This window comes from Mesoplodon bidens (assembly GCF_964165515.1).
Source record: "Mesoplodon bidens genome assembly, chromosome: 1".
Lineage (NCBI taxonomy): Eukaryota > Metazoa > Chordata > Mammalia > Artiodactyla > Ziphiidae > Mesoplodon > Mesoplodon bidens.
The window spans coordinates 196636708-196752162 of NC_138176.1; the positions used below are offsets into that span (position 1 = coordinate 196636708).

Sequence of the window (115455 nt, forward strand, 5' to 3'; positions counted from 1 at the left end):
CTCCCACCAACACACTTTGTTACGTGTTTGGTTGATTTACCCCAACTCCGCCGTGTTTGATTTTCTCACAGTGATGTTTGAACCCCACCACTCATACAAGCACACCCTCTCCATAACCAAATTTGAAGACAATGATAATTTCAGACTTCTCAAACTCATCTGTATTATGGCCTCCTTTAATTCACCAGCTACTCATTCCCTGACCCCTACAATGTAACATCTAACCTTCCACATACCATTGAGTCTGACCCCCTTAAGATGTTCAAAGACCTCTTCATCTTTAAATATATCCCCTCCTCCATCCTTGCCACCCCCAGTGCTAATGGCAGAAACCATACCTCTCTAGGCTCCCGGAAATAACAGGAAGTCACCTTGTGTGTCAGACAAGGTGCTTTGTTGCAACAAACTGGTGCCGGCCATCTTCAATAGGACAGAGAGGTCGTGCACCATGATCAAGTGAGATTCATCCCAGAGATGCTGGGGTGGGTTGACATCTGCAAAGTAGTCCATGTGATGCACTACATTAACAAAACAGAGTGTAAAAATCATACGATCATCACAAGAGATGCAGAAAAAGCATTTAACAAAATTGAGCATACATTGATGATAAAAACCCTTAATAAAGCAGGTGTAGAGAGCAGGTACCTCCACATCATAGAGGCCATGGCATGGCCAGGCCACTCACAAGGGCTGCTCTCTTGTTCTCTGTGCATCCCCTGCCCAACTAGTCCCTGCCTGATCCACACCCACTCACATGCCTCACCCTCCATCTTAATCATAGACCCCAATCAGTAACTGCCTGTATGCTCCCCCTGCTTCCTCCCAGCTAGTTATTGATCCACTGTGATAATCTATCAAAGGGAAAATATCTGCCTATGTTGGTCCTTAGTGTGAGGGCTATGAGGGACATTTCCCTCTGCTGGTTTCCCTGGAAACACATGAGCCAACCTGATGTCAATTTCCCTTATAACTGGTAACCTCCCTCTCCCCCCAGTAGCAAAGACTGCTGCTATGTCCTGTCCTGCCAGCCCGTCCGCAGCACACTGGGGGGTGTCGCTCCAGGACCTTGCTTCATATGTGTAAGATTCCCTGTCCAATAAACCATTGATGTTTCTGTCGCTGACTCTGGACTCTTTCATTGGTCTCAAAGCTGTGCTTGCAGGCCTGCGGAGTGCAACCCAACTGTCATAAGTGACAAGTCCACCATTAACATCATTGAAAACTAAGTATCAGAGAAAAAAAGAAAACAATCCTCTTTACATTTACATCCAAAAAACAAAGCAAAATACCTACGAATAATTTTAAACAAGGAGGTGAAAGACATTTATATTGAAAACTAAAAGACATTAATAAAAGAAATTGAAGAAGACACAAATAAATGGAAAGATATTTCATGCTCATGGGTTGGAAGAATTAACATTGTTAAAATGTCCATACTACCCAAAGCAATCTACAGATTCAATACAATCCTTATCAAAATTCCAACGTTGCATTTTTAATGGAAAAAGAAGAAATAATTGGAAAAATTTGTATGAAACCAAAAAAAAAAAAACCCCAAATATCCAAATATCTAGTAACTTACATAGTATGTTACTGGCATAAAAAAAGACACATAGATCAATGGAACAGAAAGAGATCCCCGAAATAAACCCACTCATATGTGGTCAATTAATTTACAACAAAGAAGCCAGGAATATACAATGGAGAAAGGACAGTCTCTTCAATAAACTTTATTGGGAAAACTGGACAGCCACATGCAAAAGTATGGAATTTGACCACTATCTTATGCTATATATAAAAATTAACTCAAAATAGATTAAAGACTTGAATATAAGCCCTGAAACCATAAATCTCCTAGAAGAAAACATAGGTGATAAACTGCTTGACATAGGTCTTGAAATAATTCTTTTAATCTGATAGTAAAAGCAAAAGCAATAAGAGCAAAAATAAACAAGTGGGACTACATCAAACTAAAAAGCTTCTGCACAGCAAAGGAAACAATCAAAAAAATGAAAAGGCAACCTACTGAATGGAGAAGATATATAAAGAACACATACAACTCAATAGCAAAAAAACAAACAATTTGATTTTAAAATGGGCAGGAGATACAAATAGACCTTTTTCCAAAGACCAACATACAGATGGCCAACAGGTACATGAAAAGATGCTCAACATCGTCAATCATCAGAGAAATGCAAATCAAAAGCACAATGAGATATAACCTCACACCTGTTAGAATGGCTCTTGTCAAAAAGACAAAAATAGGGCTTCCCTGGTGGCGCAGTGGTTGAGAGTCTGCCTGCCGATGCAGGGGACACGGGTTCATGCCCCGGTCTGGGAAGATCCCACATGCCACGGAGCGGCTGGGCCCGTGAGCCATGGCTGCTGAGCCTGCGCGTCCGGAGCCTGTTGCTCCGCAACGGGAGAGGCCACAACAGTGAGAGGTCCGCGTACCACAAAAAAAAAAAAAAAAAAAGACAAAAAATAACAAGTGTTGGCCAGGATGTGGAGAAAAGAGAACCCTCATGCACTGTTGGTGGGAATGTGAATTGGTGCAGCAACTGTGGAAAACAGTATGGAGCCTCTGCAAACAATTACAAATAGAACTGCTGTGTGATTCAGCAAATCCACTTCTGGGTATTTATCTGAAGAAAATGAAAATACTAATTTGAAAAGATCTATGCACCCAATGTTCACTGTAACACTATTTATAATATCCAACATATGGAAACAACCTAAGTGCCATTTGATGGATAAATGGATAAAGACGAGGTGTATATAGATATAATGAAATATTATTCAGACATAAAAAAGAATGAAAGCTTGCTATTTGTGACAACATGGATGAACATGGAGAACATTCTGCTAAGTGAAATAAACCAGACAGAGAGAGACAAACACCAATATCGTTAAGATCTCTCTTACATGTGGAATTTAAACCAAACAACACCAACAACAAACCCAGGGTCCTAGATACAGAGGACAGATTGGGGGCTGCCAGAGGTTGGGATGGGGATGGGAGAAGTAGGTGAAGGGGTTCAAAAGCTTATAAAAAAGTAATAATGATAAGATCAGGTAAAATAAACAGATAAATCATTCATATACATTACTTGTAATCTGCCTTAGAAGTTACGGAGACACACCAGAATATTAAGTCCTACAGAAGTAAATAGAGAACTATTTAATACAAAACTCAGATTATTATCAGTCTTATCCTAAGGAAAAAAAGTCAATTTTTAGCAGACGGGGGCCTCGTAGGCAATGGGAAGCTGATGAGCACGAGTCCTTGTGGCTAGAGCTGCTCTCATACTGCAGACACTGTGCACAGTTCCACCTCCAATCTTCTGCAGGAACACAGCAAAGTCTTCCTTCTTCAAATAAGAGCGAACCTCTCCCAGTCTACATCTTTTATCAATGTGGACATTTCTTCTTCTTCTCATCTTTTTTTTTTTTTAAATCTCCACTGCTTGACAGATATTTCCACTTGGATGAATTACTGTCATCCCAAATTCAATATCTTTAAACCGAAATGCATACTCTTCCCTCTCCTCTTTCCTAAAAATCCTTAATGCCACATTATCCCAGGCACATCTGTACTGTCAGCCTTTTACCAGGCTGAAAACCTTGAGTTATTTTTAATTCTCAGTAAACTCCTACTCTGGTTCCTATGTTCCCATCCAACTTGTCCATCTGAAATATCAGTTTATTTAATTTATTCTCCACTAGTGACCCCATGTGCAGAAAGCCCGGGCTTTGCAACAGGTCCCCTGCTAGGCTTCACTTAAAATGTCAACAGCAGTAAGTCCAATGGGGCTCAGAAACTATATGAGAAATAGTCACTGTTAATAGAAAGAACAGAAGGAGGAGGGAAGGAAGGAAGGAAGAGAAGAAAAGAAAAGATGAGATGGTGTAAATAATAGAGCACTCAATAAAAACTTAGGAGACCTGGGTTCTACTTGCACACTTTCCACTAATTAGCTCCAGTAAACCAGTAAACCATTAAACATGCCTTGGTTTTCAGAGTCTTCATCTATGAGATGAGGTATTTGTGTGGCATGAGATCTTTCCTACTCCTGACACTTTATGACTTTTCTTCAGAAATCCCTGTTTTCCAGGTTGTAACATTCAAGCTAAACTATCAGAAAGCCCTGGAGTCAAGTAGAGATCCCAGCAGGACTCCAGAGGTGCTCAAGGCTCCTGGAGGGGAGCCATGAGCATGTGATTCTCCAATTTCCCCTCCTAAGAAATCAGGACCTGAAATGTTGAGCCAGGTCCAGGTGCAGTATCTGGGGGCCTGATTCAAGTACAGTACAGGACATCTCTCACTTGTGGACTACAAGGTGTGGTACAGAAGAATAACCCAAGACATCATCTTAGGAAGACTAAATCAAAGCTGACTAGACTGCCCAACAAATCAACAATCTAAAGGGCTTAGGCACCAAGACATGGAAACAGCCTAAGTGTCTATGAATGGACAGAGAAGATGTGGTACATATATACAATGGAATACTACTCAGCCATAAAAAAAGAATGAAATAATGTCATTTGCAGCAACGTGGATGGACCTAGAGATTATCATACTAAGTGAAGTTAGTCTGACAGAGAAAGACAAATATTGCATGATATCCCTTATATGTGGAATCTAAAAAAATGATACAAATGAGCTTATTTACAAAACAGACTCTCAGACATAGAAAACAAACTTATGGTTACCAAAGCGGGTGGGGAAAGGTTGGACTGGAAGTTTGGTGTTAGCAGATGCAAACTATTATATATAGGATAGATAAACAACAAGGTCTTACTGTATGGCACAGAGAACCATATTCAATACTCTGTGATAAACCATGATGGAAAAAAATATAAAAAAGGATGTATATATATATATATATGGCTGAATCACTTTGCTGTACAGCAGAAGTTAACACTACATTGTAAATCAACTATACTTCAATTTAAAAAAATAAAGGGCTTATGCAGACAAGAGAAAAATATATATGAGGCAGAGAGAGATTCTAGGAAATTTCTCTTAATAGAATTTTGTCATGGGATGATCATGACCTCATGTTAAAACTGTGACCTGGCTGTATGTGTGTGTGTGTGTGTGTGTGTATCTGTCTCTGTGTGTCTGTGTGTGAGTGTCAGTTTGAATGGAGTATGAAAGGTAAAAGATAAAAAAAAAAACAATGGGCTAAAATGTGAATGAGATATTAGAGAATGAATGTAAACATATGTAAATTATGCTGTTAATGCTTTTAAGACATTTGATAGGGTGAAGGAAAAATATAAGCAATAGCCAGATGAGAGTATAGACTGAAAATAAATATTTGTTGTGAACCTACTGCATGTATGTCACTAAAGAATCAGCAACATATAACACATAAAAGGACCTCAAGCTATGCAGTGGTTTTAATGTAAAACTAAAATTATCACAATTCTAGACTAAAATTATACTGTCTAAAATTATCCATCTTGGATAAAAACACACATGATGAAGAAGGAAGTGTGTCCATCAGCCAAGGTAAGGAAGACTGATTTGCCGAGCCTCCTTGCGAAGCTCCTGCAGGTCTGCCTTGGCATTTGTGCTGGAGGATAAACTGCCCTCCGAGGCCGTGGGGTCATCACGGGCGTGACTGCAACAATGACATCGAGCACATTCAGGGGATTCATGGGACAAAAGCGTAGCTGAGCTATAATCTACGAATAAAACTTTCCTCCCAGCTCTGTACTCTGCAAATGTGTGAGAACAGAGAGAGAGGCTAGTGCAGGTGAGAGGTCAGTTATGACAGATTTTCTTTCAGCGTTCTATCTGTTACTGCAGCAAAAATCCCCAAGTATCACTGCTGCTCAGGCAGCTCTGAAGCTGATTTGCATGTGAGAACCAGTTTACTCTTTTTTTGTTGTTTTGGGTTTTTTTTTTTTTTTGAAGTATAGTCGATTTACAATATTGTGTTAGTTTCAGGTGTACAGCAAAGTGATTCAGTTATACATACATATATATCTATTTTTTTCAGATTCTTTTCCTTTATAGGTTATTACAAAATAGTAAGCAGAGTTCCCTTGGCTACACAGTAGGTCCTTGTTGGTTATCTATTTTATATTTAGTAGAGTGTATGTGTTAAACCCAAACTCCTAATTTATCCCTCCCCCCTCTCCCTTTGGTAACCATAATGATACCAATGAACTTATATACAAAACAGAAATAGATCCACAGAACTGGTTTCCTCTTGGCTACTTTTCCTCCATTTATTTATTTCTCATTCATTCATACAACATAGCTATTGTGGAACACTTATGCACTAGGTACTAAGAGATAGAAATAAAGTGGTGAAGAGCAAGAAGGGAGCTGTTCCCACAAAGAGGCTAGTGGGAAGTAGCCACATAGCACAGGGAGATCAGCTCGGTGTTTTGTGACCACCTAGAGGGGTGGGATAAGGAGGGTGGGAGGGAGACACAAGAGGGAGGAGATATGGGGATATATGTAAATGTATAGCTGATTCACTTTGTTATACAGCAGAAACCAACACACCATTGTAATGCAATTATACTCCAATAAAGATGTGACAAAAAAGGAGTCCACCATCTAGGAGCAGATACAAACAATGACCGAATAACTGCAACGCAGTGAGTGTTATTGTTATGGGGAGTATGGAGTGCTATGGAAACACAAAAGCTGTACCCCATCAGGACTTAGAAGTAGATTTGAAGAGAATGACATTTCACATGAGACGGTGAATGGGGGGAGTTAGCTGAGCCAAAAGGAAGAAGACTCTTGCAGATACATGCATCAGTCAAGGAGGCTAAATCATGCTGAAATAACAGAAAAGACCTCCAGGTCTCTGGGGTTTATGTGTCCATCATGGGTTGGCTGTAGCTCTGAGATAGGCTGGGACCTGGGACTTGGGACCCTTTGCTGCAGTGCTGGCACCTGGACACACCTCTCCTGGAGCAACAAAACACAAAGAAACCATAAGGGACTAAAAACAACTGCGTGCATGTGCACTTGGGGCAAATTATGGACAACAAGATACAAAAAGATCAAAAACCCAACGGCCACTTCTGAAGAGCCAGGAGCAAAAACAGGGCACTGCACACACACCCCTGCACTCAACACCACCTAAGGGTTTGCTGGACCACCTAAGCTCCGCCTTCGGCCCAACCCCTGGACACGCCCCTGCCCTCACCCCACGTAAGGAAGCAGCTTGCCCCGCCTTAAGGAGTGAGCAAGGGCCCCTGTTGCTTGTTCTCGCTCCCCACTCCTGCAGCAAGGGCCCCAATGAAGCCTTGCCTGAATTTCTTGTCTGGCCTCTAGTCAATTTCCTTCTTTCTTTTTTTTTTTTGCTTAATTAGAGTATAATTATTTTACAATGTTGTGTTAGTTTCTGCTGTTCGGTGAAGTGAATCACCTTTACATATACCTATATCCCCTCCCTCCTGTGTCTCCTTCCCTCCCCCCATCCCACCCCTCCTCCCATCCATCTAGGTCACCACAGAGCACAGACCTGAGCTCCACGCACTCTACAGCAGGTGCCCACTAGCTATTTGTTTTACACATGGCAGTGCACAGCTAGTCCATTTCTATTGATTAAGGAGGCCAAGTACCCCATTCGGTATCAGCTCTGCTGTGCTCCCTGCCTTCTTTTCTCCAGGACACAAGTTGACAGGTCATTCTTCATCTGGGACATCGCCTGTCTTGTGGCAGAAGGCGAACATCGTGTTGAAGCACAGAGCTGTCATCCCAAAGTGACACGTGCCACTTCTACTTACATATCACCAGGCAAAGTAAACCATACGGCCAAGTCCACCAGGCAAGGGTGTGTAATTTCCAAAGGGCAGGGAGGGACACCACATTGTGAACTGGGCTTGGTAGCAGAAGAGTGAGACCACCCATCATTGTTGTAAACAAAGCAATAGAATGAGGATAGAAGTTGGAACAGCCTCAGACTTACACTGATTGCAGTGTTGAGTGATGTCATGTGGTGAAACAAAGGGACAAGGATGAAGCCAGGTCACGTAGACTCTACAGGCCACTTTAAGGAGGGAGAAATTCATCACAGATGCGCCGGGTAAGATTTGCTGGGTGATTACAGTGTGGAAACTGGATTGGGGAGAAGCCAGATTGAAGGAAGTGTGGACATTAATCCAGGTGAAAATTTATGAGACCTAAATAAAGGCAGGAGGAAAAAGACAATAGAATTTAAGAGGTGTCTGGAAGATTGAATCAGCAGTGGTTGGAGAATTCTTGTATATGAGGGATTAACAGGGAAAGATGTAAAGATGCAGCCAAGTTTTGGGGTTTTTTATAATATTTATTTATTTAGCTGCACTGGGTCTTTGTTGCTGCATGTGGGATTTTTCGTTGTGGTACGGGCTTCTCTCTAGTTGTGGCGTGTGGGTGTTCTCTCCTCTAATTGTGATTTGGGCTCCACAGCTCGTAGGCTCAGTATTTTGCAGCACTTGGGCTCTCCAGTTGAGGTGCATGAGCTCAGTAGTTGTGGCACGTGGGCTTAGTTTCCCTGAGGCATGAACGATTTTAGTTCCCCGACCAGGGACTGAACCCGCGTCCCCTGCATTGGAAGGCGGATTCTTTACCCCTGGACCGCCAGGGAAGTCCCCCAAGTTTTGTTTAGTTCCGAGAAGAAAGGTGTCAATCCCAACCTAGAAATACAGAGCGGGGTCAGGTTGGGGAACAAGATGGTAAATTCCATCTGGGGAATTTTGAGTCTGACTCTCCTGAAAGCCATTCCAGCAGAGGCATCCAGTAGGTGAGTATATACTTAGGTCTAAAGTTATGAAGGAAGGGAAATCTGACCTAAAGTTGTATGTCTGGGACTTATCAGGATGTAGGTGCAGACTGAGCTGAACGAGTGATGTCAACTGGGCGATGTGTGAAAGAAGAGGGGAAAGGGTGAAAAGATAAGGCAGCACAACAGAACCATTTTTCCCACTGAGATTTTCTTCAGCCTTTATTCAGCGCATACCTCCCTATATTTTTATTACTCTGTCCTAGAGGAAGGGCAATCGTTCCCGAGGAAGAATCACAGGTTTTCCCACCACCCTCAACATAACATGGTGAGAAGAACAATTAAATCATGAGTCAGGCAGCTTGGGTTTCAATTTCCACCTTCACTCCTAGCAACCATGTGTCTGTGGAAAACCTCTTAATCAGCCGTGTCTTAACTTTCTCACCCTGAAACAGGGGTGCTAACACCTTGACTCCCTCCCTTAGGAGATTGTCAGGGCTGGGAAAGCTGCATGCTATGGGTGAAAGCTCTTTGAAAACTGAAAGTATCTTTTAAACACAAGTTGGTATTACAGTGTTCACCCTAGGAGGGGAAATTCCAAAATCTATTTTGAGATCTCATAAAATATGAAGAAAATAGAAAGCCCTTTGCCAAATCTCATAAAAGCAAAATTGACAACATTTTTGACATGACTCATTCTTCCTTTGAAAACCAGCTATCAGATAAGGGTCAGCTCCTTTCAAAAAGAAACTTAAGGAAAATAGAACTTGTTGGAGTGAGACTGTTGTTTTTCACATTGATCATTTTCAAGGTGTCTATCATTATTAACATACGAGTTAGCCTGTGGCCTTAACTCTAACCCTAATACATGTATTTTTCCCTTCAGGCAGATACATTTAAATGGTGGAAAAATAGTTAAATTTTCCAATTGGATTTCAGTGATCTTTTTTATGGAGCTCTCGGTGTTAACCAAAAGTTCTGAACATCCACATACTTACAAGAACATTAATTCTAGAAGATTTGTCTAGAGGTGAGAAGCCAGGAATCAGAGCGTTTACACTTCCAATGGTCCAGTGACTCTGTTTTCTATACCTTACAATTTCAGACAGTAATTATGATCCCCTTTCAAACAGTTTTTACTTATTTAAGATCAGAGCCAAACTTCATTGTCACTGCTTATGTGCATTGTTCTTGTAAACTCCAATTTAAAATCACTCTAGTGCCCTCTATCCCAGCAGATTATGGGAAATTTTGGATTATTGGTTGTAGGTCAAGTGTTATTGTAAATACTTTGTCAAGAGTGGGGCTTGTGCTTTCAGCTTTACTACGTTTGTTTCATTTTATCTTCCCAACCAAAAGGTGCCCCAAACATGAAAACGTTATAAAATTCATCATATACCACAGAAAGTACCAACTATGATTTAGAGATTAAAAGAACTTAAACCTTCACTGCACATTTAATAAATTTCTTTAAGTTTAAATGTTCAATATATGTTCAGAGATATATAAGTAATAAAATTAGTTTTGTCCTTGAATTAATTTCTAAGCTATACAACCTCTAGGGGTAATAACTATTAGGTATATGGGCCATCAATCACCACACTCACCCCAAGCATCACTATCATTATATACTTTCTCAGTCAGTCCTCAGAATCTTTCTCAACACAACGCCCCAGGAAGCCCCTTCAAATCACTTACTTATTTGCCACCCTGAGGCCAGCAGTCTACATAGGTGATAAATACCAATAATAAAATGTATTTCATCCTACTTTATCTAAAGTAGATGTATCTTGTCCATAAATTTTATCTTTGAATGTAAAAAATCTTCCTCAGAACTTAATTTGTGCTATAAGCACTAAAGCTATAGGCAACAACCTATTTTTTTACAGGTATTAACACTGCTTATGGAAAGGTAAATTATTATTGTCCTACCAGTACTCTCTCTGTCACCCTTCACTACCATCCAAGAATAATGAAGTGTTTGTTAATTGTTAATCACTAAATGCTTTTTTAGCAATTATTCCTACACTCATTTCAAGTAAACTGTTAATTTAGGGAGGAAAGAGTAAGCTGATTTTAAATCTTATGCAAACTTTGTTTTATCACTTCCATGACTACAGCCTATTTTCTCATATCTCAGCTAATCTTTTCATCACTGTTTGTAAAGCAGTAATAAAATGGACATTTATTGTGCACTAATGTGGAAAGTTATCATTATTCTTCTAGAACACATCTTTTGCCTCTTACTGAAAGGCATTTTCCTCTTTTTCACATTCTTTTGGACTCTTCCAAATGAAACTTCACTAATTGTATCGTAAAATCGTACCATGTAGCTTTTGAGATCATGCAGATGTGTGTTGACAAAATAGCTATTTCAAACTTTGTACATGGCCTTGAAAAAAGTATTTTAATGACTAGGAAAGGAGATTTGTTCAAGTCAACAAGTTGACAGTAAGCAGCTGTTTCTGTTTTATACATTCCATCTGTTGGACCACATTTTATATCTGTCCGCTTTTCAAATCAAATTTTCAACAGATTCATCTTAGTTATCATTTAATAGTCAGTGTCTGGTCGGCTACATTTCTGATACTTGTGATAAGCTGGTTGGTGAGTATTACACTGTATCCCCTGGCTGGGAGCATTTGGCAGCTTTACTGTAGTGCACAGTTCTTAGCAAACATCATGAAATCGATTTCCAACTGCCATGGAAAAATGCAGTAATGTCTCATTGTCTATAGCACTACAATGTGAGATCTTAAAACTACAGCTCCGGTGAAAACACATCTGAAGGACTTCTCTGGTGGTGCAGTGGTTAAGAATCCGCCTGCCAGTGCAGGGGACACGGGTTCGAGCCCTGGTCTGGGAAGATCCCACATGCCGCAGAGCAACTGAGCCTGTGTGCCACGATTACTGAGCCTGCTCTCTAGAGCCCGTGAGCCACAACTGCTGAGCCCACGTGCCACAACTACTGAAGCCTGCGTGCCTAGAGCCCATGCTCGGCAACAAGAGAAGCCACCACAATGAGAAGCCCGTGCACCGGAACGAAGAGTAGCCCCCGCTCGCCGCAACTAGAGAAAGCCTGTGCGCAGCAATGAAGACCCAAAGCAGCCAAGTAAAATAAATAAATAAACAAACAAATAAATTTATTTATTTAAAAAAAAACCCATCTGAAAATATTGGCTTCAGAAATGTGTTTGGTACCAGCACATAATATGTCTCTTTGCAGAGAGTCCACACTTAAAACTCACTTTGAATCAAGTTAATAAGTCTTTGATGGCTAATTATAAGTCTCTTTATGTTAAAAAAAAAACAAAACTAGCCTAAATTGTTATTTGTTGATTTTGTATTGTACATGTGGTATAATTGTGACTGTATAGTCATTAAAATATATTTAGACTACACAAATCACTGCTTACACACCTTGAATAACCTTGTAGTTTCTACCATAGAAAATCTTCTGCTGGCCCAGAAAGGCTCCCAGGTCACGGGCTAGATCATAGCACTGTCAATCTCTCCTGAATAACCACATATTTCAAATGAGAATTAAAATGACTTATGCTATAACTGTGTGGCCTTGCTGACCACTGGAGAGCTTAAGAGGTCTAACTTCTGTGACTGAAGCACACTGGTCAGGGAGAATGAGAGTTCTGCTCCTGGAACCAGAAATCAATGATTTGAGGTTTTCTAAATTAATTATATGACATGCTGTTAAGATTTTACTAGATAACAATAGAACTATTAAAATGTCACTCCACAGCAATCATTTAAACAAGGAACTATTTAAAATTTAAAAGTTTTAATATGTTCACAGATATATACAGGTAGACCATAGCTGACAATCTGATTTCCTCTCAATATTGTCATCAAAAGACCATAGGAAACTAATCTAATGAATGGACTTAGAAACATCTGGAATGCACTGTTGGTAAAGCAGTGATCAGTAACTTGGTATTGACACATCACATACTCCCCTAGGAAGAAGCCACAGAGACCCTGCAACCCTGAGTTAAACCGTACAGTTGAAGGTTACGTGTGACTGGGGTTCTGGAGCTGTGCAGGGTGCAACTCTCACGATGCTTGGAGCCCTGAGAGCCTGTAAAGGACTTAATATCAATCTTTGGATCAGTAGTTTTGAAGATAGAAAATGCAATAGTATGACTATGATATGACTCTCAATTTTATGTCAAGATTGTCCCTCAGTTTGTTAAGAGAAGATTTACTCAGTCTCATTCAGAGAACTTCTAAGTCACGGCTTGTCAAGATCAGCTTTTTATTTTTTTAAAAAATTTAAAGACATTTATTGTATTGAAGTATAGTTGATTGACAAAGTTGTGTTAATTTCTTCTGTACAGCCAAGTGATTCACTTATACATATATATACACATTCCTTTTCATATTCTTTTCCATGATGGTTTATCACAGGATATTGACTATAGTTCCCTGTGCTCTACAGTAGGACCTTGCTGTTTATCCATCCTATAGGTAATAGTTAGTTTGCATGTGAAGATCAGTCTTGAAGTGTGTTCAAAATTTTACTTTTTAGCAAAGCACTCAAGTATGTGCAAGATTTGCTTGAAAAATAAGTGACAGTAGATCCAAGAGTCAAGATTCTCCCTACAGCGGTGTCCCTTAATCCGCATGGCAGTGTTGCCTTGAGCGGGAGATGAGGAATGACAGCAGCGTGAGCACCATAAGGCTCTGTGAACCGGCGCCCTCTCTGGTCTGAACCTCATCCCTACTAGACCATGAGTGTGTGGCTTGGGGCACGTCATTCTCCGTGTGGGGCAGACAAGGAAAAGCATCTCTACTCCGAAGAAGAAATTCGACGCTCAAATTCAGACCAGTCAAAGGGAGCTCAGACCTCAAAGAACCTGTAGTCAAGTAGTGCAGACAGGGGTAAACAAAATGCTGCAATAAAGCATCTAAGTCCTAAAAACTCATATGAGCAAAACAGACAAGACGCAGGCTCAACTTGTGTTCAGGTTTTGGGCGTCGAAAGGGAAGACCTCACACATGAGAGGAAGTGAGAGCGGGCGAGGTAGCTGGGATCCAGGACGGTGTCAACACCACTCTTGGTCTGTCTGATCTCTGGAGGGTGAGAAGAAACCTCCATGGAAGGGTCTGCAAGGTGCTGCGACTGGGGCTGCTCACAACACATCCAGGAGGTGGAGATGCCTTCTGGGGAGAAGTACAGATGTATAAGAGAATGGAGTACAAGCAGGGTCCAAAACAGGTGTGGGAACAACAGAACGTGGTCTCTGACTTCTCCCTGGACCACAGATCAAAGTCAGAGGATGTTGTTCTTGTGCATTGCCTAGGCCACCATTTCTCCATTTGGTCTTTTGTCTCTATTCTTTACTCCGTGCTAGTCTCGGTTCTTTATTCCTTTCAGCCTCCACACCAGCTACATTCATCTGTTTTCAGTTCTCTGATATGCTGCACTTCCTGTCGTCAGGGCGCTCGCATATACTTTTCCCTCTGTCAGAAACATTCTTCCTTCCCCGACACTCTGTTCGGTTCCCACACACCCTCCATATCTCAGCTCCAGCTTCACCCCCTCTGACCACTACTCCACCTTCCACCTGCACCTGCAAAGATCAGGTTCTCCTTTTCTCATATTTCTCTGCACTTTTTTTCCATAGCACTTGGGCTGTTTTTAATTGTATGGCTGTTGCTTCCCATCTCACTAACTATGGAGCAATCAGCAAAGTATTAAACTTTTGCTCACCACTGTATTTTGTTAATGTGTATCTGGTCTCGACTTTATTTAATAAATAAAAATTATCACTGACTCAACCTGAAAAAGTTATCTTTGACACACTCTTCCCCTGTGTCTCCTGTGATATTCCCAGTTTCCGAATCTCAGCATGGAGTGCTCAAACCAGATGTTTTAGTCCTTTTCCATTGCACCCTCTGTTCTATAATCGCAAATACCCAAAGGGAAACGATCTTGGCTTTTTCAAGAGCAAGACTTAAGGGAAAAATCCTTAGTGTCCACTTTTTCATCTTTGCTGTTCTTTTGATGTATCTAACTTGACAGTGATGACAAAAATTTTCTTCTGAGAAAGAAAAGCGCTCTGAACCGCAGGCCTTTCTAATGTGGGGCATAGGAAATGTCTGTCATAAACAGAGGAAGTCAGATGTTTCCTTTTCCATAACTTCTAAGAAAATTATTATTGTTAACATCTATTCTCACCTAGGAATAAAAGTAACTTAATACAAATCCAAGAAAATTCCTCATCACAGAAATTGGTTGGCTCCATCTAGAGAAGCAGATGTTAAACCACAGTCTCATCAGCTTGATGGGGATATTTGCAGTTTGCACACAAGACAGACAAGCATAATTTACTTATTGACAAGACTATGCCATTTTCTGATAACCCAAGGACATGATTTTATATTTATCAAATATTTGGATCTTGTAATGATAATAGATAGTGAGTCTCTGTAGATGAAATGAAGGCATTAAAGTCAAACACTTTTCCAGGGCTTTGTAACTGTAGGTGCTTGAGTCTTCTCATATAACTTATAGTCCAAACCAAGCAGTTTTGAAAGTGCAAGAGGATACTAAAAATAACTGAAATTATATAACTTTTGAAATGTTTGTTTTTTTCTAATAAGACAACTTTTGTATATTATGGAGATATGTATTTTTTCAAAATATGTTTATTTTCAAAACATTTTCTTCTTAAATTAAAAGTAACATATCTGGACAAACTAAATAAGAATGGTATTTTTTTCTTTTGTATATTGACTTATCTTAACTATAACATAAGCAGAACTTTCAGTCTCAGTTCTGACAGCTCTAAAGAACTTAGAAGTTACCACTCCCATCTTTTCAAGAAGAAAAAGCTGAACTGGACCAGGGTGAGTCCATGGTCTTCAAAGGATACCCAGGCTTTTGTGGATTTCACATCTAGGAATCCTGTGAAGTTCTAAGCGAAATGCCCTCCCAGCTGTGGTTGTGAAACATGTCTTCTCCAGGGAAAAGGGTTCACCTGATCCTTATCTTATCTGGAGGAAGGGCATTCCTCTGACTTCAACCTTCCTGCATAACCCAAGGGAGCAAACAAAAGCTGTACTACTGGAGACGCACTTGTGCAAGTCCCGTCCCACTACATGGCTGAGATTTCACCCTGAGATTATAGAACACTTCTCCTCTCCCCCACTTCACCACCACACCAACAGGGCTCTTGTACAGCAAGAGTGGATGACAGTTGAAATTTGCTGCAAAATGCAGCCCAGAATCAAGAGGAGATAAAAACAAGAATGCTCAAGGAATTTGAAGACTCTGGCACCTACAGCTAAAGCAAACACCAGGAAAACCCAATACTTCTCATAACATAAATCCTCACACTAAATGCCTATTATCTTCTGTTTCTATTACTCAGTATAACATGTCCAGCTTTCTCCAAAAAATTACAAGCCATGCCAAGGTCAAGAAAAAAGTCTGAAGAAACAAATGAAGTATGAGAAGCAGACTCAGATATGACACAGATGTTGGAGTCATCAGAGCAGGAATTTAAAATAACTAAAATTAGTACATTTAGTTGTCTAATGAAGAGGGGACAACATGTAAGAACAGGCGGGTAATGTAATCAGAGAAGTGGGAACTCTAAGAAAGAGTCAAACAGGGTACAAATGAACTTATCTATAAAACAGAAATAGAGTCACAGATGAAGCAAACAATCTTATGGTTACAAGGGGGAAAGATGGTGGGGAGGGATAAACTGGGAGATTGGGATGGACATATGCACACTACTACATATAAAATAGATAACTAATAAGGACCTACTGTAGAGCACAGGGAACTCTACTCAATACTCTGCGATAACCCTATATGGGTAAAGAATCTAAAAAAGAGTGGATATATATGTAAGTATAACTGATTCATTTTGTTGTACACCTGAATCTAACACAACATTGTAAATCAACTATGCTCCAATAAAAATTTTAATGAAAGGAAATTATAGAAATCAAAAAGAGTGTACCAGAAATGAAGAATGCTTTTGACTGATTTATTAGTAGGATATGACTCAGCCAAGGAAAGAATCAGGGAATGTGAAGATTAGGTCAGTGGGATCTTTACAATGTAAAGGCAAAGAAAGAATGAACAAAAAGAATAGAACTTTTAAGAACTGTGGGGAAATTTCAAAATGTGTAACGTATGTATAATTGGAACGCCAGAAGGAGAAGAAAGAGAGAACAGAGCAGAAGAAATATATGAAGTCATAATGGTGAAGAACATTCCAAAATTAATGACAGACACCAAATCACTGATACAGGAAGTTTGGAGAGCACCAAGTAGAATAAATTTCAAAAAACCGACACCCCGGGGCTTCCCTGGTGGCGCAGTGGTTGAGAGTTCACCTGCCGATGCAGGGGACACGGGTTCGTGCCCCGGTCCGGGATGATCCCACATGTCGCGGAGCGGCTGGGCCCATGAGCCATGGCTGCTGAGCCTGTGCGTCTGGAGCCTGTGCTCCGCAATGGGAGAGGCCACAACAGTGAGAGGCCCGCATACCAAAAAAATAAAAAAATAAGGTGAACATATGTGCATGGGTTTACCTCTGGGCTTTCTATCCTGTTCCATTTATCTATATTTCTATTTTTGTGCCAGTGTCTTGATTACTGTAGCATTGTAGTATAGTCTGAAGTCTGGGAGCCTGATTCCTCCAGCTCCATTTTTCTTTCTCAAGATTGCTTTGGCTATTCGGGGTCTTTTGTGTTTCCACACAAATTGTGAATCTTTTTGTTCTAGTTCTGTGAAAAATGCCATTGGTAGTTTGAAAGGGATTGCATTGAATCTGTAGATTGCTTTGAGTAGCATAGTCATTATCACAATGTTGATTCTTCCAATCCAAGAACATGGTATATATCTCCATCTGTTTGTATCATCTTTAATTTCTTTCATCAGTGTCTTATAGTTTCCTGGAGATAGGTCTTTTGTCTCCTTAGGTAGGTTTATTCCTAGGTATTTTATTCTTTTTGTTGCAATGGTAAATGAGAGTGTTTCCTTAATTTCTCTTTCAGATTTTTCTTCATTAGTGTATAGGAATGCAAGTGATTTCTGTGCATTAATTTTGTGTCCTGCTAGTTTACCAAATTCATTGATTAGCTCTAGAAGTTTTCTGGTAGCATCTTTAGGATTCTTTATGTATAGTATCATGTAATCTACAAACAGTGACAGTTTTACTTCTTCTTTCCCAATTTGGATTCCTTTTATTTCTTTTTCTTCTCTGATTCATGTGGCTAAAACTTCCAAAACTATGTTGAATAATAAGGGTGAGTGTGGGCAACCTTGTCTTGTTCCTGATCTTAGAGAAAATGGCTTCAGTTTTTCACCATTGAGAACAATGTTGGCTGTGGGTTTGTCATATATGGCCTTTATTATGTTGAGGTAAGTTCCCTCTATGCCTACTTTCTGCAGAGTTTTTTTTATCATAAATGGGTGTTGAATTTTGTCAAAAGCTTTTTCTGCATCTATTGAGATGATCTTATGGTTTTTCCTCCTTCAATTTGTTAATATGGTTTATCACATTGATTGATTTGCATGTATTGAAGAATCCTTGCATTCCTGGGATAAACCCCACCTGATCATGGTTTATGATCCTTTTATGTGCTGTTGGATTCTGTTTGCTAGTATTTTGTTGAGGATTTTTGCCTCTGTGTTCATCAGTGATATTGGCCTGTAATTTTCTTTCTCTGTGACATCTTTGTCTGGTTTTGGTATTAGGGTGATGGTGGCCTCATAGAATGAGTTGGGGAGTGTTCCTCCCTCTGTTGTATTCTGGAAGAGTTTGAGAAGGATAGGTGTTAGCTCTTCTCTAAATGTTTGATAGAATTCGCCTGTGAAGCCATGTGGTGTTGGGCTTTTGTTTGTTGGAAGATTTTTAATCACAGTCTCAATTTCAGTGCTTGTGATTGGTGTGTTTATATTTTCTCTTTCTTCCTGGTTCAGTCTCAGAAGGTTGTGCTTTTCTATGAATTTGTCCATTTCTTCCAGGTTGTCCATTTTATTGGCATAGAGTTACTTGTAGTAATCTCTCATGATCCTTTGCATTTCTTCAGTGTCAGCTGTTACTTCTTCTTTTTCATTTCTAATTCTATTGATTTGAGTCTTCTTTTTTTTCTTGATGAGTCTGGCTAATGGTTTATCGATTTTGTTTATCTTCTCAAAGAACCAGCTTTTAGTTTTATTGATCTTTGCTATTCTTTCCTTCATTTCTTTTTCAATTATTTCTGATCTGATCTTTATGATTTCTTTCCTTCTGCTAACTTTGGGGTATTTTTGCTCTTCTTTCTCTAATTGCTTTAGATGTAAGGTTAGGTTGTTTACTTGAGACGTTTCTTGTTTCTTGAGGTAGGATTGTATTGCTATAAACTTCCCTCTTAGAAATGCTTTTGCTGCATCCCATAGGATTTGGGTTCTCATGTTTTCATTGTCATTTGTTTGTAGGTATTTTTTTGATTTCCTGTTTGATTTCTGCAGTGATCTCTTGGTTATTTAGTAGTGTATTGTTTAGCCTCCATATATTTGTATTTTTTACAGATTTTTTCCTGTAATTGATATCTCGTCTCATAGCGTTGTGGTCGGAAAAGATACCTGATACGATTTCAATTTCCTTAAATTTACCAAGGCTTGATTTGTGACCCAAGATATGATGTATCCTGGAGAGTATTCCATGAGCACTTGAGAAGAAAGTGTATTCTGTTGTTTTTGGATGGAATATCCTATAAATATCAATTAAGTCCGTCTTGTTTAATGTATCATTTAAAGCTTGTGTTTCTTTTTTTATTTTCATTTTGGATGATCTGTCCATTGGTGAAAGTGGGGTGTTAAAGTCCCCTACTATAATTGTGTTACTGTTGATTTCCCCTTTTATGGCTGTTAGCATTTGCCTTATGTAATGAGGTGCTCCTATGTTGGGTGCATAAATATTTACAATTGTTCTATCTTCTACTTGGATTGATCCCTTGATCATTACGTAGTGTCCTTCCTTGTCTCTTGTAATAGTCTTTATTTTGAAGTCTATTTTGTCTGATATGAGAATTGTTACTCCAGCCTTCTTTCGATTTCAATTTGCATGGAATATCTTTTTCCATCCCCACATTTTCAGTCTGTATGCTTCCCTAGGTCTGAAATGGGTCTCTTGTAGACATCATATATGTGGGTCTTGTTTTTTTATCCATTCAGCCAGTCTATGTCTTTTTCTTGGAGCATTTAATCCATTTACATTTGAGGTAATTATCCATATGTACATTCCTATTACCATTTTCTTAATTGTTTGGGGTTTGTTATTGTAGGTCTTTTCCTTCTCTTGTGTTTCCTTCCTAGAGAAGTTCCTTTAGCATTTGTTGTAAAGTGGATTTGGTGGTACTGAATTCTCTTAGCTTTTGCTTGTAAAGGTTTTAATTTCTCTGTTGAATCTGAATGAGACCCTTTCTGGGTAGAGTAATCTTGGTTATAGGTTTTTCCCTTTCATCACTTTAAATATGTCCAGCCACTCCCTTTTGGCTAGCAGAGTTTCTGCTGAAAGATTAGTTGTTAATCTTATGGGGATTCCCTTGTATGTTATCTGTTGCTTTTCCCTTGTTGCTTTTAATAGTTTTTCTTGGTATTTAATTTTTGATAGTTTGATTAGTATGTGTCTCGGAGTGTTTCTCCTTGCATTTATCTTGTATGGGACTCTCTGCACTTCCTGAACTTGATTGACTATTTCCTTTCCCATATTAGGGAAGTTTTCAACTATACTCTCTTCAAATACTTTTTTCAGTCCCTTTCTTTTTCTCTTCTTCTTCTGGGACCCCTATAATTTGAATGTTGGTGTGTTTAATATTGTCCCAGAGGTGTGACTGTCTTCAATTCTTTTCATTCTTTTTTCTTTATTCTGCTCTGCAGTAGTTATTTCCACTATTTTATCTTCCAGGTCATTTATCCGTTCTTCTGCCTCAGTTATTCTGCTATTGATTCCTTCTAGAGAATGCTTAATTTCATGTATTGTGTTTTTCATCATTGTTTGTTTGCTCTGTAGTTTTCTAGGTCCTTGTTAAACGTTTCTTGTATTTTCTCCATTCTGTTTCCAAGATTTTGGATCATCTTTACTATCATTACTCTGAATTCTTTTTCAGGTAGACTGCCTATTTCCTCTTCATTTGTTTGGTCTAATAGGTTTTTACCTTGTTCCTTTATCTGCTGTGTGTTTCTCTGTCTTCTCATTTTGCTTAACTTACTGTGTTTGGGGTCTCCTTTTCACAGGCTGCAGGTTCGTAGTTCCTGTTGTTTTTGGTGTCGCCCACAGTGGCTAAGGTTGATTCAGTGGGTTTTGTAGGCTTCCTGGTGGAGGGCATTGGTGCCTGTGTTCTGGTGGATGAGGCTGTATCTTGTCTTTCTGGTGGGCAGGTCCATTTCTGGTGGTGTGTTTTTGGGTGTCTGTGAACTTATTATGATTTTAGGCAGCCTCTCTGCTAATGGGTGTGGTTGTGTTCCTGTCTTTCTAGTTGTTTGGCACAGGGTGTCCAGCACTGGAGCTTGCTGGTTGTTGAGTGGAGCTGGGTCTTAGCGTTGAGATGGAGATCTCTGGGAGAGCTCTCACCATTTGATATTACATGGAGCCGGGAGGTCTCTGGTGGACCAATGTCCTGAACTCAACTCTCCCACCTCCGAGGCTCAGGCCTGACAATCGGCCGGAGCACCAAGACCCTGTCAGCCACACGGAGGTTCCTGTTTTTTCCCAGCTCTCCCAGGAATCATGAAGTCTGAGAAAGCCAGTTATGTAGAGCTGTGATCAAAATTAACAAGTAAAGCAGTGCCATTCGAATTGAGCTCCAGATACAAATGCTGGTCCAGGAACCGTTTGATTCTGGTCTTTAGATGGCTTGCATGAAATAGATTTTTGGTCAGTTACAATAAGGCAGAATGGAGGAGACTCCTTGCCTGACAGCAGTTTTCCAACAGCTACATGGAGAAACACATAAGGTGGGGTCCTGAACGAAAGATCTCCTGTCCTAGTGGAGTTTGGGGACCTGCCCAATGGACCTAGGTAACACTTCGTAAAATTCACAGCAGTTAGGTTACTAGGCAACTAATACAATTTTATTGAATCAAGTGAAATAAGAATTAATTTGTTAATTAATGGAAGCATTAGCGTTAAATGGCATTAGTTGGTCTCATGAAATGGTAGAATAAATGTTTAAATGTGTGAACTTAATTAATTAATATGAAATGTAATTGATTGAACTAATGTTTCTATCACCCTTGATGCCTTGAGATTTCCTCATCTACCACCAGTCCATAACGGGACACCCCCTGGCAGAGCTGCTTTTCCTCTCAGCCACCTCCCCACAGTGTTCTTCTCCAACCTGGTCTTTTCCTAATCCCGTCTCTCTGTGGCCAAACGTCTATTTAATTAACCCCAAACTGGTGGCTTTATTTACAACTTAGATGAGGAAATTTAATATCCTATAAAAAATAATATTGTATTTGGGAATGGGCCAAAACATACTTGTGCAGTACTTGCAATAGTGTTTCAAGCTTGGCTCTGTGCCAGATGGTCTGTCATCACCTGGGCATCAGCCCCGCCCCTTGCTATGGGCTCTTCCACACCACAAGCAGGGAGCATGGAAACTACGGTTCCCAGAATCCTTCACCAACAGGGCTGAGACCGGCCTGTGGTCTCACTGAGGCTTAGATGGCAGAGAGAAGAAGCAGGCATCTGGCGTCACTGACATCTTCCTCCCATCACTACACTCCTCGTCAAGGCCTTCCAACAGCTCTGTTTAAAATGCATCAAGGGTCAAGTGATGTCTGTTTTCCTGCAGAAACACAATCTGACATAGGGGTCATAATAAGACTGAGATATTAAAACAACATCCACGACTTATTGGTTAGAGTTGGTTAACTCCCTCCCCTCCCACCTTCCCACCCCCGGCCCATCATCCTTCTCTGCTGTATTTTTCTCACATCCCATACCACCATCCGATGTCTTATAGTTTTGTTTGTTCATATTTTTAGTTGTCTGCCATAGTGGAAGCACCATGAAAACAAAAGTCTTTGTTTTACACACTGTTAAGTCTCCAGTTTCTAGAACAGTGCCTGCTGTGTGATTGGTATTCAATAAAAATATTTTAATGAATGAGTGATTCTAAGGGAACGTTATTTTTTTCTGGTGAGAATTTGTGTTTGCTTCTGCCAGGCTCCTGCAGTGCTCCCAACACAGGACCACTTTAAACTCAGGGTTCTGCCTGCAGAGTTTCAAGCCACTGAATGTCTGTGCGTTTCTGAGCCAAAACTATGCATGTGCAGGAATACTTGGGAGAGACTGTGTTCTCCCCATTCTGAGTCAACACTGAAGAGAGAAAACATGCCTGCAGGAATTCTATTGTGGTATCATCTCCTGTTCCTGCTGGTTCTCTCTTGTCCCCTTGTACCTGCTTCCACTGGCCCAGTCCTCTGTCCACCAGCTACAGGTGATGACAGCCGAGGAATTCCAGCTACTCTGCTTCCTACCAGTGAAGCCTTTTTTCCTCTTTATTCCTTGCTGCAGCTTGTTACCCTTTCTGGACATCCGGCCTGCTTAAGCCCTAAATTCGTGCTTAAATTTTATCCAGCACTGCCAGGTGTTCTGTACTAGGGAGGGTTTCTCTGTACATCTCCTGATGTGTTGGAAAGGGAAGCCCCTTTTATCACTTGCATCACTTTTATAATGAGACCAAAGTAGATCCTCTGGAAAGGAAGAAGAATTTGGTAAGACACTACTTCCCCTAGGTCATATTGTCGACCGTTTAAACACAGTATTTTATAAATATAAGAGAAGCACCCATAACTGTCATTTTCAGAAAGTGAGATTTCAACAAGTCTGCCTCTGCAAAATTTGCCTTTCCTTTAGGTCAAAACAGAGTTCTCTTTACATGGAAACTTGAGTCCGTTTCTTGTTTTGAACCAGGGCTCAGGATATGGTTTTGGGCCCCGTCTGGCAAGGTGATCCCTTAAGACCATCTTAGTCTCCTTGGCACTTTTGAGGTCTATGTGCTTCATGTTTGCCAGAAGGAGAAGCAAACCTGGAACACTTATGAGCAAGGATCAAAGGAAACATCTTGTCTTTGGAAGTAAAGAGAAAAACAAAAGCGACAGTGGCACCCATTGGTTAGATGTTTCTGGCACAGACTCTGGCTCACTAGTACAGCACATCATCAGGGCAAGGGAACAATGGAAATTATCAGGCCTTCCTCCCAGGGGACTGCTCAGTGAGAGGCATATTATTTTTCTCATACCATATTTTGCAGCTTTAAATTATGCAATATTATATCAGAAGCAGAAAAATGTTTATCTGTTAACAATATTTGAAAGGAGAGAGGGCACTTTATTGACTAGAGTATACCTTTCGTTCCTTTCACTGGTATCTGAAAAGTTGCAAACATGTCTTTCTACACAGCTGGCTCTTTCCCGTAGGTCAGTAGGTCGTGTGGCTTTGGAATGCTTCTCTTAAAACTTAAGGGCTCATAGATTTTCCCATATTTGTATTCACATATAAAAACTCTCCTCATTTGGATTAAATGCATTCTTCTAAACGTGATATTCTTTTAAGGCTGTGATTTTTTTCACTCTGTTTCAATTCATCTAATGCAGGACCCCCCTGAAATAGGAGACTCGCACCAGGAGACTCGCATCCTGGCGAGGAAGATGCTTGGGAGCTTCACCTGCAGGAGCTCTGGGGTTACTTCCAAGTCCACTGACCAGACATGGCAGGTGCTAAGGGATTTTCAGCTCTTTGTAAAAGGCATACACATAATGGATGCTTATTTTCTAATATGCTTTGCCATGAAGGGAAGCAGGGACCTGTCAAGCTTTATGACATTTGAAGAATTGGGATAAGTTTACCTGAGTGTGATTTACTTAATATTTTCTTTTATAAGCAGCTTTACGAATATACTTCCAATGCTTTGCCTACCTGCTTCAAGAGTCTTCCTTCGCCCTTTCCTTCCTCTCTTCCTTCCTTCCTTCCTTCCCTCTCTCTGCCTCAGTCTCTCCCTCTCTTTCATTCTATAAATGCATAAATAAATGGAAATGCACTACGGCAATTTAGTTAACCTTGACATTAGGAAATAAAGCTCTTGAAACTCATGTTCTCCACTGCTCACATGTAGCTTAAACTAAAGTCAGACAAGGAAATTAAAGGAGTATATAAACAGTTTGAAGTGCCAATGTTGAAAATCCTATTGCATAATGGTGTCGGGAATGTGTCCCCGCCCAGGGACTTCTTCACTAAGACAGCTTTACTACCAAGATATATTTAGTGTTTCTGATCATGATCCTCAAATATCAGAATGATCTACAGATGCTTGTTAAAATGTAAGTTCCTGGGACCTGCCAGTACCCAAAGAATCTGATTTAATCAGCCTGAGCTGGGGCTTTTTGTTTTGCATAATTAGCAAGCTCTTTGCAGAATGACCAGAGGCATTCTTCACACCCAGGGTTCCGAACCAGGCCACCTGAGTCTGAGCCCTGCTTTTGCTACTTGCTAGCTGTGTGATGTGGGGGAAATTGCCTAATTTCCCTATAGCTCAATTTTCTTGTATGTAAAGCCAGATGTAGTAATAGTGCTCAGCTCAAAGGATTATTGGAGGAAAGGAGTGACCAAACACATACAGTGCTTGGAATAGTGTCTGATACATAATTACATCTTGCAGTGCTAACTACTATGGTTCTTTCCTGACAATTAACATTTTAGAACCCCAGAAAAGAATTCATTCATCCTTCTCTTAATAACTTTGCTTGTTGTTTTCAGCTCTCATTTTAATTTTTTTTGTGTGTGTGTGGTGAGTGGGCCTCTCACTGTTGTGGCCTCTCACGCTGCGGAGCACAGGCTCCGGACGCGCAGGCTCAGCGGCCATGGCTCACGGGCCCAGCCGCTCCGCGGCATGTGGGACCTTCCCGGACAGGGGCACGAACCCGTGTCCCCTGCATCGGCAGGCGGACTCTCAACCCCTGCGCCACCAGGGAAGCCCTCAGCTCTCATTTTAAAGCCAACTTTATTGAGATACACGTACGTACGATAAAACATACACATTTTAGGTGTAAAATTTGATGAGTTTCGATAAATGCATACACCCTCATTGCACCTACCACAATCATAATGTGGAACATTCTCAGCACCAAGAAAGTCCCTTCTATCCCCACCCTGGGTCCAGGCAACCAGGGGTCTGCCCTCTGTCACTACCAGATTGGTCTTACCCTTTCTAGAATTTCATGTAAATGCAAACATTCCATATGTACTCTTTTGTGTCTGTTTTTTTTTCCCCTCAGCACAATGTCTCTGAGATTCATCTGTGTTGCTCTGTGGGTTAGTAGTTTCTTCTTTTCCTCTGCTGAGTTCTATTTCATTGTATGGATGTACCATAATTTGCTCAGCTACTCATTTGTTGCTGGATATTTGAGTTGCTTCCAATTTGGAGTTATTATAAATAACTCAGATAACTTCTGTGTTGGCAGCTAGTTTAGTTTTTCTATTTAAGAAAGAGTAAAGTCAAGGACTCAGAAAACAGAATCTGTCTTCATATGATCAATTTTGGAAAGCCTAGAAGTCTTGCAAGAGCAAGATGCAGGGGAAGAAAAAGCAACATTGAAAACTACGTGTATTTTTTAACTAAGTTAGAATGAGCGCTTAACCTTAGCTGTGGACTTTTTTTTTTCTTCTCTCTTCGCAGAAAACATATCTTTGTGTGGCTGAACTGTTTTTTTTAAGCTTGGCAGTTTTGCTCGTGTGAAATATCTTTTACTGGATAAACATAGTTACACTCAATAAATAACTTTGAACTAGTTTGTCAGATCTTTATTTTGCAGTATCCATTAACCCATTCATCTTCGGAACTTTTCATGTCACTGTTTCTACCTTATGCTTTCCTTTCAATTTCCTCTAATCAATGCAGTTGTAAGTTATTCCTATGGGGGGAGCACTTTAAAAGCAGCATTAAATATATTGAGGTCTATAGGATACCATTTTGGCTTCCTTTTTAAAAAAATTTTGTTTATTTATTTTTGGCTGCGTTGGGTGTTCGTTGTGGTGTGCGGGCTTCTCGTTACGGTGGCTTCTTTTGTTGTGGAGCAAGGGCTTTAGGCGCGCAGGCTCAGTAGTTGTGGCTCACGGGCTTCAGTAGTTGTGGCTCATGGGCTCAGTAGTTGTGAACACGGGCTCAGTAGTTGTGGCTCGCGGGCTCTAGAGCACAGGCTCAGTAGTTGTGGTGCACGGGCTTAGTTGCTCTGTGGCAAGTGGGATCTTCCCGGACCAGGGCTCGAACCTGTGTCCCCTGCATTGGCAGGCGGATTCTTAACCACTGCATCACCAGGGAAGCCCCTTGGCCTCCTTTTGAAGCACAATTTATGAATACCAGGGTTATGTAATGATATCAGGGCCAAAAGAGTCACTATAATTATTACTCTAGGACATCAAATTAAAATATGGGGATCTGTTGAGTCAATATATTTAACAGATTTTTCAAATATGAGAATTAACAAAACCTCTCAGGATCGCCAAAGCACAAGGAGGTTATGTTTACCCAGAAAAGGGTGGTACACCATGCTTAAGCATTCAGATAAGCTGAGGATTTCCCAACTCACCAAGTCCTGGTTCCTTTTTGCTTCCTATCTCTTCCTTCAAGCTATCTCTGTCCTCTCACCTTTTACAATAAGCAGCAAGAGGAAACCAGCCTGTGTCTTCAACACATTGCTTAGAACTTGTCTCTGGTAAATATCTAAATATTCCCTGTTCCCGCATACCTGCGGACTACAGTTCTGCTGAGTTTCTGCCACTGTATAAGGATCTCCTTTCCCCCGTTTTCCAATAACGGGTTCATTTCCAGCTGTGCCTTCACTGGCAGTGCTTTTACCACCTCTGCTTCTGCCAGCTGACCACTTGTGACCTGTTAGGGATTCTCTAAGATGATGGAGGTTTTCTCTGCCGTGCTTCTGACTCGTTGAGGGCAGAGTGAACAGCCGTATGTTTACTAACAGTACACTCAAAGCAACCTAGGCTTTCTAAAAAATCATGCTCCACGAGATTCTTCCAGCCTGCCCCCTCCAAAGCTACTTTCACATTTTAAGGTATTTTTTAGAGCAACACCCCACTTCCCAGGACCAAAATCGGTATTAATTTCCTATCGCTGCTGTAACAAATTGCCCAAATCTAGTTACTTAAAACAACGTATGTGTATTGCTTCACATTTCTGGGAGTCAGAGGTCTGAAACGGGTCTCGCTGGACCAGAAGCAAAGTGCTCACGTGGCTGCCTCTCCTCTGGAGGCTCAGGAAGTAGGGCTTTCTAGCCTCACCCTTGTCCAGAGGCTGCGCACATCCCCGGCTACTCACCCCTGTCCACCTTCAAGCCAGTAATCGCTGGGCAAGTCTTCCTTACACTGCATCCCTGTGACTCTCTCTGTCTCGGACCCGGACTTTCTTGCCTTCATCTTTCATTTATAAGGACCCTGTGGTTGCGCCCACACAGGTAATATGGGGTAATCTTCCCACCTCAAGGTCCATCGGTTACAATCCTAATTCTGTGTGCAACCTTAACTGCCGCTCGCCATGTGCCACGAAACATAAGCTATTCACAGGTTTCAGGGATCGGGACATGGCATCTTGGGGCCGGGGTGGAGGGCGTGAGGGCATTATTCTAACAACCACCCTACTGAACGCTGACAAACACCATCTGTTTTGAGAAAATATAATGAACTCTATTTCCGTCCCCACTGGAATCTCTTAAAGCCCACGTTGCTTTGTGAACGTGTATATCAGGACCAGAAATTTAGGGACTCCGACCTCCTACGTTCTGCTTTCCTTAATTAAAACCTCACATTCCAAAAGAGACGTGGAATGCTAATGTGGTCCCAGTGATTGATCACAGGTTACCAGGGCAAAAGACATCTAACTAGGTGCGGTTCAAACAAATTGAATGTAAATGACCTTAAGGAGGAAAAAATAATAATAAAGAGAAAAACAAAGATAATGAAGTTTGACAAGTTACCTTGATGTGATAAACAGTATGGGCAATTGTTTGTTTGCTAATAAGTAAAAAGAAGTTCTACCTCTGACATATTTTTAAAAAGCACATGTACACTAGCGTACAATTTCCTCACATTTCTTCCCTCCCACCCTCTCCCTTTTCTAAATTCCCTTGGTTTGTGAACTTGTGTTTTTTTGTTTATGAACTAGACCAAGAAGCCAAAAGAATGAATCCATTAGTCCCATTAGTTGATTTGAACTGATATGGTAATAACATCCCAGAAAAAAAGAAAGAACCTTGCTCTAAAAATCCCCAGGTTTAAACAGATTCATAAAACCCATTTCCAGGTGGAGCATGCTTAATGAGCCGACTGCAGGCCAGTGGTTCCAAAACTGTAATATGCATACGAGTTAACCAGGATTTTGTTAAATCAAGTTCTGATTCGGTAGGTTTGGGGTGAGGCCTGAGGCCTGTATTTCTGACAAGATCACAGGTCATGCTGTTGCTGCAGATACACAGGCCACACTCTGAGTAGCAAGGAGTTAGATCGCACCTCTGATTGCCATTGTCATCGGCAAATGTGAAAAGAATACACAGCTGAATGACGAATGCTTGTGTGCTGTTGCCAATTGTGCATACAGGAAAAACAAAGCATCTTGAGAAGAAAAACTTGAGCTTTTCTGCCTGAGAGACAAAGTTACAGAAAGTCACTTTAAACTGAATACTTGTCCTTGTTAACATTTTGATGAAGTTGTCATGACAACTTTCCTATTCTCAACAAAGTGGAGGCAAGTAGTTTTATTTATTTATTTTTTTTGCGGTACGCGGGCCTCTCACCGTCGGGGCCTCTCCCGTTGCGTTGCGGAGCACAGTCTCCGGACACGCAGGCTCAGCGGCCATGGCTCAGGGGGCCCAGCTGCTCCGCGGCATGTGGGATCTTCGCTGACCGGGGCACGAACCCATGTCCCCTGCATCGGCAGGCGGACTCTCAACCACTGCGCCACCAGGGAAGCGCGAGGCAAGTAAGTTTTAACCTACACATCATCTGTAAGACAGAACAGATCTCAAAGATGATGAAATATTCAGGTGTTCATTTATCCATTCAATGATTTTACCGAATCCCTCTACTGTGATCCACGTTCATCACTAAGCACTTAGGCTGGAAAGATTACTTCCCAACATCAAGGAACTCTTAGTAATTTTTCAGGGCATATCAATCATCCAGATTAGAGAATGTCTCTCACAATCACGCTTTGGTGGTTCCTGTACCCCAGGCTGGTTGCTTTTCCTACACACCCTATAGAGAACAGGGGAGGACCACAGGCAGACCTCTTTTTAGTACCTCCCTTTATTGCGTTTTTTTTACAAATTGAAGGTTTGTGACAATCCTGCATCGAGCAAGTCTATCTGTGCCATTTTTCCCACAGCATTTGCTCACTTCATGCCTCTGTGTCACATTTTGGTAATTCTCACAATATTTCAAACGTTTTCATTATTATTGTATTTCGTTATGGTGACCTGTGATCAGTAATCTTTGACTTACTGCTAAGACTCGCTGAAGGCTCATTGATGGTTAGGATTTTTTAGCCACAAAGTATTTTTTTAGTCAAGGCAGATACATTGTTTTATAGACATAATGCTATTGCATACTTCATAGATGACAGTGTAGTGTAAACGTAACTTTTACATGCACTAGGAACAAAAAATTTGTGTGACTCGCTTTTTTGTGATATGTGCTTTATTTTGGTGGCCCGGAACTGAACTCACTATGTCTCTGAGGAGTTGCCTGCACAGGACACTCTCTACCTGAGAGCTACCCTTGGTGAAACTGGGTAGGTCCTGGGGGAAAGTACTGAGGTTAAATGTACTGCTTACCAAGGAGTCTGTGTGCCTTAGAATTTGAGGCTGGTAAAGGCAAGAATGAATGCGTCTAGCAAGTCATGATCCAGGGCGGAGGGTATGTTGACAAGAGTCATGACAGTACAGAAAAACAAAAAACAAAAAAACAGGTTTTATATGAGGCTGCAATGCATGACAACTAGAAGGCGGGCAGATGAGGCCATCTGGACTCAACTTACCTTTCTACCTCATCTGCTTATACTTTTTTTGGTGTACTTTGCAAAAGACTCCTTTTTAAATTTATTTTATTGAAGTATAGTTGGTTTACAATATTGTGTGAATTTCTGCTATAAAGAAAAGTGATTCAGTTATGTATATACATATACATTCTTTCTTATATTCTTTTCCATGATGGTTTATCACAGGATATTGAATATAGTTCCCTGTGCTGTACAGTAGGACCTTGTTGTTTATCCATCCTGTATATAATAGTTTACATCTGCTAACCCCAAACTCCCAATTCATCCCTCTCCCACTCTCCTCCCCCTTGGCAGCCACAAGTCTGTTCTCTATGTCTGTGAGTCTGTTTCTCTTTCATAGATAAGTTCATTTGTGTCATATTTTAGATTCCATATCACATGTGATATCACATGGTATCTGTCTTTTTCTTTCTGACTTACTCTTAGTATGATAATCTCTAGGTCCATCCACTGTTGCTGCAAATGCCATTACTTAATTCTTTTTGATGGCTGAGTAGTATTCTGCTGTGTACATGCACCACATCTTCATTATTCATTCATCCGTTGAGGGACATTTAAGTTGCTTCCATGTCTTGGCTATTATAAATAGTGCTGCTACAAACATAGGGGAGCATGTATCTTTTCGAATTATAGTTCACTCCGGATATATGCTCAGGAGTGGAATTGCTGGATCATATGGTAGTTCTATCAATATTTTTACTTTTTTAAGGAACCTCCATACTGTTCTCCACAGTGGCTGCACCAGTTTATATTCCCACCAACAGTGGAGGAGTGTCCCCTTCTCTCTACACCCCCTCAAGCGTCTGTTATTTGCAGACTTGATACTGATGGCCTTTCTGACCCCTGTGATCACCACTCCCTTTTTGAACATCAGGGTCCTGCCTTCCCACCTCCAAGCCTTTGCTCACAAGTTTGCCTCTGCCTGAAAAACACAGAAGACAAAAACTTCCTCTATTTTATCTTTTCCCAGATATGATCTGTGCTTTAAGGCCTGACTCTACTGCTATCCTGATATGAAATAGTCTCCAGTCAGACAGTATCTGTGCTTCCTCTGAGCTTTCAAATCATTAGCTTTATCTTTCTTAAAATACTATGAAATCCTCTTTCAACTATGCGATACCGGGTACTTCTTATTTGTTTCCTCTTAGGACTTAAATTCTCTGAAGACAAAAGCCCTTTTGACCTAAGAGATTATCATGCATCGGGTGTAGAGAAACAGATGGTTTCAGAGATGGCAGATCTGGACCAGTTGCCGGATACTAAGGCAAATTTTAGTTAAACGCCCCTTTTCTTATTTAAATGTCTTTTTTCTTATTTAAATGTCTGTTTATTCTGACTGATGTTTGCCTTGAAGACAGCATAGTTGTCAAGGCTGCGAGATGAGTCTAAAATGGAGAGATTATGTGGGTAACTGGGGAGAAATATACGAATTGGAGGTAACCACGAACAATGTATCTCAGAGTTCCTGGGTTTGAAGAAAGATCGCATAATTATCATGACTAATTATGAATTCAAAATGAAACAGCATAATGAGATTTTCTGAGGTCGGAAAGGTGACTCAAAACACTTATATAAGAACTTATTTTTCTGTTCTGGAATACACACACACACACACACTCACACACACACACACCGCACATCCAACAAACAGAACGAAATGTACCGAACCAAGCAGAATCAGGACCTTACTGGAAAGATGTAAATGCTCTGCAGCCATAGAACTGCATTTGCAAATGAGCAGATTGGCTTTAACCTGAGAACCAGGGCATGAAAACCTGAAAACCATCCATGCAGAGACATCAATTTCCCAGCAGAAATGCTGGAGTTTCTAACTACGGAGAACTGAGGTTTTTCCGGCCCAGTGCATAGTGGAAAACATTGTTTTTTAAGTCGGCCAAATTTTCCTTGCGTTCCCTCCCTCCTTCTCCTTTCTCTTCCTTTGTCCCTGTTCCCTGGTCTCCGTCTCCACACAGGAACTGCTGGGAAGGCGACTGGGCGGCTGGAGTACTCAGTACCCCTGCCCTAGTATGGTCGCAGTGGGTGACACTCAGCCCCAACTGGCTTTCCAGGAGCAGATTTCGGTGCAGTTTCCCTACAGTTTGGCTGCTAGAGTCCACGCAGAAAGCAGGGAGCCGCCGTGGGAGCCCCCCGCCCCCCAGGCGACCGACACTTGCGGGGAGGGCGCGCCGCGAGCGGACTGGGGCCCGGCGTAACCTCACCATGGTGCGTTTCAGCCGCTGCTTTTTCTCAGTCTTTTGGTGCAGGGAAGGGGAGGGGTTCCGAAAAGACCGCAGGGAGAGGCGCTGCGAGGGATCCTTGGGGCTGAGAGCGGGGGGAGGAGAGAGGGAGGGAGAGAGGGAGAGAGAGAGCTGCAGCCCGGGGCCGGAGCTGCCTGAGCGTGGGCGCCGCGCGGGAACCGGGTTTGCTGCGCGCCGCGCCCGCCCCGCCTGTTGAGCGGCAGCCGGGAAGAAGCGCGGCTGCCGCCGGCGGTGGGGACACCGGTGCAGGGACCGGCAGGTGCCGCCGCCGGGCCCCCCTCTGCCGCCCGCCGCCCACTCTCCTCCTGCGCGGGCGGCGCGGATCTGCGAGGCGCGCCCCGGAGCTGCCGGCGAGCCGGAAACGCAGCCCGAGGTCGGGACGCCCCCGAGTAAGTGGTCGCCGCGCGCCCTCGCCGGCCTCGGTTCCCGGGGAGCGGCCCTCTCCGCGGCCCCCCGTCCGGGCCCTCGCGTGCCCCCCCGGAAGCCCTCCTGTGCTCCCGGGGCCGGGCCCGGTTCCCACGCCGGGGGCAGCTCCGCGCCCCGGGGCCCCGCGGCGGCCGAGGGCGGAGGGCCCGCGGGGAGTGAGGCCGCGCGGGCGTCACCGCAGCCTCGTCCGGCCGCGCTGCTCGTGAGCGGTTCGCGCTCCTGGGGGCCGGGCGGCTGCAACCCCGGGATCGCTCAGAGGGGCCGCCGCGAACTTCCAGGGGGGCTGCCGGGCTCCGCCGGGGAGTGTGCGTGTGTGTGCGTGTGCGTGTGTGTGCGCGTGCGTGTGTGCCTGTGCGCGCGTGTCTCTGTGTGTGTGTGTGCGTGCGCGCGCGCGTGTCTGTGCGTGTGTGTGTGTGCGCGCGCGTGTTAATTACTGCTTGGGGATCTGATGCCCACTGTGACCGCGGCGGCCTGGGGAGCGGTGGGCGTCGGGCCGGTGCCCGCAGCCTGTCCTGGGTGGGCCGAGCAGCCTCGCGGTGGCACTTGTGTGGACGCTCCGCTGCGAGTGGTCATGTGATTTGAGGTTATGCATTCCGTGCGTCTTTCCTTTGCTCCCTCGTTTCCCAGGGTTGCGCCTTCATTTTGCACTTGGTGAACAGTGTGTATCTTCTGAAGTAAGCCAGAAGGTTGAACGTGTCGCTTAATTGTGACTGGGGCGTCTTGGTTTCCAACACACTGAAACCCCCTGGAATTTTAAGTAGAACAGGTCATATATATACAGTTTTAAATTAGAGCTTGATTTACATACCAGGGTCAGTCCTGTGATAGTGATTTCATCAAATGCTTACCTCCTAACCAGAACTGCTCTTGGGAGGAATATCGCTGACCCTCTGATGACACGTGGATAAGCGTTAGAGCCTTCAGTGATGGATGTAGATTTTTATACCTTGGTTCCTAGTGTGGAACTAATCTGTTGCTTTTCCTGAAACGGCTGTGTTTTTTGTTTTCTTTGGGAGTTGTCATTTCAGGTACTATATTATGAAGAGTGACAAAAATCAATAATAACAGCAATTAACAGAAATATGATGTCTAAAATTTCGAAGCAAATCTTAATTTGTCAAAAAGCCATGTTGGCAGTGTTATGCTTTTGGTGAAGTTTGCCGGTGTAGTCTGTGCTCTCTGTTCAGTTATTACACAGCTCGGTCTGTGAATTGCTTCCGGAGATCCTGAAATTGTATTTAAACGTTTGAGTCTCTGCATTTTTAGGGAGATAATCCAGAGTCCTCAGATATCTAAAGGGATCTATGACCCAACAGAAAAATAAGAAGCACGGAGTTAAAATAAATAAGCTATACTTTTCACGTCAAAACAGTAGGCTCTTTACATCAAGCCTGTAGACATAAAGTAGTAGGAAAAATTCTAGAATAATTATTGGTACAGTAATTAAACATCTCATATAAAACAGACCCACTTGTATGTTTTTAAATGTATCAGCGAGGAAACTTAAGTAGCTGAAGTTTATTTAATAGAAATTTGTAATGAATAGATGGGTATTCTGTTTTTTCTTGTGCTGTAGGATCTTTTTTCTAATGTATGACAGAGAAAATAAGAATTTTATTTTTCTCTCTTTGAGACCCAACACAAATAGAAAGTACTTATGCTTGGTGTGGTGTTTCATAGTGTATGACTATAAAAAGCCCCTTTAAGTCCCCCTACTAGGTATCTGGGTATAAAATAACATGTCCAAGATACTATTTTGTCATTTTTTTGTCGTTCTTGAGAATGTAGAAGGAGACGTAGCTTCCCAAGGTTTGGTCCTCAAATCTCATATAACTATGGTTTATAAAATGATCTTGTGTTAAAGCATTATTTTAAAAAACTTTTAAAATTAATATTGGACTAAAGACTAAAGAAGTAAGTGATAACTCAAATTGTTATTTCCATTATGAATGTTAGATTTTCCAGGAAGTTGCTTAGCTTTCCTTTTATTTGCTAGGATATATAACTTTTGTATCATTGATTTTTATACCACTTAATTATAAATATTTACCCAAGCAACTCTTCTGAAACATTACAGTTTATTACTTTTCTGCATATTTGTAGAAACAGTTGCTTTTCTTTCTAAAATATCAATAATTTCACTGGTTTTTAGTCTCTGGGCCATCTAGATGTTTTCAGTAAATATTCGTTAGGTGCCTGTGCAGCAGTTTTGGTTGGGGCTCTCCATCTTAATACAAGAAAATCTTTTGGCAAGTTTTAGGTCTTTAGATGAACCAATTTAGCCGCTCATAGATGAGTTGACTCATTCGGCATTGGAGTGATTTTGTGGCTATCCTGACTCACATTTGCTTCTTTTGTTTCTCTCAAACAGTTTGGAAGTGTCTGACCTAGTTCATCTATTTCTCGCTCCCCTGAGTGCAGGCCCACAGGCTTGTTCTTCCTGCAGCCTTCAGGCTTACAGGGTCTGAACAGAATTATTTGCCAGGAGTGGGGAGCTTTAGGCCAGTCCCCGCCCAGCAGCAGTAGAAGAGTGACTGCCTTATGAACCCTGAGGGGCTTTGGGCCATGATCCTCCCTCCCCCAGGCCCAGCCACAGAAATGTGATTATCAACTGCGTGTAGTTGCTTGCCTGGAATCCTTTCTGGCCGTTAATAATCTTTTTATTAAAAATAAACTCTCCCTTTCAGAAAATCAAAGGCAGCTTAAGTTAATTCACTTGGGTACCACTTCTTCCTTCTCACCACAGTAGGAATTAGCAAGAAGCCAACAGAAGACAGTGGCTTTGGGAGTGAACACCCCAGGAAAGGCACCCCCAGGAAAGCTTCTTAATCCTGAAGTTTTTCCAGGTCTGACATAACTATGTGTCCCCTTTCACTCTGCTACCTTACATTAAAAATACCTTTTTAGGGACTTCCCTGGTGGTCCAGTGGTTAAGACTCCACGCTCCCAATGCAAGGGGCATGGGTTTGATCCCTGGTCAGGGAACCAAGATACTAATGCCGTGCAGTGTGGCCAAAAAAATAAATTAATTAAAAATATAAATAAAAATACCAGTTCAGACAGGGAAGCCAGAGAAAGACTATTATATCATACGGTATCACTTGCATGTGGAATTGGAAAAAAAAAGATACAAATGAACTTATTTACAAAACAGAAACAGACTCACAGACATAGAAAACAAACTTATGGTTACCAAGGGGAAAGGGACGGGGAGGGATAAATTAGGAGTTTGGGATTAACAGATACACACTGCTGTATATAAAGCAGATCATCATCAAGGACCTACTTTATAGCACAGGGAATATCTTGTAATAACCTATAAGGGAAAAGAATCTGAAAAGGTATATATATATATATGTGTGTGTGTGTATATATATATATATATGTATATATATATATATATGAATCACTTTGCTGTACACCTGAAGCTAACACAACATTGTAAATCAACATACTTAAGTTGAAAAAGAAACACCTGTTCAGATGTCTGTATTGCTACCAAACTCAGATATCCCTCAGGATATTCATCCTTGGATTCGCAGTACCTGGCACATAGTGGGTGTCTTCCTAATTATTGATTTAAGTTTTTTGATGCCTTGATGCTGTAGGTATTCTGTTCGACAGTACCATCTCAGGAGTAGTATCTGTTTTTCAAGGAGGCTACATGGACTGTTGTGGTCTTGGTCCAACACACATGCCTGTGCTTTTCTCCCATGGGGCCTGCAGGCTGTTCAGAGCTGCTTCTAACTGTTAATTCTTTCACCATCGCCCAGCTACCCTTGGTCTTTCTAAATTTACACCGTTCACGGGTGTTACCCTCTCCCTGTGACCAGTGCTTATTGACTTCCTGAATATTCCACTTCCCTTGGGAATCTACGCTAACAGAGGATCTGCTTCCTACACTTTGATCAGCTCTCATTGCTCAGAAGTTCATTCAGCATCTACGCGCTGGATCCACAGGACCTCAGCCTGCGCTGCTTCGCTTTGGGAATCCACTGGTGTTCACCCCCCGCCCTCCGGACCTTCCCATCACTCAGGGCTGCCCAGCTGAAAAAGCTGAGCCTTCCATATTCTCTTTCTGACCCCACCTCCTGTCCTTCCAGTAAGCCCCTCACTCGGCACCACGCACACCCTCCTGTCCTGTGACTGCTCCTTGGCCAGTCCCGATCTTCTCCGGTTTTCCTCTTTGCTCAGTGCACTGACATTGGACAGCCATGTCAGCTGTGCTCCATTCCTTAATCTCTTGCCACTAGCCCTACCAGCACCTGATTCACTCCACCTTCAGCTTCAGGGATGGTTAACATTGCTCGGAAGTTATTCTATTCTTTCCTGGATAATTCCTATCAAATTCCCCATAAGACATGTTCCAGAGTCCTCCAGGTTCTCCAGTTCAAATTATCTTTATTTTTTCACTTGTAGCAGATGATCTTATTTCCAAATTCAAGGAGAATATGAAGATCAATTTAGGCGAGCTATTGATCAAGATTCATCTTGAAATTCAAGGAGAATATGAAGATCAATTTAGGTGAGCTATCAATCAAGATTCATCTTGAACGCGGGAGGCGTTCCTTTATTTGACCTGCTCTGAGCCTAAGAACTCTTTCCTTATAGTGAACTGTACTATTTGCCTCTGTAATATTCATATGCCAATTTTTACCTCTTAGAGTACTTATACAGAAACCTTTTCTACATAACAGAGATATAATATGTCTATGATCTCTATGGTAATATTCATTTCCTTCGACTTGTCCTTAATTGGCATAGGTCGAGAATCCCATTATCATCAAGGAATTTCTCCTTCGGATGAATTCCTGTTTTTCTGAAAGTGTGGTCCTGAGAGCTGGGCAGACAGGAACGGACTAACATCAGTGGACTTGTCTGGCTATCTCCTCTGGGTACCACATGGTAAATCATCCTAAAGTCAAATTTGTCCTCTCCCCTTCTATATTTTTGGCATCCATACTGCACTGTCTAATTAGGCCTCTTTTTGCATACTTCTCTGCAAGTATACTTCTTTTCGTCAATTTGTACATTTGGCTACTAGATTTGGGACTTAAAAAAATACTTATTGCAATTAAATTTAACCTTTACCTTTCATTAGCCTGTTGTTCCAGAAGGTCAGGATATTTTTGGATGCTGATTCCATGATACAGATTAGCTATTCTTCCCCATTTAGAGACATGAGCAGATGTGATCAGGATGCAGTTAATATCTTCATCCAATAACTATGCCGAGTGGAGAACGGGCAGCACGTTTGTTCCTAGACGCCTTCCCTTGCTTTGCAGGAGCCCATGAATTAGTGGTCTTTATAAGGCCATTCGGGCAGCGTTATAGTCAAGTGATTCTCCTTCCTCAGCATTTACATTACTTCATGTGGGCGGGGCGCATGCATTCTGTGACAGACGCAGTCAGGTTCCTTGCTGGACTGCATTTCCACTTTCTGCAAAATAGCTATGAAGTAACCCTGTAAAAACAAAAGGAAATAGCCCTGGGCTCCTTTGTAATGATGGGTTCCTTTGACCTCTCCCTAGCTGGTAGGTAACAACACTGCACATTTTGGGCGCTTACAGATGGTAATGTTAAGAATCTCGTGGGAGGTGTGCCTGGAATCAGTGTCAAGCTCTCAAGGCTAAAGTTGGAATCTACCTTCTTTGTTTTGAAAATTGAGACCGTGGCTGGCTTCTTTGCTCCCTGTCACCCCTCCCTTCACACAATATTTTAAAAGATGATTGTATCTGTTCCCTTAACACATCCACACGTGCTTTCAGTACTTTGTGATGAAATTTTTCCAAATTAATGGATTTAAACTCATTTAGAATATTGAACATCATACTATGGCTTGGGCCTTAAACTTGTTACTTGATTTTTATCTTGCTTTTGCCAGTATAATGATATTTTCTCGAGGAACTGAGATGGAAGCAAACCAGAATCGGGTAGTTATGCTGGTCCAGTCAGTCACCTTCGTCTGAATTTCTTTACCCCCAGCAGTTAGTGTGCTCTTCCTATAGCTAATAAACGCTGTTAGCACCACTGTGCCTGGCAATAATAACACAAATTTTTTTTTTGAATTTGTAGTCTTTGAAAGCTTCAGCTTATGTTATATTTTATGACACACTTTTCAGAGGTTAGTCACTTTTTTGTACCTCTCAAGATGAAGTGTTATTATGGATTATGCGTGTTACTGAGGAAGATGCAAAGTTTATGACATTGCTGCCTGAAGGGGCTTAAAGTCTGTGTGTGGAGATAACCACCCAGAAGCAGCCTTGGAATTACACATGTCAGCACTTTACCAGGAGCTTAATATTTGTGCTGCAGTTTTAGAAACTTCTCAAGAACTTGAAAAGCCAGAGTCCCACAGGAGGGTAATGCTGAAGAAGGCTTTCTAGGGAAGGTCTGGCGCTGAGCAGAGATTCTACAACAGGATGAGGATGCTGGACTTTGCAGGACCTGTGGGATTTAAAGAGTGGGAAGAGCGGAGTGTGAGTGTGTGTGTGAGGGTGTGTGAGGTTGTCAGTGCCTGTGTGTGAGTGTGAGGGTGTGTGTGAGGGTGTCTGTGTGAGGGTGTGAGTGTGAGTGTGTGAGTGTGTGTGAGAATGTGAGGTCAGTGTATGTGTGAGTGTATGAGAGTGTGCGTAGGAGAGTGTGTGAGTATGAGGGTGTGTGGGGTTGTCAGTGCGTGTGTGTGAGTGTGAGGGGTGTGTGAAGGTGGGTGTGAGTGTGTCTGTGAGTGTGTGTGTATGAGGGTGTGTGTGAAGGTGGGTGTGTGAGTTGTGTGAGTGTGAGGGTGTGTGAGGGTGTGTGAGGGTGAGGTCAGTGTATGTGTGAGTGTGTGTGAGTGTGTGTGTGTGTGTGTGTGAGCGTGTGTGAGACAAACCTATGGATGGAGAACCGGCAATGCCACTTCTCACCCCATACTCTGCAGCATCCCTTTGTGGGAAACACTGTGACCTCCCCTCCTCTTCTGGATTCCCTGGCCCCTTGCTGGGTCTTTGAGCGGCCCGTGCCTACTCAACCTTTACATCTCAAACTAGGCTCTACTTCCTAGAAACTTACCCTGCTCTTCCAGGTCTGAATCGAGGGCATTGTTATGTTTCCTTGCACCTCCCTGTTCATCCCCTGTGCTATTATTTATCCTTGGCTATAATTTTTTTATTGAAGTATAGTTGACTTACAGTGTCATGTTAGTTTCAGGTGTCCAGCAAAATGATTCACTTATATATATATATGCATATATATATATATATATATATATATATATTCTTTCTGAGATTCTTTTCCATTACATGTTATTAAAAGATATTGAGTAGAGTTCCCTGTGCTATACAGTGGTCCTTGTTGATTGTCTGTTTTATATACAGTAGTGTGTATCTGTGAATCCCAAACTCCTAATTTATCCCTCCCCCATTTCCCCTTTGGTAACCATAAGTTTGCTCTCTGTGTCTGTGCGTCTGTTTCTGTTTTGTAGACAAGCTCATTTCTATCACTTTTCTAGATTCCCCTCTAAGCGATGTCATATGGTACTTGTCTTTCTCCATCTTATCCTCCGCTGTAATCACTTGCTGAATTGACTATTCTCCCCAGTGGGAGGAGATGCCATTTCAGTTTAGTTCCCATTCTGTTCACAGACACGTAATAAAAGTACTCCAGAGATCACGAGCGTTTGGTCAGAATGTGTGATGTGAAATGGGCATGTCAGAGCAGTGAGTGCTAGGAAATACCGACAAAAAGAGTTAAGGTTAAAAGGGGTTAGGTTACAACTAGACCAGGATGTCCACTGAACCTTTCTTTGTTAGGTTTTGCGGAACCATTTTGTTGTTCAGAGTTTTGGGGAAAGGATGTGTGGCATATGCATTACTTTTCAGTAGACCTTCATAGTCAATTCCAACCCTTCAGAGTTTTAGATGCATCTCTAGACTTAGGGAGATTGTTTGAGTCCTCACATTGCATCAGGTGTTTCCATTCATGAGGTTGACAAACCCTAGAACTTTAATAATGCGTATTTTTATTAGAGGAGTCTGGTTATGTTACTAGTCTAATTTTATATGAATGCACTGAAATTGCTAGCTGCTTCTTCTCATTCATTTTGCAGCTTCAGATATCCTCTATTACAAGTAGTTAAATGATACATGGCTCATAGGATTAACTTAATTAAACACAGGACAAATAATTTCAACATTTCACTAGTATAATATGAATTTTTAATTTGTGTATTGGTGAATATAAAACTGAATCAGTATGGGTTAATTCGGAATTTAGAGGATTACAAATGTAATGTGGAAGATACTTGGATAAACACAGTCACATAGTCGAGACTTGATAGGTCAAGATTTGAGGCAAGAGATTCTTACCCTGGATCAACACTGTACATTTCCAAATGTGCTTAGCAACAGGCAATCCTCCCAGTGAAAACTCGGGGTAAAATTTCATTTTTCAATGTCTTAAAATATTTGCAGTCACTAATGACTAATGACTCACATTCTTCTTTGTTCGTCTCTACTCCAAGTAACAATATGCCACAGCCTCTATTTGTGGATCTTTTCTGTGGGGACGGTTTAGAGTAATATTCTTAAGCTCTTGTTGTGTCATCTTATGCTGAAAAGTGTTCCCCTGGTGGTGTGTGTGAGAGCTGTGATGTTTCTTGACAGAGCCTGTTGCATAGCAGGCTGTCCTAAGTGAAGTTGCTGTCTTCTGGTCCTCCTCTTTCCCTGCTCCCTCTGAAGCTCTAAGAGTTTATCCTGACTTAGGCTGGGTTGTCACCTGCAACTCACCTGCTGGCTCGGCCAGGAGCAAGAAGGTTGTGTATCACAGGTATCGTGAGGCCACATCCCACAAAGGTTTCACTCCCATCGGCCCTGCCCTGTGGCCAGCTCATTTGGATTGATGCGGTCCTGTGGAGTGTATCTCTGGAGGCCACAGGGAACTGTTTTACCCAGAAAAGCAGCACAAGCTTGTTTGTCCAAGAACAGAAGTCACTTTTATTATGTTGCCTTCTGCCATCAATCAAGACCATGGTTTCTTGAGTATAGTCTTTCAAAGTCAAGAGAAAAAGGAAAGCGGTAGACGTCGCATGTGGGGCTTAAGAAAGGCAGGTGAGTCGGGTGCCTTGGGCAGCAGGGCGCTTAAGCAGCGAGGAGGAGACCCGGGGAAGCCCTGGGAAGAGCTCTTTGTTCACATGTTTTCTTCCCTGTTAGTCTTCTTTGTCGCTGATGAAGAACCATCCCCTTAACTGGGGATGGTTAGAACATTTTTGCTCACCAGCCTTGATCATCCGTCTAAATCCAACTGGAGTAAAATCTGTTTAGTTATTCCTGTCTTAATACTGGCTCTGTTTCAGTGCACAGTGGATGTTGGGAGCTGTGTGCCGTCAGTCTGTTTTACGCACAGTGAAATGGTGTTTGGCTGTGGTTGCCTGCATTAGCTGTCTTTGACAAATAAGCGTTGGTCACTGCTTGAGTACCGAGAAGTGGTGCTGCATGCTGCATGTCACACGCCGTGTAAAGTGGTGTAGAAACGGCGCAGTGCTCACAGCTTCCACTGGGTGATCTGACGGCCGCACTTCACCTCTAACTCTGCTCCCATGTCTCAGTCACCCTCCTACTAGAATATTGTGTCACAGCCATGTTGTCATAGCTGCAGTTTGTCACCAAACTTTTTCTTGTTTTCTCTTTCTCTTTTGCGCATACTTTTCTGCTCCTTGGAATACCTTTTCTTGTTTGTTATGCCTTGTTATTTCTTACTCATTCAACAAGGCTCAGCTTAAGAGTCATTCATTTGAGAAAGCACTTACCAATGTACCGTGTCAGCGTTTGATGCAGATTTTCTGTGTCCCCATCACAACATGTCATGGTAGTTCACACTTCACTGAATTTGTGTGTTTTTATCCTGTTCACCCACCAGCCCCTACGTGAGACCCTCCTTTAGGGTTTAATGTTGGCTTCTTTGTATTTGTTTGTTTTTGTTTTTAATTCATGAAACCTTATCCCTTAGAATGTAGTAATAGGTGCTTAATAAATAATTTGCAGGATGTATGAACAAATGAATAAACGAATGGTTGGATGGATGGGTAAATTCAGGAATTCAGGTAGACAGAAAGATGAAAGATTTTACATAGGTAGAATAATTAGAAAGAAGGGTCTTGAAGAAAGCATTTGTGATGGAGTCCAGAGCAGAATATCAGCTTTGAAGGAGAAAGCTATGGTCTTGTCCGGCATTGGAGAGAAGCATGCGTTGCCGGATGGAGAGTAGTGTGATGTGAAGGTAAAGTGGTGGTGTGTCCACACGGTTAGTGAGGTTGAAACTTAAAGTTTAATATCTGTGAGCAGTAACTATGCATTTGGTAAAAGAACCCACAGTCAATATACAATCGTTTGAAGTGAAAAGGAATATGTTTTCTATATTTAACACATTCAGGTTGCTCTAGTGGAAGTATGAAAAAACCCAGCCCTACACTGATGCATAGTGGAAAAGGGAGGAGGGGTTTAATATGTTTTAAGACAACTGTACATATTCTTTTGGTGTTAAAAATTCAAAATTTGAGAAGTGATCATTTCATAAAGGTTACTTGCCACATGGGTTCTGAAACCATGAAAATCCATTGTTCTGTGAATGGAGCCTTTATTCCTTCATGAATTTGGAACACCATGGTCACTGGAAAATACTGGTTCCCCTTGTTTTGCAGGTCTTCCAAATGTTGACAAACTTTACCTTTTATATTATACAGTATCAAAATAATCACATTAATTAACATCACCACTGATCTCATCAGTACTGGGAAGCTGTCCGGCTACCATGGCAGATGTACATGGTGCAGCTGTGGATTGAGGACATTTTCCAGTTCCCTCTTTCTAAGCAAAAAAAATCTGTCTTTAAGTAGAGGAAAAGTATAAATAAATTTTTCTTTACATTCGAATAAGTATTATTGAATTCTAAAATAATAACTGTTAAAATAAAAATTTTAAATTTGGAAAAGCTAATATAATTTAATATCATTGCAAGACAAAACCCCAAAGTGTAGTTACTTCTTGTGTTTACATGTAGATGTAAGAAGAACTTGGGAATTTCAAAATAATGATTTTTTGGACAATAATGAGGTTACAGAGATCAGAGCAAGTATAATGAATGAAAGGTAGAAGGAGCACAGTGGAAGTTCGGAGAACAAATGGAGTTAATACCTGAATATACACATTCATACCCTAAACCTACTATGGTAGAAAAATGTACAGGGGCATGCATTTCATTAGCTGCAAAATGATGACCTTGTAGATGTCATGTTAACTTCCAGAAAGCTGCACTGTGTACTTGAGAGAGAATGACAATGGAAAGGACACCTGGTATCCAAGTGCTGTTATGAAAGCAGTTCTGACCTTGCACCTTCTAGGAGAGGCTCTCAGGGCACCCCAGGGTGTGCAGAACTTGGAGCCCTTTGACAACTACTGCTTTGTTAACCAAGCCTTGAACAAAGTAGCATCAAGGGGCTAATGTAAACCTAATTTCAGGTCATAATAGTCAACATTCATTAAGTACATACTATATTCCAAGCATTGTTAAAACGCAATTACCTTTCTTGAAACCCTTCAGAGTGTTCTACCCTTATCATTTAATTTAAGATGAGGAAACAAAGTCAAGAGTAGAAAACTAATTTGCCTAAATGTCATACACTGAATTAGTGGTGGAACCAGTCTTTTTAGCCAGGCAGGGTCCATCCTCTAAAAACTATGCTTTAGGACTTCCTTGGTGGCTCAGTGGTTAAGAATCTGCCTGCCAATGCAGGGGACACGGGTTCAAGCACTGGTCCAGGAAGATCCCACATGCCGCGGAGCAACTAAGCCCGTGAGCCACAGATGCTAAGCCTGAACTCTAGAGCCTGCAAGCCACAACTATTGAGACTGCGCTCTAGAGCCCACAAGCCACAACTACTGAGCCCACGTGCCACAACTACTGAAGCCCATGAGCCTAGAGCCTGTGCTCCACAACAAGAGAAACCACTGCAATGAGAAGCCCACGCACCACAACGAAGAGTAGCCCTCGCTTGCCACAACTAGAGAAAGCCGGCGTGCAGCAGTGAAGACCCAATGCAGCAAAAATAAATTAATAAAAATAAATTAATTAATTTAAAAAAACTATGCTTTACCACCTTAATGGCTTACATATAAGTTTTTCTGTTGGTTTGTATATGATCTTACATATAATCAGTAGCATTTGTTTTTAAAATAGATTAGAGTCTATAGCATTATGAGCTTTAGAGTTAGGTTTTGATGATCTATGAACTTCCAAATAAAACACATAAAACCAGAAAAAAATTAAGACATTTAATACAAATGATAGAAATTCAGTTAAAGTATCTTTAAATTCTCCACCAAAGTTATGACTGTAATGTTTAGGAAACTTCTTTTTTTTCATATTAACTCGAAGAATATTTTGTTGGATTTATAATTTAAGGTAAAGAGGGTTTTTTTCTTCTTTCAGCCCATACATTTTTTTGCATTATCTGCTATTCTCTATTCTGGTGAAAAGTAAGTAAAAATCATTTACTCTCTCTTTATTATATTTCTTTTTTTCACCTCTGGATGTTTTTTAAAAGTTTTCTTTTTATCTTTGAATTTCAGAGGTTTGATAACATTATGCCTAGGTGTAGTTTTCTTTGTATTTATCATGTGTGGGGTTAAATGAACTTCTTGGATCTGTGTTAGATGCTATCATCAAATATGGAATATTCCCAGACATTATTTGTTTCAATGTTTTTCTGCTTCCATTTCCTCTCTTTTTTTCCCTGGACTCTAGATACATGTATGTTAGACCTTTAGATATTGTTCTACAGATTTCAGATGCTTTTCTATTTTATCACTCTTTATTCTCTTTGTGTTTTTGTTGGGGTTATTTCTGTTAACCTGACTGCATGTTCACTGATCCTTTCCTCTAATGTTAAATGGAACTCTTTATTTCCCTTGCTGTGATTTTTCATTTTTAACATTTTCGATTGCTTCTTTTTCTTTATGTTCTGTTTCTTAATGGAAACTCCCTATTTATGCCTGCTATTCAACTAGGCCACTGGATTCTTTAATATATTTATCACGGGTGTTTTAAAGTTCCTGTCTGGTAACAACATCTGGGCCATTTCTTGGTCTCTTTCTGGTGACAGTTTTCTCTTGACCGTGGGTCACTTTTTTCTTCCTCTTCTCATGTCATCTATCAGGTCTGTGTGTCATGTACCACATACACATATTAGGCTGTGAGTGTGGAGGACCAGCCCATCTTAGCTTCGGGGTCCTTGGTGATCTAATCTCTCCTCCAGCAGCTAAAAGTCTGATAGACATTTAACCAGCCACTCTTGACCCCGGCCTGTGGGAGATTCTGCCACCTTCCACCACTTGATCTGAGATGAAAATAGCCCAGGTCTCATCTCTTCCATGGCTTCTTATTTATTTATTTTGGAATTTAGTTCATTTAGGTTCTTTTAGTCCTCCACTGAGTTGGGGTTTTTGTTTGTTTGTTTGTTTGTTTTAATGACCTGGCTAAGGTATGACACTTACAATAAACCTCAAATACAAAAAATATACAATTGGGTAAGATTTGACAGGTGTATACACCTTTAACCCGTCACCACAATCAAGGTAGAAGTCGTTTCCGTCACCCCTAAACAATTTCTTGTGTCCTTTTCCAGTCAGCACCCCTCCTCTGTCTCCAGGCAATCGTTGATCTGCTGTCCGTAAGTCCGGGTTTGCTTGCAGTGTCTTGGTTTTATACAAAGTACTATGACAGCGTGGACCCTTGTATGTGCAGTCCCATCACTCAGATAATGATTTTGAGACTTACCTTCTTTCTTTCATGTTTCTGCTGGATAATAGTCCTTTTCACATATGGCTATACAACATCTTTTTCATTCATTCACGTGATCGAAGACATTTCAATTGTTTCCAGTTTTTGATTGTTACAAGTAAACCTGCTTCATGAATGTCTGTGTTCAAGTCTTTGTTTGTATATGTATTTACCTTTCTCATGAGTAAATACCTAGAAATGGAATAGCTGGGTGGTATGATAGGGTGTGTTCAACCTTTTAAGAAACCACCAAACTGCTTTCCGAAGTAGTTTGCTCCTTTTTACTTTCCCACCAGCAGTTTACGAAAAATTCCCGTTATTCTGCATCAGCATCAAGTCTTGGCATTGTCAGACTTCTAAATTTTAGACATTCTAATGGTTTTTTGTCTCACGACTAATATTACTGAACATAAGGAGATGTTTATTGGCTAGTATTAGGTTTAGGTGCGGGTGGGAGTGTTGCCGAGTCCAAGCTCGCTCCGCTTGCCACACAGCAGGACGATATATCGAAAGACGCAGTGTTGACGCAGGCAATAGGGACTTTATTCGCAAAGCCGGCAGACCGAGAAGATGGTGGACTAGGGTCCCGAAGAAGCATCTTAACCAGGTTTGGATGCTAGTTTCTTTTATAGAACAAGGAGAGGGAGGTGAGGAGGTAAAGTACAATTAAAAAGGTAATAAGTTGTAGCAGATATTTCCGGTTCCGCCCAGACTCCAGAGGGGATGTACGAATTTCTTCCTTCCTGCAGACGTTCACAGGTGGGCCTGGTCAGGGTGTTTCCTGTGAGCTGAACAAAGGTATTTTAGCTTCATGCTCATGACCTGGGAGGCCGGGTTCCCAGAGATGGGCCATTATGGATAATTTAAGCTTATAGGCAACTTGATTATAGTGATTAACTTGTAGCAAAAAGCAACAGAACACAAAGGTTAAAGTAAAAGAAGCAGCTCCAACGCGGAGTCAGATTTGTTCTTCCCTGTTACAGGACCTCATGATGGGATTAAGTGCCCTTTTAAGAAGAGATACCTGAGAACTTTTGCGTCTCTCCCTCTCTCTCTCTCTTCTCTCTCTTCTCTCTTGCCCCCCTCCATGTGACAAGGTAGGCATCTGCAAGCCACAAAGCCAGCTTTCACCAAAACTCATCCATGCTAACACCCTGCCATTGACTCCCAGCCTGAAGAACCTGAGAAGACATGTTAAGGTTGTCGCGGGCACCCAGCTACCCAGTTTGTGGTGCTGAGTTACAGCAGGCCTGGCTGACCACCACACCCCCGACCCTCTTCGGTCTCCCAACAAACCCCTCCGTTTGAACGTGTGTCCTCTTCTTTTTCATTCTCAGCATACTTTTCTGATCTCTGCTTCTGCATCTGAGTCATAACATCCTTCTTCAATTCTTAAGTACGAATATTCCCCAGAGTCATCCATTTGGCCATCTTCTCTCTCTTTTGCGGCCCTTTGACATTGAACAGTTTGACTTAAAGTCCTGATTTAAATGGCTTCCTCTATCTAGAGGACCACGGATTCATATCTCTAATCTGTTTTACACTCCTTAATTAAAGACTTTAATTTTCAGGTGCATCTCTACCTAGATGTCTCGCTAAGAATTCAAGATCCATGTGTACAAAACACAGCTGACCATCCCTTTGTCAAACTGGCTTCTGGGGCCTCTTTCTATTAATGGCCCAACATCCTTCCAGACAGAACCTGAGTCATCCCGCTCCTCAGACCTAGTCATTGGCCACTGATGCCAACTTTTAATTTTGTAGTATCTCTAGCACCACCCTTTCCTGCCTTTCCCACAGCTTCCTGCATTCCCCCCACCCCGTTCACCTCGCTGTACTTCCTCCATGCGTGCCCTTTTGCTCATGACTTCATGTCCAATCTCTTGTCATTTTCAAATGAGCTTAGTGAATTTCATGCATTTCTATGTGTAGTGAGATTCTTCCTTTCCAAAAAAGGTAAACATTAAATAATAAAATAATGAAAGTGATAAAAAAGAAAAGGAAAATAATTGGACAAAAATAGTAAAAACGAATAGGACGGCTCATACAAAATAATAAGATAGAAAAGGGAAATACATAGGAAAACTTTTTGAAAATGATTTCTTCTCCAGTTGTGTGTTGCTTACATATGTGTATTTGTGCTGCAAGTACAAAAGGATCCAGGGAAAATAAAGGGAAAAGACTGAGTGAACCATATAATAAGGACTTAATATATCTGTATCCCATCCATGTTTATACCAGATGACTCCAAGTTGGTAGTCCTGTCTTTTAATTCCAGCATAAAATTAACTTACTAGGAGCGTAAAGTTAGATAAATTGTGACCTACATTGGCTAGTTAGATTAAGGCTGGAAACATACTTAACTTTCAATTAAGTGGCAAAGACAGGGTAATGAGTAAGTCAGGCTATTTAGAAAATATGTTTAGAGAATTAAAAAAGGACTAAAGATAGCTTCTTGAGAAAGTGCAAAAGGTGATGAGAAAATCGTGAAAAAGAGCCTGGGGAAATGTTTCAGAAACTGTAGACAGCCAAGCCAGTTTTGCAGCATGTATTGATGCTGGTGCGAGGTGAAGAGGAAGGGTGACCCTCCAACCGGACCAAAATGGAGCATGTGTGGTAACTCTCAGATCAACAGGTGTGGGACTTGAACTCAGAGGACGGAGCGTGGAAATGTTCTCGAAGCATCACAGCCATTGCGGGGCCTCCATGGATGGAGGGGGCTTCTCTGCCTTTCAGTTGAGGAGGTGACCAGAGTGTGTGGAGTGATCACGTGGCCTCAGCTGCTGAGCGAGCTCTGTCCCTCAGGAGCTTTGGGGTTTGGGCCAAGTCACGAGAATCTGGATTTCTGTTCCGCCGTCTGCTAGTGGGAAGGACTGCAGTTAACAGCCTCTAAGGTCTCCTCAAGTTCTGAACTTGTATCATGTAAGTGCCTGTGTCCTTATGTTGACTTTTGTGTAAAAGATACTGAAACACAGGAGACACATTGTTTGTGTTCGCTGTGAACAGGAAGGTTTCTTTGGACCCTCCCTGTTTTCAGTTAGTCAGAGATGAGAAGGCCTTAAAACAATGTAGTTGTGGTTTTGGGTTTAATGGGAAAGAACTTGCTCTCTCAACATGCCCCTTGGGGTGTCCAGACACACACCTGCAAATCCGTGTTCAGAAGCCAGGTGTCATTTTTGGTAATGATTCCTTCTGAACTGATCCTAATGTAGAAACTCAGAAAGAAGTGAATTTCTGTTGGAATTTGCTGCATTTCTTCGGCTGGCCTGATTCCAGCATAAGCTTCAAGGACCGTGTCTCAGTGTCAGTGACAGAAGGCCATTTTCTGTCTCAAGAATCAGAAAGAGCTGAATGGAAAAGGCCCGTGACTGCCCGGCAGCCTCTAACCAGTCAGTGACCTGTGTACCCCACTCCCCCGGAGCTGCCGGAGAAACCTCTCTCCCCCCGCCCGAGGTCTCCAGCACAGGAGCCTTGGGTGAATCACAGAAGAGGGAAGATCTAACTCAAAAAATCTAACTCTCTTCTGTGTCAACATTACTCTAATCCAGCTCTGGTTTTTTTTCACCTTTATTAGCCTTTTCCCTAGGATTTTAAAGGAAAATTTCTCAGAAAAATATGCTTTCCCATAATTTATTCCTCTCCTTTACAGTAAAGATGCTTTAAGTGTGTCAGAGGCAACCACAGCCTTTCTAGTTGTCTTTTTTTTTTATAAATTTATTTTTGGCTGCGTTGGGTCTTCATTACGGTGCGCGGGCTTCTCATCGCGGTGGCTTCTCTTGTTGCGGAGCACAGGCTCTAGGCGCGTGGGCTTCAGTAGTTGTGGCTCACAGGTTCTAGAGTGCAGGCTCAGAAGTTGTGGCGCATGGGCTTGGTTGCTCCGTGGCACGTGGGATCTTCTCAGACCAGGGCTCGAACCCGTGTTCCCTGCATTGGCAGGCAGATTCTTAACCACTGCGCCACCAGGGAAGCCCCTCTAGTTATCTTCTGATTCTACTTTGATTCCTAAAACCAAAGAGGCTCAAAGTGACATTTTGCACAATGGGGTCTCCTTAGAGTTCACGGGGGTCCCGAGAGGGCCCCTCCCACCTGTGTTTCCGGGATGTCTTCATTCCCTCGGTCCCAGGCCCAAAAGTCTGACCTTCCATTTTAGCAGATAAATTTAACCTTTGTTTTCCCCGACTGTATGTACTGCCAGAACAATTTGAGTAATAATCACTATGGTATATAAAAGTCCCCCATTTTTCAAAGTCACCCCAGAGCATTGGCTTTATAACCAGATGGGCCTGGGTTTACCTCCTGTTTCTGCCACGACCAAGGACAAGTTCCTTAATCTACATTTTAGATTCTTGTTGTGTAACATAGACACACTCGCTCCCCATCAGATGGTTGTGAAGATTCAATGAGATAATGTATATGATGTCTATAAGGTCAGCAGACTGAACCTATAAAGGACCAGACAGTAAATATTTTAGGCTTTGCTGGCCTTGGGGTCTCTGTTGCAATTACTCAGCTCTGCCACTGTTGTTCCAAAGCAGCAGCCTTAGGCCACAGGTAAATGGATGAGCTTGTAAACATTGAAAAGCCCTGTCTTCCTCCTTTCATCAGTACTTCACTTCCGACAGCAACTGTGTGTGTTTCCTCCCCAAGAAATTCCCGACACCAGCTGGGCGTCCTACAGTTTCATTCAGTTCTGAGACCGTATCCCATGGATTAAGGGCTCAGCCCCACAAGGCCGCCCCAACTTCAGAGCCTAATCACAAATTCATGCCCACAACCAGCTCTAAATGGAAGCTTCCCACGGCCCACCCCTTGGGTTCCATATTATGCTAGAGGAGATCACAGAATTCAGGAAACAGCTTGCTTACTGTATTACCTGTTGATTATAAACGGATACAATTCAAGAGCGGCCAGATGGAAGAGACGCACAGGGCAGGTGTGGGGAAGGACCCGGAGCTTCCATGAGCTCTGGGTGCATCATCCTTCTACACCTCCACGTGTTCCCCAGCCCAGAGCTCACCCCTGCGCTTGGGGTTTTCTGTGGAGGCTTCGTTATGTAGGCATGATTGTTTAACTCATTGCCCATTAGTGATTAACTCAACCTCCAACCCCCCTGCCCGCCCCGGAGAGATCTGGGAGGGATGCAAAGTTCCAACCTTCTAATCTCAGGTTGGCTTCCCTGGCAAGGAGGCTCCGTCCTAGGCTGCCCAGGGGCCTCTAGCCACCAGCTACCTGGTTTGCATAAAATACACCATCACTCTGGAGATTCCAAGGGTTTGGGGAGCTGGGTGCCAGGAAACAGAAAAGGGTGAGAGTGGGCAGAGACCAGCTATATGTTTCTTATTATGGCACAACATGGCTGTGTTCCAGTGAAGCTGTATTTGTGGACACTGCAATTTGAATTTCATTTCTTGCTTGTTTATCATGAGACATTCTTTTGGCTTGCCTCCATTACATAATGTGAAGACCATTCTCAGCACAAAGGCTGGACGAAACTGGGCAGTAGGCTGGACCTGACCCACAGGCCAACCCCGTGAGTGCCCAGTGGCCTGCTCAGGGCTGGCTTAGCTTCGTCTGACCCTCCCGTTGGCTCACCACCCACGCCTCCATTGCCATGCATTTCTTTGGGTCTCCTTGGTTTTCTCTTTGTTGGTGCCTGTGTGGCCAGGCGTACGCATCTTGATTGATTTGTTCTTGGTGAGGCTGGGAAGGTTCTCTCTCCAGCAATGCTCACAGATCTTAAATTTTTATGACTCTGTTAGTTTGTGGTCTTTCTTCTCAAGGATCTTGGGAAAAGTTCCAAGGGCTGGATTAGAAGAATCCAGAGTCATTGTTGTGTCTTCTTCCATAATCTTCCTTCCAAATATGACAGGTTAGAGCCCAGATGATTTGACTTTCTTCCACCATAGAGTGAATTCTGTGCTCGTAAGGTCACCCTTCCTTCCCATCAAGGAGAAGCCACCTTAATGCCTCCTCGTTGTTCAAAATGTTAAGTCAGATGCTCCACAGATATGACAGTCAATCCCAGAATGTACTATACTCTTGTCACAAACCCTGTTTTAGTCAGTCGCTGGGTGAGGTACCTTGATTTCACAAATATCTTAAAATTAACATTCCAATAAGTGTCTCACCTCTCCCTCCTCATCACCTAAACCTTTCTACAAAGTAAGTCAACTTTGAGAAGGTAAGTAGATAAAAGGGTTAACACCGAATCAATTTTGAGAACAGGTAACTTATCAAAGTAATGATAAGAGAAAAAATATTTTTATAACAAATACGAATCATTTGTCAATCTAGTGTTCTAGGAAAAGAAAATCAGATACCATGGAATTTCTATTTTACCTTGGTTGTTATGAGTTTATTTTGTTTAAAAAATTTCCAGGGCTTCCCTGGTGGCGCAGTGGTTGAGAGTCTGCCTGCCGGTGCGGGGGACATGGGTTCGTGCCCCGGTCTGGGAAGATCCCACATGCCGCAGAGCAGCTGGGTCCATACCGCAAAAAAAAAAAAAAAAAAAAAAAAAAAAAAAATTTCCACATTGGGAATAATGTGTATTTATTGAAAATAATATGCACTCCAATGACATAATATTTGCTCGATTGATATAACGAGTTTGGTTTAATGAGTAGAAAAAGAGATTTAAAATCTAGCATAGTTCTTCAATGTTTATTCTAATATTTTATGAAAGAAATTTGGCATGCAACTTATTAGCTAATAGAATTACATAAGATGAAACCAAAATAGCATCTTAGTGCCCTGGGCTGTGCTGTAAACTCTATTATTTTGTAATTCAATAAAAGGAGCCCTAACTATTGACATAGATAACAACTTTCTTGGTATGCAGTAGTGTTCTTCAAGTGGAGAATGATTTTTATATTTGTGGGACACCAAGCACCTGATATAAATCAGAGTTCCCTTAGCTTTGAAAAGTGAAGAGAAAAAATATCATAGCTTGAAAATATTACCTGTCTTTCTGAGAAGATAGAATACACTTGTCAATCATTTATTTAGTGACCTTCTGTGTGATCGTTCTGTGGAAGGCCTTTGCATATATTTTCTCTGATCCTTCGTATATCCCTGTTTCATACCATTTTACCAGTGAGGTAACAGAAGCTCAGTGAAGTTAAAAAAATGGTTCAGTGTCACACTACTGCTGAGAAGGAAATGTGCTGGTTGACATTTATTCAGCACATACTGTGCTAGGTGCTTTCCTAAGTACTTTATATGTATCGATGTTTCCCTTCACAACACATGGATGAAATCGTTGTTATTAGGATCCCTATTTCCACATGGAGAAAGTGGAGGTGAAGTTAGGCTAAGAATTTGACTCAAGTCACAGAGCTGGTAGAGGGTAGAGGAAGAGGCAAAGGCAGAGCCTCTGGTCCCGGAGCCTCACTCAACTCCTCACGTGGGGTCCATTTGGAAAGATTCATCAGGGTATACTACCTAAGTCATAACGAGATCTGTAGAGTCTTAGAGAATGTGACTTTTTTGGGTTTTCTCCCATGTAGTTAACTGGGCTTTTCAATTTACCTGTTATTTATTTATTTATTTATTTTTTGGCTGCACAGCTTGGGGGATCTTAGTTTCCCAACCAGGGGTTGAATCTGGGCCCTGGGCAGTGAAAGTGCCGAGTTCTACCCACTGGACCACCAGGGAATTCCTGCCTTACTTGTAAATTTCAATCAAACATTGTTGAGAATACAGGCACTTCTTATACAACATAACTTCCTAAAAAACTGTGTGTTGCAAAACTACACACTAAAAATAAAAGGATTTATGGGAAGAAAATATGTTGGGGTGAAACCAGTCAGCACTTATGGACCCTAACAAAAGGTATAACAGTCCTAACAAATATACAAGCTTAGTTAAAAAGACAAGCTGAATTCTAATGAATACCGGGCTACAGTAGTTATAGGACTGATTTAAGGGAAAAAAAGGTAGCTTGATTGGAAGGGACTATATTATAGGAAAGCACAGAGCCTGCTGAGCTATAGAGACAAGGAACCCATGAAGGAAACTCTATAGCAGGTTTTTCCAAGACAGGGCGTGTGTTCAGACTGAGCTGAGGGGACCTGCAGGGGTGGGTGGGTGTCTTCAAATGTGACCGCTACTTTACGCTGACATTATTCCCCTATTTATTAGTATGAGCCAAACCACAATGCAGAAATACACAGTGTTTATCTGCAAGTAGATGAAAACAAGATGGCTTTTTATAGAGTAAAAAGGCCTTACTCGTCTCCCTTAACCCTTTTCATAATAATAATCACTATATTTTCTGTAAATGTTTTTATTTTTATTTAATTTTATTTATTTTTGGCCTCATTGGGTCTTCGTTGCTCTGCGCGGGCTTCTCATTGCGGTGGCTTCTCTTGTTGCTCTAGAGTGCAGGCTCAGTAGTTGTGGCACGCAGGCTCAGTAGCTGTGGCTCACAGGCTCTAGAGTGCAGGCTCAGTAGTGGTGGCTCATGGGCTTAGTTGTTCCGTGGCATGTGGTATCGTCCCAGACCAGGGCTCGAACCCGTGTACCTTGCATTGGCAGGCGGATTCTTAACCACTGCGCCACCAGGGAAGCCCCTGTAAATGTATTTTTAAATGACTATGTCTTTGTAAGGAACTATTTGAGCAGTATAACTATGATAGGGATTAGAGGAATAGCTGGAGATTATTTCATGTGTTTGAGGAACAAAATATCGAAAGGTTTATCTGATTTCCTCATGACCTGCCATAAGTGGGAATGATATTTAATTTGAAGAGATAGTAACTGTACGCATTCAGATTTCAGTGGTGATTGTTAAAAGCACAGATATTTAGGATTTATAGTCCCAAAGGTTTTACTCTTTAATTAGTTATAAAGCATCCTGCAGACACTTTGCTGTAACAATTGAGAGTCAAAAAATGATCATTCTTAGAGTTAAAAACCTCCCTACTCTAGAGTGCACTGAACTTCGCTCTTACTTCAAACTTGTCACTGAATTGCCTGCTGAATGCAATAAGAAAGGTATGGATCACAGCCACCCTATTTTCAAGAAAGGATTAATGTAGTGTGTTAGACATAAGTTATGTCCCATAGTGTAGCTTTAGTGAGGCAGTTGTTTCCAGCAGGGGATGCTGGTATTTTGGGTCCCCAGAAATGAGGTTGCCGTGGACTCTAGAGTTGACCTCTTAGTTTTGGGGAAGGTGACCAGTACTGGCTTTTAGGAACAAAAATATTTAAGAAAAGCACCCTCCACTCTTGCAGAGAGCTAGAGACGCCTTGCACCGGGAGGGTGAGTCCCTGGCCTGGAATCTGAACAGCAGTCAGCTTGCCCACGTCTGGGCTTTTGAAGAAGGAAGAATTGCTTCCCTAAAGGGGGTTTCAGTAGGAGAGTTGAAGCATCCAGCTCCCACGAGGGGTTTTGCAATATTGAAAACTGCACATCTGGGCTTAGTGATGGCCTAATGACCAAATCCTGGGAAGTGAACTGCAGACCATTTTGGTGGCCGTCCTTGGACCCTGGTCTCCCCTCCGCGGGGCTGGGGTATTGAGAAGGTGAGTCCGGGGCCTGTGGGCTCCCTTTCCTTCATCGCCACGTCCCCCCAGGAGACACAGCCTGTGGGTTCTCTCTCTGAAACACTGCAGGGGTTAATCCACTTTTTATCCTCAGGGTGTCTCGGTAATCCCACCCAGATCGGCCGCCTGTCCAACTCTGACCCATCCTTCATCCTGCATTTCAGATAACCTTTTAAAAATATCCCGGGCTTCCCTGGTGGCGCGGTGGTTGAGAGTCTGCCTGCCGATGCAGGGGACACGGGTTCGTGCCCCGGTCTGGGAAGATCCCACATGCCGCGGAGCGGCTGGGCCCATGAGCCATGGCCGCTGAGACTGTGCGTCCGGAGCCTGTGCTCTGCAACGGGAGAGGCCGCAACAGTGAGAGGCCCGCGTACCACAAAAAAAAAAAAAAAAAAAAAAAAAAAGATCCCGATTTCACCTCTTAGTCACTCGGCTGATTGCCCTCAGAAGAGAGGGGTGGCTTACGCAGTGTGGATTACACGCTTGCGTCTGGGCCGTCCTGGCCTCCCCGGGAGCTCCCCGACTGCTTGCTCCAGCCGGGCCGGGATTGGTTCAGTTACTGGAACGTGACTGGGTCCGTCCTGGCCTCCAAGCGCGCTGTTCTCTCTGGGGCTCTCTTCACCTGGCTCGTGGCCACTGTTCAGCTCGCTGTCTCTTCCTGCTGGGACTGGGTTTGGATCCCTCGTGTCCCTCCTGGATCGCAGTGTGCTTGTCCTTTAATAGCACACATCACACTGGGAACTGTCGTGTCAGGAGGAGTTTTCCTAAAGGAAGCCCTCCTACGCTGCTGGTGGGAGTGTAAGTCGGTGCAGCCACTGTGGAGAACGGTATGGAGGTGCCTTTAAAACTAAAAATAGAGTTGCTGTTATGACCCAACAATCCCACTCCTGGGCAACTATCCGGGGAAAACCATAATTCAAAAAGACACATGCACCCCAGTGTTTGCAGCAGCACTATTTATGGTAACCGGGTCATGGAAGCAACCTAGTTATCCATCGACAGAGGAATGGATAAAGAAGATGTGGTACGAATATGCAGTGGGATATTACTCAGCCATAAAAAAAGAACGGAATGATGCCATTTGCAGCAACATGGATGGACCTAGAGATTATCATACTGAGTGAAGTAAGTCAGACAGAGAAAGACAAATGCTATGTGATATTGCTAATATGTGGAATCGAAAATATGGTACAAATGAACTTATTTACAAAGCAGATACAGACTCACAGACATAGAGAACAGACTTGGGTGACCAAAGGAGAAAAGGGGTGGGGGAGGGATAAATTAGGAGTTACAAAAAAAAAAAAATAGTTTTTCTACTGGATTGTAAGCTCCATGTGGCTGTGATGTCTTTTGTGTGTGGCTCTGCCCTTGCGTCTGGAAGAAGATCCCACACAGGTCATCCATAAACGCTTGTTGAACAGAATGAAAGTGAACAAATGAAGGAATGAAGTAATGAAGCAGGAAGCAATCCAGGGCATCAAAGAATCCATGGGAGTGGAGGTTATGAAAAGCAAAATGCCAGCGGCAGGGGGAAGTCAGGTGTGTGCAGAGCTTTAACAGGAGCTCATGGTTGAATTTAGCAAGGAGGTTTGGGTGACGTCGTAGAAGCAAAGCCAGGGCCTTGTAGGCACATGAATAAATCTCGTCTGAGGGGGTGAGCACAGCCCAGGGGCTGTGACCAGAAGGGGAAGCAGAGTGGACTGGGGAGCTGGGAGCAGGGCCTTCGCTGGCCCTCCCTCCGCCCAGCGCTGCACAAACTTGGAAGTTCTCACCAGCTTTTCTACTACTTTGTCCTGCTGTCCTGATCTATTGCAGGGGAAAGTTCTATAAATATTGCTTACTGCCAGGTGAAAAGAAACACATTTTAAAGGCCTGATTTTTGGATTTTTATTTAATAATTTTTCAGCTTTTAAGGAATGAAAACATTGGATTTTCTGACCATGAAGCTGTCTTCTTGACGTTTATTTATGAAAATGGTTGCTACAGCTTGGGCCGGGGTTGGCACATTTTATCCTTACTGAGGGAGTTTGTTTTGAAGTTCTCTCTTCTTTCAGCTACTCTTCAAAATCTGGACTTTGGAATTTAATCTTAAAACACTTATATTTCTTGAATCACAGGTTTCAGCATGGCTGGGCGCTAAGTCTGGCATTTGACCTGCTGTTGGAAAACAGGCTTTCTGTGTGAGAGAATATGCATAGGGTGCTTTCTTCAGGTTTTTTTTTTTTCATGTGGTAACAAGGGTTTTGTGCTTCATTCTCTGCTAGAGGTTCATGATGGAGAATCCCATTACCTGCACAGCAAGGCATCCTCATTACTTTTTAAAATTTTTATTGGAGTCTAGTTGCTTTACCATGCTGTGTTAGTTTTAGGTGCACAGCACAGTGAATCAGTCATACACACACATAGATCCACTTTTTCTGCCTCCTGATTATTAATTTGAGGCCAGTACATGGGTCTTTATTCTCACCCTAGTGGAGTTAATCACTTACCGGTAAAGGGAGAGAGCAGTCAATGGATTTGGAGGCCGTTTAATCATCAACCCTGGGGATGGCAAGTACCTCTCCGAGTTTCTGAGAATCTCTCTCCCACTGCTTGCCAAGGCCTTGTCACCAAATTTATCACTTTGATTCACTTGTTTTTTCCTTCCCCTGTCATTGCCATCTCTAAACCCAGCTCTGTACTGGATTCAGGAACTGACCCAACTGTTTCTGAAGTTGCTGCTAATGTTACACGTAAAAATCGTCATTCGTTCTGTTGAAGAACGTAGTCTGTCTTCCTGGCAAATGCAAGACAGACACGGGTTTCCAAGGTATCAGCACTGGGTGCATCTGTTCATAGTGTAATCTCATCAGCTGAGCAGATGATGGATGCTAATTGCTTGTTGATACATATGTGATTTAATGAGACTAAACACTTAACTGATCTTGAAGTATGCACAACTTGTTTCCTGTCGCTGTTTTTAGTTTTTTTTTTTTTTTTTTTTAAAAAAAAAAAACCATGTTAGTCACATTGGCTGGAAATTAGAGCATTGTGCCATCTCGGAGAAGAAAGAATTTCCAGGAACGTTGACTGGTCAGTTGTATCCTGCTCTAGTGAGATTGAAGAGAAGATGAGGGTAAAATATCAGGTTTGGGGACAGGGGTTGAAATCCAATTTAAATGAGAAGATTAAGCATAATGGAAGAATTTTCATAAACTACATTATGTCAAACTCCTAGGTCCAATACTAAAATTATAATAGGTACCAGGATAACTTACTTGAGGAAGAAATTCCAGACCTGCATCAGCTCCAACATATAATCTTGTATTTTTTGTGGCCTTCTTTTTTTTTTTGAGTGACCTCTTTTCTAGTTATTGTATTATATGTTTACATAACTGAAACCATGGCATTCAATTAATACTGTTCTTCCTAAAAATTCATATAAAATAATGGTATTATTATTTTTATGAATGAATATTTATTTAATATTATCTACTATACTCTCCTTTATTATCTTCAAGTTCCACAGAACTGGATCCACAGAGGTTCTTTATTTTAGGGGTAGGATGGGGAAAAGAGGTGAGGAAGTAACTCTGACCCTATAGTCAAAATTATATTTGGATTAAAATGCTTCAGTTAATTTGCTCAGCTTTTTGCAAACAGCAGTCAGCACACTATGGCCTGTGGGCCCAGTGCAGCCTGTTTTTATGGGAACACGTCCATGCCCGGACCTCTGTGTATCTGCTGTGGCTGCTTTCCTGCCAGCAATGGCAGAATGGAGTCACTGACTGCAAAGCTGAAGTGACCTATGGCCCTTTACAGGAAGGTTTGACCCTGATCTACAGTGTGTGTGAGGACAGGAATTAGTAAACAGTAACAGTTATGTTGAGATACATTAAAGACTGAGAAACAGACACTTGTAGAATTGAATCTTAAACAAAGCCTGGTTGAGAGCCCTAGACCTGTAGGTTTTTCAGAATCCAAGTAACTGTTCCTGCATCACCAGATTACCTTTGGGCCACTCAGCAGCCCGCTGACAGAGACGGTGCCCTCTTCTCTGCCCGCAGAATAAAGTTTCTGCTCCTGAATGAGGAGGATCGTCCTTGGAACCTTCTGAAGATGAGTAAATGACGTGTGATCACAGACTTGGGGCTTGACTTTAAGAAACGGAGAGTCACTTATATGTGGAATCTTAAAAAATGATACAAATGAACTTATTTACAAAACAGAAACAGACTCACAGACATAGAAAACAAACTTATGGTTATCAGAGGGGAAAGACGGGGGGCAGGGATAAATTAGGAGTTTGGGATTAACATACACACACTACTATAGAGATAACCAACAAGGATCAACTGTATAGCACAGAGAACTCTACTCAATATTTTGTAACAACCTATAAGGGGAAATCATCTGAAAAAATAGGTATATATGTGTATAACTGAGTCACTTTGCTGAAACTAACACAACATTGTAAATCAACTATAGTCCAATATAACATAAAAAATTTTAAAAAGAAAAAAGAAAAAGAAGCAGAGAGTCCTGGCAACTTCTTCTGGCCAGTCAGCATCCATCATCTTCCTCAAACCTGATAACCCAGCAACACCCCAGGGGCTGTCAGATGTGAATTTAGCTTCCTTATTTGTTCCAGTTTAGGAAGTGAATTGTCCATTGTTGTAAGCTTGTTAGTAACTTATCTATGACAAGTTACAAGCTGATGCTTATACATATTAGGAACATATTGAGAGCACTGAGGGGCATAGAAAAGACAAAAAAATAATCAAACTCCAGTTCCAAAGATTTTTTTTTTTAGCATCTTTATTGGAGTATGATTGCTTCACAATGGTGTGCTAGTTTCTGCTCTGTACAAAGTGAATCAGCTATACATACACATGCCATAAGATTTGATCCCGGATGATTCAAGTACCACCAGCCAGTGAGCAGGAGAATTATGCTCTTGTTTGCTTTCTAATGTAAACTTAAAAACCATATCTTTAAGATAAACTAATCCTACTATATAAACTAAGCCTCATTATTTAGAAGCTAGTCTCACTTGGTAAAATATGAGTTTGGGTTCATCTCGAAGGCATTGGCTGTGGTGGAGTCAGATGGACCTACATTTGAACCCTAGTTCTGGCACTTTCTAGCATTTCAAATGGAATGACCTAAACTTTGAGCCTCTGGCCCATTGGAGATAATAGTATCTATTCCCAATGGTTGCTGTGTGGCTTAAATGTAAATACAGAGTTCCCAGCCCTGTACCAGGCACTTAGTGGTGTTAAGTAACCATGGGTTCTTTTTCACTCTTTTTTTGTGCTTTTTGATTTTCCAAGTATGGAAATAGTTGGTGGACCCAAGGTAATCAAGATCATTGTATTGGTTTTTTTTTGTTTTTGTTTTTAATAAATTTATTTTCTTTATTTTTATTTTTGGCTGTGTTGGGTCTTCGTTGCTGCTCACGGGCTTTCTCTAGTTGCGGCGAGTAGGGGCTACTCTTCATTGTGGTGCACGGGCTTCTCATTGCGGTGGCTTCTCTTGTTGCAGAGCATGGGCTCTAGGCGTGCGGGCTCAGTAGTTGTGGCACACGAACTCAGTAGTTGAGGCTCACGGGCTCGGTATCTGTGGCTTGCGAGCTCTAGAGAGCAGGCTCAGTAGTTGTGGCTCATGGGCTTAGTTGCTCCACGGCATGTGGGATCTTACTGGACCAGAGCTTGAACCCGTGTCCCCTGCATTGGCAGGTGGATTCTTAACCACTGCACCACCAGGGAAGCCCGAGATCATTGTACTGTCGATAAGCTGAATTTACAACCACACGGTTCCACTGAAAGGTAACTAATGAGACGTGGGTTGTGAATTGTGTGGAGACTCAGTCAGAGCATCAACAAAAACAAAAGTAAGAGGGAAAGTCGGCCAGAAGGGCCATGCGTGTGACTTCAGGGACCCCTAGGAAGAGAGGCTTTCTTGGTTTACCCCGGTGTTGTCTGGATTCGGATCCAGAGACCCTTGCAAATCCAATGGCATGGACTTAGAAATCAGGAGTTCTTTGAAAAACTATTACGTGTTTTGCATTTTGGTGATATTTTTATGTTATTTTACTATTTATAGAGACAAGTATCTTCTTTGCCAGTAATCATTTCAATTAATTTTTTTCATGTAAAAGTCAGTGTTTCAGATCTAATCACATATACTTGGGCCTCATTATATACATTTTTTTCTTTAGGTATGTTTAGGAGACATTAGACATGCTATTCTGATTTTTCAGAAAAGACAGCACAATGAGAATGTAGCAGTACCAGCAGTGACATGACATAGACTGAGACTCAGCCTCTGCCATAAAACCCTTGTGTTTCACTCTTGTGGCATCACACAGGACCAAATGGGCTATACAAATGAGAATCAGTAGTTTGTGCTAAAGACATTTTGGAGAAAATTGCATTCCGTTTGAAAAATATTAAAATACTAAAAGGTAGTACTAGTATACTAGGATGCATACATATTAAATAAAGATCTTTACCAGATGTTCCATCCATTAATTGACATTTGCACCAGAATTTTTTTTTTTTACTTGAAAATGACATAGCACTGTATGGTCTTTGCTTTTTCACACCTGCCTTTCTCTGTTTCCGTAGGAATCCAGAGTCGCCCGTCTTTCTGTTGTGACCTTCTGCTGCCCCTGGACGCTCCAGTCACCAGTGTCGCTGGTCCCGTAGTGGCTTCTGTGGCTCGGTCCCCGTAAGAGCAGCCGCCAGGAGGTGACCACCATGTTTTGTGCGAAGCTGAAGGACCTGCAGATCACGGGCGACTGCCCCTTCTCGCTGCTGGCCCCGGGCCAGGTCCCCAACGAGCCTGCGGGCGAGGCGGCAGGGGGCGGGCCCTCAGCTCCGCCCGAAGGGCAGGGCCTCTGTCCCGGCGACCCCGGGAAGAAGCCGCCCGGAGGGCTTCCTCAGAGAAAGAGCAGCCGCAGCCGCGTCTACCTGCACACTTTGGCAGAGAGTATTTGCAAACTGATTTTCCCGGAGGTGAGTGCCTGGCCTTTTGAGATTTTACTGATTTTGAAAATGGCAAAAGGATGTTTTCCTAAGGAAATGTGAACACTTGCTTTCTCACTTTCAAGGCTACAGTCGATGTAGACTATTTTCTGGAAAGATTTTAAAACATTTTTTTAAAGCAGTCATTTTCTTGGGCTTCCCTGGTGGCGCAGTGGTTGGGAGTCCACCTGCCGATGCAGGGGACACAGGTTCGTGCCCCGGTCAGGGAAGATTCCACATGCCACGGAGCGGCTGGGCCCGTGAGCCATGGCCGCTGAGCCTGCGCGTCCGGAGCCTGTGGTCCGCAACGGGAGAGGCCACAACAGTGAGAGGCCCGCGTACCCCCCCACCCCAAAAAAAGCAGTCATTTTCTTAAATTGTGTTTAATCTGAAAATGTTTAAAGTCTTTCATGCTTTTCCAAAGCATCCTGCACTCTGACAAGCTTTACGATTTGGGGCCGCTGCTTCACCCTTTGGCCTCAGCATCCATACCTGAAAATGGAAATGCTCACACATAGAGTCTGCATGGGCATTAGGTGAAATAATCCACAGCTCTTGCCACCCACAAGGACCCATTTTCTACTTATGGATGCCAAGCTAGTTTTTATGGATTCATTAGCTATATTTTTAGAACTGAATTCCTTGAAGAATAACTCATTCCCTGCTGGGTTTTCCTAAGAGCATCATCTGTTCCCTGGCAACTTGCTGAGCTGGGAAGACCGCCACATCCTGCTGGTTGAGTCTGATGTCTCCACTCACCCCAGGCCTGACCTGCTTCCTTGAGTCAGGGTCACGGGCCTGCCCGTGACACCCACCTGCCCTCAGCTCAGACACATCTTGGTGTAGCTCTGTGAGCTGGGCTGCACAGCCTGATGCCGTTTTGAGATGTGGAGCGCAGCCCTTAAGGGAATTCTGGAAAGACCGATGCTGTAAGGTCTCACTTATATGTGGAATCTTAAGAACAAGAAGAACAACTCATAGAAAGTACAGACTGGCAGTTATAAGATAAATGAGTGCTAGGGTGTCACATGCAGCACCATCACTGGACCTGGCACTGCTGTGTGATGTGTAGGAAAGTCGTTAGGCAAATCCTCTGAGTTCTCATCACATGGAGACTTTGTTTTTCTTTTTTCTTTCTGTTCTTTTTACTGTATCTATACGAGAAGGTGGATGTTAGCTGAACCTATTGTGGTAATTATTTCACACTCTATGTAAATCAAGCCGTCATGCTGTGCCCCGTAAACTTAGACAGTGATGTATGTCAATTTGTTCTCAATAAAACGGGGGGAAAAAGAACTCTGGGGACAGAGCATAGACCAGGTAAAATATCTTTGGAATGGATGGGGCGTGTGGAGGGTTCCTTGCCCCTTGGGGTCAAAGAGAAGAGCTACTGAAAGGCTTCATGGTGTGTCTTCCTCCCTCTGTCGGTGTTCACGGTTTTATATAAATTCGCATCAACTGGAAGACTGGGGATTGATGTGGTGAAGCTCCAGCTCTCATCATCCATGGATGATTTTTAATTGACTCCACACCACCCTTGTGCCTGTGTGAAGCACTGAAGACTGGTGACTTTTAGGACTGGAAGGGACGTCAGAGAGAAACTTGTTTCACTCCCAAGAGGGACTAGAGAGGCTAAGTGACTTGACCAAAGTCACACAGCTTTGGAAGGATAGAGCAGTTACTGCTGTCAACCATATGGACTCGAGTGACAAAGAAGAGACTTGAATTGAAGCTTGAAGGATGGATACATTCGAATTAGCAGGAAGTGGAGGGAACTTAACATCAAATATAAAAAAAACACAGTAGTACTTTGGTTCGTGGCCTTTGAGATGGAAATATTTAATTATTCTCTCCCTGCTCCAGTCACTAGCCAGCCAGCTTTGGCTGGGGTGAGGGATGTAGCCCTTCTCAGGCAGGTGGCTGGCATCACAGTCTGGGAAGCGGTTGGTACTCTCATTTCCAAGGACAGAGCGGGAGGCACAGGGATGAACAGATGGTGAGGTTGGACAGCTGGAGACCTTCCATGCTTTCCCTGGGTCTTGTCATTACCATGTTGGCTTCATTATTCTGTTTGATACATTTTGAGTTCCTACAATAGAAGTCATACACATGTTGGAACCTCTTTTAAAAACATTCTGAACACCAAACATATATGTTCCTGTTTTCCTTTTCTTTACTTAGAAGGATCTGTGTTGTTTGTTCATGAGCTCACAGGAATAATCATCAAGGTTTGACTGCGCTGTCATGTAGCAGGGAAGGCGAGGATGTAGGCCTTCCAAGAGGCAGGAGGGGACCCTTGGCATCAAGGACCAGGACTCTTTTCCCTCAACTGAGGCCATTTTCATTAAAACCGGGAACGTCCCAGGGCCGTGTAGTAAACAACCTAGATTACTTCATCCCCTGTCCGAACATCTACGTGTCTTTGATTAAGTAGGACTTTTTTTTTTATTAGTTTCTGCTTTATAACAAAGTGAATCAGTCATACATATACTTCTGTTCCCCCATCCCTTCCGATTTATGGATAACCGATTCTTTTTAAGTGGACAGATTTAATGCTTACCCTACTGTTCAGTTTCAGTTCTATCAGTAACCCAAAGGAAGAGACTCCAAATAGCATTTGATGGCCCCCTAGTCCTTGCTTTCGATAATCAGATTTAACTCCCCAATTATGTTTTATGGGGGGACAAGTATATCCTTAGCAGATTTAGAGTGGGAGATGGCTTTCCAGAGTTGTGGAATCATAGGTTACAGAAGTCTTTTTGCTCATCTAATGCAAACTTTTCATTAGTTTGAAGAAATTGACACATAAAAGGCCACTTGCTTTAAGTAAAAGATAACTGAGGAGACAGAATGTTCTCTGCACCTCATTCCTAATCTTTTGCTCTTTCTGTTACATTGTTAGCTGATTTTTCTTGAATATTCTCCCCAGTAATCCTGTAAGCTCCTCAGGCAGAATGTCTTTAAAGAAATTATGATATGATATTAGCCACAGTTGTAGCAAATCAGAACCCACTTCCTGAACTGAATCAATTGAGTCAGATATACTTATATAAAGTATATCATCCCAAATCCAAGACCTTGTGAGATTAAGAGGGTCTGAGGGCACTCCTGAAGTCTCTAAATGTGCTGCAAAATATTGGGTTGCAAGAGAAAAAAGAGAAGCAGTTTGACAGCATCCTTATGAGGGAAATATCCTTGGTCTAGAAAATCATTAAAAACTGTAGAAAACACCCCATCCCAGCTCCTGCCATACTTAAAACCTTTCAATGACTTTTCATTGCTCTAACATAAAAATAAACTTTCTTAATATAGCCTCCAGGCCAAAAAAAAAAACTGTAGAAAAGTTAAAAATCAACTGAAATAGCAACATATCCATAAACCAGACCAATGAAATTCCATTCAGAGTGTTCCCAACAATATTGCACCAAACAGCAGTTGTACCTGAAGTATTAATATATGAGTATCCTCTAGGGCTGTCCTGCAGTGATTGATTCTGTGTCATGAGGCCTGAGGTCTCAGGAAAGTTGAGTCCTGATCATGGATTTCTTGTGAACTGCGTCATGTCAGGGTCTAGGCTCAGGTTGTATTGTAGAAGCCCTAGCACCAAGGTAGGAAACTATGCGCCAGCAGCCTTTACCAATGCATGTTTTGTCTGAAAAGCTTGTTGGTTTTGTTTTGTCTTGTTTTGAATTTATAACAAGTTTCCAGAGGTGCAGTGGTGGGTGATGGAAGTAGACAGGAAAGCCTGGTAAGCCACAATATCACCAACTTATGCTACTACAGCTTGGCTGGGACTTTGGAACTTTCTTCTTTAGAAAAACAAATTCTTTTTTTTTTTTTAATTTTATTGGAGTATGGTTGATTTACAATGTTGTGTTAGTTTCAGCATAGTTTCAGCACAGCATAGTGATTCGGTCATCCATATGCATATATCCATTCTTTTTCAGATTCTTTTCCTGTATAGGTCATTACAGAGTAATGAGTAGAATTCCCTGTGCTGTACAGCAGGTCCTAAGTTCTGATTCAACATGGAAAGTCAGGAAGACATCTGTTCCACAAACCCCAGCAATGAGAGAGGGACCATTTCTCCTTTCTTACAATGGCAGCATATATGCTAGGAGGAAAGGACTAGAAAAAGAAGTTCCTGGTGGCAGTGGGATGGAAATGAAAGACCAGGAAGAATACAGACTGGCAAGGATAAAACCATGTACCTGGTGTTTTAACCGAAAGGTCAAGAGGAGGAGAGAGAAGGGTGCTGTCTCAACTAGCGCTCGGGGCGAGGAAGGAAAAAGTCTTTGGTGCCAGAATTGGATGGACTGTCTTTTCTCATTGCTCATCCAGAGGTCCTGGTCAGAGCAGCAATTCATATATAAACAAATGTAATGAAACTATTTTAAATTGGAAACAATCTAAATCCATTTTTGAACAAGCTGAAAGAGTAACACCTCTGTACTGGCTTATATCTTCTCACTGATAGAAATGTTATGGACCAAGCCTTCAAGACTGAATAGCTGATGGGGGCATGGGAGTGGTGGTCATTCATTCATTCATTCATTCATCCCATCACTGTGTAGCGAGCATCTCCTGTGGCCAGGTACTATCTAGGTGCTGGACATGCAGTAGTGAGCAAAACAGGTATTCCCTGCCCTTTTGGAGTCTCTATTCTAGTGGAGAAGACAGAAAATGAGAAACAAATGTCAGGTAGCAAATGCTTGAAAGACAGGCTCGTGCAGAGGCAGTGACCCTCATTACGCGGCTGACCCCTCTTCCCGTATGAATAGGTTTTACAGAAAGATGGATGGGGTGGAGCTGAAACTGGCCATCTCATATATAACTGATAAGAGTGCCAATTGCTACAAACTTTTATGAAATTAATTTGGAAAGAGCTACTGAAAATTAAAAATCCACAGACTTTAAGGGTTTCACTGAAAAAAATATAGCTTATGGACATAAAAAGTAATATATGAGAGAAAAAAAAAAGGCCCTTGAGAAACTGAAGATTCTTGAGCACCCCCGGCTGATCTGCCTCATTTATGGTCTTGGGTTTAATGTTCCCTTCCTCCTGCCCTGATTCAAGCGATCTGAGGAACAGGCCCCCATTTCTCTTCCCAAACCTGTTCCCCACCTGCCAGGCATCTGGCCCTTGGTCGGAATCTGCCCACTGTTCCAGCTCTTCTTTCCTCCTGAGGCAGATGTGTCCTCTCTCTCCTTACCGGAACCGTCAGAAAAATGGTTCTACGTGGTAAATCTAAGTTCTCCTTTATTTCTTTTCAGCCCTCGTATTTTCTTTCAAGAAATTTCACATTTCTTTTCTAAGCTCTATATGCTCTTTAAAAACCAAAAGTTTGGGGGCTTCCCTGGTGGCACAGTGGTTAAGAATCCATCTGCCAATGCAGGGGACACGGGTTCGAGCCCTGGTCCGGGAAGATCCCACATGCCGTGGAGCAACTAAGCCTGTGCACCACAAATACTGAGCCTGCGCTCTAGAGCCTGCGAGCCACAACTACTGAGCCCACGTGCCACAACTACTGAGCCTGCGCTCTAGAGCCACAACTACTGAGCCCGCCTGTCACAACTACTGAGCCTGCGCGCCTAGAGCCCGTGCTCCGCAACAAGAGAAGCCACCGCAATGAGAAGCCCACGCACTGCAATGAAGAGTAGCCCCCACTCGCCGCAACTAGAGAAAGCCTGCACGCAGCAACGAAGATCCAACACAGCCAAAAATAAATAAATAGATAAATAAATAAATTTTTAAAAAACACCAAAATTTATTTTCATAATTCATTTCATTAAAACAGAAGCTTGGTCTATTTTGCTTAAGTTTACTGTCTCACTTGACCAGTGGAAATTCCAAAAGAAATATAAATAGTTCTCAAGGAAAAAGGAATTTCACAACTTGGGGTATAGCCAGAGAATTCTCCACTGTCCTCTGGGTAAACCACACAAAGAACTGGTGGCTATATACACACATAGATACATATGATTTTTTTACGGAATGCAAAGAAATTACCAGTGCTTTACTTCCCACTTATCAACAAGCTGTTAAGAGAGATTAATAGTATTGAAACCAGTGTTTAAAACTCTGCAAGCTTATGTACAACTATCTTGCAATCTGGGAAGATTCATGAGATACTCAGAAATCAATAGAAGAGAAGAACACTGCAAGTATTTGGCGAAGATTATTCGTTCAAAGAAAGGAAATGAGTGCAAGATCGGGGAAATCTGAGATTTGTTTCAATCAGTGATCAACTGACCTTGGTGACAGATTGGATTTAAGGGATAAAGGGGAGGGACATACTCAGGAGTTTTCTAGAGCAGGACACGTAAACCGTACATGAGACAGAAATGTGGGTTTGTGGGAAGGGTGGAGGTCACTGGGGTAGCTGGTGTGGGTCTGTGGAAGGAGTGTGAGTCTCTTGGCTTGAGCGCCCCTGAGACTGAAGTCCTGGCCACACACCCAAGCTGTTTCCGGCCCCCGAGGAAGGGGTGCCCACAATTCCTCCACGAAGGCTTGACTCCACCAAACCAGGTCTCCTGTTTGATTCCAGCTCAATGGCTGTCAGTGAGCGCCCACCGAGGGCAAAGCCCACATCCAGACCCAAGTGAGTCTGAGAGCTTTGCTTCTGCCCAAGTGTGAAAAACCCATAGAAAATCTATCCCCTTTTCCACAGTATCAGTTCACTACACTTATTAAAGTAACTGCTTCTGCTTCTTCATAAGGAGCTTTCAGCACCAATTTTCTGTAAAGTATGTATCTTCAAGAATATGATTATTTAAGGGAATGTTTTAAACTTTTCCTTTCAATTTTCAGTTTGAGCGGCTGAACCTTGCCCTTCAGAGAACACTGGCAAAACACAAGATAAAGGAAAGCAGGTAAGTTGAATCACTTTAGTTGCACGAATCTCCTGTTGCAATCGCTGACACAGCTACTAATAACCAACACTGAGTGATGCATGCGTGTGTTTTGAATCATTTTGGTATGCCGGGAACTGGGCTAACACTCATATGAAAGCAAGTGTATTAATTTTATATGTCACTAAGCTCAGGTTCCTGTAAAATATCTGGGCTCGTATAGCTGTTCAGGCAAAGGCAGAACTTAGTTTCAAGCCTGGGGTTTTCAGAGCCCATGATTTTAACCATGTTGCCCTGTGCTGTTGCTTTTAATAAGTTCCCAGAAGGCCTGTTCTTTCCTAGCAAGGGATAGCTTCTGAAATGTTTTACAAAGGTAAGTCATGGGTCAGAGCAGAGTCCTTGCTGGAAGAACACTGCCGAGAGGCTGGGGCCTGCCTGTCCCTCCCCCATAGCCTCGACCACAGGTTCAACTTTCAGCTCCTGCATCAGGAGGATGGGAAAGGATACAGGGGCAAGAGGAGGGCCACTCAGGGGTCTGGGGCAGTACTCAGGGAGGTGTTTCACTATTTTCCTAACTGGTTCGGTTATACTGGTGTGCGAATACCAGTTCCGTTTATACTTTGTTCTTTTACTCTGTCTTTGAAATTTTCTTTAAGAAAGCTTTCTGTAGCGGTTTCATATATAAGGTAATTTAAATAAAAAAAAAAACCTGGGGGCTTCCCTGGTGGCGCAGTGGTTGAGAGTCCGTGCTCCGCAACAGAAGAGGCCACAACAGTGAGAGGCCCGCGCACAGCAAAAAAAAAAAAAAAAAAACCCTGACTTTTAGAGTTCATTTCAAAAATACATCTCGGCTCATTTACTGCTGGTGGATAACTTGATTTGGCCTTGTTTTGGTTTTCCTGAAATCAAAGGATTACTCCATGTGCAAATAATACAATAAACACTTGAGTTCAAATTTTCAGAATTGAACTTGGAAGTTTTGCAAACCAGTATCATTGTCGGGAATATTTTACAAGTTCATTCATCTGTCTGCTGCTCAGGAGTGGATAATCGGCTCTGCGGATTATCAGGGCTGAATTTCCCTTGCTGACTAACTGGTCCCACACTGCAGGCAGCAGGCAAAGCCAAGAAGGGGTCAGAGACAGGTCCAAAAAGAGAGAGTGTGAATCTATGTGTCTGACAGAAGCTGTGTTTACAGAGTGATATGGAAAGCATTCCAGAATGCCTCTGACCTTAATTCTCAGTCAGGCTGATAAGATAGCCAACAAGTTCTGTAGCTGTGCTACTGTGTCTGTCTGCCTAGGGCTTTGGCAGACAGTTTACTCAGAATTTATTCTCAGGGCCTTGTGTCCTGAAATGTGCCTAAGCTAGATGCAGATATTCAGTTAGGATGTGTTCCCAGAGATGTATCTCTTTAAAAAAAAAATCTCAAAACTTAAAAAAATTATTTTATTTGGAAATTTAAAAAAACTTTTACCACTTCCCTGACTTCTTAAAGAGTTGATCACACTTTTAAATTGTCCTAATCACTATTCCACTGTTGAAATAAGATGAAGGACCTTTTTTCTTATGAGACTGCCTGCTGATATGCTAAATGGCTTCTCTCTGCTTTCTTTCTTTAGTTCTTCGAGACATTGGGCCTTTCTCCCCATCTTTCTGGCAGGTCAGCTGCCGTTTCTACTGCAGTCAGTTTGCTGCCTGCTGAGGGTACCTTAACTGCCCCATCTGCCACCTCTGTTAAGTGAATGAGTTTTAGTACAGCCCGTTATTATACCTCTTTGGGTTGGTTGCACAGAGAGCTTTGGGTTTGTTTCTTTTTCTAGGACCTTTTGATCACATCACAGCATCATGTGTGAACTTGTGGCTGGTGTGTGTGTCTCTGTGTACAATATATGCACATTTGCTGGTGTCCATGCAGGCTTACACCTCTTTTTTTATTTTTTTTTGAGGGTAAAGAAAGGGAGCTTATTTTGGTTTTTGGGGTTTTTTTAAAATAAATTTATTTATTTATCTATTTTGGCTGCGTTGGGTCTTCGTTGCTGCACTTGGACTTTCTCTAGTTGCGGCGAGCGGGGGCTACTCTTCGTTGCGGTGCACGGGCTTCTCATTGCGATGGCTTCTCTTGTTGTGGAGCACGGGCTCTAGGCGCACAGGCTTCAGTAGTTGTGGCGCGTGGGCTTCAGTAGTTGTGGTTCGCGGGCTCTAGAGCGTAGGCTTAGTAGTTGTGGCGCACGGGCTTAGTTGCTCCGCGGCATGTGGGATCTTCCCAGACCAGGGCTCAAACCCGTGTCCCCTGCATTGGCAGGCGGATTCTTAACCACTGTGCCACCAGGGAAGTCCCAGGGAGCTTATTTTGAATCACACCATGTGTTGTTTGGATTAGCTAAGCTTTGCTGGGAGTTAGCAGAAGAGGTCTCTGAGCAGCTTTGTTCTCATTCTTTAGAAAAAAAAACAGAAGTTGCTTAAGGGAGAAGAAGGAGCAAATGTAAAGACTGGAAACATAACATAATATATAACAAAGGGTTGGGGGGGTCTCTAGATAACATAATATATAACAAAGGGTTGGGTGGTCTCTAGATTCAAACTAGATGTAATCAAACTATTTAGATAAGAACATACAGAAATATATATATTTCTAGTAACCTAGTATTTTAAATACTTATAAGCAGTATACCTTTATGCGATCAAGTAGACAACAGAGCAACTTCCTTCTCAAAAATGTTTCCTTTTGAAACTTCTCTACATATATCAAGCTTTACTGAAATCTTTTTAACATTTTAAATTCATGCCTGTTTCCTCTTGGCTTGTCTAATGGCAAGCTGAACCACAAGTAGAACTTGGGTGTCTTTTAATATACTTCAGTAGTTTGGCAAAATTGGTCATAATCAGTCTTCACTATCAGAAATCATCAAAAAACAATTAGGCAAACAGGAATCAACAAGTTGTCCAGTTGAAATTGCAAAAACCTTCTATCAGTCAAAATGTATGCTATTATCCACTTTTGTGCTACATAAAGCAGCGAAGAAATTGAATAAGGAATAGATTTCTTTAGTTACTAATTTTTAAGTAAGATCAAGGATAAAAGTTTAATGTGATGATGTCTGAGAGCTAAATATATAGAACCCAAAACTCAAAAGCAGGATGTACTATGTATTTGCTTTAGAAAATAATTAAGAACTTACTTAAAAGTGAAATCCCTCAGTACAGAGATTTTTCTTCTTGGTTGGGTTATCAGAAAACCCCATGCTGATTTATTATCATCTTTTCCTGCCATTTCATACCACTGGTTTTCTGCCAGTACAGCCTCTATACTATTAACCAATGTGAAGTTAGCTTCAAAGGTAAATATACTTTATAAGAAATCATGAAACACTCTAAATCAGGTATATTCGGGGGTTTTCCAACATTGTTTTGGGTTTGTACATGTCACTGCTCCTTTCCTGTAAACTTGACAGTCAAGATTTGCCTCTACAGAAAAGGTAAATTATTTTCTGTCATCATTTCTGTATGTTATAATCTGAAATTTTAGCATTCACTTGTCAGTTTATAATTTAAGTTATTGAAATAATTTCAGGAAATCTTTGGAAAGAGAAGACTTTGAAAAACTAATGGCAGACCAAGCGATTGCAGCAGGTAATAGAATTAAGTATATGCAATTAGGAAATAATTATACTTGTAGAACTAATGTTTTACCTGTAAACAAACATTTTCTATTCCTAGAAAATATTTACCTGGAGAACTAATATTTTCTTTAAAATATTCATATTTATTTGTTGGTAGCTTCCAGTGTGAAGTATTAAATATCATGTTTTGTGTTAACACAAAGAATAACTCTTTTTCATACTATATGTCTTTGTTTGACCTCAAACATTTCCTCTTACAATGTTTATTTGCTGAGAAGTAGATAAAGCTGCGTGGGAGGCTGACTCATAGGCATTCACAGGCTTTGGTCTTGAACTTTAAGTGTTCCTCATTTATGCATGAAAAATTCTACTCAGCAAAGTAAAAGAAGTAATTTTTTTTAAAGGTTGGAAGCAATCATGGGGAAAAAAGTGAGCAGTGCTCTCATATTAATACCTAGTTTGGAGGAAACAAGCAGATGAGTGACTTTGTCATACTGTCCTTTTCAAAGTTTGAGTACATGAACCAACAGGTTAGATGTTTCTCAAAGTACAAGATATGAAGAACTTGATGATGATGATGACAGTGATGATGGCTGACTTGTACTGAGCCCTTCCTCTGGGTCAGGCGCGATTCTAATGTGCCCGCCAACCCTGCCATGGCAGTGCTGTGGACAGGGCACTCGGGTTTCCCTAAGTCACAGATGAGAATAATGTGGTACACAGAGTGTAAATAACAGAGGACATTAGAGGGAGAAGCTGTGGAAAGTAGATAATATATTCCAAACACCTATTCAGTCAGGTAACATCAAACAAGAATGCTATTTTACTCAGAAAAAAATTAGTTCATATCATCTCTAAGGAAAAATGACAAAATTGAGTTTCACCACCAGTGATTTAAATTAATTCCTGTATCTGATGCTTATACTCCTAGGGGGCTGGGACCCCTTCACCAACATGTACCACTGTTTCCATTGTTAACAAGGTGGGAGAGCTTTTTTCTGAAATGGACTTGATCCTGTGATTCCAATTGCTCTTTTATAGTTAAATTTCAGGGAGATAAAAAGTCATATAGGGCTTCCCTGGTGGCGCAGTACTTGAGAGTCTGCCTGCTGATGCAGGGGACACGGGTTCATGCCCCGGTCCGGGAAGATCCCACATGCTGCGGAGTGGCTGGGCGCATAAGCCATGGCCGCTGAGCCTGCGCGTCCGGGGAGAGGCCACAACAGGGAGAGGCCCGCGTACCGCCAAAAAAAAAAGTCATATATTATACTCAGTTGATCATTCTTACGTAATTAACTGACTTGGGATTCATATTAGGAGTTATCCAAATTTTAGAAACTAATTTATTTAAATAATTGAAACACGGGTAGTTAATTTTGGTTGGAAATCTTATTAGCAGATAGAAAGCAAACTAACTCGGCAGATAGAACAATATTAAAAACAGTAACAGCACATCTCTGCTAAGATGGCGCATTTGATACGGCAGAAAATGTATTATATGCTTTCAGGAGTCCCGGTGGAGATCATCAGAGAATCTCTCGGTGAGGAGCTTTTTAAAATATGCTACGAAGAAGATGAATACATCCTAGGTGTGGTCGGAGGAACCCTGAAAGACTTTTTAAATAGCTTCAGCACCCTTCTGAGACAAAGCAGCCACTGCCAGGAAGCAGAAAAGAAGGGCAGGTTTGAGGACGCGTCCATCCTATGCCTGGATAAAGATCCCGATTTCTTAAACGTTTACTATTTCTTCCCCAAGAGGATCACCTCCCTGATTCTCCCCGGCATCGTTAAGGCAGCTGCTCGCATCTTGTACGAGACCGAAGTGGAGGTGTCCTCAACACCCCCCTGCTTCCACCAGCACTGCAGCGAGTTCATGGACCAGCCCTGCCTGCTCTACTCCGTCCACGTCAAGACCCCCCGACCGTCCCCACCCCCGGGGAGGCCCCCGTCCTCGCTGGTGATCCCCGCCTCGCTCTTCTGCAAGACCTTCCCCTTCCATTTCATGCTGGACAGAGACATGACCATCCTGCAGTTGGGCAACGGCATCAGAAGGCTGATGAGCAGGAGAGACATGCAAGGGAAGCCTCATTTTGATGAGTACTTCGAGATTCTCACTCCAAAAATCAGCCAGACCTTCAGCGGAATCATGACCATGTTGAACATGCAGTTTGTGGTCCGCGTGAGGAGGTGGGACAACGCCGTGAAGAAATCTTCCAGGGTAAGAAGAACGTTATACTGTTGTGAATATGGAATCCATTGTTTCCCATTTAAAGACTAGCGATAAAAAAGGTTAAAATATACGCATTACTTGAGATGTTTTAATACAGCATTTCTGTTTAAGACAATTCTAAAATACTTTGAAGGGTGGAATAAATTTAAGACAAGATTCCTTCTGCATTCATTTGCTTGCTTACTTAAGCCATCACTGCACAGGTATTTGTTGAATGCAGTCTACCTTTTACCATCTTTATGGAGTATTTTATAACTGAATTAGAAAAATATTGATGTAAAAGTATGGTTTCAATCATCATGAAATAGCTGACTTAAGTTGGAATGATAAGAGGAATTCTACAACAAAGAAACAAAAACTTGTTTCTTACAGGAGGCAACTAAATGGATTTTTTTCAATATTTAATAGACATGGAAAAAAATCAATAACTTGTTTGATTAACTGTTAGAGAATGTGGGAAAAAATGTTCTGCTCTCATCTCATAATAGAGAACCATGGTAATGATTTAGAAAAATGTTTGGGAAATCACAGCCGACAGTACAAGCGAGCTCAAAGAAAGGCTTATGACGCATCTAACTTCTGGACACACATAAACCAGCAGACATGCTGTCTGTCCCCCCAATTGAAAACAGCTTTATTACTTTTTATCATAAAAGTAGTATAGCTAAGTGTTTTAAAAATAGGTAATACTTAAAGGTGTTCATTGCAAAATCAAAAACATTAATTATACACATTTTTGTTTAAAACAAAATATACTATTTACAACTTTTTTTTTTAAATCACTAAACGATATCTGTGGGCCTCCTGCCATGTCATTAGATACCTGTCTGTTTCACTTTTTCAAAGGCCGTGTCGTATCCCATCGTGTGGTTTTCCATTTAACCGTTCACTATTGAAGGACACCTGGGCTGCCTTCTTCCGCTTTGCTGCCGTGAACACACATGTACACGTCTGTCTCATTCACACAAGTGACCCTGTCATCCAGGACAAACACATGAAGCCCCCGTCTCTCAGGGCTCCTCGTGCCATCCTTTCTGCTGCTGTCCACAGAATGTAGTAGCAGAAGCATCCACGTGCCACATAGTGAGAAAGCCCTGAAGCAAGAATTTGGGGCTCTGTTGATTGAACATCATGAGTTCTGTGTAGCCTGTACTCCAGTATATTCTCCAAATGTCTGCATGCATTTTAGAATTCATAGTAAATTGAAACGATAAGAAAGCATATTGTTTTTGTTGACCAGTAGAAAAAAATCAAGTCTAAAAATAAAAGGAGGGACTTCCCTGGTGTTCCAGGGGTTAGGACTCCACGCTTCCACTGCAGGGGGCGCAGGTTCGATCCCTGGTCGGGGCACTGAGATCCTGCAGGCCTCACGGTACAGCCACACACCAAACCAAAGGGATTATCCCTGTACCCACCTCCTCACCTTTTGTCTCAAAAAGCTCTTGGGAGCTTGAATAAGCCACAACGGTTGGTGCTTCTTCCTACGCAGGTGATGGACCTCAAAGGCCAGATGATCTACATGGTGGAGTCCAGCGCCATCCTGTTCCTGGGCTCGCCCTGCGTGGACAGACTGGAGGACTTCACGGGCCGGGGGCTCTACCTCTCGGACATCCCCATCCACAACGCCCTGCGGGACGTGGTCCTGATTGGAGAGCAGGCCAGGGCGCAGGACGGCCTGAAGAAGAGGCTGGGCAAGCTCAAGGCCACGCTGGAGCAGGCCCACCAGGCCCTGGAGGAGGAGAAGCGGAAGACGGTGGACCTCCTGTGCTCCATCTTCCCCTGCGAGGTGGCGCAGCAGCTGTGGCAGGGCCGCGCCGTGCAGGCCAAGCGGTTCGGCGACGTCACCATGCTCTTCTCGGACATCGTGGGCTTCACAGCCATCTGTTCGCAGTGCTCCCCGCTGCAGGTCATCACCATGCTCAACGCGCTCTACACCCGCTTCGACCGGCAGTGCGGAGAGCTGGACGTCTACAAGGTAGGGGCCGGGCCGGGGGCGGGGGGTGGGGTGAGGCCAGGGGCCCCGGCCTGGGAGCAGGCGGCGTGCCTCGGCCGTGCGCGAGTCCTCCGGCCCGAAAGGGCTCCGAAGCCGCTCATTCCAGAAAGGACGAGCCTGTGCCAAAGAACAAGCACAGAGGGCAGGAGTGACAGAGCCAGGGGGCGGGCCGTCGGACCCCCAGAGAGGGCAAGTTTAAAAGACAGCCTGGGCTTCCCTGGTGGCGCAGTGGTTGAGAGTCCACCTGCCGATGCAGGGGGCGCGGGTTCGTGCCCCGGTCCAGGAAGATCCCACATGCCGCGGAGCGGCTGGGCCCGTGAGCCATGGCCGCTGAGCCTGCGCGTCCGGATCCTGTGGTCCGCAACGGGAGAGGCCACAACAGTGAGAGGCCCGCGTACCACAAAAAAAAAAAAAAAAAAAAGTGAGCCTGAGCCTCGACTGTGAGACCCGAGATGAACTATTAAGGTGAGATGTTTCAAGGTCAGCCTTGCACAGGCAGGACGTATCCTTTCTCTCTGCAGAAGGAAAGAAGCACGAGGACTGCACGAATTGTCTTCGAACGGATTCATTCAGTACAGGGTAACGGGATCCTTTTCACAGCCGGGGAAGAGCAACCCCAGTCAACGGCTTACGGGGTTACTGTACCCAGGCCAAGGGCAGAAGGAGGCGTGTCTTCAAATCTCCTTTACTGCCTTATTGGCTTTGTAAGCAGAGAAAGTTAAATAACCTTTCTTATTTCTGAAACAGGATATAACACCCACCCACAGAGTTTATATGCATGAATAACATGCATTATGTCCCGTAATCTTCATGAACACGACTGTTACAAAGATTACGGTAAAAAAAATAATCTGTCCTTCATCAGCCAGCAGGCACTGAGTGCCTACAGGGTAGCAGCCATCATTCTAGGCTCTGAGGATGCACAGAGATTGTCCCTGAAACATAAGAAACTATTTTTTAAATGTAACTTTTGTTAATAAGAGAACCAATGAAGACATTTTGTGTCCAGCTTATTTCTTTAGAAGTAAAACATATCTTCTTGCTGATTTAAAGTATTTTACATTGTCCTAAATACTGGCATAAGCAATAAAGCATGCTTCTCATTTATGTGGCTTGAATCATCTTTTAATTTGCCCCGTAAAAATCTGGCATTTCAGAGCTTAATGCAACATGAAAATAAATAAATGATTAAAGAGGAAACAAAAATTATTTATGGGACTCTATAAGCCCCTCCTTTGTTCCAATCTAGATGCTCGAAGTAAAATTTTCCTTTTGAAAAATTTGTAACAGGAAATTCCAGACAGAGCTATGATTCCCTTAGGAAAAAAGAGGTCCATGCATAATTACAGATAAAATAATTGGCTTCACTTAGGTTAAGCCTCATGGCCTCTTGTGGAATTCACTGTATTTATTTGTAGACAGTTTATGTCTTGAGAATATCTCCTCTCAGAACTGGGAGGTCTCCCTGTCTTCTGCAAACTGCTGCGACTGCTCGCAGAAGCTGCCCGCCGCTGCACGGTTCGCCCTGTTGAAACTTTAAAACGTGGGTCATTCCTCCCCCGCGTTCAGAATCTTGTTCCTCACGACGAGGATGCGGGCGCAGAGCCCCCTGGGGGCCCAGCCGCAGCCCCAGCCAGAGAGCCTGCATCCTTGTTTCACCGCTCTTCACGCCGACTCTGCGTGGAAACACCTGGAGGTGCTGTGAACAAACTGGGGAGGGTCCTCGCCTCAGAATAACCTTAAGATATAGAGAGTGTTCATCAGGGCTGACCTGTGCCCACGGTGGCTTCCAAGGAACAGTCAGGCTTGTTTATTCCAGGACCCGATGGACCAGGGCTTCATTCAGTTGCATTTCCCTTCTGTCTTTCAATCTCTCGGTCGTTTTCTGCTTATCTGAGTGTGTATTTGTCTGTTGTTTCAGCACATCCTTACTGGTCCTCCAGCGATGGCCAGCGTGGGGTGGGGGGTACAGTCCCTGTGAAAAGAGTCCACGGCGGGGGGGCGGGCAGAGGAGAGGGACACACAGAGACGCATAGGGCAGATTCCCTGTGACACTGGGGACGCGATACCACTCTCACCTCTGCAGGGGCTGCAGCAGCACAGAGGACAGCACCCAACACCCAGTAGGGGCGAGGGTGCCCTTCTCCTACTTAGTAACACTTCCTGAGCCCTGTGACAGGTTAGCCGTTAGCCTGAGCGCTTCTCTGCCTGTGGTGCCGAGGAGATGCTCTCGGGATGCCCGGCCGCTGGGCTGTGTCCGTGGTGAACAGCCTGGGCCCCAGTGATGGAGGAGTTGATGAGACAGACTCCGAGAGCTTGTGTCCCACTGGGAGAAAAGCCAACCAACACGGGTGTAACTCCACAGCATCCCCGTTGGTGTGCTCTCCTGGTAGGAAATGGAGCAGGTATGGGGCCGTGGGCGGGATCGGCCTCCCTCGCCAGGTGGGTGTCAGCAGGGCCCGAGGAGACCAGGGACACGCCAGGTGGCCACCTGCAGGAATACTGTTCCAGACCGAGGAGTAGCAAGTGTTTGGTATGTTTGAGGGGAAACAGGTGGCCGCTGGCTTGGAACACAGTGCGCAAGAGGGAGAATTAGGAGATGGATCGGGGGCAGCGGAAAGGCAGGGCAAGAACTTGGGGGGCATGTTAAGGGCCCCGGCATTTATTCTGCATGAAATAGGGAGTCACTGAAGTTTGTCCCCGTTCTCTTCTCCTCTCTCGTCTCCATCCCCCTAGATTGGAAGCTCTGGATCAGAACAGTGGTATGATCTGATAAGTTACAATTAATATTTAGAGGAGAAAAATGTACCTATTACAAATTGGTGGCTTATTTGTGGATTTAAAGTAACCATTAGCTTTCTGTACTCAGGATCACAGACAGATAAAAATCACTCGTAGCAACAGCAATCATGACAATGATAATAATATACATGAAAATTACAGAAGAGCCTGATTTCCAATAGCTTTCCAGTCACCACTGTCTCTGCCTCTGGGCTTGACATCTTGGTTTCTACACTTTGTGATTAATATTCATGTGGACAGTTTAGCGTTGCTATGACAACCCCAAATGTCCTTTTGAAAAGCTAAAATGGCAGTTTTAACCTGGCACATCCTTATTAAATTCATAGGGCCTTGATTCAGTAGTGACTTTGTTCAGAACGCTGTATTTTATGCTGAGAGGGTATAAAATCACCCAGTATCTTAAACAGTTTAGTATAAACCCAAAGTATGTCATTTGCTTCTACAAAGCCCTTTTACGTGGTGGGGAAAGAAGGAGGTGACTCAGTGGCGATGCTGGGAGTAGAAGCCCCTCCCGACACTGTGTTCATAGCATGGCCCTGCCGCTCACCTTGTGCGTTTCCTGGGAAGGAAAGCCTTTTCCAAGAGTCTGTGATTTGCTCTGATGTTCCATTGGCCCTGAGCCAAGGTGTCTGCTGCATGATTCTTAATTTCTGCTTTATGATATGCACTGTGATGCTTCCTCAGCTTTTGTTTGTAACGTGGAAAATCTGTTGTGCGTAGGTGGAGACCATCGGCGATGCATACTGTGTGGCTGGGGGCTTGCACAAAGAGAGTGACACCCACGCTGTTCGGATCGCACTGATGGCCCTGAAGATGATGGAGCTCTCTGATGAAGTGGTGTCTCCCCACGGAGAGCCCATCAAGGTGAGGCGTATCACGTCCTGGCTAGGAGATGTCAGGACAGTAAATGCTGATTAGTTAGATCCCAACAGAATGGTCTCCAGCTTGCTTTACTACGCGGTGTTAAATGGCTTACAGATCACTTAGAGACCAAAGACGCCATCCATGGCTTGAGCTTTGAAAAAATGGTTCCCAGACCCGCACTTCAGAACCACGGCTTCCTCCGTGACCTGGGAGCTGGTTCCAGAACCACACAGCCACAGCCAGGCAGGGAACCACTGTGCTCGGAAAGCAGCTGTGTCCACTGCTGTCTGCAGAAGAAAGTTGCAGCTACTTTAATTGCATCAGCAACGTGGAAATACTGCATCACGACTCTTCCAGAATGAATGACTGGCAACTGGGCTCCCTGCTAAGCAGGGGAGAGAGAACACAAAGGCTTCCCCAGCCGTGCTCACAACGGGAGTGCAGGCAGAAATGCAGGTTTCCAGAGCTCATGCAAGGGCTTCTGATTCACCACACCTAAGTACATCTAGAACCTTCAAGGGACTTTGGAAAATGGAATGTTTAGTTTTTTGATCCCTGCAGGGGAGGAATTACACGAGAATGAAGTGGGCTGCTAATCCACCAATATTTTCCAGGACACATAAAATTCCAAAATTTCTAGATGAGCCAGATCCCAGAATAATAATGTCTTGTAGCAGATGAGAAAATAAAATTAACACACTAACCATTGATTTAATAGATAAAACATGAGTGGAATATCCTTATTTGTCCCACTTGAAGTGAATCTGCCATTTAATTTTTATAGAACAACCTCAGTTGATGACCTTCAGAAATGGGCCTTTGAAGTAATATGGAATCCTATGTGGCATGATATAAAATATATAGAGAAGGAGGAAAAAAATTGGAAGTTTAGCCAGGGCTCTCTCCACTGTTAATAGAAGCCATATGTGTAAGCCTTCACAACTATCTTCTAAGTCAACTCTCATCCCAGTTATATACCAATGTGTGACACACTTCCCTAAAATCAGTGGCGTAAAACCACAGAGCTGTGATTTTGCACTGATTCTGTGCGTCGGAATTTGGATGAGGCAAAGCAGGAATACCTTGTCCATTTCTCACAGTATCTGGCACCTCAGCTGGGAATCCTCAGCGGTTGAGGGCGCATAGGGTAGCTGGGATTACACCACTTGAACCAGAGGTTCACTTGCCTGCCTGGTTCCCTGGGTGGGGGTGGCAGAGGGCGGGGCCCAGCCAGGACTATCAGCCCAGGTGCTCACCTGTCACGCTCCGCTGGGGCAGCCTCAGGGCCGTCCCACTTCTTACATAGGGGCCACGTCCTGGTGAACAGGTCTGCATCCACTGCATGGCCTTTATGCCCTGACCTGAGGAGATACACTGTAACACGTCCATTTTGTCCTACTGGTCACAGCAACCCTAAGCCTGCCCACAGGGGAGAAGACTGAGAGCCCATGTTTCAATAAGAAGAGTGCGACATAATTTTCAACTGTGCTTTAAAAGCTTCACAGTATCTGACTTTTCCAGATGCTTAATTTCTATCCCTTTTTAGAAGAGAATTATGTGTTTTTTTGTTGTTGTTGTTTTCTCTTTTTTTTGGTGAGGAATCTCATAGCATCAAAGTAAATGCTTAAAATATCCAGATTAATAATAAAACCAGTGATCTCCACATAAATGGATTTTGTAATTAAGATGTGTATGTTTGGGGCAGGGGGGTTAGTGGCATGATTTTTGATATTTGTAGAAATACACTTTTAGAGTTTTGCAATTGCAAGAATTATTTATAGCTAGTTTCAAAGATAATTACCTGGGTGATAATAGTTTAGCTTTACTGACCTGTAAAGTCAGATGTTAAACCACCTTTTTCTTTGTATTGACCTGCAGTCCTAGGAAATATCTGACAGCCTTAGGGGCTACTCATGAAATATCACAGACGCAGAAGTGCAGAGTAGTTTTAGTAGAGAGAGGAGCACTAATGTGTATCACAGGGCGCAGATTGTGACTTAAACATCATCTTATTTAAAATCTTTATAACAACATTATGAAAAGGCATCCACAATTCACTGCTAGACAGGAGTAGTCGAGTCTCTCACGGATCCAATTTGGAGTCATGTTTCTTACCCTCCTACCCCACGGCATAGAATCACAGTGAAAGAATAGGAAGTATTTCCTTTTTTTCTTTTCAAACTCTATGTTTTCTCCAGCATGTCATATGTACAAACCATCTACGCACTTATTCCTACCGACTTCCTCACTAACGTCCACCCACTGAGGCTTGGAAGATGGTGGGTGGACACTATCTCATGATGGAGACCAGGGCCAGGCTGAGTCAGGAGGTGCAGAGTGAACTCGGACACAGGCTCTGGGAACCTCCCTCCCTGCCCCAGAACCTGTGTGCGGAGGGGCTACATCAATAGTGGCCCCAAAGGGGAGACTCCCCAGCAGGTTTCCACTGGGGGCGTGATGGGCCTGTTAAACTTTGGACTATTTTCATGCTTGTAAATTTGAAAAGTTCCCAGATAAGGAAGCTTTGGGGTTGAGTGTGAGATTCAGGGCTGGGGGAGGGGAGTTGGGGGGCAGGCTAGGAAGCAAAGAGACACTGGCTTTGTCTGCATTGTTTGGATGTTTATGAGGAAGATGCATTTCCATATTACTTATGCAATAGAAACAGTAAAACGCCATGATAAACTTGTATTAAAAGCTAGAATGACTAGGTACAAAGAGAGAAACTGATTTAACCAGAAGAGTGCCCAAAGACAGTAAAAACTTCTAAAATTCTGCCTGATATTTATAAGCAGAAGATAGCCTTTTGTCACCTTATTTTATGTGTTTACATTGTTCACTGTCATAGTGTTTACATATAGAACCATATTCTCCTAAGGAAGAAAAAGCCGGAATGTAATAGACATTTATGTTTTTCTGCTTAAAGTAAAACTTGGATGAAGAAGGAACTTTAGGGCTTCCCTGGTGGCGCAGTGGTTGAGAGTCCGCCTGCCGATGCAGGGGACATGGGTTCGTGCCCCGGTCCGGGAGGATCCCACATGCTGCGGAGCGGCTGGGCCCGTGAGCCATGGCCGCTGAGCCTGCGTGTCCGGAGCCTGTGCTCCGCAACGGGAGAGGCCATAACAGTGAGAGGCCCGCGTACCATTAAAAAAAAAAAGAAGGAACTTTAAAAATAATCCAACCCTGCATTTTTTAGGTGAAGAAAGAGTACAAGGGAAATTTGGAGATTCAGAGAAAGTCAGACTACCAGATGCAGAGAAGAGACCAGTGGTCCCAGAAGGAAGGGGTTGGAGGGAGGGGAACGTGGGAGTGAGGGTTAGATGTACAGACAACTGGGTGTGAAATAAATAAGTTACGAGGACGTAATGGACCACACAGCAAGTACAGTTATTTTATGACAACTCTGTGGGGAGCGTAATCTATAAAATATTGAATAACTGTGTTGTACCCCTGAAACTAATATAATATTGTAGGTCAGAGTACCAGCTACTAGCACAATTTTAGTTTCTAATACAAATTTCCTGATTCATGATGTAGGGCTTTTGTTTGAAAATTTTGCAGAATTCATGATTTGACATGTTATAAGTCAATGATTCTCAGAAGTTTCTAGAAGAGGTCTGAAATTAGCTGTAAAACTAGGGAGATCAGGAGTCTTCTGGATTCTAAAGGACATCTAAGTCACTGAGTACTTGGCCTCTGTGTACAATACGCACATCTAATAAAACTTGTTTTAAATGGTCAGCTAAACATAGAACTGAAAGTAACATGCATGGTATCTGTCATTTAAAACATCCCCCCTTTAACTTGCTTTGCTGCAGCAGTAATTTAAAATCTGTACCTCCTCTGAGATCAGTATTTGGAGCTTCCAGAAGATCCCACTTTAAAACACTGTCTTAACTGCTCTCCAGATCATTGATAACTTGCAGGACGCCTCACTGCTGTGGCCTCTCCGGTTGCAGAGCACAGGCTCCGGACGCGCAGGCTCAGTGGCCATGGTTCACGGGCCCAGCCGCTCCGCGGCATGTGGGATCTTCCCAGACCGGGGCACGAACCCGTGTCCCCTGCATCGGCAGGCGGACTCTGAACCACTGCGTCACCAGGGAAGCCCCCAGAGGTTTTTGACTGAAATGTGTGTAGTCACTATGACGCAGGCGTCAGCAATGCCAACTTTCCGCTTCCTCCGTCATTTTCTGCTTAAATGTTACAATTCTCTTTCTGCACTTGGTCATTTGAGTAGTGAGGTAGTGTTTGACATAAAGTCCTTTTAAAGCAAAACACCTAAAAACCCGCCCTCTGCATCCTGAGCACTGGCTTCTGGGCCCCCTCTGACCGCGTTGGGAAACAACTTCTGGGCTCCGGAATCAGGTCTCTCTCACCAATGGACAGAGCAGGTTCACATCAACAGTCCACGGGCACTTTGGTCACCGTGGTGACTGTGGTCCGTTCGTGGGGGGCTTCGATTCAGATGTGGAAGACAGTTGAGATAAAGGATGCTCTGTGCGAACAGCGGCGCAGTGGTTGAGAGCCCGCCTGCCGATGCAGGGGACGCGGGTTCGTGCCCCGGTCCAGGAAGATCCCACATGCCGCGGAGCAGGTGGGCCCGTGAGCCATGGCCGCTGAGCCTGCGCGTTCGGAGCCTGTGCTCCGCAACGGGAGAGGCCACAGCAGTGAGAGGCCCGCGTACCGCAAAAAAAAAAAAAAAAAAAAAGAGGCGAGGCTGATGGCGGCCTAGTGGTTTTTACGTGGAGGTGGGGAGCAGAGGGGAATCGGCTGCAGGCTTGGAGGAAGGAGGGGGTGAGGGGAGAGCAAGCAGCCCAGTGGTCTCGACAGGCACGCAGCCGGCGCTGACTAGCGGCAGTGTTCACCCGTGACCGGAACGTTGCGTTGCTCTTGCTTTCAGATGCGCATTGGACTGCATTCCGGGTCGGTTTTTGCCGGAGTTGTCGGAGTTAAGATGCCCCGTTACTGCCTTTTTGGAAATAATGTCACCTTGGCTAACAAGTTCGAGTCCTGCAGTGTCCCCCGGAAAATCAACGTCAGCCCTACCACCTACAGGTATGGATCCCGTTCAGTGCCTGAAGTCTATTCTTCTCATTCATACGCAGTCGTCATTTTTGTCTATTGGTTTGTTTCATTCTTCATAACTTGTTCTTGCTTAGATCATCTTAAAGGAAAAGAAAAGCCATAACTTGTATCATCCTCACTTTAACTGTTTTTTTTTAACTGCTTGTTAGCCTCATGGGAACTTTGATCTCCAGCCCGACCCATGATTCTCCACTGAGCTAGACTCGTACGTTCTGGCCTGTATTTCTGCTCGGGTGACTAACTGGCCCATTACAGCCAACGTGATCCTATTAGAACAGCTGATTCCCCCCCACCCCCGAAGACACCCACTTCCCACCGGCCAAGCTCCATCCGTCTCCTGACTGGGTGGTAGAGGGCCGCCGTTCACCTGGTTGCTGGGACCAGCACCCTGGGCATGCCCTCTCCTTCCCCGTGCGTGCCCCGCCCCCGCTGCAGATGAGTGTGCTGCACGCACCTCTCCTCGCCCCCCCCGTGCCACTGCACGCAGGGCTCCTCACCCCACCCCCGTGCCACTGCACGCAGGGCTCCTCGCCCCCCGCCCCGTGCCACTGCACGCAGGGCTCCTCGCCCCCCCCCCACCGTGCCACTGCACGCAGGGCTCCTCGCCCCACCCCCGTGCTGCTGCACGCAGCGCTCCTCACCCACTCTGTGCCTCTGCACGCAGCGCTCCTCACCCGCCCCCGTGCCTCTGCATGCAGCGCTACTCACACCCAGACTCCCCTCCACGTGGTACCCATGTTCTCTTCGTGAAGCACAGGCCAGATGCGTCCCCCCGCCTTACAAGCCAGAGCAAAATTAAACGTGCAACCACGGACTCACGTGCTCCCTCTGACCAGGGTCCCGCCAGACCCTACCCCCAAGGCTTCTTCCACTCCCTCCTTATTTCACGGATCTCCTGCAACCCGAACTCGTTTTTATGCATCACACTCGCCAAACCGATTCCTAAATGGAGGATGCTTGCTTTGCATTTCTCTCCCGGGTCATCCCCTGCCTTCCTCCTTCTCACATCAGACCTTAAGTCAGAGGGCGTCTTCACAGACATATTCCTCACCCGCCCTGGACACACCCTCAGGTGCTCATCTCAGCTCATCCTGTGTTTCTTAAGTTCAGGACAAGCGGAGATTCTATGAGAAGTTATACAAATATGAAAGGTAATTATTTCTTTGCAGAGCTTTATTGATAGTACATTGAATTCAGGGATGGCGTTTCCCAATACAGTAATATTAGGAAGTGTTAACTTCCTTGATATATTTAGGAAGCACATGTAACTTTAGGACACAGACTGCATACTCACAAGCAAAAATATCCATTTCCTTCAAACTTCCACTTCCAACTTCTGATCAGTAATTTAGAATGTAATGGCAATTAGACATTCCTTTCTTTTAAATGTCATGAGGAGTTTTCTTCTAGGGGACAGTTTCCCACATTTTTGTTTGTTTTTACTGAAGTGCAAAGAACGCACAGACACTAGGTTCAATATCGTTTGAGTTTGGGGTCAGTGGATTAAAGGGAGGGTTGCGTGCAGTGATGCAGGATCATTAAAGACAAAACTAGCAGGTGCCCCGTGCGGGCGGGAAAGTTGACCAGCGACACAGAAGCAGGACTTGAATTCCACCAGGGGACAAGGAGAATAAGGGATTATGGGACGATGACCAAATTAGGAGAGTTGATGCAGCCACTTGCAGGAAACTGTGTCCGGTCAGGAGAGAGAAAGAAAAACTCCCTCCACATGTGAGCATCTGCCCTGGGACTGTGGCTACTATTCTTGGATCTTACTCAAGCTTTCTTCTGAATGGTTTTATTTTTCCAACCTGTTTTTCTTACAAATTTGGATCTTTTTAAAAAGATGATTTAATGAACAAAAAATCTGTAAGTCTCTTTAAAAAGCATGGGATTTGTAGGCAGAAGACATGTCCTACAGCACAGGGCTTACCAGATGTGTGATCTGGAGCAAGGCTCTTCATACATTCAAATGATTTGCTTTAAAGCCACTTCTGAATGCTCCAGATAGAAGAATAAAACCAGAGAAAAATAGATTCCACCCATACCCTTTTGCAGCTTGCCTTGAATCCACTCAATACTATGTTTTTGAGATTTTTTTTCTTGATGAAATATAAATCCAGTTCATAAAAATCTGGTTCATTTATTTACAGTATTCCTAATGCAGTGGTGTGCTGGTAAACCAGCCTGCGGAGTGAAGTGGATACTCCCTGACTTCTAGCATTTACCACTTTTTAAGGTGTAAATACTATCACCGTGGCAGGTTTCAGGCTACCGATGGTTTAACTGGCTTGCAGAATTCCAGAGTGTTTAACAGCTGTTTCTCACAAGCTGGTACGAGATAAATCTAGCATGTCCCCATATGTGCATGTGATATAATATGTGTTCTAGAGTATAAATAAGCCAGTCTGTCTTCTATCCATGGGTAATTAGAGGATTGCCAGTTTTTCATTATTATACAACGTGATTTGATAAATATTCTTATACATATGTGTCTAGATAATATACCTACGAATGGTATTCCCAGATCGTGGGCTATACCCAGTTTCGGCTTTACTAAGCATCAGTTAGCTGTCCAGATTGGTTTCACCAATCTATTGGTATATATTGGTAATATATATCAATAGAATCCACGGTGTCTGAAGGTTTCTATTTCCCCGTGACTGATATTATCAGACTGATTGTTACCAATATGACAGGTGTTATGTGGTATCTAATTGATGCTTACTTAATCCTGTTCAATTTATTTAATCTTCACAACTGTCTTAAGAGACATGTATTATTTTAATTCCTATTTGAAAGGCTAGAAATCTGACATCTTTGCTGTTATTCAAACCTACATCTACCAGACTTTGAAACTTATACTTTCAATTGTGTGGAATTCTGTAATTTTTCATTATATATTACCAAATACTATGCCTTAAAAATAATAGGTACTCGGGCTTCCCTGGTGGCGCAGTGGTTGAGAGTCCGCCTGCCAATGCAGGGGACACGGGTTCGTGCCCCAGTCTGGGAAGATCCCACATGCCGCGGAGCGGCTAGGCCCGTGAGCCATGGCTGCTGAGCCTGCGCATCCGGAGCCTGTGCTCCGCAATGGGAGAGGCCACAACAGTGAGAGGCCCACGTACCAAAATAAATAAATAAATTAATTAATTAAATAATAAGTACTCAAAATATTTACAAATCCGTGACTAAAACATCATTTCATTAGTCTTATGATTTTGCAGACTACATATTTATTGGTGCACTGATAAAAATTAGTTGATTGAACACTCCATGTATTCTACTTGAGGTCTGTGATCCTCTAGACGTGCACCTCTGTCCAGCGGTTTCCTCAGCACACAGAAGGGCGTCAGGGTCCCGAAGTCTCGTGCAGCATCGTCACTCTTTTCATTGCAGACTGGGGAGTGGAAGGGGAGATATGAGGAGAGATTTTCTGCAGAAGCTGGTTTAGAGCCTGTTTCCATCCACGGCCCGAGTAATAGATCAGAGAGATGCTTATTAAGTTTGCATTTGACAGAGAGCTAGAGAAGCAAGTGGGAAGAGGAGACAGTATCTTAATCAAAATGATTAGAGTTTCAAATGAGTTTATCATCATGGACAAATGCAGCAAATAATAAAAGCCTGTAGAACATCTGAATTTAAGGTGAAATTTAATTCTTAAGAATTTAAGAAGAAAATATATTGCAAATATCAGATAGTAAGTAGAGTGTCGATATATACAACTAAATCTCACTTTAGTCCTACTAACCTAGAATTCATAAAAATTCTATTGAGAGATCCCAAAGTTACTCTCACATTTTATATATAGATATATATCTTACATAGAATTTTCTTTCACAAGTTCTTGCCCAAGCTTACTTCTCAGTAATATTTAGAAAACGAATGAATTGACAGACAATGTCTTATCTCTTTCAACTCTTCCAGTTCTGTAACATTATTTCCATGTATTTTTTGCTATTATTAGACTTTTTGCATTGTTTTGCATTTTTTTCCCCACTGCTGTGAATTGCACTGTTCTATAGATTATAGATGATACCTTTATAAGACTATTTTATAGTTATTTTTCCTCATATGAGTGAACTACATTATTTGGTACGGCTTTCTATTATTGTGCATTGATTCCTTGCCGTTCTTCTGTGAAGATGCTTATAAACATCATTAGGATTTTTCCTGTCAGTGACACTGAAGATGTCTGGTTTATTAATATTCTCAGGAATGTTCCTTTAGTTATGTCACCTATTCTTGACTAGACAGTTACGTCCGTCTTAAGTTTTATGATTAATATTTGCATTTCAATATTTTCAGATTACTCAAAGACTGTCCTGGTTTTGTGTTTACACCTCGATCAAGGGAGGAGCTTCCACCAAACTTTCCTAGTGACATTCCTGGAATCTGTCATTTTCTGGAAGCTTATCAACAAGGAACAACTTCAAAGCCATGGTTCCAGAAGAAAGATGTTGAGGAAGCCAATGCCAATTTTTTAGGCAAAGCATCGGGAATAGATTAGCCAAATATACACCCAATTGTTAGTCTCTGGGTTTGAGTCCTTGGAGCGTGTGTGGACCTTCTGAGAGCACACTGGGATGGCAGCGAGCTGAAAAGCGGTAGTGACATTTGGGGAGCTAAGTCACCATCTGCTTTTCCTTCCACTTAACATGACAAAAATGTATTCACCTCAATATTCAACTCTTCAGTGAAAAAGAGAGAGAGAAAGAAAGAAAAGAGAGAGGAGAGAGAAAGAAAGAAGGAAAGAAAGAAGCCTCAAACAGTGACTTTGGGGGAATATTTCTGATATATAAGAATAGCTTATAACCTGTACTCAGAACTCAGCGCCTTGTTTATATATCGGGTGATTGTAGTGACCTGTACAGCCTGGTGGAGTCGCCTGCCTTCTGCCCTGGCCAAACACCCTGGGTATCAAAGCGCTTCTTCTAGTGTTGGTTGCCTTAAAAACGCTTTTTGAATAGAAACCATAGGCTTTGATACCCTAAGCTCTTTGAACCTTTCAGGTCTGCATTTTGTTACATTTCCTCATTTAACTGTTAGCATACATAACAAAATAGATTGAGGCTTTCTTCTGTTGCACTTTTTTCTTTTTCTTTTTTTAGAGAAAATAAGCCATTGTGGGTTAGATGCAATATGAATCTAAAGTAGGTCTTCTGTAAATATCAAAGATGATTTTATAAAAATATCCTCCACAACGTAATGTGTCGTAACAATAAATATTTCCTTTTCTGACATTTTTAAAAGTCTATATATGGGAAAGGCTATTTTAATCCATAAGAGCAATTTCATTTCTCTTAATTCATTTTTGTGTCATAGTCTTCAGAATAAAAGATGGTTACAGTCTACATTAAAATGCAATAATATTATTCTAATTTACTTTACCCAGAAGCAACATGGAGTAAAGGCAGCATTCAGGGAATTAATCATAACGTACAGAAATAAAACATATACACACACAGCACTAATTTGGACCTATTTCAGCAGACACCCTCCATTGCCAGGCTGAGCCATATAAAGTTCCATTAGGAAAATCTAGGTTCAGAAGTGGGAAACAAGACTTGTTCTTTTTGCTGATAGCTTACTTTTTAAGTGTTTGTGTTCAACACTTTGGTGTGTATATATGTCCTTGGAACCATCAGGACTCTTTGTCTTAAGTACACATCTGTGAATTTTTTATTCTAGCGAAATTAATTCAATGATATTTTTAAAGAGGGTGTTAATATTGATGAAGAAAATTATGCTGTGATTTCATTGTAGAAATTTCAAAACATTTTTCTGGAACGTGAACTTTTAATAATGTTAGTCTAAGATCTCTGGTGAACTAAGTAACATGTAGAGTTTGGTTGGAGATAAGGATCTGATTTTAAAAAGAACGCCACTTCAAAGCAAGAGAAAGCTGAACATTACAGTGTTTAAGTCAGTATTTGCAGAGCTATAGATACACTGAACTCTTATTTGGGGATCTGAGGGGTAAGTCAGCTGGAATTTTTAACAGTTATCTCCACTAGTCCCCAGGCCAGTCCATGGTGACCTCAGGAATAAAGGCCATTACTGGCTGGCCTCTAGCATCCCTGGCGTATTACTATACATATCACAATAATTATTATTTACTCAGTGATGCTCCAGTGTCTTGAGGTACTGAATAGGGCTCATTAAATACCAATCCTGTTATTGGAGAGTATCACAGGCCTTGGGAAAATATCGTCTCACAATTATATGAAGTTAATAAAAGTATTTAAAAGGAAAGTAAAGACTTAAATACATTTTTCTTTCTGGAAAATGAACCCTTATTACAGGGAAAATATTAGGAATTAAGGGAAATTAAAAAGCATAAAATAATGTGTCTTATTTATCACCTATTTAAGCAGACCCAAATTTGCTAATAATTTATGTTCCAAAAGTTGTAAATTAATTAGAATTCAAAAAATATTTTCTGTGTGTGTGTGTGTTTACACACACACACACACACATAGAACCAATGGAGGAAAATGTGAACAATCTGTGTAAAAGCTCCATGGGAATTCCTTGTACTATTCCTGCAACCTTTCCATAAGTTTGATATTTTATCCAAATAAAAAGTTACCAAAAATGTATTTTCTCGAAAACATTAAGTCATCTGTGATAGATTCCCCAGGCCAGCCTGCAAAGGCTCGTTAACTATGGGATACCTCAGAGCCCTTAAGCAAGATGGACATACAACATATCCATGATGGAAGGCACTCAAAATCTGCGACTTGGATGCTAAAAACTTTAAGGAATCCCTTTTCCATCTCTGTCTGATCCACTTTGGAGGGTGGAGGTGAGGGAGACGTATTCCTGGCCAGACCACTGAGGGTAGGCAGGGACAGAGCCCGAGGGTATGTTCGCAAGGAAAGTGAGGGACCCGGACGGGGGCTTGAGGCTGGCGTGGTGTTGAGGATGCAGAAGAGGATGGACACAGAGGGTCTCTGACAGGGTTGGGAGCCAAGGGTTCTGAATCTTACTGCCAAGTGAACTGTCCTGAAATATATATAATGTGGGTCCCAAGACACCTGTTCCTCCTAAGAACGCCAGGAGCGGCTCTTCAGGTTCTGTTGTTTCCATGACTTCTTGGGTGGGAAGGGCTGTTCCAGCGTTTTACTGGCCTGTCCTCCAAATCCCTCCTCCCTGACGTTGCCAGTCCCTCCGCGGCAGCTATGGTGAGGCACAGAGCAGGCTGCTTGGCCGGGGCCGGGGGGCTAGCAAGGGAAGGAGGAGTGACGTGGGGAGTGGCTGGGGGCAGACTCGCCCTCGCCCCGCGAGCGCTACCTGCAAAGCCCCAGCGATGCCTAAGGCTGCGTGAGGCTGGAAAGCCACGCCCAGTGAGCCGCTGGATGCTTGTGGCTGTAAATGGTGGGCTTTACCTGGATACGTCGTTATTCCTCAGTGGAAGGGACTCTACAGGACATGGCCCTTCCCCGAACCACAGAATACAAAGAGCTGTCGTGCCTGCTGGTGGGCTTGGGTGCGTTTCCCCCTGGAGCCGGCTGCGTGGGAATAAGTGAAGTGAAGGACGGTTTGCAGGGTGAAGGATGTGGTGTGACACACGGGCTGGGGGAGGGCGGTTCGGAGGGGCTTGGGCCAGAGGGGTTGCAAAGCCTGTAAAGGAGCACGTAACACGTCCTGCAAAACCAAACCTCAGGTTGCTGCAGAGACGATAGGGAAGTGCGATGCCCTTGTCCAAACAGAGGCTAAAAGCAGGGACAGCTTGCTTTACTCAGCAGAGAACACCAAGAGGTAAATGTAAACCAGAGTTTACAGTGTTGTGACCTACATTCTCTGCTGGAATTCTTCCTCAAATCCTGGGAAATCTGTGTTCTTTTGTGAGAAAGGGAAGAATAATGCCTCCCACTGTGAGAGGCGAGAACTTCTGGAAGGGATTAGCCCTTTGCAGTCCTGGTTGCCCTCAGTTTCCTTTTGCTCTTTGCCTGTTTGCTTCCAGACTGCAGGAGAAGTGTGGCTCCCTTTAACTGCTTCTTTTATGGTGTTGGTGACGTGTATTCACTTGGTGTTCGTACTTTAAGCCACCTGCAACGTTTTGCACTTTATTGCCACCTATATTTCTCCTGAAGCAGCCTTGCCCTTGACCTGTCACACCTGCATCTGTTTCGACCAACTCACACAATCCACACACTTTTACCTCTAAAACTGTCCTTCCTGTATACAGTGCCTGCAAAACCAAAATAGCATAGGTTTCATAAACGCATAGCTTTCAAATTTTTAAAACTAAGCTAAAGGGGGAAAATGTGATATTCTAAATGCTAGGCTTCTTTTACTATCAGTGCAAATTCATTTTCATCGTAATAAACTTAGTTTCAGGAAAATGTTAATATCTAAGATTTAAACACAGGGATCGAAATCAGGACAAAATTTAATTTGCAGATCTAGGACTTAAGCTCAGATATTTTGGTAGAAGATTTTCGATAAGGTTGTGCTGCCTTTCCATTTTTTTAAGTATTTAACGTTAAAACATGCTGCCATTTGCAACAATGTGGATGGATCTGGAGGCTATCAGGCTTAGTGAAATAAGTCAGACAGAGAAAGACCAATTCTGTATGCTATCATGTATACGTGGAATCTAAAAACTAAAACAAACATGTATATAACAAAAAATATTAAATTGCAACTAAACCTTACAGATGGTGAAGATCACTTGGCAGAAAATGAGTTTGCATGATGCCCAAATCTTATAAAGCATCAGCTAAGATGTTTGTTTAGTCTGAAAGGTTGCCAAACCCATCTGTATTGAGGGAAGAGCTATGAGGTCATCTCAGGGAAAATTAAAGCAAAACAAAATGCTGTTACAGAAGTCGAACAATCCATCGTAGTACCAGCCCGGAATAAAAAGGTAAAGCTGAAGCCTTTTGGAAAGTTACAGTGACAATGCTCACAGAATTCTGTGCCTTTGGAAACAATGATGCCCCACTAGGCGGCATCCAGGACTGTTCAATCACAGTGAGCTGCTTTCTTCCCCAGATAAATTGTATGTCGGAAAATGGAAGTGGATAAAAACGTTTTAGTCTTTGAGAATGTACTGTTCCTTCACCTCCTCCCACATGTAAATTAGAGATGCTCTGCAGGATCTACGACACAGCTTGTTAGTTAGTAATCTAGAGCAGTGTTCTCCAGACTTTTGTATTCTGCACACCATTAGTAAAATCTTTAGGACGCTGACAATCTATTATAAGTATATAAAAATAAATTTCATCATATAAGTATTATTAATATTTATGATTAATAAGTATATAATACGCTGTTCTCAGTCTGAAATAATATAGTAATAAGCTTATTTTTAAGCAAGCATGAATATAAATAGAAATTCTAGTATTTTCTTCACTTACCCCAGTGAATCTTCTTTATATTTTACTCTAGAAACTGTTACAACAGGCCAGTGGGTCTCCACGTTCACTGAGTCACAAATCACTTTGACAACTGGATAAAAGATAAAAGATATAGGCCATCACCCTTCTAAAAATGTGCATATGCCCTTACACCCCAAGACTGACGTGTATTTCCAGAGGTTTGGGGATTCCCTGGAATGTACTCCTAGGCCACCGCAGTGAGGTAGCAGAGACCCTCAGGCTAATAACTTATTATCTAAAAGGGAAAAAACAGCAAATCCTATTTGAAATGAGAAGAGAATGAAGAACTAGAAGAAGTCTGTGAGTTTTGGCATAGATGTGACTCCTTGATCTTTGAGGAGAAAAGGGAATAAGTTCTTTTGCTCCTGATTCTACGGAATGACTGATTCATGGGGCTTCACATATGAGCAACTATATCTTTTTAGCAAATATTTAACATATCTCTCAATACATTTTCTCAAGTTTTTGGTAAATGTGCACTGCTCTTGGTATTCCACTTTTTCTTCTAGTTTAAGTACTTCTTTTCATTTTTCCTCTACGTGAAATAGGATAGCTGTTGAACCTCGTGTTGAAAACCTTCTTGATACTAACAACACTTCTTTTATGATTACTGTCACAGTTGCTTTAAATAACACTGTTTATTTTGAGTTCTGCTTCTGGCAGAGTCGCAAAGTCTATCAAAAATTTATCCTGTGTCTCAGAAGCTTGTTAGATATTGTTGCCATATAAATATTGTAATAAAAGTGTTAAATAAAAATCTTCTTAAAATTTAAAATGAGTTCTGTTTAAAGAGAAAATGAAACATCGAATCAAGTAAAAACAATATTTAATACATTTGTTCTGTTGTGGGTCTTGCCGTTTCAGACAGAGGAAACCTCTAACACAACAGTGGGGAGAAAAAGGACCAAAAACTCTTAATTCAGGCCTTTACTGTGTATTGGTCAGTGTATCCAAAATCCCTTTTGAAAAAGTTATTGTTGAATACAGTCCCGGTATAACCAAAATACATTTCTTTAGATCTGTAAAATTCCTATTTCCAACAAAACTCATATTCAAGTTTTTCAAATCACAAATAAAACCAAAACCATACATTTTTTGAAAACCTAAATTTAAGAATAAAACTGTGCTCAGCTCATCCGAGTGTAACGGTGAGTAGCGTGAGCTCTGGGGTCCATTTGCTTTGGCTGCAGGTTGCTAGGAGACGTTTTTCCATCACTCCCTTGCATTTTGTAGAGAAGCAGGAGGACTGGCTGCCTTTGATTCACACGATCTTTTCAAGAATGTCTGCACAGCAGGCAGCCTTAGCAAATAGAGATAATGCCCTCCCGCAGAGCAAAAGCGCAGCCATATTTCCTGCCCGTTATGCAAGATTTGCATTCCTAAGCTCAGGGCTTCTGTCCTATAATGCAGCTCACTGTGTATGCAGAGATCACATTGTCCTGTGGAGGTGAGGACCCAGGAAGCCAGTGCAAGATGAGGCTGGTTCTCCATGTCTCTTGACATCGTTTTGAGTGGTTTTGACCCAGGGATCTCGTGTCTTCCACCGGAATTCATGACACTATGGCAGTTTAACGTGTTACCTCACAAGTAGAGTAAAATCTTACTCTTCTAGTTCTTGACAGTTTGGCAGCGAGGAAGGGATGCTGATGGAGACACGGCTTCCTAGAAGAGGATGGACGAGGCTCTTGTGGGCCGATCAGCAGGATTTGAAGGAAGAGTCCATGGGATTTGGTAGCAAAGATGGTGACCAAGTTTCATGTTCCACAGGGTAGTAAGTGGTCGTCTGTTTTATTGTCTGCTAGTGAGGAAGGATTGGGGGTGGAGTTTCATGTCATGTACCAGGCAGGAGGTTCAAATTCAGCTGTCTCAACGGTGGCTGCGTTGTTGCTGACACCCTTCTGGATGAGAACCTTTCTCCCCAGTCATGTTGCCAGCCTCAGATGTATGTTATCGTCATAACCACTACAAAGAACAGTCCTGGACTAGAGCAAGGTTCCAGCCCTCTTCAGACAACAGTAATGGAGAGGGACATTTACACTCAATGAAAAGGAAGACGATCCACATGCCCTGTGAGCAGAAACCAGGTGAAGCACTGAAACGATGGCTAGTTCACCTGCGGATGCATCATGCTTGTTGGGAAAGGATGGCAACAAGGGATTCCGAGGCTTAGCTCTTCCTGCAGACTTCCACGCCAACCTTAGATCTTTGCAGAGATGACAGTCAGAGGTCTTGGACTTTTTCCGTAGTCCTGGCTGCCACGAGGGAGCTTGGTTCTTTGGGGAAGATTTCCCTGAGACACACCAACTCCCGTGGAAACCACAGATAAGGCATTGCTGTGGGTTGAACCATGTCCCCCCAAAATCCATATGTGGAAGTCCTAGTCCCCGTTCCCTATTTGGGAATAGGGTCATAGCAGGTGTAATTAATTGAGATGAGGTCACCAAGAGCAGATAGACTAGACCCCTAATCCAATATGACTGGTGTCCTTAGAAAAAGGGGAAATTTGGACGCAAAGTCACCCAGGGAGGACCCACGTGAAGATGAAGGCAGAGATCTAGGTGAGGTTTCCACAGGTCAAAGAATATGAATTAATGCCAGAATCAACCAGAAGTTATGTGAGAGGCCCAGGACAGGTCATTCTCACAGCCCTCAGAAGGAACCAACCCTGCTGACACCTTGATCTTGGACTTCTAGTCTCCTGGGTTGGTTGACAGTAAATTTCTGCAGTTGCAGCACCTGGATACTTTGTTCTAGCAACCTAGCAAAGTCAGGTAGTCAGTATCTGGACCTTTCATGCCCTGAATTGGATTTACGATGCTGATTCAAGTGACTAGACAGACTGACAAAGACAAGTGACTGAGGTCAGACCCACAGCCCTGGAAGACGTCCTAGACCTTGCACATCAGCTGGGCAAGAATTTAAGGATATTTTCTTAGTAATAGGGCAACTAGTGCCCCAGATTAAAATGATCCCCTTAAAAAGAAGTCACTGCTATGCAAGTCAGCCCCTCATCAGCTGGAATGAGCGAGCCCCACGGCCCCGGCTGGATTCAGCGTTGCTGGGCTGCTGAGTGCAGGGTCCCCAGGCCGAGGTAGACGGTGTCAGTCACCAGGCCTCGTGCTCCAGGGTGCTGGACCCAAGACTTCGGAGGCTCTTTTTGTGGAGCCACAAGCTGGCTCCAAACTACAAGTGAAGACTCCTGGCTTAGCGGGTTGGAGCGGCCCTCTCCCTCTGCATTCCCAGAAGGGCCTCTCTCTTTCAGGAGAGAGCCGGTTAGGGGTGAGGCCCAGGTCTCTCTGCCCCTGGTGTGTGTGTGTGTGGAGTCACGGGTCTGAATATTGGGAGGTGGGGAAGGGAGAGTGAAGGGAATTGAGGTTTTACGACTGTGCTGTTTACAAGTCGCCCTCCTAGCTGGTTCCCTGGTGGGATGGGCGTGTGAATTACATTAATGGGGTTTAGGCAAGAATCACAGTGGAAAAGGGACGTCAATGCGCCCCGTGGGGGGCCTTTTAGGCTCATTCACTGTACTGTGGTTACACGCCTGTCCGAATGTCCATCTGGAGTTGACCTGTCCACGCTCCTGCTTCCTTGGGCCTCAGCGCCCGAGGGGCTTCTCCTGAGGCGACGTGCACACCAGGACTCCGCAGCTGCCGGTCCTCGGCTGCAGGTCTCTGGTCTGATAATTCTGGTGATTAGAGCCCTGACGGAGAGAGTCAGCCTTCACTGCGAGAGCCCTCCTTGAGGGTTACACCTGTCACCCCCGACAGTGACCTGCAGCCCCTACTGCCCAGCCTTACTGGTCTGCTGCTATGAGGCTTCTGTTAAAGCCGAACGCCTGACCTGGAGGGCCGTGGGGCTTTCCAGCCTCTGCTTCCATTTGGGGCAGCTCGACTCAGTCTCAACAAGTAACAGGGTGGGAAGGGCCCACAGCCTCACCTGGTACGTGGAAATGGCTTGTTCAGGAACACAACTAGCCTGGCCCCTCGGCCTCTCAGCTTTACAGGAAAAAGTGGCAGCTGTCACCTTGGGGGCAGCTTTACACGCCCTCTGCCACTTAACAGCAAAGCTACTGGTTCAACTGAGCCCTCGGTTCACAGAGGTTTCCAACACGTCTGGGCCTGGTTCACTGATGGTTCAGCTGAGCTGAAACCCAGGGTCTTGCTGTATTTTCACTTAGCCTTGGGTTGCTGCTAATATTCTAGCTCCTTCAAAAACTACATACCAGCAGACTAAAGGCTCCCGTATTTGGGGTCTTGACGGTGGAAACAAATCACAGTTGCTGATGCTATTTGCACCGTTCGTGGTAAGTGCCTCTGACAAGGGCCTGCTCTCCGAGGAGGCCGCCTGGACTCCCGGGGCTGAGTGAGGCTGCGCTCACGTTCCCGCCATCACTGCCTGGAGCTGTCCTTGTACCAAACATAACACAGTTGCCATCACAGGCCAGGCGCCCATATGGTTCGGAGTCAGAGATTACCCCTGCCGCCAGGCTTGTGATTCCCACCAAAAGCGGCCCCACTTGTCTCCTGGTGAGAGTGGCCAAATGGCTTGGAGCATCCCCCCTCCCCCAGTCCTGCAGACAGACCACGTCACACTTCGACCCCACGTGAGGCCACCGGGCTGCACCACCAGTGTTGACACTTTTCAGGTCACAGTGCTTAAGTTCTAGGCAGATCAACTCACTGATGTCACATTATTATAGCCTTTGAAAGTAAACTGAATATTGTTTTCAGGTTTGGGGAACAGTTACAGTCTAACAATGGCGTATTTTTATTGCGAAATCCACTCAGCTATGTGCTGATAGATAAGTTCTTCAGCTGGCCTTCCTTGTTTCCTACCACCCACCAGCGCCTGGGACTGCTGACAGGAGAACAGCCTTCTCAGAAAGGGACTAAAATTTCTTTTGGCTCCACCCCCAGCACCTCCTCCTGGTTTACACACTTTGATAAGGAAGCATGATGGCTAAGTGCAGTTGTCTCAAGAAAGGGATCATCTCCCCTCGGCTGCTTCCTGGGTAGTGAAAATGATAAGGATGAAAAGAATAACTAACAGTAGAGCTACCATAGGACCCAGCAATCCCACGCCTCAGCATGTATCTGGAGAAAACCATAATTCGAAAAGATACCTGCACCCCAGGGTTCACTGCAGCTCTATTCACAATAGCCAAGACATGGAAGCAACCTAAATGTCCATCAGTAGATGAATGGATAAAGAAGATGTGATACATATATACAACGGAATATTACTCAGCCATAAAAAGAGAATGAAATAATGCCCTTTGAGACAACACGGATGGACCTAGAGGTTATCATACTAAGTGAAGTAAGTCAGACAAAGACAAATATCATATGCTATCACTTATATGCGGAATCTAAAAAAAGGTACAAATGAACTTACTTACAAAACAGAAACAGACCCACAGACATAGAAAACAAACTTACCAAACTTAGGAGTTTGGGATTAACATATACACGCTACTATATATAAAATAGATAAGCAACAGGGACCTACTGTATAGCACAGGGAAGTCTACTCCATATTTTGTAATAACCTATAAGGGAAAAGAGTCTGAAAAAGAAAGTGTATATACATGTATGTATGTGTAACTGAATCACTTTGTACACTTGAAACTAACAAAGCATTGTACATCAACTACACTCCAATAAAAAAGGATAATGGGAAAAATAGACCTAATCTGAAAATTTTGGATTTTGCTCTGAGCTTTTCTGCACAAGATGCTTCTCTCTGTCTCTCAGCAGAAACCAGGCCAGCACAGCTATACAGCCTCTGGGTTGGCAGCCCAGATACAAGAAGACCTAGAAAATTCAGACTTAATTCTGGTTCATTCGCCTGGGTTCCCTTGCGGGAGTGACCTGGCTCCAGATCGTAGGGATGAAGGGTTCCGGACTGAGCTTCCTCCTGTCGAGTCCCTGTTCAGTGGCTCACCCGGGCACGAGCAGGGAATAGAACCCATGTCTCTAGGTTTTATAAAAAAATGCCCTTGCGTTTCCTGTACCTGATTATTCCAGATGAGTGGTCTGGGCAGAATTAGGGGAGAATTGGGAAAAGGCTGAAGTTATAGCTACTGAAATAGGACCACAGATTCACAGTGGTCAAGGAGCAGCCATGGTAGTCGGTGGCCCCTGGGGAGGGAGCACCTTGTCCCCAGGAGATACGGCAGAGAGAAGGGTATTCATGGTCTTTATGGTCCATCGTCAACCCTGGAGCCTTTCTCACAAAGGAAAAGGCCCCAGGGTGGCTACCCAAACTGTTTTAAATACATTGAATTGTATTGATTTCTGGGGCTGCCATTTCCTGCCAGACAACTCTGAAGGTGATTTAATTGCCTTTCCCCTTAACCTGACTGATTCTATCGGCACAGCAGGGTGTAGCTCCAGCTCTGTAGCTCCTACACACCTGTCTGTCTTCCCCACCCACTCCTGTAGCTGCTTCTTGGCCTTTTCTGGGGCCAAATGGCTGTCTTCGGCTGCTGGTGTGGGTCTGTAGGGCACGCACGCAGGGCCAGCTGCCCTCAGGCAGGGCCTCCATCAGAAAAGACTAGACTCATTCATTCCAGCTAAACCAGGAACACTCACGCCCACCAGCTTGCCGGGCAGGGAGGAATAAGGAAGAAATACCAAATCTTCAAGTGCTCAGTGCACCACCAGGAATTGGTGAGGAGGCCTGGGCGTGAGGACCGGGACCTCTCCAGAGTGAGGCCATCCTTGTCTACTCAGGGAGGGTAACTGACAGATTCTTTACGCATCTACTGCAGGTTGTTACCCCTGTGATGAGAAGGCTGCTATGAAATATTCCCCAGTCTTAGCTGACGTCAGAGACACCACCCAGGTCCTGGAGGCGTTCCACTCAGGCTCAGCTCAGTGGTCAGGGTCCTTAGGGATGATGATAACACTGCCTTGGACTTTCCCCTTGCGGTCAGTGTGGAGTCTGAGCCATCACTAGCAGGACCGGCTGGAGAGCACAGGCTTTGGAAGACAGGCCTGGAGGTTGCTGGGACTTGTTCTGCCGGCCGGGTCCAGAGCATCCGGGGACAGGGCGTGCTTAGGGTCAGCCCTGCAGGGTGGCGTAATAGATGCTTGGAGTCCTGTTGACAGTACCTGGAATTAAATGCTGTATGAGGCAAATTGAACACATTTGGGTGCAGATCTTTCAATCAGATTAATCCAAGTGCTGTACTGGTAAACTTCCCCAGATGCCACGATGATGTACAATTAGAGGTAGATGTCATTGCGAGACAGCTCTCCACGGGCCCCTCATACGTGTGCACATCTTACGACCAGAGGCGCTGACTGCCTTTGGTCCACACTGTCTTTCCAAGGGTGTGTGTATAGCCAAGTGCCTTGGAAATGGAGACAGTATCTCCCTCTAGAGCAGAGGGAGGGATGCTTACCATCCAGTACACAGGATTCAACTCCCTAAGCCCAGGGCTGCTATCCTGGAAGAAAGCCCACTGCACGCACAGCTGTCCTCTGGCCCTCTTTGTGTCTCCCTGTGGGAACTGGGACTTGGGAAACTGACCTCTCTGGCTACTGCCGGGGCTGTGAGGGATACAGTGCTCACCACCGTTCTAGGACTGTCGTGTCTTCTGCCAGCATCCTTGAAACAGCATTAGGCTAACGTGCTGGCTTGCAAGTGGGATATGGTTAGGACAGGGTGCCAACATTTTTCAATGAGACCATTTTACACAGAAGCCTAGATCACAGATCTCACTCGGGAATCTCAATACATTTGGCATCACCATCCTATCAAGGAATATCTGTCCCTGAATCGCAGCAGCCGCATTTGGGCTGGTAAGGTTTCAGCAGCCCGCTGCAGTCTCCAACACTCCCTGCTATCTGAAACTTGTGCTAGGGAAGAACAAACTCCACCTTGGAGCAGCTTCTTTTACTCTAACCTTTGTACCCCTTTGCTCTTGCTACAAGTTAAGAATGTTGCCTACAGCCTGAAATATACAAGGTAGGCTCTTCTCAAGGCTCTAGCCTAGGTGTAACACTTTACATTCAAATAGAGATAAAAAGTTGCAGAACAGAGCATAACAGCTGCAAGAACAAAGGATTCCGACACCAGGAAGTTTGCAACAACTAGCCACACCCCCTCCCCTTTTAGTGTAAAACAAGCCTGAATGCTAACTTGGGGAAGATGGTGCTTTGGGACAGTCCACCATCTGCTCAGCCTGCTGGCCCGCCCAGTAACAGCGTTATTCCTCGTGCCAACAGTTCGGCTCTCGATTTGTTGGCCTGTCCAGCGGTGTGTCCAGCGGTGAACCGTAGGAGCTTGGACTGGAGAACAGACCTGCCCACACTGCCCCATCAGCTTCCATTCCCTGCAGCCCCGTGGGCTTCAGAGCCATGGTCCGTGCATACCTCCCTAGTAGGGCAAAACCTGCTCTGTGAGAATTATGATAAAAAGGACTGTCCACCACGTCAACAGCCCTCCTCTGTCGACTCCCATAGTTCATATTAGGGTTGCCTTAAACTTCTCCCCTTGGCGTGACTAAACGTGACCTGATTCATGGTCTTGAGAACTGTGCGTGTTGTCAAGAATACAGGTTCTGTACAGTGAGGTTTGCTCTAACACACGTTCTGCCGTAGTACTGGCAGGAGACAGCCGTGTGTGTCTCTTTTGTAGATGCCACAGTGGTGGTCGGTTTGCATCCTGGAACTGGCCATAGGACAGGATTTAACAGCCCTGGGTTCCGTCCTCAGAGGGTCCACTGATCGATTGCTGTGACACATCCCAAGCCCTCTGCCTGACGACTCTGACTGAGACCAAAGTCCCAGCTCACACCTGTGCTTCCTGCTTACGGAAAGAGTAGCCGTCTTGACTGCAATCTGGATCCCTAATGTGAGGGCACGTCACAGGCCCACCCGAGTCTGGACGGACAAAGCCTGGGGGAAACAATTTCTTCAGCTTCCTGCCCCTGGGGAGGCTGTGTGTGGTACAGAAAACAGCAGCATCCCTAGGGTAAGCAATCTTCCCTTTGCAAGGCTGCCAGCCGGTACCGTGTTCATTAAGACAGGCGGATCCTCAAACAGACCCCCGTGGTCTGGCGCCCACAGGAGCCATTTATTTCTCACATAACCAGACATTCAGGGCTTGACCGACGAAGCACTCTCCTCGGCAGTGTCCCCCGGGCACAGACACCCACCCCGTCGGGCAGATGGGAAAGAAAATGGGCAAGTCCCTGTGGAGGGTTATGTCCAGGGCTGGAGGCGAACATGCCCCTCCGTTGGCTAGAACCCTAGGGCGTGGCCAGCCTCCCTGGAAGGGGCGCCAGGAAGTAGGCTCCCTTGGCTGGTCAGCCTGACCTCTGGCACAGACGTTTACCCGGGTCCCACTCGGTGCCACACGATACTGGAAGTTTCCAGAGAACCAGGAGATGAGTGATGTGGGCCAGACCGGGCCCGTCGTCAGTGCTGCCAGAAGCAGTGTAACCCGCAAAGTAGGTGACAGAGAGAGAGAATCGCAACGTGGCAAAACCCACCCTCTCCTCCACGGAGGGACTTGGATGCCCCCCCTCTTCTCCCGCGTCAGGAGACTGTGGACACTGCATGCTGAGGGAAGCGTCTTCCCAGGATGAGTGTCACACAAAGAGCAGCGTCCCTGCCAAGCGACTGCTATGCTAACAGAAGCTCATTGCTGCCAGGGCTGGACGCTGTTTGCACAGAACTTTCTGGTCGCCGATACGCCCTGCTTGAGAACCTCTTGTAGTTTTCCAGGGGGAGTTCCTGCCGTTCGTTTTCCAACCTTGGCATCAAGGGAGAGAAGCCAGGAGAACTGAGCATGAGACGTACCCTGGGGACCGGACAGGGGACCTCTAAATGTGGACCATCTGCTTTAGAATCACTGGAGGAACGGGGTGCTTGGTAAAGTTGCAGATTTGCACAAACAACCACAGACCCGTCAATTAGAATGGCAGGGTCGGGGCCCCAGAATCTGCATTTTAACCAAACGCCTCAAGAGATCTTTTTAATCAGAGTTTTCAATTCCAGGAGCCCCCTGCAGACCTCCTCAAAGGGCTGGGTAACTCTGCCAGTGTTTACCCACCGATGGCAGGGTCTGCTAACCACAAATACCTCTCCAGCCATGTGGATTTTGCTATGTAAGCACTGTAACCCGCAGTTCCCTGCTTCCTGGGTCATAGCCACAGTCACGGAGGTGGAGGGACCTCAAGCTTTCTGGGCTTCTCTCCCCGGCTCAGTAGGTTACAGGGATGATCCGCCTGGTCCATTACCCCGAGTCTAGAGCAGAAGAGATAGACCGTCCATGCTGGACCACACACCATCAGGAAGACAAAATGACAGTCAGTAAGAACCTGTGCCACGGGGTGGTCACTAAGCCACAGATCAAAGATGAAACAGTAGAACTAGGATCTAGAAATGCCAACCACTGGGTCCACAGGGGTTTTCTTCCTGCATTTTTTTGTTCTCAATTGTACAATCAGTATCTTCAACACAATCCGTGATAAATCAGTTTTTGGTTTGTATTCCCAAGCTCATCCCTGAAACGTGACTCATTTCCTCTGGGTTTTTTCTCTGCCCCCAAGATGAAGAGTTTCATCTGCTGCTCCCCCACTCTTTTCCCAGCCTTCGAGCTTCACTGCTGGCTCTTTCTCAAATCACATTCTCAACTCTCCGGATGAGCCATCTCCCATTACATATTCCTGATGTTCAAATGTGATTTTTTTAAAAAAAGTGTTTGGAAACAGACCAAGGATTTTGATGGTGAAAAGACAGGCAGGAAAATACTTTAGACCCTGTAATGCACCTACCAGCACAAAGAACTCCCCAAACCAAAAACTATTAAATAATGCTATATCCTTGTAAAAAAGTCACACCCCCCCACAATCCACATACTTATGTAATACATGCAACACAACTGACTCTTTGGGGTCACCTTTCAAGGAGGAAATGAGTAGAATTACACATAATTTACGTTTTCCCCACTATTTTCGTAATCTTCCTCATGATTCTCATAATTCCTAAGTTTCTTTTACATTTAAGTCAGCCAAAGATTCTGTTGCTTGCAATACAGAACTCTGACTGATGGAGAGACCAAATTCCATGACAATTAATCCTGGGGAAACACCCTTCTTTCAGAGAAGGCTGTGGCTATCCATTCCAGGGTGGGTGTCCTACACCATATATAAGGTACATCACTGAGATGTACGTCTGAATCACAGCACAGCCAACAGGGGAAAAGAGACAGATGCACATAGTGACAGGACATGTGCAACAAGTGGGAGACCTTCCACTGCCATCCACACCTCTGACCTCGGCTTCTACCATCACATCCTCCCTGGCTTTGACACTCCTTACTCTCTATTATACGGACTTTTGTGATGACACTGGACCTGCTCAGAAAATCCTGGGTACTCTCTCCATATCAATACTCCTTTTTTTTTTTTAACATCTTTATTGGAGTATAATTGCTTTACAATGGTGTGTTAGTTTCTGCTGTATAACAAAGTGAATCAGCTATATGTATACATATATACCCATATCTCCTCCCTCTTGCGTCTCCCTCCCACCCTCTCTCTCCCACCCCTCTAGGTGGTCACAAAGCACCGAGCTGATCTCCCTGTGCTACGCGGCTGCTTCCCACTAGCTATCTATTTTACATTTGGGAGTGTATATATGTCCATGCCACTCTCTCACTTCGCCCCAGGTTACCCTTCCCCCTCCCCGTGTCCTCAAGTCCATTCTTTATGTCTACGTCTTTATTCCTGTCCTGCCCCTAGGTTCTTCAGAACCATTTTCCTTTTTTTCTTAGATTCCATGTATACGGATTACATACGGTATTTGTTTTTCTCTTTCTGACTTACTTCACTCTCTATGACAGACTCTAGGTCCATCCACCTCACTATAAATAACTCAATTTCGTTTCTTTTTATGGCTGAGTAATATTCCATTGTATATATGTGCCACACCTTCTTTATCCATTCATCTGTCGATGGATACTTAGGTTGCTTCCATGTCCTGGCTATTGTAAATAGAGTTGCAATGAACATTTTGGTACATGACTCTTTTTGAATTATGGTTTTCTCAGGGTATATGCCCAGGAGTGGGATTGCTGGGTCGTATGGTAGTTCTATTTTTAGTTTTTTAAGGAACCTCCATACTGTTCTCCATAGTGGCTGTATCAATTTACATTCCAACCAACTGTGCAAGAGGGTTCCCTTTTCTCCACACTCTCTCCAGCATTTATTGTTTGTAGATTTTTTGATGATGGCCATTCTGACTGGTGTGAGATGATACCTCATTGTAGTTATTTTTTATTTTTATTTTTTTATTAGTTTCTGCTTTATAACAAAGTGAATCAGTCATACATATACATCTGTTCCCACATCCCTTCCCTCATGCATCTCCCTCCCTCCCACCCTCCCCATCCCACCCCTCCAGGTGGTCACAAAGCACCGAGTTGATCTCCCTGTGCTCTGCGGCTGCTTCCCACTATCTATCTACCTTACGTTTGGTACTGTATATATGTCCATGTCTCTCTCTTGCTTTGTCACAGCTTATCCTTCCCTCTCCTCATATCCTCAAGTCCATTCTCAAGTAAGTCTGTGTCTTTATTCCTGTTTTACCCCTAGGTTCTTCATGACATTTTTTTTTTAATTCCATATATATGTGTTAGCATACGGTATTTGTCTTTCTCTTTCTGACTTACTTCACTCTGTATGACAGACTCTAGGGCTATCCACCTCATTACAAATAGCTCAGTTTCATTTCTTTTTATGGCTGAGTAATATTCCATTGTATATATGTGCCACACCTTCTTTATCCATTCATCCGATGATGGACACTTAGGTTGTTTCCAGCTCCGGGCTATTGTGAATAGAGCTGCAGTGAACATTTTGGTACAGGTCTCTTTTTGAATTATGGTTTTCTCAGGGTATATGCCTAGTAGTGGGATTGCTGGGTCATATGGTAGTTCTATTTGTAGTTTTTTAAGGAACCTCCATACTGTTCTCCATAGTGGCTGTATCAATTTACATTCCAACCAACTGTGCAGGAGGGTTCCCTTTTCTCCACACTCTCTCCAGCATTTATTGTTTGTAGATTTTTTGATGATGGCCATTCTGACTGGTGTGAGATGATACCTCATTGTAGTTTTGATTTGCATTTCTCTAATGATTAGTGATGTTGAGCATCCTTTCATGTGTTTGTTGGCAATCTGTATATCTTCTTTGGAGAAATGTCTATTTAGGTCTCTGCCCATTTTTAGGTTTGATGTTCCTTGTCATGTGAAGGAAGATCCAGCAAAATACATTCTAAATGCCATTATAATAAATACATATGTTTGATAAACATACTAATGGGTACATTCAACGCAGTTATTTTGCTTCAAATGTCATTGAAATTGAGGAAGATTTTTATCACGTCAGCAGAGGATAAGTTTCAATTTTTTACAATGCTAATAAAGCACCCATTCCGGAAAAAAAGCTCGTGCTCTATATGAATGGATTAATGGATAATTTGCTTCCTCTTCACTATTTTTAACTGATGTTTGTTAGAAAATTCATAATATTATTGTATCTTTTAGTTAGCTTTGGATTTAATTTTTAGCACAAGAGAAAAGGACAATTCAGGAGATGAAAGGTAGACGCAGCTGAGAGATCGTCAGATTGTCCCTTGTCACCCACCACTTCCGACATGAGTCCTTGGCTCACTCACTTACGAACTCCAGTCAGTAAGGGACAGAGTGGGCAGCTCTTTACAGTTTGTGAGACGCTTTCACACAGGTCTCCTTTGATCCCCCTGGCACCTTAGCCGAGGAAAGTGGGCCAGGCACTTTGGTCATGGTTATAAAACAGGGGATTGCAGACCCCACTAACTCACCAAGCAGGAAACCAGCAGGGCTGATCCAGATCCTCAAACCACCAGGTGTCAGCTCTTTTCACTGCGCATCTGGTGCCAGTGGACACATCACATTTCTATAAGGTGGACACTTTGAGTTTCGCCACAGTAGTGGTTGATTCTAGAAAGAGCAATATCGGCAACAGCCAATGTCAAAAGCACTGCCAGCAAACAGTTTCTGAGTGCTTTAGACCTGCCTTTCACCGCTCAGGAATCACACTTGCATTAAGCCATTTGCTGTTCACAATAAACCTGTGAGGCGGGTAATATTTTTAATCTTCTCAACACTGGAGTGTATTGATCTGTTACTTTCCCCATTTGATAAGAGAGAAAACGGTGGTTCAAAAAATAAAGTGACTTGTTCAGTGTCAGTCCGCTACTAAATGGTGAAAAACAAGCAGTCTGACTAAAGAATCTGTGCAATTAACTACTACACTATATTTTGTCCCCATAGCTGACTGTTCTTTTCTTTTTCAATTAGGAAAAGATAAAAAGTAAGGTATTCAAACAGTTGAATTTGTGGCTCTCATTCTCCCCTATTTCCTTTTGTATCAGTAATGCTCAGTTGTAACTGAACACAGACTAGAAAGTTTAATGCAGCATCTAGAGGCTTCTTAATGCTGTGGACTCTTTTGAAAAAGACACACAGAACTTAAGTGCTAGATTCCAACCACTAGTGGATGAGAAAAGAGGAAAGTATATTTAGCTCTGGCTTCATGGGAATCTTAAAATCCTCCAGGGCTTCTGAGGACAATAATTCATTACTTTACTAATTATTACTTCTTAAATAAATGGCTGACATTTAAAATTTTCATTGTTCCCTGACAAAGCGAAGTGCATAGAGCTTTCCCGATATAGAGAAAGAAGGTTTTTACTAAATGGCCTTTAAAATAACTTTCCGAGCTCAAAGTAGATGAATCTTTGACATGTTCGTGGTAGATCTATTTTTATTTAAAAAAGTCTGTAAGTATGGACTGTGGCCAAGGTAAGCTCAGTGAGTTTTATTTTAATCAATTTGACTGCAGAAGCATATGAGAGCTGAATCTGGTTTTCATAAGCTTTTCTCAGAAATAAAATATATTTTATTTAATTACGTATATTTCAGTATAAATATAGGTGACGAGTTGACTTACCTTTAAGCTTCTAATTATTACAACATCAATACGAAGCATCATTTTAAATTCTCTTTAAATCTCTTTCCATTTATTTACAGAGTTTGAGCATTTTATGTGTATATATATATTCATGTATATATATATACATATACTTGTATATATGTATATGTGTGTGACTGCATTTTTTGTTTATAAATTCTGATAGCACGATAAACATTGAAAGGAATTTGGTACAGAAGAGTAACTTCAGAAAGTGCTTCTTTTAATATTCAATAATACCATTTTCATGTGACTAAACTTACAGTTAATTTGCAAATTAAAAGGCAATCTGAACATCACCTCTTTAGGAATCTGAATCATTGAATCTCCTTTTTTCCGTTGGTCCAGAACCCCATCACATAACATGTCATCCAGAACTTAATTTTCTCTTTACTCATAAGCATTCTGAATTCTCTGCTGTAAGTACTGAAGTGGCTTTATTAGTGAAAATCACAGGAGGGGTGATTACTCTGTGCTTACCCAGCACTAAGCAGCAGAAGCTTCACGGAGGAAAAAAAATAATCAGGCTCTGAGCCATACAGATGAAAGAAGCATATGAATATCAAGCAAAACATTGTATAAGGAACTGTTGAAATTAAAGCACACGATGCTCTACGACATGATCCAAAAAGAGAAGCCCTAATACCCTGGTAGGAAAAAATCTGGCAAAACACCAAACCATTGAAAAACAACGCACAGACCCAAAAACAGCCCCGGAAGTTTTCCTCTTTATCCCCAACCTAAGGTTTGTTATCTTCCCATCACTGGAAAAGCCTTGAGAACAATGCTTACAATACTCTTAATGTTTAACTTACCCAACGCATTTATTTTTATTAGCTGAAAATGTGAGTCATTTCAGCTGACATTTTGGAAAGCCACATATTGCCTTTTTACTTATTTATTTTTCATGCATCAGACTGATCTTCAAGTAGTTTGCGTTGACTCCGGGGGAGGGGGCGGGCAGGCTAAGCTGTTCCCCAAGCACCTCCTTTTCCTCTGTAGCTGGTTCTCCTCAGTTTGGCCGTCCAGAAGGGAGCCCAGTAACAGATTGTTTCCGAGAACACAGCACAATCTACTTGTGACCTGGTTGCTCCGCTCCTATGGCAGCCGTGGCGACAGGGGGTAGGGCGCTGGCAGAAGCCTAGCGACCCGCTTTGGGTCTCTCATGGCTGGCAGGGTCCCTTCTCTCCCTAAATGTCACATCCTCTGTAGTATCCGTGGGCCAAAGGAACATCGGCAAAGTTTCCTTTACACTCAGGTGACTATGAGATAATTAGAAATGCAAACAGTATAATATACTGACAAATGCAAATGGTTGTTGGACAAAAAGGGCCATGTGGGCGGAAGTGTGAACTTCAGAGAGGGAAAACAGTTGGCAGGGATGCTCATCCCTCACTTCCTCTCCCATCTTTCTCCAGGTGGACTTTCCTCATTTTCCACCACGACAGAGCAATGTTCTCTCCCTTTTACTTGCAGAGTCTAAGGTGCAGGACACTGCAGCACGCTCTGGACTGAGACACAACACAACTGTTGTTCAGAGGAAGACAGGTTGAGATATAACAACAGGTCTTTTTAACACGTTACAAAAATATTGCATCTGCATACTTTGATGATGGCTATTCTGACTGGTGTAAGGTGATACCTCATTGTAGTTTTGATTTGCATTTCTCTAATAATTAGTGATGTTGAGCCATCTTTTCATGGGCCTGTTGTCCATCTGTATGTCTTCTTTGGAGAAATGTCTATTTAGATCTTCCACCCGTTTTTTGATGGGGCTGTTTGTTTTTCTGATATTGAGCTGCATGAGCTGTTTGTATATTTTGGAGATTAATCCCTTGTCAGTTGCTATGTTTGCAAATATTTTCTCCAATTCTGAGGGTTGTCTTTTCATTTTGTTTATGGTTTCTTTTCTCTGCAAAAGCTTTTTAAGTTTAATTGGGTCTCATTTGTTTATTTTTGTTTTAATTTTCATTACTCTAGGAGGTGGATCAAAAAAGATGTTGCTGCAATTTATGTCAGAGAGTGTTCTGCCTATGTTTTCCTCAAGAGTTTTACAGTATCTAGCCTTACATTTAGGTCGTTAATCCATTTTGGGTTTACTTTTGTGTATGGTGTTAGGGAGTGTTCTAATTTCATTCTTTTACATTAGCTGTCCAGTTTTCCCAGCACCACTATTGAAGAGACTGTCTTTTCTCATAATTCAAAAAGACACATGCACCCCAATGTTCACTGCAGCACTATTGACCATGGCCAGGACATGGAAGCAACCTAAATGTCCATCAGCAGAGGAATGGATAAAGAAGATGTGGTACATATATACAATGGAATATTACCCAGCCGTAAAAAAGAACGAAATAATGGCATTTGCAGCAACATGGATGGACCTAGAGATTGTCATACTGAGTGAAGTAAGTCAGACAGAGAAAGACAAATACCATATGATATCGATTATATGTGCAATATAAAAAAAGGGTACTAATGAACTTATCTACGAAACATAAAGAGAGTTACAGATGTAGAAAATAAACTTATGGGTACCGGGGGTAAGGGAAGGGGAGGGATAAATTGGGAGATTGGGATTGACATATACACACTACTATATATAAAACAGATAACTAATAAGAACCTACTGTATAGCACAGGGAGCTCTACTCAATACCCTGTAATGGCCTGTATGGGAAAAGAATCTAAAAAAGAGTGGATATATGTATATGTATAACTGATTCCCTTTGCTGTACACCTGAAACTAACAAAACACTGTAAATCAACTATACTCCAAAATTTTTTTTTAAATAAAATATTATATCTGCATAGAAAAAAATAAAAAGGTACAGAAGGTCATGATACAAAAAGTAAAAATCTTGGTTCCTCCAGCCACTGGTTCTAATTACAGACAATAGTCACCTCAAAGCTTTCCTAGGCATCTTCCAAGAAGGTTATGTTTATAGTAATGTGTGTGTTCTTATTATCCAAATAGCACCTTACTCTATACAATGATTTTATATATAAAAAAATTGAAGGTGATTACATACATGTGCCATGTGTTTATTCAACAATGCATCTTTCTGTATCATTATGTATCTAGCTTTTTTATGATTGCATAGAGTAATGGGCTATTTTAATGGTTAAAAATTTGTAGTTAATATTAAATAAGTTTAATATTTTAATAATTATATAAGGTATGAAAACCTCTAACTTATTAAAAAATCCACCATTAGTGATAGAAATTAGTACTTTTATAGGTTGTTGTCTTATTTGTCTGCTATATAGCATTTCTGTATCAATTACGTTTCAACATCCGTCTCTGGGTACAGAAGCCAGTACAATTTTTATTGCTTTGACATTTTTCTCTGTTCTCATCATAGAATCTCATCCTGGCTTCTTGGCTCCACTGAGGCTGGTGCCTGGAAGCACGGCTTGTATTTCCTTCCTCACTCTTGACCTAACACAAGTCAACCATGTCCATGCACCTCGGGCACAGAGTGTTAACCAGCAGACAGTTCCTGATCGGTCATCTTCTCCCCGCGGTGGAACTCGGGGCAGTAACTAACCTAAGTGCCTGGTAGAACGGAGACCGGAAGTAGATTAATTAAAAGTCTGCTTGTTTGGTACCCGGACTTTTCCAGTTCAGCAGTTCCCTCGGAGAAAGAGCAACAGAGGCCAAATTGTGGCCAGCTGCGGACTCCCTGGAGTCGTGG

The 115455-nt window shown here is 43.1% G+C and overlaps 1 protein-coding gene across 6 annotated transcripts; it reads left to right on the forward strand.

Moving 5' to 3' along the window:
- Nucleotides 1–32976: 32976 nt before the first annotated feature.
- On the forward strand, nt 32977–92580 carry GUCY1A1 (guanylate cyclase 1 soluble subunit alpha 1). Of its 6 annotated transcripts, none has more exons than XM_081241934.1 (9): nt 32977–33059; nt 63493–63882; nt 70703–70764; nt 74318–74376; nt 75875–76584; nt 78086–78571; nt 82112–82255; nt 87153–87307; nt 91646–92580. In XM_081241934.1, the coding sequence occupies exons 2-9, from the start codon at nt 63625–63627 to the stop codon at nt 91845–91847; spliced, it is 2076 nt and encodes a 691-aa protein (XP_081098060.1). In that variant the 5' UTR covers nt 32977–33059; nt 63493–63624; the 3' UTR covers nt 91848–92580. The 6 variants fall into 6 exon arrangements, with proteins under 6 accessions (XP_081098060.1, XP_081098059.1, XP_081098062.1 ...); XM_081241933.1 differs by lacking the exon at nt 32977–33059 and adding an exon at nt 33251–33483; XM_081241936.1 differs by lacking the exon at nt 32977–33059 and adding an exon at nt 33844–34103.
- The last annotated feature ends 22875 nt before the right edge of the window (nt 92581–115455 follow it).

What these genes read in the sequence shown, in the direction of transcription:
- GUCY1A1 (XM_081241934.1), top strand. Translation starts at nt 63,625, where the DNA reads ATGTTTTGTGCGAAGCTGAAGGACCTGCAGATCACGGGCGACTGCCCC. An exon ending in AGACCAAGCGATTGCAGCAG is followed by an intron (nt 74,377 to 75,874) that starts GTAATAGAATTA and finishes ATATGCTTTCAG; the next exon opens with GAGTCCCGGTGGAGATCATC. An exon ending in CCCACGGAGAGCCCATCAAG is followed by an intron (nt 82,256 to 87,152) that starts GTGAGGCGTATC and finishes TCTTGCTTTCAG; the next exon opens with ATGCGCATTGGACTGCATTC.